The sequence below is a fragment of the Oncorhynchus mykiss genome, chromosome 16 (genome assembly GCF_057628025.1).
Source record: "Oncorhynchus mykiss isolate SJ-2025 chromosome 16, ASM5762802v1, whole genome shotgun sequence".
In the NCBI taxonomy this organism is placed as follows: domain Eukaryota; kingdom Metazoa; phylum Chordata; class Actinopteri; order Salmoniformes; family Salmonidae; genus Oncorhynchus; species Oncorhynchus mykiss.
The window spans coordinates 60587536-60711259 of NC_143037.1; the positions used below are offsets into that span (position 1 = coordinate 60587536).

General features: G+C 43.0%; 8 protein-coding genes across 29 annotated transcripts; 4 read left to right on the forward strand and 4 right to left on the reverse strand.

Moving 5' to 3' along the window:
• Window positions 1–4874: 4874 nt before the first annotated feature.
• On the reverse strand, window positions 4875–16417 carry LOC110492390 (transcription initiation factor TFIID subunit 4). The gene is made up of 16 exons (XM_021566661.3): window positions 16169–16417; window positions 15220–16014; window positions 13273–13421; window positions 13062–13181; window positions 12841–12969; window positions 12629–12751; window positions 12424–12513; window positions 12057–12299; window positions 11555–11690; window positions 9691–9805; window positions 9381–9550; window positions 9167–9297; window positions 8789–8914; window positions 8615–8671; window positions 8284–8403; window positions 4875–7518 (listed from the first exon to the last, which is right to left on the reverse strand). The coding sequence occupies exons 1-16, from the start codon at window positions 16398–16400 to the stop codon at window positions 7354–7356; spliced, it is 2901 nt and encodes a 966-aa protein (XP_021422336.3). The 5' UTR covers window positions 16401–16417; the 3' UTR covers window positions 4875–7353.
• LOC110492393 (protein LSM14 homolog B) lies at window positions 16055–21334 on the forward strand. Of its 3 annotated transcripts, none has more exons than XM_090203571.1 (9): window positions 16055–16463; window positions 17922–18085; window positions 18787–18919; window positions 19058–19246; window positions 19602–19679; window positions 19828–19989; window positions 20267–20405; window positions 20539–20693; window positions 20798–21334. In XM_090203571.1, exons 4-8 carry the CDS (start codon window positions 19093–19095, stop codon window positions 20684–20686), a joined length of 681 nt encoding a protein of 226 aa, XP_090059697.1. In that variant the 5' UTR covers window positions 16055–16463; window positions 17922–18085; window positions 18787–18919; window positions 19058–19092; the 3' UTR covers window positions 20687–20693; window positions 20798–21334. The 3 variants fall into 3 exon arrangements, with proteins under 3 accessions (XP_090059697.1, XP_021422344.3, XP_021422346.3); XM_021566669.3 differs by lacking the exon at window positions 16055–16463 and adding an exon at window positions 17353–17608; XM_021566671.3 differs by lacking the exon at window positions 16055–16463 and adding an exon at window positions 17353–17608 and having other exon boundaries at window positions 20539–20697; window positions 20798–20886.
• LOC110492394 (proteasome subunit alpha type-7-like) lies at window positions 20996–26932 on the reverse strand. 2 transcript variants are annotated; one of them, XM_090203574.1, is made up of 8 exons: window positions 26794–26932; window positions 24643–24684; window positions 24235–24361; window positions 22469–22593; window positions 22278–22400; window positions 22079–22192; window positions 21914–21976; window positions 20996–21812 (listed from the first exon to the last, which is right to left on the reverse strand). In XM_090203574.1, the coding sequence occupies exons 3-8, from the start codon at window positions 24245–24247 to the stop codon at window positions 21744–21746; spliced, it is 507 nt and encodes a 168-aa protein (XP_090059700.1). In that variant the 5' UTR covers window positions 24248–24361; window positions 24643–24684; window positions 26794–26932; the 3' UTR covers window positions 20996–21743. The 2 variants fall into 2 exon arrangements, with proteins under 2 accessions (XP_090059700.1, XP_090059701.1); XM_090203575.1 differs by lacking the exons at window positions 22278–22400; window positions 26794–26932 and having other exon boundaries at window positions 24643–25144.
• LOC110492391 (calcium-responsive transactivator) lies at window positions 25229–46818 on the forward strand. 15 transcript variants are annotated; one of them, XM_021566663.3, is made up of 11 exons: window positions 25268–25441; window positions 31394–31470; window positions 38080–38164; window positions 38358–38505; window positions 39185–39424; window positions 40453–40614; window positions 43109–43210; window positions 43779–43871; window positions 44106–44225; window positions 44403–44595; window positions 44755–46818. In XM_021566663.3, the coding sequence occupies exons 2-11, from the start codon at window positions 31394–31396 to the stop codon at window positions 44846–44848; spliced, it is 1314 nt and encodes a 437-aa protein (XP_021422338.1). In that variant the 5' UTR covers window positions 25268–25441; the 3' UTR covers window positions 44849–46818. The 15 variants fall into 15 exon arrangements, with proteins under 15 accessions (XP_090059689.1, XP_090059690.1, XP_090059693.1 ...); XM_021566662.3 differs by lacking the exon at window positions 25268–25441 and adding an exon at window positions 27157–27507; XM_021566665.3 differs by lacking the exon at window positions 25268–25441 and adding an exon at window positions 27157–27507 and having other exon boundaries at window positions 44403–44530.
• A 2662-nt stretch (window positions 46819–49480) lies between these two features.
• LOC110492396 (mitochondrial ribosome-associated GTPase 2) lies at window positions 49481–55832 on the forward strand. Its single transcript, XM_021566674.3, has 6 exons — window positions 49481–50232; window positions 50582–50729; window positions 52827–52942; window positions 53128–53346; window positions 53508–53646; window positions 53729–55832. The coding sequence occupies exons 1-6, from the start codon at window positions 49999–50001 to the stop codon at window positions 54127–54129; spliced, it is 1257 nt and encodes a 418-aa protein (XP_021422349.1). The 5' UTR covers window positions 49481–49998; the 3' UTR covers window positions 54130–55832.
• Window positions 55833–57133: 1301 nt separating this feature from the next.
• LOC149976944 (uncharacterized) lies at window positions 57134–59776 on the forward strand. 3 transcript variants are annotated; one of them, XM_021566676.3, is made up of 6 exons: window positions 57134–57319; window positions 57835–57923; window positions 58332–58455; window positions 58585–58737; window positions 59174–59356; window positions 59564–59776. In XM_021566676.3, exons 1-6 carry the CDS (start codon window positions 57211–57213, stop codon window positions 59680–59682), a joined length of 777 nt encoding a protein of 258 aa, XP_021422351.1. In that variant the 5' UTR covers window positions 57134–57210; the 3' UTR covers window positions 59683–59776. The 3 variants fall into 3 exon arrangements, with proteins under 3 accessions (XP_021422351.1, XP_021422352.1, XP_021422353.1); XM_021566677.3 differs by having other exon boundaries at window positions 57270–57687; XM_021566678.3 differs by having other exon boundaries at window positions 57318–57412.
• LOC110492397 (uncharacterized) lies at window positions 58791–65383 on the reverse strand. Its single transcript, XM_090203573.1, has 6 exons — window positions 65175–65383; window positions 63712–63931; window positions 63320–63441; window positions 63167–63241; window positions 62931–63044; window positions 58791–60816 (listed from the first exon to the last, which is right to left on the reverse strand). Exons 2-6 carry the CDS (start codon window positions 63812–63814, stop codon window positions 60619–60621), a joined length of 612 nt encoding a protein of 203 aa, XP_090059699.1. The 5' UTR covers window positions 63815–63931; window positions 65175–65383; the 3' UTR covers window positions 58791–60618.
• Window positions 65384–70547: 5164 nt separating this feature from the next.
• LOC110492399 (cadherin-like protein 26) lies at window positions 70548–96652 on the reverse strand. 3 transcript variants are annotated; one of them, XM_021566683.3, is made up of 19 exons: window positions 96185–96652; window positions 90044–90115; window positions 89851–89943; window positions 89486–89647; window positions 89172–89319; window positions 88748–88920; window positions 87966–88094; window positions 87635–87820; window positions 86971–87248; window positions 86701–86846; window positions 86295–86522; window positions 85672–85893; window positions 85180–85310; window positions 82615–82698; window positions 79947–80015; window positions 76269–76376; window positions 76034–76066; window positions 75833–75904; window positions 70548–72175 (listed from the first exon to the last, which is right to left on the reverse strand). In XM_021566683.3, the coding sequence occupies exons 1-19, from the start codon at window positions 96212–96214 to the stop codon at window positions 71969–71971; spliced, it is 2571 nt and encodes an 856-aa protein (XP_021422358.2). In that variant the 5' UTR covers window positions 96215–96652; the 3' UTR covers window positions 70548–71968. The 3 variants fall into 3 exon arrangements, with proteins under 3 accessions (XP_021422358.2, XP_090059681.1, XP_090059683.1); XM_090203555.1 differs by lacking the exon at window positions 79947–80015 and having other exon boundaries at window positions 96185–96291; XM_090203557.1 differs by lacking the exons at window positions 70548–72175; window positions 75833–75904; window positions 76034–76066; window positions 76269–76376; window positions 79947–80015 and adding an exon at window positions 81771–82051 and having other exon boundaries at window positions 96185–96291.
• Window positions 96653–123724: the final 27072 nt, after the last annotated feature.

The following is a 123724-nucleotide window of genomic DNA, read 5'->3' on the forward strand; positions in this document are numbered from 1 at the left end:
CTGGAGGTCAGGGCCTCTGGGCACTTGCCCTGCATGCCCGGTCGATAATTCTGGCATGATTACTAAGTCTAAAAATCTGTCTAGACTAACTAATTTCCCAATCAAAAATATTTTAACGGTCATGAGCTAATTGAGTGACTGTCAGTGAGTGATATAACATGAGCAAAACTGCTGTAACCAAGTTTCGAAATTGCACCTTGTGTATTCTAACTCTCAACAGCAAATTGAGACTCCGACTGAGGTCCAAAAAATACTGTTTACTAAAGAGTATCGCTGACTAATCCTCTCCCACTGATAAAAAACCACTCAGTGGATGAAAGTCATCAGTAGGGATCTATCCAAACAAACTACCGTCTCTCTCTCTCAGCCCCACTGCTCAGAGGGATTTGGCTCCTTGGTGATTCAACCTGCTAACATATTTCTGCCAATTAAATTAGATATGTGCAAGGCAATATGTAAGATTACTCAGAAATGATGAATATATACAGTTAAAGTCGGAAGTTTACATACACTTAGGTTGGAGTCATTAAAACTCGTTGTTCAACCAATCCATAAATGTCTTGTTAACAAACTATAGTTTTGGCAAGTCGGTTTGTGCATGACACAAGTCATTTTTCCAACAATTGTTTACAGATTATTTCATTTATAATTCACTGTATCACAATTCTAGTGGGTCAGAAGTTTACATACACTAAGTTGACTGCGTCTTTAAACAGCTTGGAAAATCCCAGAAAATGATGTCATGGCTTTAGAAACTTCTGATAGGCTAATTGACATAATTTGAGTCAATTGGAGGTGTACCTGTGGATGTATTTCAAGGCCTACCTTCAAACTCACTGCATCTTAACTTGACATCATGGGAAAATCAAAAGATCAGCCAAAACCCCAGAAAAAAATTGTAGACCTCCACAAGTCTGGTTCATCCTTGGGAAAAATGTCCAAACGCCTGAAGGTACAACGTTCATCTGTACAAACAATAGTACGCAAGTATAAACACCATGGGACCACGGAGCCGTCATACCGCTCAGGAAGGAGATACGTTCTGTCTCCTAGAGATGAATGTACTTTGGTGTGAAAAGTGCAAATCAATCCCAGAACAGCAGCAAAGGACCCTGTGAAGATGCTGGAGGAAACAGGTACAAAAGTATATACAGTGCCTTGCGAAAGTATTCGGCCCCCTTGAACTTTGCGACCTTTTGCCACATTTCAGGCTTCAAACATAAAGATATAAAACTGTATGTTTTAGTGAAGAATCAACAACAAGTGGGACACAATCATGAAGTGGAACGACATTTATTGGATATTTCAAACTTTTTTAACAAATCAAAAACTGAAAAATTGGGCGTGCAAAATTATTCAGCCCCTTTACTTTCAGTGCAGCAAACTCTCTCCAGAAGTTCAGTGAGGATCTCTGAATGATCCAATGTTGACCTAAATGACTAATGATGATAAATACAATCCACCTGTGTGTAATCAAGTCTCCGTATAAATGCACCTGCACTGTGATAGTCTCAGAGGTCCGTTAAAAGCGCAGAGAGCATCATGAAGAACAAGGAACACACCAGGCAGGTCCGAGATACTGTTGTGAAGAAGTTTAAAGCCGGATTTGGATACAAAAAGATTTCCCAAGCTTTAAACATCCCAAGGAGCACTGTGCAAGCGATAATATTGAAATGGAAGGAGTATCAGACCACTGCAAATCTACCAAGACCTGGCCGTCCCTCTAAACTTTCAGCTCATACAAGGAGAATACTGATCAGAGATGCAGCCAAGAGGCCCATGATCACTCTGGATGAACTGCAGAGATCTACAGCTGAGGTGGGAGACTCTGTCCATAGGACAACAATCAGTCGTATATTGCACAAATCTGGCCTTTATGGAAGAGTGGCAAGAAGAAAGCCATTTCTTAAAGATATCCATAAAAAGTGTCATTTAAAGTTTGCCACAAGCCACCTGGGAGACACACCAAACATGTGGAAGAAGATGCTCTGCTCAGATGAAACCAAAATTGAACTTTTTGGCAACAATGCAAAACGTTATGTTTGGCGTAAAAGCAACACAGCTGAACACACCATCCCCACTGTCAAACATGGTGGTGGCAGCATCATGGTTTGGGCCTGCTTTTCTTCAGCAGGGACAGGGAAGATGGTTAAAATTGATGGGAAGATGGATGGAGCCAAATACAGGACCATTCTGGAAGAAAACCTGATGGAGTCTGCAAAAGACCTGAGACTGGGACGGAGATTTGTCTTCCAACAAGACAATGATCCAAAACATAAAGCAAAATCTACAATGGAATGGTTCAAAAATAAACATATCCAGGTGTTAGAATGGCCAAGTCAAAGTCCAGACCTGAATCCAATCGAGAATCTGTGGAAAGAACTGAAAACTGCTGTTCACAAATGCTCTCCATCCAACCTCACTGAGCTCGAGCTGTTTTGCAAGGAGGAATGGGAAAAAATGTCAGTCTCTCGATGTGCAAAACTGATAGAGACATACCCCAAGCGACTTACAGCTGTAATCGCAGCAAAAGGTGGCGCTACAAAGTATTAACTTAAGGGGGCTGAATAATTTTGCACGCCCAATTTTTCAGTTTTTGATTTGTTAAAAAAGTTTGAAATATCCAATAAATGTCGTTCCACTTCATGATTGTGTCCCACTTGTTGTTGATTCTTCACAAAAAAATACAGTTTTATATCTTTATGTTTGAAGTCTGAAATGTGGCAAAAGGTCGCAAAGTTCAAGGGGGCCGAATACTTTCGCAAGGCACTGTATATCCACAGTTAAACAAGTCCTATATCGACATAACCTGAAAGGCCACTCAGCAAGGAAGAAGCCACTGCTCCAAAACCACCATAAAAATGCCAGACTGCGGTTTGCAACTGCACATGGGGACAAAGATCGTACTTTTTGGAGAAATGTCCTCTGGTCTGATGAAACAAAAATAGAACTGTTTGGCCATAATGACAATCGTTATGTTGGGAGGAAAAAGGGGGATGCTTGCAAGCCGAAGAACACCATCCCAACTGTGAAGCACAGGCGTGGCAGCATCATGTTGTGGGGGTGCTTTGCTGCAGGAGGGACTGGTGCACTTCACAAAATAGACGGCATCATGAGGAGGGAAAATTGTGGATATATTGAAGCAACATCTCAAGACATCAGTCAGGAAGTCAAAGCTTGGTCGCAAATGGGTCTTCCAAGAGATCAATGACCCCAAGCATACTTCCAAAGTTGATGCAAAATGGCTTAAGGACAACAAAGTCAAAGTATTGGATCACAAAGCCCTGACCTCAATCCCATAGAAAATGTGTGGGCAGAACTGAAAAAGTGTGTACGATCAAGGTCTGCAAACCTGACTCAGTTACACCAGCTCTGTCAAGAGGAATGGGACAAAATTCACCCAACTTATTGTGGGAAGCTTGTGGAAGGCTCCCCGAAACGTTTGACCCAAGTTAAACAATTTAAAGGCAATGCTACTAAATACTAATCAAGTGTATGTAAACTTCTGAACCACTGGGAATGTGCTGAAATAAATAAAAGCTGAAATAAATCATTCTCTCTAATATTTCACATTCTTAAAATAAAGTAGTGATCCTAACTGACCTAAAACAGGGATTTTTGTACTCTGATTAAATGTCAGGAATTGTTTAAAACTGAGTTGAAATGTATTTGGCTAAGGTGTATGTAAACTTCCAACTTCAACTAAGTATTTGGGTAGACTTGCGATGCTGCCCAAGTATGGGCTATAGACTGGGTGAAGACACAGGGATTCACAGGAATATACTGTGTCTGCAGAGTGAACAGAAACAAACTCCATAAGCCTAATATCCACACTATCTGAAACAGGGACATGACTCTGTACGCTTTACTGTGAGCCCTCAATGAGCTGCCCAACTGTGTGTGTCTGAGTGTCTGTAGTAACCCAGTGGTGTGTACGTAAAGATCAACAGCCTGCATTCTCAAAGTCACTGGAGCCAGAGCACAGCCAGAGACATGACTCCTGGTGCTGTTGGGCTAGCTAGTGTTGCTCATAAAATCTCTTATCAGTCTGGCATTCTCAACTCATATCTGTTGCTGAGCTAAGGGTTGGGAAACTGACGGTATGCACCAAAGGCTGCTGTACTGATAGAGCCATATGCAGGGGTGGAATTGGGAGAAATCACCCCAGGAACTTACCACTGTCATATCCCCGGGCATTCAGCTTTGAAACATTGTAGCATCTTAAAATACTCCCCCGAGATTTTCACTTTGTGAACTCCATTCCCCCTGAGATTTTCACTTTGTGAACTCCATCCCCCCCGAGATTTTCACTTTGTGAACTCCATTCCCCCTGAGATTTTCACTTTGTGAACTCCATTCCCCCTGAGATTTTCACTTTGTGAACTCCATTCCCCCCGAGATTTTCACTTTGTGAACTCCATTCCCCCTGAGATTTTCACTTTGTGAACTCCATTCCCCCTGAGATTTTCACTTTGTGAACTCCATTCCCCCTGAGATTTTCACTTTGTGAACTCCATTCACACGTGTGTGACTTTGACGGCATTGACTTGGATCATGTCCACATAGATACAGGTGAGATCGGTCTCACTCCCAAAGACACAAAGCTAATTCATTTGGTTTTCTGCCTGATGCTGCCTCGCTCTGTTTGAGGGACATAGAGATTGTGACGAAATAGTGCCCTCCTGTGGAATAATTATGCACTTTAACTCAGGAACTATATTAATTAAAATGTAAAATCATTCATCATAGCTACATCATTGGAGCCCATCTGTCTTTGGGCTAATAAAGTTGATAACCACTGTATAAGACAAACTATAAAACACAGGCATTGGCAAATCCACCGTTTTCACTGGGACCAGGCAGAAAGAACAACCTATTTTTCATTTTTTTAATGAAGGAGAGCATTCTCTCTCAATCAACTATAAAACAATTGCAATTAAAAAACATTCTTTCAGTTAGAATATTTACATATTAACAAGTGGCTGTGCAAAATGTACAAGATATTAATAAGAAGTCATCTGCTTCAGGTTTTTCACTAAAAACAGTTCTCTGATAGAACATGGATAAAGGGAAAGATGCGTAACAGCTGCTAGGGGCTACAGTATTGAAAAATATGTACAGTCTGAAAGGTTTCATCAATACCATCCAAAAGCTTAACAACCAACCAATTAGTATGTGCGCTAAGAAATATAAAGAATATACATAAAGTGGGTGTATGCTTCTGACCGACTGCTTGATTAAAAAACGGATCGTTCGGGGGTGCATTCTGCATACCATATTCTGCATTCCATCCCACATCACCATGGCAGCTAGCAATGGCCTCCCTTCAATCATAAACGCTACCTATTGCCAACTTTGCATCAGTCTCACTTTTCATTGTTGCATCAATTAATTAATGTAAATTGTTTTACATTACTCTTCTGAAAAAAAAAATATATATATATATTGTATATCAATTTCTTCACACGGTCTACTGATAAAAACCTTCAATTTACCGACTGCTTCCATAGGATGTGTGTGTGTTTTCATGTATGCATATACATGTACAAATGTTAGCAACAGACATGCTGACAAAATAAATAATCATTATAAGTGATTAAAAACAAAGTCCAACACACAATCACCTGGGAAGAGATGCTAAAGCAGAAATCAAACAAGTCTAAAATCTCTGTGGAATATTGACTGATTGAGAAGGAGTTCTGTCATCAGAGGTGGAGAGTTAGAGATGTATGATTAATATGGCTTATTATGGCTGCAAGGCAGCTCGATGGAAGAGTAATACCAGTCAAATGAAAATAATCCTCAGTCAGTAAAAGAGCACTAGAATGAATGACTAGAAAATAGGAAAAATAAAACGTCTCCTCAACAAAATGCAAAGAGTCTCTGTATCGTCAGGTATTTGACGTTACTCCTGCAGGTTTATACATTTGTTGGTTAAACGTGTTTAAAAGTCCTCTAGCTGGGGATCTTTCTAAAGAACGTCTAATCATATATTGCATGAGGTTAAAGGATGGAAAAGCTAATGCATGTCCCTACTGCAAAACATGAGGATATTTCCAGACCCAAAGGAGACCTCACAAATAAGAGCATTTCCCCTCTAGGGGAGTGTATGGGAGGGGACCTGGTTGCCAGTAGCAGGTCTCTAACATGGAGAATGATTGAGGCCTCTAGTGGACAAAAGGCCGTATTAGCATAGGCAGCGCCATTGGGGGCATCCACCATTTTAATGTGGTCAACTAGGTGGGACTTCCAACTTTATTGGCAGATCTCTCCTGGTGACCTTGTTGAAGTCATGTCCAACTGGGTCATCAGGAGGGATCAGGCAATTGCGAAGAAGGCCAGAAGAGCTAGTCTGATAGGTCAGTCCCAACAACTCATTGTTTCACAGCTGCAACAGCCTGGTCTCTCTTGAGGAGGGAGTGTAGGGTTCAGCTGATTATTCATTTTCCAGGTGTCATTGGTCTCTCCTCTAGTCTAGGAGGTCATGATTCTAGGAGAGCACAGAGGAAGAGACGGTACCATCAAGGGTAGCTGGTCTATCTTGCCCTTTGAGGGAGGTGCTATTGGTTGTTCTTGTCTCTAGGGGAGGTGCTATAGGGAGTGGCTGGTCTCTGTGTTAGGGAGGTGCTATAGAGGGAGTGGCTGGTCTCTGTCTGTTAGGGAAGTGCTATAGGGAGTGGCTGGTCTCTGTCTGTTAGGGAGGTGCTATAGAGGGAGTGGCTGGTCTCTGTCTGTTAGGGAGGTGCTATAGAGGGAGTGGCTGGTCTCTGTCTGTTAGGGAAGTGCTATAGGGAGTGGCTGGTCTCTGTCTGTTAGGGAAGTGCTATAGGGAGTGGCTGGTCTCTGTCTGTTAGGGAGGTGCTATAGGGAGTGGCTGGTCTCTGTCTGTTAGGGAGGTGCTATAGGGAGTGGCTGGTCTCTGTGTTAGGGAGGTGCTATAGGGAGTGGCTGGTCTCTGTCTGTTAGGGAAGTGCTATAGGGAGTGGCTGGTCTCTGTCTGTTAGGGAGGTGCTATAGGGAGTGGCTGGTCTCTGTCTGTTAGGGAGGTGCTATAGAGGGAGTGGCTGGTCTCTGTCTGTTAGGGAGGTGCTAGAGGGAGTGGCTGGTCTCTGTCTGTTAGGGAAGTGCTATAGGGAGTGGCTGGTCTCTGTCTGTTAGGGAAGTGCTATAGGGAGTGGCTGGTCTCTGTCTGTTAGGGAGGTGCTATAGAGGGAGTGGCTGGTCTCTGTCTGTTAGGGAGGTGCTATAGGGAGTGGCTGGTCTCTGTCTGTTAGGGAGGTGAGTGACTTGGTTAGTCTCATTCATTTCTTGTCCCTTAGAAAAGCGTTATTGGGCATGTCCGGTCTCCCTGTGTTATTTGAGGAGGCCTTTATAGAGCAGGTGTGAGCGGCTGGTCTCCCTCTCATTTTCCAGACAGAAGAGCAGGTCCCTGAGGTTAACCCGGGTGATGCGCTGGCGCTGAGGCCTGGAGCCTCCGCTACTGTACCCACCTGACGGAGAGGGACCAGAGCACAAGTCCTGAAGAGAAAGAGGAGGAAGAAGGGGAGAGAGAGGTGGGGGAAGATAGAGGAAGTAAAGTCCATTTGATCTTCAAAAATAAAAATGTGTATGATAGGGTGCTATCATCTAAAAGCATTCTTTTCTTGGTTAATATCCATTAGGATACTGTCTCAGCCTCCAGTATTTATGCTGCAATAGTTTGTGTCGGGGGGCTAGAGACAGTCTGTTATATCTGGAGTATTTCTCCTGCCTTATCCAGTGTCCTGTGTGAATTAAAGTATATATTCTCTCTCTCTCCCCCCCTCTCTCTCCCTGAGCCCGAGGATCATGCCTCATGATTACCTGGCCTGATGACTCCTTGCTGTCCCCAGTCCACCTGGTCGTGCTGCTACTCCAGTTTCAACTGTTCTGCCTGCGGCTATGGAACCCTGACCTGTTCACCAGACGTGCTACCTTGTCCCAGACCTGCCGTTTTAAACTCTCTAGAGACAGCATTTACTCCTGAGGTGCTGACCTGTTGCACCCTATACAACCACTGTGATTATTATTATTAGACCCTGCTGGTCATCTATGAACATTTGAACATTTTGGCCATGTTCTGTTATAATCTTCACCCGGCACAGCCAGAAGAGGACTGGCCACCCCTCATAGCCTGGTTCGGGTTTCTGTACAGCACTTTATGACATCAGCTGATGTAAGAAGGGCTTTATAAATTAATGTAATTGATCAGGAGTCAATGATCTAGCCCAGAGTACTAGTCTATGTTTGGTTATGATACTCTACCTCAGCCCCGGTTCCGCTGACAGGGAAGTTCATTTTCCTTTTCTTCCTGGGGCCGATGGCTGCCAGGGCCGTCATGTTGGCCTCCTTCTGCCTGATCTGATTCAGTTCCTGCTGCTGCATCTAGACCACACACACACACACACACAGAGAGAGAGGGAACAGGCATTACAATACAAGACTACTTTGCCTGAAGACAGACACATGACCACACATACCGGCACCCACTATAAATGAACATATTGACACAAAGAGTATGAGAAACACTAAAATTCATTCACATACAGCATGTTACACACACCATGTATACAGCTACACCAGCCTGTACTCTTACCTCTTTAGCCTTCTGTTTAAGCCGAAGCTGCTCTGGGTCCTCTTGTCGTGATCGAGACTGGGGGAAGAAAGAGGCACAGTATTCAGTATCAACACTACTAGCACTTACAGTATATGACCACTAGATGGCATAAACAGCTATATACATTACTGCCTCTGGTGGAGAGTTAGTTACCTTAGCTGCCTTCATCAGGATCTCTCTCTCCTGCTCCTCCTTCCTCTGTTTCTCCATCTGATCCAGCTGCTCAAAGAACTTCAGCTGTGATCGCACATCACTCACCTGTTCACACTTATCATCCTCCTGAAGGAGAGCGAGAGAGAGATGGAGGGAGAGGGGAAAGATAAATAATGAATTACAAGGGTAAAATGGTTCAATCAGATATTATCACTGGCATCATCAAATTATTTCAGCACTTTTTGCAAAACTGTTGCAATGAGCACCAGTGAAGATCAAATACGAAATAAACTGGTTTTGACTAAATATATATACAACTTGAATAGCTCATGAAATAACTCTTCCACACAAACACCCACAGAAGCTGTGTTCATTCACCTTGAAGGTGATGCTTTTCTGCTGCGCCACCACCGTCAATTTCTCCAGCAGGTTCTGCAGTCGATGCTGTGTTGCATGGGACACGTAGCTGATCACCTCCGGCCCCAGGTCAGTCACCCCTAACCTCCCGCCTGTTACAACACAAGAGGACAGGAGATGTCATAGATTTTAGGTACAGAATGTGGGTGTGTGTATGTGTGTGTGTGTGTCTCACCTATCTCATGTACTCTCTGGGTTAGTGAAGAGGTGTAGAGGAAGGCCTCGTCTTTACAAGAGCGAGTCACCATGCCGACCAGCTCAGAGTTGGTTGCCAGAATGCGGGCACTCTCCTCTGATAGGTTGACTCCAGCCATAGAGGCCACGTCATTTATATCATCATCATCCCTGAGTGGAGGGAGAGAAACTGTTTATAAGGCCTCATTTTCACTTGAAGAATTCCAAAATCATCTGATTTGGACATGTATGTCTATGAGTGTGTGTGTGTGCGTCTATGAGTGTGTGTGTGTGTGTGTGTATGTGTTTACTTGAAGGTTCCTCCGCCTGCCTCCTTCTGCCTGTTCTTCAGTACTACAGAGAGCATAGACTGGGGCCCCAGTGGTACCTTGGCTCCTGGTGCTAGAGCCTGCTTCACTACAGGAACTGAGAGAGAGGGAAGAGACGGAGAGAGAGCGCAAGAAAGTGAGGGGGCAGTTACATAACAGAGACACTATATTTTTATTTAACCTCCTAACCCTTTCACATTGTATATCATAACTCAGTAATAAATAATTAACTTTTTCTTGGTAGAGTTGTTGTGAGCAGAAAAGAGAAGCGGACGTCAAGAGGAAGAGAAGAGAGGAAGAGGAAGAGAGATGGCGGAAGAACACATTTCACAGATGGAGAGCTTTCCACGGTTCCCTCAAAACCCCATCCATCAATACACTTGATCAATATAGCATGCAGTTATATACATATGTCACAAGGGGAAGTGTTTCAATATAGTCCTCGGTCAGTGAAGCCAGCAAGGCAAGCCAGGAGGACACTGGACACACATACACACCCACAGCAGCAGCACTTATCATATTACTGCCGTCTCCACTAGCTAATAGCAGCTGGCCACAGACAGAACCAGTACACTTCTTTCTATCTGTCGCCTTCGATCATGGACACTGCTAACTGGCATTGTTCACACTGTGTGTGTCTTTGTCCCAGAGCCTCACAGCCCAGTGGGAAAAATACCTCACACAGGAAAGATCCAATCCTGCACAGGTGTCGTATCACATTCTACAGTGATGGTATCAAAGCATTAAATAATACAATTAATCAGGTAATACAAAGTACTATTAGGCCCATAGTATATTTTATATTTTGTATAAATTATATTTCTATTAGAATGTTCATCTATGACGAGTACACAAACGCATGCATCAAACACACAGGCAAAATGCAGATAGAGTCGATGTCTGCGCCCCCAGCGGAAATCTAATTAGCATTGCCTCACAAGACACATCTGAAGGTCCCCCGTACCAGTTGAAAAAATGAATGGAAGGATACAGAGCATTCTGAAATATTCAGACCCCTGGACTTTTTCCACATTTTGTTACGTTACAGCCTTATTCTAAAATGGATTAAATGAATTGTTTTCCTCATCAATCTGTACACAATATCCCCCGTAATGGCAAAGCAAAAACCAAGCCATGAGGTCTAAGGAAGGGTCCGTAGAGCTCCGAGACAGGATTATGTCGAGGCACAGATATGGGGAAGGGTACCAAAACATTTCTGGTGAACTGAAGGTCACCAAGAACACAGTGGCCTCCATCATTCTTAAATGGAAGAAGTTTGGAACCACCAAGACTCTTCCTAGAGTTGGTCGCCTGGCCAAACTGAGCAATCAGGGGAGAAGGGCCTTGGTCAGGGAGGTGACCAAGAACCCGATGGTCACTCTGACAGTGCTCCAGAGTTCCTCTGTGGAGATGGAAGAACCTTCCAGAAGGACAACCATCTCCTCAATAAAAGTGAGTGGCCTAGCCGGAGACTGGACTTGAACCTGATCGAACATCTCTGGAGAGACCTAAAAATAGCTGTGCAGCGACGTTCCCCATCCAACCTAACAGAGCTTGAAAGGAATGGCAGAGAAGAATGGGAGAAACTCCTCAAATACAGGTGTGCCAAGCTTGTAGTGTCATACCCAAGAAGACTCAAGGCTGTAATCGCTGGCAAAGGTGCGTCAAAGTACTGAGTAAACAGTCTGAATACTTCTGAAAAAGACTAACGTAACAGAATGTGGAGAAAGTCGAGGGGTCTGAATACTTTTCAAATTTCTGAATACTCCCCCCACCCCCCCGGCTTCGACAGGGCTAAGATTGTAATGGGATAAGAAAGGACACAGAAAATACAAAACACACACACCTGTCTGAAGCTGTCTGACCACCTGCGGCTGCCCCATGATGATGTGACTGTGGGGCTGGCCTCGGAGCGTAACCATGGGTGACTGGGCCAGAGTCACCTGAGGCCTCCCCATTGCCCCCTGCTGCTGAGGCACCATCTACACACACAGAGACAGAGAGAGGCAGAGAGAGTGAGACCAGAGAGAGAGAGCGACCAGAGAGAGCGAGACCAGAGAGAGAAAACAGAGAGAGAGAAAACAGAGAGAGAAAGTGAGAGAGGCCAGAGAGAAAGAAAGAGTGCAGACCTGAACCTTACTGTGCAGGCTCGGGTATTTCCTTTTCACATAGTCCTTTCCAGCATGTTTCCGGCAACTATGGTGGACGCGTAACCAGGCGATACACTTGGGGTCATCCCTCAACATAACATACAGTCATATAGACTTCCCATTACATTAAAACAACAAGGCACCCTACCCATACAACAGAGGAAACACTGAGTGGAGTATCGTTAGGATATAGTATACCAGGCCAGGCTTGTTATGAGGTGTCTGGGCCAGGCTGATGACAGGAGACTGGTGCATGGTTCCCTTGGCCCCAGGGCTACTACTGTTGAGACGGGAGTTCTGTGCCGTGGACATGCCCCCCAGCACCGCAGCAGTCAAGGCCTTGGAGGGGGCGGCAGGCTGGGCGCCAGTGTGAGGCAGCTGGCTCTGCTGGATGAAGGCTGCCGAGTCAGGGGTCATTTGACGCAGTGCAGGAAGACTCCTCTGGAGATGGGGAGGAAGAGCACAAATCATTCTCTCATCTACAGTATATTGCATCGTTGGCCACTTGTATTTATTTGGGTGTATAGCTAGCTACATTAAAGAAGGGAAAAGCCATCAGTCTCACCTTGAGGAAAGGCACGAGATATGGCTGAGGAGAGGAGTTGAGCTCCCGGTATAACCGACTGGTGAAGTCCTCCGCTTCGATCTTACTCTCCTGTGGTGGTAGAAATACAGACAACATAGAAAGATCAAGTGATAAAAATAGTGAGAGTGAGTGCAAGAGACAGACAGATGGCCAGACAGATGGCCAAACAGACAGAAAGGTGTACCAGCAGGCTCTTGACTAACTCCTTGACGTTGGCTGTGGTCTCAGACGACTGCTTCCCGCTGGATGCCAGTTTGATCAGCGTGGACAGGAAGTTCTTACACTTCTTCACATTCTCCAGGATCTCCTAAACACACATATACACAAGTTAGGACTACTGCATGACTATTTAGGAGTAGATAAATGTCGGCAGGAGGGAGATGAGTGGTGTCTCACCATGGTAGAAACGACCGTGGGGGCGCCTGGTGTCCCAGGGGTCCCTGCTCTCTGGGTGACTGCTGCTGAGCAAGGCTGCACTGGAGCCTGACCTGAGGTGGCGGCCGCTCCACCCAGCATAATGGTGTTCTATAGGAGGTGGGAAAGAGGAAGCAGGGTATGAAATAAGACTAAGGGGGAGATTGAAGAGAATTGAAGAGGGGGATGAGTTGTGTACCTACCTGTTGTAGTACAGGAGGCCTCTGGAGGGTGGTGGTGGCCTGGACGGTGGTCTGGGCCGTGAAGCCCTGCTTAGTGATGGTGGGGGTCACCTGACGGGACATCATGGGCGTCCCTGGAGCCTGCAGGACAGAGGAGAGGACAAGGGTTCAGGGGTTCACACTGTGATCTCTCCATCACTGTAGGTAAGAGATGATTAGTGTGTGTGTGCACCTGTACAGAAGTGATCTGGACAGGGGGAGTGCTGGTGGGGGTAGCTGCCCGTGGGGTCATGGCGCTCTGGGACTGGGATTGCATCTGGGCCAGGGTCTGCTGGTGGATCATCAGAAGCTGCCCACTCTCACTGCGTACCAGCACCATGCCTACACAGGGCATGGAGGGGTCAGGGGTAAGAAGTCAAACAGGGGATATAGATCGACAGACAGACACTTACTTGCTAAATACAAATAACGTTACATATCTTAATAATAACTATGGAAACACTTTGTTTGGTTAGAAAATACAGTGTTGGCCACTCTTGGCAGAAAATGACCTTTTTTATTGTCACAACAACAACAAAAAACATTCAGCTCTCAGTGGAGAGTTTAACTAGAGCTAGCATTGTTAGCCAGAACCTGTGAGACATGCAACTCCCACAGAAAATGTGCCACATGCATGCAACTACATTACATGATGTGCTATGGTGTCAGCGTGCCTATTGATCAAATCAGTCCATTGTATGTGTGCCAGGGTAGCCTGTGTGTGATTTTACAGACGACACAAGTAGACAGAATCAATAGAACGTTCCCACAGGTCAATGTGCTCGTGGAGCATAAACAACTGACAGCAAAACACGCCCACATGCACAAGGAGTTTTGTCTAATGAACAAACCAAAGGTGCAGCAGCGATGGCAACTGTAGCTGATATGACATCTCAAATGTTAACGACAAGTTTGCAACAAAGTTTCTGTTTCACAGAGAGTGTTTTAAGCTGCCCGCAAAATACATTGTAGCCTCTCTCGACTGTGGCTAACTGACATAGGGTGAAGTCAGCTTTAGTGGGACACTTTTTGGTAGATTGCCATGTAGACAGTCAAAATCAGTGTACCCCTACTCAAGCAATGTTAATTTAAATTAATGAATGTCTTATCTACATTTTAATGATAAAACAAGTTAACCATGTATTATTCAGTGGATGCTACATCCCCTAAAACAAAACCAGAGCCCTACAATGCTAGTGGGACACTTTAGTAGATGAAGTGGGACACTATTTTCTCATTAAGAACACAGTGGCCCACTGGCACTTGTGAAATCATCAATTATACTTTGTAGAGGCTTATAGAAAGCACACCATCTGTATAAAAAAAATTAAGTTAAAGACAACCTTCGACTAGACCCTCTCAATGCCCTTGGAAAATGTATTTGGGAACACTCCAAGCTCTTGGTGAAAAATCTAACAGAGACATCACAGCTTTACCCCCCCCCCCCCCCAAAAAAAAACACTGTCCCTTTCAAAAATTGTGCCTCTTTTCTATCCTCTCTTTCTAATGTCACTGTCCTTTCTTTCCTTTCCTACTCTTGCTATTTCCCGCTAATTCTATCCATCATCATCCTATGCTGTTTATGTGCCAAATAGCGTCTAGAATCGATTTACAGATGTTAGGAGCAACTAAAAGAATATATTTCTATGTATTTTAGAATATCCAATGAGTGAATTTACATTTAAATTTGATGAAACATTTTATTTTGTGCATTTTAATAGCTGAAAAAGTCCCTGTCCCACTATCCAAACAGTGGGACACCACTATAAATCAGATTTTCATTAATATTATAACTATTTACGTGAATGTTTATTATATTTCAAAACACTACCAGTAAATATTAACTTTAACATGAAAAGCTAGATTGTTGAATTATAGTTGACAGAATGACAGGTTATATGTTTCCTATGTACAGCATGTTTCATCTGGTCTCTCCATCTGAGAAACCTGATTACACACAAACACCACAATGATGTCACACTCAGCAAAACCATGTTTTCATGCACAGAACACAGTCCCAGTTGGGACTGGGCTGCAAAATTATAGTACAGATACAGTACCCTCAAAGAAATGGCCCACTAATGCCGACTTCTCCCTAACTGGCTACTACTACGTCAAAACACCTGAGAATGAAAGTTACCTGGAGGGAGCTGAATGTTTTGGATGTTTGAAGCATTTTGTTGGGGTTGCGGAAGTCTCGGGGAGAACACCTGTGGCGCGATCGCCTTTATCCCACCAGGACAGGCTGCAATTGTCGATGGGATGGAGGTCCTCACATTTTGTAAAACCAGGCTTTTACCTACAACACTGGGGCTGGTCACTTCTGAAGTCGTTTGTGTGGTCGTTTTTGGAGACTCCAATGTGTTGATTTGCGCTTCTGAACTTGCAGGGTGGGCAACGTTGACAGATCGTATCAGAACCGTATTATTACTCCCGCTCTGCGCGGTGACTGTTCCGAGGGGTTGCATAGGCGGCCTCACGAGCGTGACAGTGGGCACACTGTTTAGAACAGACAGCTGAGACGATATCACAGTTGAATTGACAGCATTGTGCATAAGAGGTGTTTGAATGACTGTGCTGGAAGTTGAGGGTAAGACTACGTTTCCTTTGACTACGGAGCTCGGTCCGTTGTTGACAACCGCGACGGCGGGCACTGTGCTGCTTGCCGAGCTCACCAAAGCGGCAACACTTCCTGAATTATGAGAGTTTATCACAACGCTCCTTCCATTTAAAGTTTGCACACCAGCCGCCCCAGTTTTTCTGATCCCAGCTCCGTGATCGGGAACCTCCGTTATCACACCACTGACTGCCCCAGTCTTGCTCGGACTGTGCCCGGCTGTCATGCTCGATCCCACCGCCGTTGTCCCGACCGCAGCATACATGGTTGAACCCTGGGACCTCCTACTATTAATGACCCCCCCTGGCACGCCAGTCCCTACAAAATAGGAAACAGATGAGGGATGGGAATATCTATCAATTGAACATGTGTAGCTGTATAAGCAAGTTGTCAAAATGTGTGGCTAAAAGAGACAAAAACAGAAAAACAACGTGACCAGAATAAGCTAACGTTAACCAGTAATCTATTTTACCTGGTTTAGCAAGCTCTTGTGAAAGTCCCATTTCGCTGTCCTGGACATTGGAATTGCGACCTATAGCTGAGTTGTCAATGTGATTTGCTGCAGCCTGGACCCTAACTGAAGACTTTCCACGACCCGATCCAGTGAGCTCAGACTCCAAAGACCCAACTAGATCACTAACTACTTTCTCGTCCACCTCTGTGTTGAAGAAAACATCATCCAGTAAATCGGAGCCCGCCGCCATCTTTACTCGCTCGTGAGACGCCTGCACCGATTGGATACTCCGTCACTCACATCGGATTCCAGGGTGCTCTGATTGGTTATTGTTAGATTTACAGTTTGGGATGAATTGTTATAAATTACATTTAAGGAATCGCAGCAGGATGCGATATAGCACGGGCGAAAAAAATGGGACGACAGTACAGACAGGGTTGCATTTGGTAGTTGTGCGGCTAGCGTTGCCAAATGGAAACGAACCACACATCGATTATGTTACCTTGTTTTGTTACTATTTTGAATCATTATAGAGGAAATGCAGTGGGTTTCTTTGAGTTTTTATTCTCGACTCAAAATGGCTGCGTTGTTTTTCAGGCAGTCTGTCCTACAGCTGCTGTCACCGCCCGCACGAGGGCGCTGGTCGAGCGCTCGCTGCCGACTGTCAGAACTGGACAACCAGCTTCGTGCCCACTGACAAACACTGACACATATGCAGGACAATAGCATCTGTCATTGACTTTGTTTTACTGCGGACATGTAACGGTAGCCTATTCATACGTTAGAGATTGATGTACATGTGATATTTTAACTTTCACTTGGTATGCTGGTGCTAATGCGCTCGAGAGAGAATGTGTAGGCTAAATATAATTTTAATAAAGTTGAATAAAAACATTATAGGCCTATACAATTATCATATATTTCTTGGTTTCGGTCATATTGTAAATTTGTTTTTGATTAGCCTATTGATATTTAGCCTAGTTTATGGGCTACAATAAATATCACAGAACGAAATTGCATGAACTCGGCATATTTGCAACGACACTTAGCCAATATGCATATATGCCATCAATAACTGTTACATACAGAGTATAGTTGATTAAGTTCCAATTAACTTTTATAACTCTTCAGCAAATGCAATCCAACCATGACCCCTTGAGGCACAGGTGCACTTGTAAATGAGAAGGCGTGGCCCATGGCTCACCTTGGAGTGATGGTCCATAAATTCCCTCTAATGAGCCGCATATTACCTTGCTGTCATGTGAATCACATTTAAAATACAACGCAGAGATTAGGCTACTTGACGATTACTTGTTGCCATTAGTTCACCAGCCACCATGAGCGTCGGGACTCCTTATATCGGCAGTAAAATCGGCTTGATTTCCAAAGCTCTAAATCGGTATGAGGGCATTTTATACACCATCGATACCGTGAATTCGACAGTGGTGTTGACAAAAGGTAAATTATGCGAGCGGCCAAAGAGAGCATATCCACTCTCAGACAGCAGTTGTAGTCAAAGAAGACCTGTTTGCTCCTAAAATAAGGGATTGTGATCACATGTGGCATTACAAATAGATGATGGAGCCCATACTTTAAACACAGACAATGCGAGCAGTGGGATGTGAAAGTAAAGTTTCAATATGGTCACTTAGGCCTACCGTTGTATTTTACCGGATAGTTTGTGTGTACAGATGTCAATGGATTCCATAGTAACAACATCTGCGTTGGCCTGTCAATGACCTTCCATGATTGTTTTCTTGTTCATATGCAGTGAAGTCATTTGGATCAGAGGGCCGACCCACAGACAGGCCAACCCCTCCCAAAGACGACGTCTATGAGTACATCATATTCAGAGGAAGTGATATCAAAGACATCTCATTGTGTGAGCCTCCAAAATCCCACCATGGCCTGCCCCAGGACACTGCCATTGTGCAGGTAGGCAGGCTATGCCTCCCTCTCACTCTAAGCGACATTCTGCCTTCTCAACCATTAGCTTCGCCCAAGACTACCTAGTGTGAACTACAGTACTGACGCTGTGTTTTAGCGTTAAGAAACGCCAATCATCGCTTGCGATACTGCTTTTGAAACATATGGCCATTTCATCAAGGGAAAACGTCATTCAAATACTAAAGATACACTTACTGTAGCCGTTTTGCACAGATCGATACAGCTATGGGTGCCTCCATCCAACAAAACTACACTTCCACCACATTTCCAGAGTTGGCTTACACAAAGGTGTTTGGAACACGCTAATTAGCAAAGGTAGTCGCTTGTCTTCTGTTTTCCGTAAACAAACGCTGTAATATGGAGATATGTCAATTTGGGAACACTAGCCCTTGGGTGTTTATCAATTTAAACGTTTTACTTTTTAAAGTATTTATCGGTGTTGTGTAATGAAAGCTAAAGTCCTTCTGCTTCCAATACTGTACTGCAAGCGACACGTTATTGTTCAGATTGAGCATCGGGGATCTTAGTTAACAAAACTCCCCCTACAGAAAACGTCTTCCTCCAATGATTTGTGTAATGTAATTGAGTCATGATCAAGGGCTATGCCATGAGCCCGTCCATAATATCAGTGTTTCGAGTAATTTATTTATACATTTGCTGTATTCTTTCCTTTTTTTGGTGGGGTTCAGTCATCACTCAGCACCTCAGCGTCCTCCTATAATCCAACTCCAGGACCAATCAGTCCCTACAGGATCCCATCGTATAACCAGCTAGCAGCAAACTATCTGCTCAACCAGCAGTATGCTGCATCCCTTGGTTTGGGTGAGTCAGTGAATAAGACTGGGAACTGATGGAGATGATTCATGTTGCAACACTATTCATTTTAATGATAAAATCCATTATCGGGTGCTTGTTTCCAATGATGATATATAACCTCCCTCTTGGTCCTGTTCTACTCAGGTGGAACTCATGGCCCTCAAGTGAGAAGGGGTCCTATGGTGGAGCAGGCTGTCCAGACTGTGCCTCTAGATGAGACAGGGCAGAAGAAAGGTCAGAGTCTGTCTCAGGAGCAGCGCAGGGAGACCAGTAGGCCCATGCAGCGAGCTGCACGAGGGAGCCCACAGCCCCAGAGACGTTCTGGACCAGGCAGTAAGCAGACTGGGAGCAAGCTGGGATGAGCTGGTGGTACTTCAGGCTGATATGGGGGGGGGGCTCCTCTGTATTTACTTTATGCTTGTAAAATAAGGATAAAGAAATGCATTGTAGAATATGAAAAATAGAAAGGACCTGAATGTGTGTTCAGCTTTTGCATTGTAGAAGATGCACTACTTCCCATAGTATACATTGGCATAATGCCTGATTTTGAATTTAACTGATGTCATTTCACTTGTTTGCTCTGGTTAAGTTGTAGATGTAATAAAAAATGACCCCTTGTGGAAAAACATGCATTCATACTGTAAAACGGACTATGTATTGTGATTTGCAACTAGTTTTCTACCATCAGGTGGCTCCGATGTACAGCTTCGGCGTACAACTTCCCAAGCCAATGACGAGAACAGGCCACCACCAAGGAGGAGACAAGGTGACCCCCCCCCCCCTTTTTTTTTTAGCTCTTAGGCCAGGGACAAATCTAATTTGCTCTGGATGGTTGTATATTAAACCATTTTGTTATAGAATTTCTCATACCTTAGAATGAATGACTTATCATTCTTTCCATTTTTGTCCTGCAGGAGCTCGTAGGCCCAGGAATCGTAATCGGGGCCAGCTCCTTGTGAAGAGCTCCATGCCCAGCACCCTCAAGTTTGAGTCAGACTTCGACTTTGATTCTGCAAATGCCCAGTTCGACAAGGAAGCGCTAGAGCGGGAGATGCAGGACAAATTGAACATCAAAGGTTGGATGCATTAAAATAACCACATGTCCGTGACCAATGGGCCTTCGTGCTTTGTACTGTAGTTGCAGGAATGTGGCAATTTGACCATGACTGTGATCATGCATTAGGCAACCATTAGCTCATGATTTGGCCATCACTGATTGGGGAAATTAATGCAAGAAGGGGACTTATAACTCTGGTGGAAATGTATCCTACAAAAATATTATTTGGTATCATCTGCAAGCATTTCAGAACCATGATTTTGTTCATTGTTCATCCATGCTTGCATCTTCACTAGAAACACAGGATGAAGGGAAGGTGAAACCAGAAGTAGACACTGGTGAGAAGACAGTGGAGAGGGATCCATTTGGGCCCAAGTGCTACTATGACAAGGCCAAATCCTTCTTTGACAACATCTCCTCAGACCATAAATCCAGGTGACCATGTTTATTTTATAGATGTGCTCTGAAAGTGACTATGTATTGTGCTGTCAATTTCATGTGTCACAAAATGCTTATGAAGATCTGACTAATCTCTGTGCTTGTCTAATCATGTTACACTATGACCCAGACGCACTACCAGGGCAGAGGAGAGGAAGCTGAACGTTGAGACCTTTGGGGTTCCTGGTCGCTTCCTGAGGTTCCGTGGGGGCTACCGCGGCCGGCGAGGGCTAGGGTCCGCACAGCGCCGGCCCTCCCAGCGAACTGGGAGGCTGTGAGGGTCAAGTGAGTAAGGACGTATGTTTATTCAAAAGCCTGGATATATATTGCTTGCGATTTGAGTAACCAGGCAAGGCTAGTAATATATATATTTTTTTTTAACCCTGCAGGCCTCGTTTGATGCTTGGGTTACCTTGTGCATGAATTGCCACTGTGGTTGGTTGTGTATGTACTTTAGTTTTTGTAGTTAACCAAAATGTAACATTTTGCATTCCATTATTTTTCTCTGCCATCATGAAGTGTTTTGTAATGAGAATTTATTTTGACTCTTGGGACCCCACACCTGAATAACTATATGAGAAGTGAAATGCTTTGCTTTTTCTTTATTTTCTTTGAGCCTAAGGTACATTTTGGCTTTTGACATTGTTTTGAATTTGCTTGTGCTTTTCATCCTTTTCTGTATTTGGATAAATGGATGACATGCAAACTTCCTAAACTGTTCAAGGGATCAATTTGAAGGTGAAACTGGTGAGGGTAAAATACTTCATGATATTGTAAATATTACTTAATATAATTATACTTAACTTAATTAAAACAGACCATGTCTGCTAAAAATATTGAATTCCCATGTATTGGTTTGTTTTCTATCATTTTGAGAAAATAAGTGTTCAATTGTTACAACTCAAATAAACATGGGAAATTGCTTATTCACTTGTTCTCTGTTCAATGATACTAGGTGGATGTTGTAGTTTTTAAATGCAGATATTTTACATTGCAAGAATAAGGTAAAATCTTAAGATTGCATGTGATCCATTAGGGCACCAGTGTTTCTCAATCCATTCCATTGGGACTCCCAGGGTGGGAGCATTTTGTTATAGTCTTAACACCCAGTACCTTGAGCACTGGAGTCTACCAGCACTACCATCACCTACCTGATTCAACCAAACAATAGTCTGCTGATTAGTCAAATCAAGTGTTTATGCCGGACTAGAACAAAAATATGCAATCCTTGGGGGTCCCTCCAGAAATGGCTAGAGAAAAAATGAGAATTCATGTAAATGATGAGATTCCTGATGCAAAGGCACATGTTTGTTTTGTCATGACTGGTCAAAGTGTTCATGGTTTCTTTTGTTTCTCTGTTTCAATAGCTGTGACATATTCCTCGATTTCCTCTTGGACCAGAATCTATTTACAGTAGAAAATAAATAATTAGGGCAACATTATGTTGCACTATTACACAGGTGAGATCCTCTGGATTTGCTAAGATGTCATGATTTCAAACAGACCTTCATTGATTCATCCCGCTTCATAATGGCTAGCTCAATGTTCTTTCCCCCTGACTGGACAACCTGCGAACACAGGGTGCAAACTTTGATGGAGGAAAATCTGTGCTTTGTGTTCCAATCACTACATTGTCGCCGTCAAATGTTCTAAAGTGGTGTAAGCCTCACCTCAAGTAGCGCTCTGATGGCAAGCTTAATGGTGTCTGTATCGGACTCCATATCCTCTTTATAGTTCTCTAGAAACTCCCGAACAGTCTTGGCAGATCTTCCAATAGCGTTTGCCTATGTACACAACCACATTTTATTTTTCATGTTTTGAAGCATCTCATCAATGATTCAGATGTATGGGTCAGAAAAACACCCCTACCTTCCAGGCATGGTATGTTCCTGAGGGGTCTGTTTGGTACACATGGGGTGTTCCATTGAAATCAAACCCCACAATGAGGGAGGAGATGCCAAAGGGCCTTCGCCCATTGCTTTGGGTGTATCGCTGAAAGTCGGTATATATATATATATATATATAGAAATGACGTATCTGGATGGGTGGGCGGGTGGTACCTGTTTTATGCTGGAGATGTAGCGTGTGATGTACTCTACTGTTGCAGGGTCTTCTACTGTGAGCCTGTGACTCTGACACTCCACCCTGGCCCTGTTAACAATGATCCTGGCATCGGCAGTCAATCCTGCAGGCCATTGGATAAGGAGGAAGTATGTTACACCAATGAAACACCTCACCCAACTTGGTGTAAAATCAATTTGCTAAATTTCAGCAGTAACATTACATGTATCATTCAAAGTAGGCCTACAGTGCCTTAAGTATTTTATACCCTTGACTTTTGTCCACATTTTGTTAAAGTGGGATTAAAATGGGTTTAATTCAAATTTGTGAACTATACACAATACTAATGTCAGAGGAAGAAAAACACACAAATTAAACCAACATGATTAGATAAGTATTCAAGCCCCTGAGTCATTACATGTTAGAATCACCTTTGGCAGCGATTACAGCTGTGAGTCTTTCTGTGTAAGTAAGCGCTTTCCACACATGGATTGTGCAACATTTGGCTATTTTTTAAATCATTTTCTAAATACTTTAAGCTCTTTCATTGGTTGTTGATCATTGCTAAACAACTTTCAGGCCTTGCCATTGTTTTTAAAAACAAACTCCCCATTCCTTAATGATTACAAGCATACAAATCAAATCACATTTTATTTGTCACGTGCTGAAATGCTTACTTACAAGCCCTTAACAAACAATGCAGTTCAAGAAAGAGTTAAGAAAATATTTACTAAATAAACTAAAGTGGAAAAAAAACTAACAAGTAAATTACATAACGAGGCTATATACAGGGGGTATAGGTCCTGAGTAAATGTGCGGGGGTACAGGTTAGTCAAGGTAATTTGTAAAGTGACTCATAACAGTGTAATCACCACTGTTTGAAAATATGGAGATTGGCACTCCGTAATGCATTGGAGTTGCCCAAACATAACACTTTGTATTCAGGATGAAAAGTTAACTGCTTTCCCACATTTTTTGCAGCATTACTTTACTGCCTTGTTGCAAACAGGATGCATGTTTTGGAATATTTTTATTCTGTACAAGTGGCCTTTTCACTGTCAATTAAGTTAGTGTTGTGAAGTAACTACAATGTGAAATCCCTGAGCGGTTTCCTTCCTCTCTGGCAACTGAGTTAAGAAGGACGCCTGTATCTTTGTAGTTACTGGGTGTATTAATACACCATCCAAAGTGTAATTAATAACTTCATGCTCAAAGGGATATTCAATGTCTGTATTTTTTTTTTATACACATCTACCAATAGGTGCCCTTTGCGAGGCATTGGAAAACCTCCCTGGTCTTTGTGGTTGAATCTGTGTTTGAAATTCACTGCTTGACTGAGAGGCCTTACATATAATTATATGTGTGGGGGCACATAGATGAGGTAGACATACAAAAATAATGTTAAACACATTGCACAGAGTCCATGCAATTCATGTGACTTGTTATGTACATTTTTACCTCTGACCTTATTTAGGCTTGTCATTACAAAGGGGTTGAATACTTATTGAGAATAATTATTGTAAAAATTCTAAACATTATTACACTTTGACATTGGGGTATTGTGTGTAGGCCAGTGCCAAATCTCAATTTAATCCATTTTAAATTCAGGTTGTAACAGTGGAAAAAGTCAAGGGGTGTGAATACTTTTTGAAGGTACTCAAATGTTGATGACATAAATTATACCAGACATGGTAATTACATATTTTCAATCACCACTTGACACCGTCTGTGGTTTGGTGTGCACTATCCTATGTTTAAAATTTACCTGCAAAGGCCATGAAGATATTGTCATCCAAGGAGCAGATTTTGCGCACTGTCCTGTCTTCTTGGAGCTTGGCAACAGTTTTCTTCTCTACTCCTAGAACAACAACATGTTTTCCTCACACTCCAACCTGTAAAATAATTAGGCACAATTGATACAGTTACGCCAGTTGGAGCTCAATTTGGTTCCCACCATGCACTTCTCTTTGATAGGCTACATGGTGGCATGCTTGACCCAAAAGCCATTTCAATATTTAAAGGGGTAGTTCGTTTTCTAAGAAGCTATCTTTGTTTATTTTTAACAATTTTAATTTAAAACAATTACAGTAAGGTACTGTTACTCAGAAATGATTTGATATTGAGATTTAAAAAATGGAGCATTGGAACTTTAAGAACATAACGTGGTACTTACAGCAGTTGAACCTTTTTTGACCGCCTCCTGTGCGTAGTCCACCTGGAAGTGGCCATCAGGTGAGAACACTGTGATGGCACGATCGTAGCTCATCTTTCATTCAATTCACTTTTACATACAATATTATTTCTGTGTCCTTGGCTTGCCTACGCTCTGTAAACAAAAGTAAAAGTAATCAGACTGAAGGAAACAACCAAGCACGAGCTAGCGAGATACTATTGGGGCATGTATTTGCACGTATTTGCATATTTCCGTTAGGGAACGATGCCAACTCTGTAAAGTGCGGTTGTGCAATAACTAAATTCGCCCTTGCACTCCTTCTAAACAACGCAATTTGGCAAAAGGTAAAATCTATCAAACCTTGCCCACTCGGTTCGTAACAGATTCTAGTTTTGGGACAGAAAACTGTATTGGGAAAAATGAAAACATTTGCATAATGTCGGCCAAAATCCATCTTCTCCCACTGCCGGACACTAGGCTTCCTCATCACCATATTTAGTAGTGAGTTGAAACGCCAACCGGGTGCTTCACACTTACACATCCGGTGAAATATCTGTGTAATTGTTCTATCTGTGATGCTGTTCCATTCTATCTGTGATTCTGTGGAACAGCCATCGTCTGATTTATTGCGGCCATCAACCTGTCTCTATTTACGTTGGAGAGCGAGCGTAGTGAATCAAAAAACACCCATACCACCGTTTCTGGACTGATGTAAAACTGTATCTTGGCCTCAAATTGCATACAACCGTTGAAACTTTGTTTGACATATTATTTTACTACATTGATTCCACAATTGAACGTGAGTATGTCATAAATCTCTTTATTTTATTAGGATAATTTGTCATACCCAAATCAAAATTGATGAAGAAAAATCCCCTTTTCTTTTTTTTAAAGTCTGATTTGGAAAACTATTTAGAGTCATTAAAACGTATTCAAAACAAAATGTTTTTAAAAAGTATTCGATACATGTCTGTATTCGAATTGATATAATGTGGATTAGTTTTATTTTTAAATTAATTTCTTTGTGGAATCTCTTTGGCTGTTTTGTTTATGTTTTGCATGTTACTGTTAGTAAAACATTTTTTTTTTTTAAATACCGTTTCTAAACCCAGAGGCGCAACATTGCAAGACTTCCGGGTATAGCTTGTGAAACAGACCAGGGCCCAGATTCACAAAACCTTAAGAAGACATTTCATCTTAACTGCCATTTTTTCCTTAACAATAGATTGACAAAGAAAGTTAATCTTGGAAATGTTGTTAAGCTATTTAGCTTGTTTCTCATTTAGTAAAAGTTAAGAAGAAATTTGATTCTTGAAAATAACGTTTTTAGATTTCTTCTTAATTCCAAGATAGCTAAACCCTTGTCTTAAACTCAGGCAGTGAGAGAATAAGTGCATGAAAGCAATTGAACATGTTTCATTCACCCAAGAACATGTTTTAGAACAGTAATCCCAGTAGGAAATATATAGTATATAGTTAAGAAAAAAATGTCAGTTAACAAGAAATTGCTTCTTAAGGTTTTATGAATTTGGGCCCTGCACCTGCGAAATTCGGCGCGAAAGGACCCGATTTCGTGTTTTTACGAATTAGTTTAGCTATCCAACGTTGCCATGACATCGACTACAAGTGTGATGGGAGAAGGAGAAGCAGTTATTGGAGAAGCAGTTTTAGCAAAGATATAACTAAGCCAAGATAGTTCATCTGTGTCGTTCACAGTGGGCGTAAATGAAGCATTGTGAGCGGAGCAAGGAGATCGGAAAAGCTAAGTACTAGCTGGTGAAATCCTATTGTCGCGTTGTAGCATGTATTTGCATATTACCGTTAGGGCTCGACACGTCTGTGAAGTGCGCGTGTGTACAAACTAAATTAATTCCTTCTTAACAACGCGATATTTTACGACTTGTTCGTAACAGATTCTAGTTTTGGGAACAGAAAAAGGTATTGAGATCAGATGTCTCATGGATGAGAAATAATGTCGGCTCGGTTTCATCTAGTTCCACTCTCTCTCACTACCCGCGACTGGACTTCCATTCAATTCAATTCAAGGGGCTTTATTGGCATGGGGAACATGTGTTAACATTGCCAAAGCAAGCGAGGTAGATAATATACACAAGTGAAATAAACAATAAAAATTAACAGTAAACTCACTACCATATTTCGTGGTGAGAACGTTCTAAACGGATGCTTCCTTCAGCTTTATAGCCATGTGACGTGTCTGGGTTACCTCTTCTCTCTGTGGTCTTCTTACTGTACTGTCTTTGCCTCTATTACTGGGTTGTCTGGATATATCGTAAACATTTATGAAAACAAAAATTTGCTTTATGGTCTTAATTTAAGGTTAGGGTTATGTTTAAAATCACATTTTAAGAAAACAAATTGTAGAAATGGGCGGGGTTTAGGACTTTGTGGCTGTGGTAACTAGGGACGACCCTACTACTGTGAGAAAAAATCTACTGCAGCCTGCAGCCTATGTCTGGTTTATACCAAAAAATTACTGAGTGAGCGTCTCGATCAAAGCGAATCTTTTCATAGACATTATGGAACTCTCCATCTTTGCAACATCACCAAATGTAGAGTAAACTATCAATTTGCGTCCAGGAGAATATTGTTGTTTATTCGTAATTTATTTTCATTTTGGTGTAATCCAGGGGTTCACACACCCCTATGATTTTCATAAAATGGGAAACCTAACTATGTTATAGAGGGCAACTATGTTATAGAGGTCTGCGCGCTAGATATAAGCTACATATTACAATAAAAATAGGCTTTTCATTTTTTCCATTTCCTAATATCACAATGTCGGTTGCATTTTCATCGGCGCGCCCAAGGAGCAAAGGGGAGGTGACACAACAAACTATACAAAAGGTAATGCTATTTCTTTTTGCTCCATTACGTCGTCAAATATGACATATTTTGTCGACTTGAGAGCTTGCATAGTCAGTCAGTGTCAATGGTGGGAAAGTAGTGAACATCAGCACAGAGAAGGCAACTGGTACAGTAGAGCGAGGCAAACAGCGAGGGGATGATATGACACTATTAAAACAGATTGACATTACTCAAAGGCTACTTTTTGTTGTTGTTTCCGTTGCCCCCTAAAACTTCAGTGTGTCTTTCTATGTAAGCTTACATAACGGCTACTATGTTATGCGTTAAAACATCAATGTTGTCTACTAATAGAGCATAAACATCCTAGAAAAATATGCAAGTTTGTTCCGAGTCTGACTGAAATATTGCTTATTCTGGTGCATGCCCTTCATAGGATATTTGTGAACTGTTGCGAGTGATTTTTTTCTTGGATCAATATTGTTTCTTTTGAAAACCATACTCCAAATTGTTACCAAAAATAGCAAGCCGTGACAGAGACGTGAGAGTAGACTAGTGATAATTATTTGGACAGCCAATGAGTGGTAAGAGGCACGTGCACTCGATGAACGGATAGTCTGACATTGGCGACAGAGAGTGATTCATGGAAGGTGTGTGGATTACGGGACAGTTTTGAGCCTACGTGCAACATACTTGGACCTTTGTTAAACCTAGAGGGAATCAGGCAGGCATTGCATTAATTTAGGGTGGCTTTCAAATGTTTTAGGGCATCTGGAAGTATTTTAATCAAACACGGTTAGAGCGCTTAATTTGGATATGCGTACCGTAGTTAATAGAGGACAGCACAGGTTCTCCTTTCTAGTTCACTCTGTTTTTTTTTTGTCACTGATGACGGAATGTTATGATTGGCTGAAGATAATGAAAGACTTGAGTTGCAGGGAAAAAAAGAAACAATGGCTCCGTTCCACTGAAACCGTCTCTTCTGCGACGTTAATGATGCTCCAAGAAAAACATCCGACCCAGATAATTGTGTTGAGCAAGAAAGGGGGGGGGGAGTATTCAGGACAATTTATTATAGTGTAGTAACATTATAGTAAACTACTCTAACGTTTTTTTTTGGTAACACTTTACTTGACACCCAGTGTCATGACACAATCATAATATGTCATAATAGCTGACATAACTTGTCATAACCTGTCATAATATGGTCATGACCCATATATTTACACCTGTTGTGACATACACTATATATACAAAAGTATGTGGACACCCAGTGGATTCAGGTATTTCAGCCACACCTGTTGTTGACAGGTGTATAAAATCGAGCACATAGCCATGCAATCTCCATAGTCAAACAATGGCAGTAGAATGGCCTTACTGGAGAGCTCAGGGACTTTCAACCTGGCACCGTGATATGATGCCACCTTCCCAACATGTCAGTCCACCAATTTCTGCCCTGCTAGAGCTGCTCCAGCCAACTGTAAGTGCAGTTATTGTGAAGTGGAAACATCTAGGAGCATCAACAGCTCAGCCGCGAAGTGGTAGGTCACACAAGCTCACAGAATGGGTCTGCCGAGTGCAGAAGTGCATAGAATGTAGAAATTGTCTGTCCTCGGTTGCAACACTCACTACTGAGTTCCAAACTGCCTCTGGAAGCAATATCAGCCAAATAACTGTTAGTCGGGAGCTTCATGAAATGGGTTTCCATGGCCGAGCAGCTGCACACAAGCCTAAGATCACCATGCGCAATGCAAAACGTCTGCCGGAGTGGTGTAAAGCTCGCCACCATTGGACTCTGGAGCATCTGGAGTGATTAATCACTCTTCACCATCTGGCAGTCCGGCGAACAAATCTGGGTTTGGTGGACGCCAGGAGGACACTACCTCCCCCAATGCAACTGTAAAGCTTGGTGGATGAGGGATAATGGTCTGGGGCTGTTTTTCATGGTTCGTGCTAGGCCCCTTAGTTCCAGTGAAGGGAAATATTAATTCTACAGCATACAATGACATTCTAGCTGATTCTGTGCTTCAAACTTTGTGGCAACAGTTTGGGGAAGAACCTTTCCTGTTTCAGCATGACAATGCCCCCATGCCCAAAGCGAGGTCCATACATAAATGGTTTGTCGAAATCAATGTGGAAGAACTTAACTGGCCTGCACAGAGCCCTGACCTCAACCCCATCAAACACCTTTGGGATGAATTGGAACGCAGACTGCGAGCCAGGCCTAATTGCCCAACATCGGTGTCCGACCTCACTAATGCTCTTGTGGCTGAATGGAAACAAGTCCCCACAGTAATGTTCCAGCATCTAGTAGAAAGCCTTCCCAGAAGAGTGGAGGCTGTTATAGCTGCAAAGGGTGGGCCAACTCCATATTAATCCCCATGATTTTGGAATGAAATGTTCGACAAGTAGGTGTCCACGTACTTTTGGTCATGTAGTGTATATTGCGTTATCTTATGGCTGGTTCTGACACTGACATAAGAGTGTAGGTGTCATTTATTCAAATAATTTATTGGCAGGGAATAACATTTTCTTTGGTTTGAAAGTTTGTTTCTCAAATTCTATGTTACTTTGTGCTGTCATTTTGCCCGGAATAAAAAGTGTGCCTGTTCACAACACTCTGCTCTCCTGCACCTGACTTCACCTCCAATACACACTCCTAACATCTGCTCCTGCATTCATTCCAGTCACCTTATAGCAAGGTGCTCCATCATGCTGGAAAAGGCATTGTTCATCACCAAACTGTTCCTGGATGGTTGGGAGAAGTTGCTCCCGGAGGATGTGTTGGTACCATTCTTTACTCATCGCTGTGTTCTTAGGCAAAATTGTGAGTGAGCCCACTTCCTTGGCTGAGAAGCAACCCAACACATGAATGGTCTCATGATGCTTTGCTGTTGGCATGACACAGGACTGATGGTAGCGCTCACCTTGTCTTCTCCGGACAAGCTTTTTTCCGGATGCCCCAAACAATCGGAAAGGGGATTCATCAGAGAAAATGACTTTACCCCAGTCCTCAGCAGTCCAATCCCTGTACCTTTTGCAGAATATCAGTCTGTCCCTGATGTTTTTCCTGGAGAGAAGTGGCTTCTTTGCTGCCCTTCTTGACACTAGGCCATCCTACAAGTCTTTGCCTCACTGTGCGTGCAGATGCACTCACACCTGCCTGCTGCCATTCCTGAGCAAGCTCTGTACTGGTGGTGCCCCTATCCCGCAGCTGAATCAACTTTAGGAGACGGTCCTGGTGCTTGCTGGACTTTCTTGGGCGCCCTGAAGCCTTCTTCACATCAATTGAACCGTTCTCCTTGAAGTTCTTTATGATCCGATAAATTGTTGATTTAGGTGCAATCTTACTGACATCAATATCCTTGCATGTGAAGCCCTTTTTGTGCAAAGCAATGATGATGGCACTAGTTTCCTTGAAGGTAACCATGGTTGACATAGGAAGAACAATGATTCCAAGCACCACCCTCCCTTAGAAGCTTCCAGGGTGTTATTCAAACTCAATCAGCATGACAGAGTGATCTCCAGCCTTGTCGTCAACACTCACACCTGTGTTAACGAGAGAATCACTGACATGATGTCAGCTGGTCCTTTTGTGGCAGGGCTGAAATGCAGTGGAAATGTTTTTTTGGGATTAATTAATTAATTGCAATTCATCTGATCACTCTTCATAACATTCTGGAGTGTATGCAAATTGCCATCATACAAACTGAGGCAGCATACTGCGTGAAAATTAATATTTGTGTCATTCTCAAAACTTTTGGCCACTACTGTGTGTGTGTGTATGTATATATATATATATATATAATGTGTGTGTCATAACAGTGTTATGACCATATTATAACAGGTTATGCCAGCTGTTATGACATAACGTGTTATGACGCTGTGTGTCAAGTGAGGTGTTACCTTTTTTTTTTACCTCCCAAAGATGCTGGATGAAAATCACCATCTGATACAATATATAATGGATTACCAGAACAAAGGAAAAACAGCAGAATGCACACAGTAGGTGTCACATCTGTCTTCATAGGCCTACTGTTGTGCACATATGCATGTTATAGGTTACTGTATAGCAGATGTTTGCCTGGAAACTCGATGTTGAATTGCATTGAATTCCACTTTGGGCAGAAATTAGTGTTTGCATCAGGAAAGTTTCCTTTCCTGATGTTGAATTAAATTATTTTTTAACATACTTTACCGGTTGTCCGTGCGGTTGGTACTTTTGGCGGTAGGAATGTGAGACAATATATCCACAGGAAAGTATAATTAAATAAACTTTTCAAAGTTCTGATGAATGAATAAATTACTTTTTATTTTCGCATCAAATCGCCAGTTGGCAACCCATCCCTTATGGGATTAATTGACACATAAACAAACAATACAATAATTAACTGTGATAATTCAGTGATAATTGTTCTTCTGGGGTTTTCTGCTGTGCGCATCACATAAAAAGTGAACAAAATTAAAGATAAAAATCAATACATAATAATTAACAAGGTTATCCACACAGTAATTATATCCCTAGAGCAGTAAATAATATACATACATACAATTACATATATACATACACATACCTGTCACGCCTGTTTCCACTCCCCCTCCTTGGCTTGGGAGGCACTCATCCTACGTCAGGCCTCAGCCGGATCGTCAGGGATTTACGTCCAGCCGGCCCGTCAGGCTGCTATGCCTCAGACGGATCACTGGGTTCCCACGCCTCAGCGGGATCGGCAGGCTTTCACGCCCCAGCCGGATCGTCGGGCTCCTATGCCTCAGCTGGCTAGCCAGGCTCCCATGCCTCTCCCGAGAGAGAGAGAGATATTCGATCGGGTTCAAGTCCGGGCTGTGGCTGGGCCACTCAAGGACATTCAGCGACTTGTCCCAAAGCCACTCTTGCATTGTCTGCTTAGGGTTGTTGTGAACCTTCAACCCAGACTGATGTCCTGAGTGCTCTGGAGCAGGTTTTCATCAAGGATTTATCTGTACTTTGCTCCGTTCATCTTTCCCTCGATCTTGACTGGTCTCCCAGTCCCTGCCGCTGAAAATCTTGGTTTCATCAGACCAGAGAATCTTGTTTCTCATGATCTGAGGGTCCTTAAGGTGCCTTTTGGCAAACTCCAAGTGGGCTGTCATGTGCCTTTTACTGAGGAGTGGCTTCCGTCTGGCCACTCTACCATAAAGGCCTGATTGGTGGACTGCTGCAGAGATGGTTGTCCTTCTGGTTCTTAGTCACCTCCCTGACCAAGGCCCTTCTCCCCCTATTACTCAGTTTGGCCAGGCGGCCAGCTCCAAGAAGAGTCTTGATGGTTCCAAACTTCTTCCATTTAAGAATGATGGAGGCAACTGTGTTCTTGGGGACCCTCAATGCTGCAGAATTATTTTGGTACCCTTCCCCAGATCTGTGCCTTGACACAATCCTGTCTCGGAGCTCTATGGACAATTTCTCTGACATGCACTGTAAACTGTGGGACCTTATATAGACAGGTTTGTGCCTTTCCAAATCATGTCCAATCAATTGAAATTACCACAGGTGGTACCACAGTTTTAACGTCAACAGTGAAGAGGCGACTCCGGGATGCTGGCCTTCTAGGCAGAGTTCCTTTGTCCAGTGTCTGTGTTCTTTCACCCATCTTAATCTTTTATTTTTATTGGCCAGTCTGAGATATGGCTTTTTCTTTGCAACTCTGCCTAGAAGGCCAGCATCCCGGAGTCGCCTCTTCACTGTTAAAGTTGAGACTGGTGTTTTGCGGATACTATTTAATGAAGCTGCCAGTTGAGGACTTGTGAGGTGTCTGTTTCTCAAACTAGACACTCTAATGTACTTGTCCTCTTGCTCAGTTGTGCACCAGGGCTTCCCACTCCTCTTTCTATTCTGGTTAGAACCAGTTCTGTGAAGGGATTAGTACACAGCGTTGTACAAGATCTTCAGTTTCTTGGCAATTTCTCGCATGGAATAGCCTTCCTTTCTCAGAACAAGAATAGACTGATGAGTTTCAGAAGAAAGTTATTTGTTTCTGGCCATTTTGAGTCTGTAATCGAACCCACAAAAGCTGATGCTCCAGACATTCAACTAGTCTAAAGAAGGCCAGTTGTATTGCTTCTTTAATCAGAACAACAGATTTCAGCTGTGCTAACATAATTGCAAAAGTGTTTTCTAATGATCAATTAGCTTTTTAAAATGATAAACTAATGATAAGCTAACACAACGTGCCATTGGAACACAGGAGTGATGGTTGCTGATAATGAGCCTCTGTACGCCTATGTAGATATTCCATAAAAAATCTGCCGTTTCCAGCTACAATAGTCATTTACAACATTACCAATGTCTACACTGATTAATGTGATGCTATTTTAATGGACAAAAAATGTGCTTTTCTTTAAAAAACAAGGACATTTCTAAGTGACCCCAACCTTTTGAACGGTACAGTATGTAAATAAGGTATTTCTGTTTTCTATTTTAAATAAATGTTCAAACATTCTGAAAACCTGTTTTCATTTTCTCATTATTGGGTATTGTGTGTAGTTTGAAGATTATATATTTTTTGTGAATTAATTTAAGAATAAGGCTGTAATGTAACAAAATGTGGAAAAAGTCAAGGGGTCTGAATACTTTTCAAATGCACTGTACATATACACATACAGTTGAAGTTGGAAGTTTACATACACTTTAGCCAAATACATTTTATCTCAGTTTTTCACAATTCCTGACATTTAATCCTAGTAAAAAAATCCCTGTTTTAGGTCAGTTAGGATCACCACTTTATTTTATGAATGTGAAATGTCAGAATAATAGTAGAGAGAATGATTTATTTAAGTTTTTTTTCCATCACATTCCTTGTGGGTCAGAAGTTTACATACATTAAATTAATATTTGGTAGCATTGCCTTTAAATTGTTTAACTTAGGTCAAATGTTTAGGGTAGACTTCCACAAGCTTCCCACAATAAGTTGGGTGAATTTTGGCACATTCCTCCTGACAGAGCTGGTGTAACTGAGTCAGGTTTGTAGGCCTTTTTGCTCGCACATGCTCTTTCAGTTCTGCCCATACATTTTCTACAGGATGAGGTCAGGGCTTGACTTTGTTGTCCTTAAGCCATTTTCCACACTTTGAAAATATGCTTGGGGTCATTGTCCATTTGGAAGACCCATTTACGACCAAGCTTTAGCTTCCTGACTGATGTCTTGAGATGTTGCTTCAATATATCCACATAATTTTCCATCCTCATGATGCCATCTATTTTGTGAAGTGCACCAGTCCCTCCTGCAGCGAAGCACCCCCACAACATGATGCTGCCACCCCTGTGCTTTACAGTTGGGATGGTGTTCTTCGGCTTGCAAGCCTCCCCCTTTTTCCTCCAAACATAACGATTGTCATTATGGCCAAACAGTTCTATTTTTGTTTCATCAGACCAGAGGACATTTCTCCAAAAGCTATGATATTTGTCCCCATTTGCAGTTCTTTGTCCCCCAAACTGTAGTCTGGCTTTTTTTATGGTGGTTTTGGAGCAGTGGCTTCTTCCTTGCTGAGCGGCCTTTCAGGTTATGTCGATATAGGACTCGTTTTACTGTGGATATAGATACTTTTGTACCTGTTTCCTCCAGTATCTTCACAAGGTCCTTTGCTGTTGTTCTGGGATTGAATTGCACCAAAGTACGTTAATCTCTAGGAGACAGAACACGTCTCCTTCCTGAGCGGTATGACGGCTGCGTGGTCCTATGGTGTTTATACTTGCGTACTGTTGTTTGTACAGATGAATGTGGTACCTTCAGGCATTTGGAAATTGCTCCCAAGGATGAACCAGACTTGTGGAGGTTTACAATTTTTTTTCTGAGGTCTTGGCTGATTTCTTTTGATTTTCCCATGATGTCAAGCAAAGAGGCACTGAGTTTGAAGGTAGACCCTGAAATACATCCACAGGTACACCTCCAATTGACTCAAATGATGTAAATTAGCCTATCAGAAGCTTCTAAAGCCATGACATAATTTTCTGGAATTTTCCAAGCTGTTTAAAGGCACAGTCAACTTAGTATATGTAAACTCCTGACCCACTGGAATTGTGATACAGTGAAATAATCTGTCTGTAAACAATTGTTGGAAAAATTACTTGTGTCATGCACAAAGTATATGTTCTACCCGACTTGCCAAAACTATAGTTTGTTGACAAGCAATTTGTGGAGTGGTTGAAAAACGAGTTTTAATGACTCCAACTTAAGTGCATGTAAACTTCCGACTTCAACTGTACATACATGCGTTGGCGATTTTAGTATGTAAATCTTGGTGGGGGAAAAAAAAGAAGGTTGGATGCATGCGAGCAAAGCCACTCCACAATACAACACTAAACAATATAGGAATTGCACTCTAACTTTGACATTTTGGGCCCACAAACGGTTAGGGCCTACATAAAGCTGTCCCAACAGCAGTCCCAAAGTCTTACCACTGCTCCACCTGGCTATCAGTGGTGCCTTGTCTGGCAGCAAAACAGTTCAGTTCATTCAGCCTCATTTACTGCCATTAACAAGGGGCATATAAGCAGACAATGAAAGCTCTTACAATATTCTATGTTTACATTTCTCTAAAACAGGTTAAAGGCTACATGTGCACCACCAAGTCAGAACAGTAGGCGTAATTAAATTATTTGGGTGAGATGAGATGAGAGAGGCCTGTAATTTTCATCATAGGTACACTTCAACTATGACAGACAAAATGAGGGGGAAAAATCCAGAAAATCACATTGTAGGATTTTTAATTTATTTATTTGCAAATTTTGTCTGTCATAGTTGAAGTGTACCTATGAGGAAAATTACAGGCCTCTCATCTTTTTAAGTGGGAGAACTTGCACATTGGTGGCTGACTAAATACTTTTTTGCCCCACTGTACATACATACATACATACATACATACATACATACATAAATACATACATATACAGTACCAGTTAAAGGTTTGGACACACCTACTCATTCAAGGGTTTTTCTTTATTTTTATTATTTTCTAATTTGCAGAATAATAGTGAAAACATCAAAACTATTGAATAACACATGGAATCAGGTAGTAACCAAAAGTGTTAAATATTTTGATGACAGCTTTGCCCACTTTTGACAATCTCTCAACCAGCTTCATGAGGAATGCTTTTCCAACAGTCTGGAAGGAGTTTCTACATATGCTGAGCACTTGTTGGCTGCTTTTCCTTCACTCTGTAGTCCAGCTCATCCCAAACCATGTCAATTGGATTGAGGTCGGGTGATTGTGGAGGCCAGGTCATCTGATGCAGCACCATCACTCTACTTATTTGTCAAATAGCCCTTACACAGCCTGAAGGTGTGTTTTTGGTCACTAAGCGCAAACCAAAAATCTCAAATTTGTATTTCCACCAGTCAAATGTCCATTGCTCGTGTTTCTTGGCCCAGGCAGGTCTCTTCTTCGACCATGAAGGCCTGATTTACGCAGTCTCCTCTGAACAGTTGATGTTGAGATGTCTCTGTTACTTTTATTCTGTGAAGTATTTATTTGGGCTGCAATCTAATGAACTTATCCTCTGCAGCAGAGGTAACTCTGGGTCTTCCTTTCCTGTGGCGGTCCTCAGTTTCATAATGGCACTTGGTTTTTGCAACTGCACTTGAAAGTTCTTGACATTTTCCGAATTGACTTACCTTCATGTCTTAAAGTAATGGACTGTCGTTTCTCTTTGCTTATTTCAGCTGTTCTTGCCATAATATGGACTTGGTCTTTTACCAAAAAGGGCTATCTTCTGTATACCACCCCTACCTTGTCACAACACAACTGATTGTCTCAAATGCATTAACTTTTAACAAGGCACACCAGTTAATTGAAATGCATTACAGGTGACTACCACATAAAGCTGGTTGAGAGAATGCCAAGAGTGTGCAAAGTTGTCATCAAGGTAAAGGGTGCCTACTTTAAATATATTTTGATTTATTTAAAACTTTTTTGGTTAGTACATGATTCCATATGTGTTATTTAATAGTTTTGATGTCTTCACTATTATTCTACAATGTAGAAAATAAGAAAAATTAAGAAAAACCCTTGAATGAGTAGGTTTGTCCAAACTTTTTACTGGTACTGTACATATGTATACATATACTTACTGTACACGGTATACATACACATACATACATAACATCTACAGAAAAATTAAACAAGGCATTTGAACTGTCTATCATTTCAATAATGCGCAGAACCTTGTAAACACATGCAAGAGTTCAAGAAAGTATGCATGTTTCTGTAGATGTATGTTTATCTTGTACACATGCTTCAGGTGATAGAAATTTGAACGCCCTACCAGCGCTTTGAAAGTTGTGTAGTTATACTTTCCTGTGGATATATTGTCTCACATTCCTACAACCAAAAGGACCAACCGCGCGGACAAATGGTAAAGTACTTTAAAATGGTATTTTATTCAACATTCTGGCTTGTAGAGATCGTGAGAGGAAACTTTCCTGATTGAAACGCTCATTTCTACCCGACATAGAACGTAGTTCAACGTCAGGTTTCCAGTCAAAGCAGATGTATACTTGGATGAAGATGTTTTAAGCATGAAGATAGTATATCACAGGTTAATGATAGTCATTATGTTAAAGTCTTTCTGTGCTTTGATAGGTATCAGCAGATTCTTCACAGAAACCTGGTCTATCTGGCCACGATAGCAGATTCTAATCAGAACATGCAGTCACTGTTACCTGCGGTAAGTCTGCATGGAGTTACGCAATTTAGTCATTTTTTTCTCTCTCTCTCTCTCGTTATCTCTCAATTTCTCTCACCACACACCTCTCTTTTAATGTCTTTCTTCCTCCCTCACCCTTAGAGCTGCTATTTTTCTGTAACACAATTCTCGAGAGATGTAAATTCACATCTCTCCTCTCTTTCTTTTTTGCCAGCCTCCTACCCCTAACATGGGGAGTATGGGTCCTGGAGGGATGGGGCAGAACGGGGGCAGTGGGCCCATACACTCCCAGAGTAACCTCAACGACGCCATGACACCTGGCCTGCCCCCCCCCTCCATGATGCAGAGTCAGATGAGCAATGGTGAGACCCCCATCTCCACACACGAACACACACACACACCTCCATCCACACACACTCACACACCTTTGTCTGTACGTGTGTACGTGTGTACAATCTCACTGCTGGTTTCTCTGCTCAACTGACTGTCTGCTGCATTGTCTGTCTGTCTGCCCCTCCAATTCACCCCCCTATAGCTTGGCAGCATCTCGGATCTCAAGTCTTCTCATCTCTGCAGACATCATTTTATGGGTGCATATTGATAGTTTAAAGTGGCTTCTTATTCTAATATCTTCATAATCTTCTTCAGCTGCACTGATCCCTTAAGACAGGATAAATGGATGCAATTTGGCAGATGCTAACTGTGCATTTACTTTCACCTGGCCAGTTCTCTCATGGTATTGCACATTAAGGAATGGAAAAATGGAGAGGAAGCCACTTTAGACTATTGAGATGCACCTTTATGTATCCATACAGGTCTTTTTCCTCTTGTCAATCTGTCCCTCCTTGTTTCCACTAATTCTTCTCTCGTTAAGTGTCTCTGCATAATCTCAGCACCCCAAACCTCTTAATTTAGTCCTACACAAGCCTCCTGTGGTGTAGCGATGAACTGAATGTGGTTCGTTTCCGTGGTGCCTGTGGCCATGGTGGCATTACGTGTGCCTCAGGGTCCGGCTGCTTTGACTGCTCAGTGTGTTGTCAGGCCCCAGCCACGCTCCCATGCAGCAGCAGCAGCAGCATGCGGGTCAGACACAGCCGGCTGGGCCCTCCTCCACGTCCCTCAGCCTGCCGGCCAGCACCCACAGCTCAGCCTTGGGCTACAGCCACCCCGTGCCCCCCTCTTCCCAGGGCAGCATGATCCAGGGGCCTGGCCCAAGCCCAGGCTACGGTTCTTCCTCTTCTTCCTCCTCCCGCAGCAACCTCAACATGCAGTCCAACCCAGGTGAGCCAGGTGCAGAGGAACCAGAGACCAAGGACCAGTGGCATAGCAATACGCCATCAAAGCCAATGATATTCAATAATTGAAAACACAATTCCTTTGGAAATACATGATTTCTAATTTGGCTGTTCTATTTTGCTTGCCTCTAGTGAGTCTTGTTGCTAAGTACGTTACTAGTGAATGACGAGTCCATTCCTAGCTCAGGGAGTGTGATTGGCCAGCCCCCACTACAGTAAATGTCAGAGCTCTGGAGGGGAAGGGGGGATGATCAAGGAGAAAGGGAAGCTGAGAGGATGAACATTGGAGGATGAATCTTAGACTGAAAGATGTGAATCTGAGAGTGGAGTGTATTCTGGAGTTTGCGTGAGGTTGTAGTTTTGGCCTAGCTCTCAGCAGGGCAAAGAGAGGGAGGGAGCGATAGGGAGTTGTGCTCTCTCTGAGGATTCTAGAAAATTACGATTGTAATGATTTAGACAGGACACCAGTGAATGATTGACTGATCCAGGGAACCCTGAAGGTATTCCACCTCCACAACTCTTCCACATCGTTCTCTATAACCTCCCTTCTCTTCCCTAGCTTTGAGAAAACCTTTTCTAGTCTTTATACGCTTGAACTTCACAATCCATAACCTCTGAATATCGCATTGTCCCGTATGAACGACAAGAAGATCCAAACATATTCAGTTCATCAGACTGTTAGGCATCCCCTTCCTCCCTCTGGAGTCTAGTATCGTCCCCAATCCCAGTCACCACCCTGCTTCAGGCTCTCCTCTCCTGACCTCTAACCCCTGACATGCATCCCTGCAGCCCGCCCTCGTCTCCCTGGTTGTCAATGTGTATTTATCTCTGTTTTATGCACTGACCCCTCTCTGGCTTCTTTTGCATTTACTGCAGAGATTTACTCCCCCAATTTCTGTTCTGGTTATGAATGATGACGACAATAATGAAGACGATGATGATGTTGACATTGGGTGTGTGTGTTGATGTATAAGATCTCACCCTATAACGGCCCTTCCCCCCACCATCCTCTAGTCTCCATGATGCAGCAGCCTCATTACCCGTCGTCCCAGACTGGGGCCGGGCAGCAGCACTACCAGGGCCAACAGACTGCTATGGGCATGTTGGGGCAGAGCGGACAAGGCAACAGTATGGTGAGCCAGAGGCCCATGGGGACTTACCGACCCACACAGCAAGGTAGGGACCATGTCTTTCTCTGTGTTCCTACAGGCTGCTGCGTTTTGGTTAAGGGCTGCAGGGGCATGCTAAGTCTGCAGGGATGCATGTGGCTCACTGTGGTCTATCGGTGGAGAAGATGGCTGTATGGTTTTGGGTGTAGGTGATTACTTGTGAAAGATGTAGCCAAAGTGAATGCAAAGGACATGGATGTGGGGTGAAACTTTGAGATGTTAATAGTTAGCAGGCGTTTAGGAAGTGTGCGCCTAAAAAACAGACTATGATATGTAGGGTGGATGTAATCTGTCAATGATGCACGTACGTTACCATGGTATCGCAGGTGTGTAGCCTAGAGGATCTGACCTATGGTAATGGTCTGCCAATGACTTTAGGAAGAAGCAGACTGAAGATTTATGGCTGTTGTCACTTGGAGTCCCAGTCTCTGTAAATCACTTTACCCACGCTGTGTCAGCATGTGCCTAAAAATAGTCCCCCAACATCCCCTTGTTTGGTGTGGGATGTGGGCTAGACACGTTCCTCACAGAGACTCGTCAGTAGCTTGTCTGTACTGGATTTCTGAGACACTGTCTCCAGGGCAACAGAGGTCACTAGCCCTGGGTTGTATGTTGTGACTTACCCTGGTCTTATCCCAGCTTGTCCAGGTACAGTCACTGGGTCCTGTCTACATGGACTGTATTGTTCTGACTCCGAGTTGGGTTAAGTGACCAGCTCACAAGCCATCCTCTGATTGGTCGAATGATTGTTGCTTAGGCTCTTCTCTCGACTGTGTCTGGTGATATTGGGTATTGTATTGTCGGATATCACGCTTGGAGATTGTCTTTCTAACACTGTCAGACTTTTTTTGTGGCAAATTGTTGCCGGTGTGTAGTTTATCTCTGACAATGGATATTTATCAATGGGACATTTAAGCCTTTCTTTTGCCATGGAAGATGCTTTCTTCTCTAGCTGTTGACTGCTGTGATAATGGTCCTTTTGCATTACGTCAAAGGATCAATATGTTATAGAATATTTATATTTTGCGAGACTGTGAGTTTCTATCTTGCAGATATAACGATATTTCCAGCAATACATTTGGCAACAGAAAGAAATATATTTTTTTGAGTTGGTAGTTTGTGATGTAAAAGGAAGGAATGGCATCTGTAGTTTTTGCAGACCACCAACAACACCACCACCAACAACACCACCAATACCAACACCACCAATAACACCACCAACACCACTGCTTTCTCATGTGATTGACCCGCTCAGATTTCTGAAAACTTCCATCTCTGTCATTGATCTTTTCAGAAAGTAATATTTATTTTAATTCTCATAGGAATCTATAATTTTTCAGATCATGGTTTGGATAGGGCTGAATATTCTGAAATGAGAATGATTAGACTAAAATGGCAGCCAAAATCCTTCAGTTCTTTGATGCATTTTCTTCCCAACACAAACATTATCAATTCACATTTCAGATAGAGTAGGGAATAGCCATCCTTCGGAACAAAATAAGTGAAAACCAGAATACGTGGGTTTCAACAAAGAGACTTCAGTCTACTTACCGCCTCCTACACTATCATGTATTCAGTCTAATTCTACTTGAACTTCAGTCATTCAACCACAAAAAAGCTTCTCATGACATCATTAGCACCCATATGACGCCACTTCTCCTCTCTCTCACTCTCATACGCACAGACACACACTCATGCACATACTAATGCACGCAGGCACGCATTGTGCATCTCTCACTCTCGTGCCTCTCGTTCTCTCTCACACTCACACACATTATGCTATTCTATCCTCATGGGGAGCTATTTTCCCTAACCTTAACCCCAGCCCTAAACCTAACTAGAGTAACCACTTACTCTAATTGTAACCCTAACCGCTATTCTTAAAATAGCCTTTGTCTTCATGGGGATGTGGGAAATGTCCCCACAAGGAAGAATTGTCCTTGTTTTACCTTACTTGTAGGGACTTTGGGGGATTTAAGGATTCAACCCTAACTCCTAAACCTAATTATAATCCTAAACCTAACCCCTAAGCCTAAAATAGTCATTTTCCTTCTTGGGACTTGTGAAAGGTCCCCACATGTCTGAATTCTCCTTGTTTCATTATCCTTGTGAGGACTTCTGGTCCCCACAAAGATAGAAGAACCAACACACTTTTGTTTTACTATCCTTGTGGGGACCAAACAATTGAATAACAAATCCTATTTTACCTAACCCTTAAGCCCTAACCCTAACTCCTAAACCTAACTCCTAATTCTAACCCCCAAGCCTAAAATAGTAATTTTCCTTCATGGAACCAGTGAAATGTTCACACTGAATTTTCCTTGTTTACTATTCTTGTGAGGACTTCTGGTCCCCAGAAGGATAGTAAAACCAAACACACAGACACTCCCCTCCAACTCTCCAACTCCCAAAGTGTCCTGGCCCAGCCTCCTTTAGTCACCAACAGAGCCCCATTGGTCGGACCAGCTGATTAACCAATCCTGGTGTCGCCTGTCTTGCAGGATGTGCACTGCAGTACATGGGACAAGACGAGTTCTACGGAGAGCAGTATGGACACACTCAGAGCTCCAGTGAGCCCATAAACCAGCAGTATTACCCTGATGGTAATCATTCAGAGCCTTGACCCTCACACACACAACCACACCTTTCAGACATCTCAATCACACACACACATATACATGCCTTCCCGTCTGTGTTATCCCACTGCCCTGTCTTCAGCGCTGAACTCAATAAATCAATCCTCTGGCTTCTTGTCTTTTCTTTATCTTCTTGTGGGAGTTTAATGGGAGTCTTTTGTACGGTCATAATATGGATGGATTATGATTGTTATGGCAAAGTGCAGAGGTTGGTCCCAGAACTGTTACCTCCTGGTGTGTCTCTGTTAATAGTGTTCCCCTTTGGTGTACCTAAACTTGCAGTTGGTCCCAGAGATTTCCCAAAGCCCCAACTGATTGTAGGGTGTTTGTGTGTGCTTTGTTTAAATGTGAGTTTGAGTGTCCGAGGCACGGCAAATGTCTGTTTGTGCTCTTGTCATCTTATGGGTGCACACCTATGTATGTATAAGCTTTATGAACTGTGAGAGGACCAGGCTCTCTAGCATATGTGTGAGGATCCACATTGTTTATTATAGAGTTTAGGGTTTTGGCACGTGCTCATTCCTGCCCACTCCAGGTCATGGCGAGTACTCCTACCAACAGTCGTCCTATGGCGAACAGGGCTATGAGAGGCCCTTTGACGAGTCCTCACAGCACTACTACGAAGGAGGTATGTTCCCAAACCACATCAGACTCATGCCTAATAAGCATAAAGGTTGTGATAGTATTGTAGCTGCTAGCTATCTGCCACACTAGGCCTAATCTCAGACGCCCAGAAGTAAAATATAGCAGATGCTTGATTACTATTTATGTTATGTGCATCTGTCCACGAGGAACTACAGTCCGCTTAATACAAGTCTGAAGTCAATCTTGAAGTAGTTACATCCCTACTTCTGACCCCCAGGCAACTCCCAGTACAGTCAGCAGCAAGCCCAGTACCAGCATGGCTCAGGTCAGCAGCAGCCCTTCAGCCAACAACAGTACCCCTCACAGCAGGGCTACAGCACACAGCAACAGGGCTATGGTAAGGAACACACACACAGGTGCGCACTTGCCTATGTTTTGCTATGGACATGTTGATGCAGATGGTTGGGAATTGAACATTAAATCAGTAAATTGTTATTTTGAGAAGATGATTGTTTTACTGTTACATCTGTCAGAGTGATTGAATACTTGGTTGATTGACTGATTTGGTCTCCAGGTCCAGGTCAGGGTGCGTCGTCCCATTACTCCCAGTACCAGCAGGGTCAGGGCCAGCAGTATAGCTCCTACCGCTCCTCCCAGGCTGCCCCTGGGGCACAGACACAGAGGCCCTACGCTTACGAACAGGTACAGCTACAGCTACCCCTGACCCCACGTTTTGAGGAGGACGGTGCTGTCCAACCAAACATTGGGTAAATTGGGCAACTCACACCGCAAATTACCACAATGGCGATGCCCATGGGTTGCTTTTAATCATGAGAAAGTATTAATGATCGAAAGTATTCCCCATCTCATGCTGACCTGAAATGACTAAAGATTTGTGCTTTCTTTTCTACCTCCCACTCCCTTAGGGTCAATATGGAAACTACCAGCAATAAGGCACCACCTCCTGGGCAAACTGGTGGACAGGTTAGGCAAGGGAACAGTTCTGTGAATGCCCCTTAACAGTCATGTGTAAACCAGTCTGAGTAAATGAGTTAGATTAAGCTCTGAATCCTTTTAGTTTGCTGAGAGACAGATTAGAAGGCTAGAATATCAGCTCCATTGTCCGCTTGTTCACTATTTTCTAGCTAAGTAGAGGTTAACTGGTTCAGGAGATCCTGTATGAAGCACCTCTCATCTCTGCTTTCTCTCCTCACCCTCTATAAGAGGCTTTGAATTAGGGGGGTATCTGGTAACAAATCGGGGCATCCTCAATAGTATTATTATATAAACATGGGCACTATATGTGTTTTAAACTCATGTGAAATTTTAAACCTGCCTCTAAATGTCTTCCTTCCTTGGTCTGTGACCTCTATCAGCCTCTACCTGGCTCCTCATATCCTCCCTTTCTGTCTTTGTCTTTCACAGGGTGCACAATACAAGTGCTATCCTCTCTTTAAGAATGTAATTGGAAATGTGCCAATTAGGTTGTTCACATTTACATAAGATTGATCTAATATAATACATTCAGCATCTATTATTCATTGTAGAGAATAACTTAGAGTTGAGTCTTGATAAGTGTACTTTGATTAAGGTGAAAATGGGGCTTGTCGGTGGTGTTCAACCTGTCTTCAGGTTGTGTTTTTTTAAATCTGTGAAGTTGTGTAGGTCAGTGTGTGGTGTGACCGACTGTTTTGTGTTAACACTCTCTTTGTGTAAGAAGAACCAATGTTTTAGTAAGGTAATAGACACAATAGCTGGTGAATTGACAAGTGTGCATCAACTACACTACATTGCCAAAAGTATGTGGACACCTGCTCATCGAACAGACTGCCAGATGGTGAAGCGTGATTCATCACTCCAGAGAACGTGTTTCCACTGCTCCAGAGTCCAATGGCGGTGAACTTTATACCACTCCAGCCGACGCTTTGCATTGCACATGTTGATCTTAGGCTTGTGTGCGGCTGCTCGACCATGGAAACCAATTTCATGAAGCTCCCGATGAACAGTTATTGTGCTGACGTTGCTTCCAGAGGCAGTTTGGAACTCAGTAGTGAAGTGTTGCTCGACTTTATACACCTGTCAGCAACGGGTGTGGCTAAAATAGCTGAATCCACTAATTTGATGGGGTCCACATACTTTTGTATATATAGTGTATCAACACCATCATAATCTCATCACATAATACAGTATGGAAAATCCATGTCCATGATCAACCCCTTTTGTTCATTCTTAAATTTGGTCTGATTGCCTTTCTATTTTTTAACTAAGTGTTTTTTTAAATTAGGCTAAATCATTTAACTTTTATATGGTATATTGGAACTTTTTCCATCCTATATTTATTTATCAATATACAATTAATTTTATTTAATTATCAGATGTTTCAGTATTTATTATTCTGTTTCTTTCTCTGTAATGCACTTTTATTTATCATAGTGTCATTCAAGTTGTTTCTAAGAAATGATTTCCAAACAGAAGAATGTGTTTGGCAATCGGTACAACACCTTTTCAATACGAGCAATACAGTCAGTCATTGGAGCAGAGTGATATTATCAGTAGGCTTGTAATTAGATTTTCTGTGTGCTACCACACATTTTTGAGTCTATAGCCTATTAGAGTACAAAAATGAAAGTCTTTATTAGCCTTGTGTCTTGTTGAATACATAACCCAAAGTATTATTGTTGCCAATTGGGTTTGGATTTTGCTTCAACTGTCTTAGCCCATATGAATGGATTTTTCATTTAAAAAAATTACGTTCTTACGAAATTGATGTAGTCATAGCCTATGTCTGTGAGTGCATATGACATACTGACATATTTGGTTTGCCAAAGTTTGCCATTTGTCTTGCTCAATTGACTATATTTGACGTGATCATAGATCAAGTTCGGGGTAAGGCCTTAGTGTTTTAGAAGACAATTGTCAAATCAGTTTGTCACACAAACACATTGCCTTATTATTTATTGACAAAGTACAATAAAGAGATTTTGTAAAAAGATTTTGTGGTGGTTTTTATTTACCTCAAAAGATTTTATCATTTTTGAAAATCATGGTATGCTTTGTTGTATAGGCCACCATTAATATATCCTCTGTAATAATCGTAGTAATGTCAGACTAGAACTCTCCTATATGGTGCTGAAATGATATGAATCTCATAAGGGGACAGCACAAGTCATTACACCTGGAAGTTGCCATAACTTACCAAGACAGTGGGAATATCTGGCTGTCAAACAGCTCACCTGTATGTTAAATTAACTATACAGTGACAATCATAGGCTTCTTTTAATTGCATAATAATGTATTATTATCCCTAGCCGTGTCCTCAGAGCATGTGCAGACCAGCTGGCTAGAGTGTTTCCAGACCTATTCAATCTCTCCCTATCCCAGTCTGCTGTCCCCACTTGCTTCAAGATGTCCACCATTGTCCCTTTACCCAAGAAAGCAAAGGTAACTGAACTAAATGACTATCGCCCCGTAGCACTCACTTATGTCATCATGAAGTGCTTTGAGAGGCTAGGTAAGGATCATATCACCTCCACATTACCTGATACTCTAGACCCACTTAAATTTGCATACCGCCCCAATAGATCCACAGACAATACAATTGCAGTCACACTGCCCTATCTCATCTGGACAAGAGTAGTCCCTGTGAATAGTCCCTGCGAATAACATCTAATAGTCCCCGTGATATGCAACTGTTCAGAGAAGTCAGGAACCAATACACACAGTCAGACAGGAAAGCAAAGGCTAGCTTTTTCAAAGAGAAATTTGCATCCTGTAGCTCTAACTCCAAAAAGTTTTGGGACACTGTAAAGTCAATGGAAAACAAGAGCACCTCCTCCCAGCTGCCCACTGCTCTGAGGCTAGGTAACACGGTCACCACCGATAAATCCATGATAATCTAACATTTCAATAAGCATTTTTCTACGGCTGACCATGCTTTCCTCCTGGTTACCCCAGCCAACAGCTCCGTCCCCCCCGCAGCTACTTGCCCGAGCCTCCCCAGCTTCTCCTTCACCCAAATCCAGATTGCAGATGTTCTGAAAGAGCTGAAAAACCTGGACCCGTACAAATCAACTGGGCTAGACAATCTGGACCCTCTATTTCTAAAACTATCCACTGCCATTGTTGCAACCCCTATTACCAGTCTGTTAAACCTCTCTTTCGTATCGTCCGAAATCCCTAAAGATTGGAAAGCTGCCGCGGTCATCCCCCTCTTCAAAGGGGGTGACACTCTAGACCCAAACTGTTATAGACCTATATCCATCCTGCCCTGCTTCTCTAAAGTCTTTCGAAAGCCAAGTTAATAAACAGATCACTGCCCATTTCGAATCCCACCGTACCTTCTCCGCTGTGCAATCCGGTTTCCGAGCTGGTCACGGGTGCACCTCAACCACGCTCAAGGTCCTAAACGATATCTTAACCGCCATCGATAAGAAACATTACTGTGCAGCCGTATTCATTGATCTGGCCAAGGCTTTAGACTCTGTCAATCACCACATCCTCATCGGCAGACTCGACACCCTTGGTTTCTCAAATGATTGCCTCGCCTGGTTCACCAACTACTTCTCTGACAGAGTTCAGTGTGTCAAATCGGAGGGTCTGCTGTCCGGACCTCTGGCAGTCTCTATGGGGGTGCTTTACAAAATAGCCTCCAATACCCTACTCAACAAATTGGATGCAGTCTATCAAGGTGCAATCCGTTTTGTCACCAAAGCCCCATATACTACCCACCATTGCGACCTGTACGCTCTCGTTGGCTGGCCCTCGCTTCATACTCGTCGCCAAACCCACTGGCTCCATGTCATCTACAAGTCCCTGCTAGGTAAAGTCCCCCCTTATCTCAGCTCGCTGGTCACCATAGCATCACCCACCTGTAGCACGCGCTCCAGCAGGTATATCTCTCTGGCCACCCCCAAAACCAATTATTTCTTTGGCCGCCTCTCCTTCCAGTTCTCTGCTGCCAATGACTGGAATGAACTACAAAAATCTCTGAAACTGGAAACACTTATCTCCCTCACTAGCTTTAAACACCAACTGTCAGAGCAGCTCACAGATTACTGCACCTGTACATAGCCCACCTATAATTTATCCCAAACAACTACCTCTTTCCCTACTGTATTTATTTTATTTATTTATTTATTTTGCTCCTTTGCACCTCATTATTTTTCTTCCACTGCAAATCTACCATTCCAGTGTTTTACTTGCTATATTGTATTTACTTTGCCACCATGGCCTTTTTTATTTTTTTACTTTCCCTCCCTTATCTCACCTCATTTGCTCTCATCGTATATAGACTTGTTTATACTATATTATTGACTGTATGTTTGTTTTACTCCATGTGTAACTCTGTGTCGTTGTATGTGTCGAACTGCTTTGCTTTATCTTGGCCAGGTCGCAATTGTAAATGAGAACTTGTTCTCAACTTGCCTACCTGGTTAAATAAAGGTGAAATAAAATAAATAAATAAACATTGAAGAATCTCAAATATAAAATGTATATTTTTTGACAGGTACTGTATATATATAACCAATTATGAATGTTTAGCTGCTTGTTCAGCTTCGATTTATTTTACTGTTTTAATACGTAAAATAAATCGACTTTCCGCTAGTTTTGTATCCGTATTGTATTATTTATGAAGAAGCAATGTGTAGACCCATCGCTGTGATTTGCTGTGCTTTTTGACCCTCCGTAGGTCCCGTAGGTAGATCTCGTTGAAGATGACATTCAAAATAGGTACCGTGTAGCTCATTTGATCTAAAAGCTACATATTACTTAGAGTTGCAGATGGCGATGTTATGTGTAAACTCTAGATAGATTATTGTTGTCATTTGTTATCGTTTTAATTAGCTATTCGGTTTATTGACGGTGATTTCGTTAACTAGCAATAGTAGCTAACATTAGCTTGCAGGCTACAGCTGGTCTAACGCAGGGTTTTCTGGGTGCACGTTTTGGTTTTTGCCCTAGCTCATCACAGCTGATTCAAATAATCAAAGATTGAAGATGGGTTGGTTATTTGAATCAGCTTTGTAGTGCTAGGGCAAAAAAAACTAAACGGTGCCCAGGACAGAGTTTGGGATACCCTGCTTTAACGAAACGAGGTCAGGGCTACACTGGCTGTCTCACTACAAAATAACTACGGTCTATGCTCTGAGATTACATTTGATTATTTTGCAATGTTAACTACATTGACCAAATTTCAAAGCCGAAGATGGTTTGTCCAAGAGATAAGTCGACTATTTGCACAAGTTTGCGTTAGGCACGAGTTCATTGGCAGCTTGTTGCTAGGGCTCAAAAGCAACTTGGCAGCACAGAGGAAAACAACTGGAATCATGAATGTCAGCACGTCCTGTGCATTGTGCGCCAAACCTCGAATTTCTAAAAAGAAAGAACTTTCAGAAAAGAAACTGGTATGTCATGATATAATAGGCAGATGGCTATCTCATATCCTCTGTCCTCATCACACTAGCCAAGCACACGTTGGTTTGTTTATATTTGCAATACCCAAGTTAGCTAGTTTGTTTAGATTGCTTGTTTTCTTGGTCTTCTGCTTGTTTTCTTGGTCATCTGCTCTATCATGCACTCACACATGGATAAGTAGATATTGATGACACTATGAGTTAAGATGAAACATTGGTGCTATGCCAGTCCAGTGTGATATGAGTTTAGACCAATGACTTGTGTATATAGACTGCAGGTGGCTAGTTAACGAAGCTTATGTTAATGTTCACTTTGGGTCTCTCTCTCTCTGTTGCTCAGACTCGCCACTTTGTGGACCACCGCAATGTAAAGCTAGTGGCTGGAGCAGGTGGAAAAGGGGCCTGCACCTTCCACAGTGAGCCCCGGAAAGAGTGGGGTGGACCAGATGGAGGGAATGGAGGAGATGGTGGGAACATAATCATCAAAGGTGTGTCAGACACACCGTCACACTCAAGTGTTGCACTGTTCCCAAACAGAATTGTTTATTAGAGGTCGACCGATTATGATTTTTCAACGCCAATACCGATTATTGGAGGACCAAAAAAGCAGATACCGATTAATCGGCCAATCTTTTTATTATTTACATTTTTTTATTTTTTTTATAATAATGACAATTACAACAATACTGAATGAACATTTATTTTAACTTAATATAATATATTGATAATCAATTTAGCCTCAAATAAATAATGAAACATGTTCAATTTGGTTTAAATAATGCAAAAACAAAGTGTTGGAGAAGTAAAAGTGCAGTATGTGCCATGTAAAGAAGCTAACGTTTGAGTTCCTTGCTCAGAACATGAGAACATATGAAAGTTGGTGGTTCCTTTTAACATGAGACTTCAATATTCCAAGGTAAGTTTTTTTTTTTTTTTTATGTTGTAGTTAATATAGTATTTATAGGACTATTTCTCTCTATACCATTTGTATTTCATATACCTTTGACTATTGGATGTTCTTATAGGCATTATAGTATTGCCAGTGTAACAGTATAGCTTCCGTCGCTGTCCTCGCCGCTATCTGGGCTCGAACCAGGAACACATCGACCACAGCCACACTCAAAGCAGCGTTACCCATCGCTCCACAAAAGCTGCGGCACTTGCAGAGCAAGGGGAATAACTACTCCAAGTCTCAGAGCGAGTGACGTTTGAAACGCTATTAGCGCGCACCCCGCTAACTAGCTAGCTATTTCACATCGGTTACACCAGCCATTAGGTTGATAGGCTTGAAGAGCTGCTGGAAAAACGCACGAAAGTGCTGTTTGAATGAATGCTTACGAGCCTGCTGCTGCCTACCATCGCTCAGTCAGACTGCTCTATCAAATCACAGACTTAGTTATAACATAACACACAGAAATACGAGCCTTAGGTCATTAATATGGTTGAATCCAGAAACTATCATCGAAAACAAAACGTTTATTCTTTCAGTGAAATACGTAAGCGTTTGGTATTTTATCTAACGGGTGGCATCCCTAAGTCTAAATATTCTTGTTACATTGCACAACCTTCAATGTTATGTCATAATTACGTAAAATTCTGGCAAATTAGTTCGCAATGAGCCAGGCTGCCCAAACTGTTGCATATACCCTGACTCTGCGTGCAATGAACGCAAGAGAAGTGACACAATTTCAACTGGTTAATATTGCCTGCTAACCTGGATTTCTTTTAGCCAAATATGCAGGTTTAAAAATATATACTTCTGTGTGTTGATTTTAAGAAAGGCATTGGTGTTTATGGTTAGGTACAGTCGTCCAACGATTGTGCTTTTTTTGCAAATGCGCATTTGTTAAATCATCCCCCAGCTTTGCATCGATTATATGCAACGCAGGACACGCTCGATAAACTAGTAATATCATCAACCATGTGTAGTTATCACTAGAGATTATGATTGTTTGTTATGAGAAGTTTAATGCTAGCTAGCAACTTACCTTGGCTTCTACTGCATTCGAGTAACAGGCAGTCTCCTTGTGGAGTGCAACGAGAGGCAGGTGGTTATGGCGTTGGAATAGTTAACTGTAAGGTTGCAAGATTGGATCCCCCAAGCTGACAAGGTGAAAATTTGTCGTTCTGCCCCTGAACAAGGCAGTTACCCCACCATTCCTAGGCCGTCATTGAAAATAAGAATGTGTTCTTAACTGACTTGCCTAGTTAAATAAAGGTATAAAAAATTGGCAAAATCGACGCCCAAAAATACCGATTTCCGATTGTTATGAAAACTTGAAATCGACCTTAATTAATCGGCCATTCCGATTAATCGGTCGACCTCTACTGTTTATACATTGTTTATAATCTCGTTACAATGTGTTGGTCTTCTGAGGTGCTCTCGTTTGGCTATTCAGATCAATATTTTGATCATCAGGAGATCCACAATAGGCTTACAATTTCACACAAGGATATAATCAGGCCGAAGAACATTTTTTTAATTTGTAGGGATATTTTAACCAAGGCATTGGAGACGGTTTTCGTATGTGTACTTCAAGCCATCAAGTCCTATTTCCGAATATCTGTGATTTGCGTGCCTCCAGTCGACCTGCAGGTGAAATCCCTGGCGCAGGTTGCCCCCTTTTACAAAGGAGACAACGGCGATTCAGGAGGCAGTAAGAACTGCTACGGACGCAACGCCAGCACAACCTACATCGCTGTGAGTTAGTTCCCATGACTACAGCTGGGGTGTTCCTTTTAATTAGGGGTTCTTTATATTATTATTATTATTATTTTTTTTAAAAACTTTCGTTTAGCCGTGTAATTGCCACAAATACCAGATACTCAAATGCTGACTGTAAAATAGTGTAACTGAATATCGTTTGGTATTTTGTGATGGTGCAGGTGCCAGTGGGCACGGTGGTGAAGGAGCTAGGGAAGACGGTGTCAGACCTCTCCCAGCACAACCAGGAGTATGTGGCTGTGTTTGGGGGGGCAGGGGGAAAGGGAAACCGCTTCTTCCTGTCCAATGAGAACCGCGCCCCCATGACGGCCACCCTGGGAGAGAGGGGACAGGAGAGGGTCCTCCAGCTGGAGCTGCGCACCATGGCCCACGCCGGACTGGTGAGACACGGAAGAGGGATTCACTCCACTGACTAGGCCTATCTTATTAAATGTGGGCTGGTTAAAATAATGTTGTAGAAATATAAATGGTATGTAGTCTATCCCCCAAAAATGTATGACATTTTCTTGATTTACCTGTTGGTGTGTGTCTTCCACTCCAGGTTGGGTTTCCCAATGCAGGGAAGTCTTCCCTTCTAAGGGCCATATCCAATGCCAGGCCTGCTGTGGCTGCCTACCCCTTTACCACCCTTAACCCCCATGTGGGTATTGTCAACTACAGGGACCATGAGCAAGTGGCAGGTAAAGGAGTTTTTGATTTTAGTATATAATGTTGGGCACAAAGGTTGGTGTTGTAGTTTACTGTCCCCATCCTCTTGTCTAGTGGCTGACATTCCTGGTATCATCTGTGGGGCCCATCTGAACCGAGGCCTAGGGATCTCCTTCCTGCGCCATATTGAGCGCTGTCGCTTCCTTCTCTTTGTCCTGGACCTGTCCTCCCCAGAACCATGGACTCAGCTCCAACAACTGCGCTATGAGCTGGACCAGTACGAGCCCGGCCTCACCCACCGGCCCCACGCTATCGTAGCCAACAAAATGGACCTGCCTGGGGCTCGGGGAAACCTTGAGGCCCTCCGGGGCCACGTGGCCCACAGGGTGATCCCTGTGTCTGCCCTCACAGGCCAGAACACAGAGGAGCTGATCCTGCACCTCAGGGAGTTATATGATGGCTATCTACAGACCCATGGACAGGGCAGTGGGCAGGACATGCCCACCAGGTGGTAGGTCTGCCCTGGAAAAGGACTGAAAGACTTCCATGCCTTTTCCTCACTGCGCCTCACCTGCTAAGTGTATTTTGTTTAAATTATAGATCTAAATAAATACACTGCTCAAAAAAATAAAGGGAACACTAAAATAACACCCTAGATCTGAATGAATGAAATATTCTTATTAAAAATACTTTTTTCTTTACGTAGTTGAATGTGCTGACAACAAAATCACACACAAATTATCAATGGAAATCAAATTTATCAACCCATGGAGGTCTGGATTTGGAGTCACACTGAAAATGAATGTGGAAAACCACACTACAGGCTGATCCAACTTTGATGTAATGTCCCTAAAACAAGTCAAAATGAGGCTCAGTAGTGTGTGTGGCCTCCACGTGCTTGTATGACCTCCCTACAACGTCTGGGCATTCTCCTGATGAGGTGGCGGATGGTCTCCTGAGGGATCTCCTCCCAGACCTGGACTAAAGCCTCCGCCAACTCGTGGACAGTCTGTGGTGCATCGTGGCGTTGGTGGATGGAGCGAGATGATGTCCCAGATGTGCTCAATTGGATTCAGGTCTGGGGAACGGGCGGGCCAGTCCATAGCATCAATGCCTTCCTCTTGCAGGAACTGCTGACACACTCCACCCACATGAGGTTGTCTTGCATTAGGAGGAACCCAGGGCCAACCGCACCAGCATATGGTCTCACAAGGGGTCTGAGGATCTCATCTCAGTACCTAATGGCAGTCAGGCTACCTCTGGCGAGCACATGGAGGGCTGTGCGGCCCCCCAAAGAAATGCCACCCCACACCATGACTGACCCACCGCCAAACCGGTCATGCTGGAGGATGTTGCAGGCAGCAGAACGTTCTCCACGGCGTCTCCAGACTGTCACATATGCTCAGTGTAAACCTGCTTTCATCTGTGAAGAGCACAGGACGCCAGTGGCGAATTTGCCAATCTTGGTGTTCTCTGGCAAATGCCAAACGTCCCGCACGGTGTTGGGCTGTAAGCACAACCCCCACCTGTGGACGTCGGGCCCTCATACCACCCTCATGGAGTTTGTTTCTGACCGTTTGAGGAGACACATGCACATTTGTGGCCTGCTGGAGGTCATTTTGCAGGGCTCTGGCAGTGCTCCTCCTTGCACAAAGGCGGAGGTAGCGGTCCTGTTGCTGGGTTGTTGCCCTCCTACGGCCTCCTCCACGTCTCCTGATGTACTGGCCTGTCTCCTGGTAGCGCCTCCATGCTCTGGACACTACGCTGACAGACACAGCAAACCTTCTTGCCACATCTCGCATTGATGTGCCATCCTGGATGAGCTGCACTACCTGAGCCACTTGTGTGGGTTGTAGACTCCGTCTCATGCTACCACTAGAGTAAAAGCACCGCCAGCATTCAAAAGTGACCAAAACATCAGCCAGGAAGCATAGGAACTGAGAAGTGGTCTGTGGTCACCAACTGCAGAACCACTCCTTTATTGGGGGTGTCTTGCTAATTGCCTATAATTTCCACCTGTTGTCTCTGCCATTTGCACAACAGCATGTGAAATGTATTGTCAATCAGTGTTGCTTCCTAAGTGGACAGTTTGATTTCACAGAAGTGTGATTGACTTGGAGTTACATTGTGTTGTTTAAGTGTTCCCTTTTATTTTTTTGAGCAGTGTATTTATTCAACTGTGAAAATGCAATTGATTTAATAAATGCGTTTCAGTAAATCTGATTCCTCATTGTTTTATTTACACAAGTACTGAGATCTGTGTACAAGGGTCAGTACTGATGACATCAGATAGTTATTGTGATCTCATATGTACTTGTGTTTTCCCTTATATCAACATCACACATTTTACCCCTTGGGGATGTCTAGAAACACACTTCATCAAAAATGCAAGTACTGGTACATCTTAGACATTTGGATTATTTTAACTACGCTGATAAAAAATATTAACGCAACAGGTTTCCTTATATGAACTGTAGCTCATTAAAATCTTAAATTGTTGCATGTTGCGTTTTATATATTTCAGTACAGGAATTCTCATTGATGCATCTGTCACCTTCGCTAAAGGATTTTTCTGTGTTTCTTGGTTGAAAAACAAAACAGCAGTGAGTTTCTGCTGACCTTTGACCTCTGAGAGCAAACTAGATCAGGTATGGGCTGGCACACCATGGCTAGGTTTCATTCTAGAAAACTGATCCCTCTGTCCTTGTTATATGGCAGAAACTAGGTGGAGCTAATGTATGTAAAGGGGAAACAATTAGAGAATAGAAGGGGATAAAATAAAATGTAGTGCTTGTGTTGTGGATGGGGTTGGGTCTAGTCATGTGACAAACAAAACAACATCAAATTTAAACTTGAGTGGGTGTGCAAGCAGGTTAGCAGGAAATAGCTAGGCTTTAACAGCAGTAGAGCTCTGTTGATGGTTTCTCACAGATCTTTCACGTTGGAACCTTTCAGATTTGTGTCTACTTATTTCTACTCCACTTAGAAACACAATCATCAGCCTACACTCAGACCAGTCAGTCAAATAAAAATGGACAAAGACAGTTGTACACTAATACAGCGTTCGTGCTATAAGAATTATCGGAAGCTCCAAGTTCCCTGTGGGAAATTTTGCTTGATAGACACACCAAATCGTAATTACAAGTGGGAAACTTGTGTTTGCAAGTTGTGACTTTTCACTCACTGACCTTTTACCTTTTCAACCAAAATATGACAAATCAGTTTATTACAATACATATTGACCTTATCAATATGTATAATGTAGCTAATTTGACCATATGTCAATGTTAAACAAGCTAGCTAATAGCTGGGAACTCGGAAAGAAATGTGGTCAAATCATGACATCAGTGATCTTCAGGTCAGAAAGTCGGAACTCTAGTTTCCGATTTAGAATTCCGTGTTGGATGACCGTTCAAAACGATTTATCCTAATCGGATATCGTTTTCCCCCTAGTTCCCAGTTGTCTTGAACACGCTGTAGCAGGAGATTAACCTAGTTGTTTTGAACGCGGCATTACAGAGACTCACCAACCAATCGAATAAGAGAAAGGAGGCCTAATCAGCCGGCCGGATAAAGAGTGAAATGTAAATTAGCCAATGAGTGTTAGACTGAGCAGCTGGATATCATTTAGACTAGCCAATCACAATAATGCCATAGAGTGGAATCTGCAGTGGAATATGCCGGAACATTGGCAGTGCATCCTGGGTAAGAAAACATTGACAGGTGTATGAGAACAGTCGAGATAGGGAGAGTATCGCGCAGGATGAAAGAAAGAGACCTGGATAGAGAGCCGCTGGGGTGTGTAAAAGCTTTCATCCTTGCGACAAATGAGAAATAGAACGACAATTCTAATGGCTTCTGAATGATGTTCGGGGAGTTAATGAGTTTAACACGGGTGCAGTGTAGTGTGTTGAGCATGGCCACTTCTGCAGCAGACGTCTGTACTTTTAAAGGATGACCCACGACACCTGCCCTCAGGGCGCTGTTATTGTGGTCTGCATGCTGCTGTTGCGTCACATGTTCATTGTCAACTCGACGGGCCTCCACTACAGCTCAGTTTGTTCTCCCCTGAGGTGAGGTGGAGTGCCTCCTCTCCACACATGTATTTAATGAGGACATTGTTGACCTGTGAAAAGGTCTACTTTTAATTATTGATTCATTCAGTATCATGTTGTTTATTCCATTTGGTTCTGCATTTGAAGTCTCTTTCTCTCCCACAGACCAGCATGTGAGAGAAATGGACAAAGAGAGTGAGAAGTGGGCCAGAATTCTGTGGGACTACCTTTGTCTGCCCCATTCTCTGGAAAAGGCAAGCCTTCATATCTGATTGTACAGACACATAAGATACGTTTTGACTGGATTTAAAATGAACTGCAAACAGAATTGTAAGCAGTATGATGCTACATCCTTCCCCATTATCTTTTGATTTGATATGATTATATGATGTGCTCTTCTGGCTTCACCAAAAATAACAACATATGTTGTTCTGTACTATATGTCATCTGTACTCTTTTAGGATGATGTCATACTCCTAGATTTTCTCTCAGGGTTTTGTAACAATCAATGCTGTCACCTCTGTTGAATAATCATGTATGTTCTGTCAGTGATGTCATAATTTGAAATGCCATGATGTCCTTTGTTGAAGTGCCATAATCCTGTCATAGTGATGTCATAATTTATGTATCTGAAATTGCATCATAATCCTGTCTGATCTCAGAGTGATGTCATAATAGGCCTGGGTTGCCATGATGTGCGTGTGGCGGAGAGGTCAGCCGCTCTCTTCCTGGAAGGGTGGGCTCCTTGGCTGCTCTTCACTGGTTACCAAGGCAACCAGACTGCAGGTCAGCAAGACTGAGCATCATTCTCTCTTTCTGTCCCTCTTTCTGCCAATGCAAGAAAGCACAAAGGCACGCACACATACCATTTTTCTACCCAATGTCTCTGTCTGATGTGTGTCTTGTGTGGTCCAGGTGTGTGGTCGAGGCCAGAGGCTGACGTGTTCCTGGATGTGGCTCTGAGGATGGGAGTGCCCAGGGTGAACATACTGCTGGAGACAGAGGCCACCAACACTGGAGACAACATCTGCTTCTCATACAGGCTCCTCAAGGAGAGAAACATCCCAGGTGAGACTCTCCTCATTAGACACAATGATGGAGAACCTTTCTTATGAAATGTCTGTTATTGTTGTTACGTTATTCTACAGCTAGGGGGCAGGACAGCACAACTGAATCACTGGAACACATTTCAGCCAAGCCAATATTATATTCCTATTACAGGAGGCTGTTGAGGGGAGGACTGCTCATAATAATGGACTGAACGGAAAAAATAGAATGGCATCAAACACATGGAAACCATGGCATTTCATCAAACACATGGAAACCATGGCATTTCATCAAACACATGGAAACCATGGAATGGCATCAAACACACACACTCCAGCCATTACCACGAGCCCGTCCTCCTCAGTTAAGGTGCCACCAACCTCCTGTGATTCCTATATACAGTATGCTGATGTGTATTTTGTCATGTACCCATTTGTGGTTGTCATGTCTACCCCAGCCAACAGGGTGATCCTGGTCCAGCAGCCCTTTATGGAGCGCAGGGTCTCTGCAACATTCCTGCGCCAGTGGCCTGACCAAGGGGAACACACGCATGCCATTGTTACCTCCCCCCAGATGGGCATCTCTGCCTACCCCCATCCCACTGTGGGCACTGCCGCGGACCTCATCACATACATGCTAGGTATGTACTCTGTCCATAATCCCAGGACTTGTGTGTTGTCTTAAAGCATTTAGACCATGTAAAATAAATATTTCTATGGTAAGCCCACCTGTCATCTTTCTAGTGCAGGAATGTATGAAGGATTTCAGAATCAAATATTGTAAAAGACGTGTAGAAACAACAGACCAGAGTATGATGCTGTGAGTAAGGTGTAAACGTGTCTTCCAGGTGTTCTAGAGAGGATCCGTGACTACCCACAGAAAGGTTTCCAGGTGGAGCAGGAGATCACACCCAGTGCTCTCTCTGCCTACCACTGGTTCCTACAGGCTGGCTACATTCCCAAGTGAATACACAACACACACACACACTTGTGCTTAAGTTTCGCTATGGGCATGTTGATGCTGCTGATGGTTGGGAATTTAACATTAAATGACAGTAAATTCATATTTTGCGAAGATGGTTGTTTCATTGATACCGTGACCTGAGGCGTATGAAAATATGCCACAGAACTCAATTTGTGCTTTCCCTTATTTACATACCATATAGAATATACATTAAAAGACAACCTCAAAATATACACCCAAATAAAACAACTGGACTTAAGCCCAAGTGTTTAATTGATAATAATCTTAAACATGACCATCATATGTAACATCATTAGACTATTTTTATCTTGCCATATGTGGGTAAGAGATGGTATGTTAAAAGAATGACCTTTCTCTCTCATTCACCATTATAGCACTATTTCATTGCAGCCATCGCATTTGTAAAATCAGAGCTAAAAAGTAATTGACATTCAAGTATTTTCCACTCCATGTTGCTCACTTCCCTGGTCTGTTCTCAGTGCAGAAATCCATTTGTTTTTTGCTGGCTGGTCAAACCAGTGAGCCCTGGCCAGTGTACAATAGAGTAGAATGTAGCATGCCTGATATGTACAACCAGGCTCCCTACGGCACAGCTGTACATAGCTACTGCCCATGTAAGATCCATTGGTAAATTGCATTTATTTTCCTTCCAGCACTGAGTTCCATCTTGGTCTTTGTATTGGTCATTGATCTCCATAGTCCTGTGTATTTTATGCTTGAAAAAAAAGTAAGTTTAACATTGTTTGTTGTTATCCAGATTTTCCAAGAGGAGGTTTGCTGTTCTACCTCATTTTTAAGCATGAGTGATCAGTTCAATTTATAATCCATGAAAGCAGCCGGTACCTAGCCTGTTATGCCCATGCTAACTAGCCAGTCCTGGCAGAGCCTCTTGCCCAAGAGGGTGAGGGAGAGGTGGGCTTAGGATGCGCTGGGGTATGGGGTGTTGCAAATGGAGGCCAGCGTGTTGAACCTGGCGCCCAAGTAGAGTAGCTTTTCCTGGTCTCGGATGGCAATAGCACCCAGCTGGAGGTCGGTCTCTAGGTCCCCCTCTTTAGCGTAGGGGTGGGGGGCATAGTCCCCCAGCTCCTCTCCGGGAATCTGCAGAATTAACATCCTCTGGAGAAGGGAGGGATTGGAGGTCACAAAAAGGTTAATGAAGGGATAGAGTTCACCAGATAGATTTAAAAAATAAACAGAAACAGTTTTTTTGTTTTTGTCACAGTCATGATTGTTTGACTGTTGCACATTGTTACATGATTGAGTAGAGTCACCAAGGGCCTGGTGTTATTGAGAGAATAATTTTCTCCCCATGAGGAGTATCTTGTTTTTGTCATCATTGATCTGCTCATCGTTGACCCCTGAGTGATCAGAAACATACTCTACACACACAACCAATACAATGCAACATTAATCAAGTCAACTACTTTTTCTGAGAGTTCCACAAGTTTAATTGAAATTTTAGATCTTGAAATACCTGTCCATAACCATTGGAGTAATTTTGTGGGCGCACTCTGAAACCAAATTCAAAATGTTGCTGTAGTTCAGTGCCACTGAAAATGTAATTGACAGGTCAAAAGTGGATGACGGTAGTAGATTTATTAGACTTACAGTGCCTTGCGAAAGTATTCGGCCCCCTTGAACTTTGCGACCTTTTGCCACATTTCAGGCTTCAAACATAAAGATATAAAACTGTATTTTTTTGTGAAGAATCAACAACAAGTGGGACACAATCATGAAGTGGAATGACATTTATTGGATATTTCAAACTTAACAAATCAAAAACTGAAAAATTGGGCGTGCAAAATTATTCAGCCCCCTTAAGTTAATACTTTGTAGCGCCACCTTTTGCTGCGATTACAGCTGTAAGTCGCTTGGGGTATGTCTCTATCAGTTTTGCACATCGAGAGACTGACATTTTTTCCCATTCCTCCTTGCAAAACAGCTCGAGCTCAGTGAGGTTGGATGGAGAGCATTTGTGAACAGCAGTTTTCAGTTCTTTCCACAGATTCGATTGGATTCAGGTCTGGACTTTGACTTGGCCATTCTAACACCTGGATATGTTTATTTTTGAACCATTCCATTGTAGATTTTGCTTTATGTTTTGGATCATTGTCTTGTTGGAAGACAAATCTCCGTCCCAGTCTCAGGTCTTTTGCAGACTCCATCAGGTTTTCTTCCAGAATGGTCCTGTATTTGGCTCCATCCATCTTCCCATCAATTTTAACCATCTTCCCTGTCCCTGCTGTAGAAAAGCAGGCCCAAACCATGATGCTGCCACCACCATGTTTGACAGTGGGGATGGTGTGTTCAGCTGTGTTGCTTTTACGCCAAACATAACGTCTTGCATTGTTGCCAAAAAGTTCAATTTTGGTTTCATCTGACCAGAGCACCTTCTTCCACATGTTTGGTGTGTCTCCCAGGTGGCTTGTGGCAAACTTTAAATGACACTTTTTATGGATATCTTTAAGAAATGGCTTTCTTCTTGCCACTCTTCCATAAAGGCCAGATTTGTGCAATATATGACTGATTGTTGTCCTATGGACAGAGTCTCCCACCTCAGCTGTAGATCTCTGCAGTTCATCCAGAGTGATCATGGGCCTCTTGGCTGCATCTCTGATCAGTCTTCTCCTTGTATGAGCTGAAAGTTTAGAGGGACGGCCAGGTCTTGGTAGATTTGCAGTGGTCTGATACTCCTTCCATTTCAATATTATCGCTTGCACAGTGCTCCTTGGGATGTTTAAAGCTTGGGAAATCTTTTTGTATCCAAATCCGGCTTTAAACTTCTTCACAACAGTATCTCGGACCTGCCTGGTGTGTTCCTTGTTCTTCATGATGCTCTCTGCGCTTTTAACGGACCTCTGAGACTATCACAGTGCAGGTGCATTTATATGGAGACTTGATTACACACAGGTGGATTGTATTTATCATCATTAGTCATTTAGGTCAACATTGGATCATTCAGAGATCCTCACTGAACTTCTGGAGAGAGTTTGCTGCACTGAAAGTAAAGGGGCTGAATAATTTTGCACGCCCAATTTTTCAGTTTTTGATTTGTTAAAGTTTGATATATCCAATAAATGTCGTTCCACTTCATGATTGTGTCCCACTTGTTGTTGATTCTTCACAAAAAAATACAGTTTATATCTTTATGTTTGAAGCCTGAAATGTGGCAAAAGGTTGCAAAGTTCAAGGGGGCCGAATACTTTCGCAAGGCACTGTATATAGCCTACCTTGTGCAGAGAGGTTCCTCGTTGAAACTGTTCCCGTTGCTCTTGGTATGAGGAAAAATACCCTGAATATCCTGAACATACCGGTGCTCGCATACTGGTGGACTCCTGTTCAGCCTGGGGAAAGAGAGTATCATATTTACTTTGCATGAATCAACAATTTTCCATTTGCCAAACATGCCCAGTGTGAACCAAAACAGTACTGATGAATGGTGATTAAATATGGCTGGTTTCCTAACCGGCATCTTGATTGGTAGAAAATCAGCTTTTGTTCCCAGCAGACTGTCCACTTTGAGTGTGATACATGTAGACACCTATGATCAAAATAGCATATTGTGTGATGGAAAAAAGCAATGACCAGAGATGAATGTGATGGTAATGTCTGTTGTTACCTTGCAATCAGTTCCTGGGATCTCAATGTTAGATTTGATCTGACGTTCTTCAGAGTTTTCATCTGTAGGGATCAGCTTCAGTTCTTTTTTACTGGTCAACAGGAGGGACAACAGTAGAAAACCTAGGAGGAACTCACACTTGAATAAATACAAATCTCCACACACACTGAAGTTCTAACGAGCTATACCAAATCAACACTAGGTGGGGGTGTAGGCCAGTATGTCTTTCTCAAGTGTAAGATTCAGATCAGTGGTGAAGTTTCCCCTAGGCACAGATCTAGGATCAGCTTCCCCTCCCCAATCCTAACCTTAACCATTAGTGGGTAAAATGCAAAACTGGCCCACAATTAACATCTAGGGGAATCTTCACCCTACTCCTAAGATTGACTTACTTAGCAGTAGCAGCGTGACACCGATGACAATCCCTACAGCCCTCGCTCCAATCTTGGTTCCAGAGGCCCTGCCGAGACTGCAGCTGGCCACCAGAGCAGTCATACACGGTGACGGATAGGTTGTGGAGGGCTCCCTGACCCTGCTGGTCCAACACCATGAGCAGCAGGTCGTAGTGACCTGCGTACCCTGGGTTCTCCTTCACCAGGTTCACTGTGTATCCTGGAGGGATGTGTAGTAAGAAAGAGTCATTAACAGCATTAGTTTAGCTAGTTTATGACTGCATGAAGTGTAGGCTAATAGTATGAGACTTGGGCCTACTTGAGGTGTGTGAAACCTACAATAGTGGTGTGTAAAGGTCAAAGAGACCATATGTAATAATGGATGAGGAATGAGATTCCAGATTGTGTACACACTTTAAAAAAGGTGCTTTCAAGAACCTAACAGGGTTCTTCGGCTGTCCCCATAGTAGAACCCTTTTTGGTTACAGGTAGAACCCATTTGGTTCTAGGTATAACTTTCCACCGATGGTTCTACATGGAACCCAAAAGGGTTCTATCTGAATCCAAAAACGGTTCTACCTCGAACCAAAAAAGAGTTCTCCTATGGGGACACCCGAAGAACAGGTTTTGACGGTGTGGGTGAAGATTGGCGGATCGTTGACATCCTCCACCGTGACTGTCACCTGATGTTGTGCACTGAAGTCCACAAGCAAAGGGAAAAGGTGATCAGAGGAAAGCGTGTAGATGCGAGAAGGAATTCTACAACGAGCAAAATTATCATGCTGTTTGTATGTGGCTGCTATGAAAGGGAACTGTGTTTGCGTGTGATCAGGGGTGTATTAATTCCGCCGATCCTGTTGAAAAACGTTTCTTAGACGTAAAGAATTGGGGATTAACATACCTGAATTTGTCCAATAGAATCTCTTGTTTGCAACTATTGGACTGATTACACCCTAGATCAGCTAGACGCAGACAAGAGTGTGCAAGACGGTATTGGATGTGTCACTGTCTGCCACCTTCATTACAAAATGTTCCTCTCGACCTGTTCACCTAAGTTGTAAACTTTCATTCATAGACTAGGTTTTAGCAACCTCATAAGTATAGAGAAATATTAGTATCATGTAGTAGACTAAACCTATCGATGTTACATTGAGCTGGGTGAATGGCAGTCTATTACCAATATGCTGTAATAGAAATGGCCATGCTCATAAAAAAAACCCATTAATGTCACCGACTGCCATTGGTAATTTAAATCCTAGTCTGAATGAAGACAGATGGTTCGGTCCCTCTCACAATAAAACTCCTATTCCACAAGTCACCAGAGGGAATCTCAAATGGTCTTCCCAAACTGTGTCCAAATTAATAGTTGCGCATGATAAACCACTGTGTCTGTCTGCCCGTCAGTCCATTGACCCTGCATCCCTCTATTCAGCAGATAATCGATAGCAAACATCAATCCTTACCAGTATCATGAGCAGACATGTAGTTGTAGTCATCCCCATCATGTATCCAGATGTGTGAAATGATGTTACTCCAATGCCACAGAGTGTGGGCTTGATCCCTAAGTACAATACAGATACAGGCCACCTGAGGTGAAAACACAGCTCAAGAGACGTGTCCTGGCTTCAGTATTTATCTCTCTCTTGCTCTCTTTTACTGTCTCTCTCTCTCTGAGGCCTTAGTCAGTCATGCAGTAACTACAGTACCAGTCAAAAGTTTGGACACACCTACTCATTCAAGGGTTTTTCTTAATTGTTTTACTATTTTCTACATTGTAGAATAGTGAAGACAAACTATGAAATAACACATATGGAATCATGTAGTGACCATAAGTGTTAAACAAATCAAAATATATTTTACATTTGACATTCTTCAAAGTAGCCACCCTTTGCCTTGATGACAGCTTTGCACACTCTTGGCATTCTCTCAACCAGCTTCATGAGGTAGTCACTTGGAATGCATTTCAATTAGCAGGTGTGCCTTGTTAAAAGTTAATTTGTGGAATTTATTTATTTCTTAATGCATTTGAGACAATCAGTTGTTGTGGCAAGGTAGGTTTGGCAAGAACCGCTCAAATAAGCAAAGATAAATGACAGTCCATCATTACTTTAAGACATGAAGGTAAGTCAATCCAGAAAATTTCAAGAACTTCAAGTGCAGTCGCAAAAACCATCAAGCGCTATGATGAAACTGGCTCTCATGAGGACCGCCACAGGAACGGAACACCCAGAGTTACCTCTGGAAGAGGATGCGTTCATTATAGTTAACATTAGAGTTAACTGCACCTCAGAATTTGCAGCCCAAATAAATACTTCAGAGTTCAAGTAACAGACACATCTCAACATCAACTCTTCAGAGGAGACAGCGTGATTCAGACTTTCATGGTTGAATGGCTGCAATGGAACCACTACCAAAGGACACCAATGTGAAGAAGAGACTTGCTTTGGCCAAGAAACATGAGCAGTACGCCATCCCATTTGGGTTGTGCTTAGTGGGACTATAATTTGTTTTTCAACAGGACAATGACCCAAAACCCACCTCCAGGCTGTGCAAGGGCTATTTGACCAAGAACGAGAGTGATGGACCCCCACATTTTTTGCAAAAAAAAAAAAACATTCTTTGGGCTTGCCTGTTTTGCATGTTATTTTGGTATTAATACGTGTCACATATCAGTTTGCAAACAATGTACAAAAATAATTAGAATTTAGTTAATAAAACCAAGTACAAACATGGTCTCTTTTTTGTTTTCTTGAATAAACAGCTACAAAATGCAGGTGTTTCAGCCTAGCTCAGTGATTTCTGTGGTGATGGGGCAAGCCAGCAGAAAATACAGAGTGTCCCCATGAGTGACAGTATTCTGTCCCTCATGGGGACACTACATCACTGCAAAGTCTAAGGGGAGACCTCAAACATTCTAGCCCCTTGGGTGATGCCCTAGAGTTACATTAGAAGTGCCCATCCAAGAAGGGTCAAGGACATTAGCCACAGATAAAATGACATCAAATCACTGGTCTTATCAGTAGTCTTGTATGTCTTCCATTTCCTAATAATTGCTCCCACAGTTGATTTCTTCAAACCAAGCTGCTTACCTATTGCAGATTCAGTCTTCCCAGCCTGGTGCAGGTCTACAATTTTGTTTCTGGTGTCCTTTGACAGCTCTTTGGTCTTGGCCATAGTGGAGTTTGGAGTGTGACTGTTTGAGGTTGTGGACAGGTGTATTTTATACTGATAACAAGTTCAAACAGGTGCCATTAATACAGGTAACGAATGGAGGACAGAGGAGCCTCTTAAAGAAGAAGTTACAGGTCTGTGAGAGCCAGAAATCTTGCTTGTTTGTAGGTGACCAAATACTTATTTTCCACCATAATTTGCAAATAAATTAATTAAAACTCCTACAATGTGATTTTCTGGATTTTTTTTCTCATTTTGTCTGTCATAGTTGAAGTGTACCTATGATGAAAATTACAGGCCTCTCTCATCTTTTTAAGTGGGAGAACTTGCACAATTGGTGGCTGACTAAATACTTTTTTGCCCCACTGTAGCTGGATATACGCTGCACTTGCAAGATAGAACAGCACATTCCGGTAAGCAAAGGGGGGGTGGTCTGTGCATATTTGTAAACAACATCTGGTGCACGAATCTAAGGAAGACGCTAGATTTTGCTTGCCTGAAGTAGAGCATATTGTGATAGATTGCAGGCCACAATAATTACCTAGAGACTTTTCAGCTATACTTTTCGTGGCTGTTTATTTACCACCACAGATAGATGCTGGCACTAAGACCGCACTCAGTCAGCTGTATAAGGAAATAAGCAAACAAGAAAACCACTCACCCAGAGGCGGCACTCCTAGTGGCCGGAGACTTTAATGCAAGGAAACTTAAATCAGTTCTTCCAAATTTCTAGCAACATGTTAAATGTGCAACCAGAGGGAAAATAATTCTAGATCACCTGTACTCCACACAGAGGCGCGTACAAAGCCCTCCCTCACACTCCATTTGGTAAATCCAACCACAACTCTATCCTCCTGATTCCTGCTTACAAGCAAAAATTAAAGCAGGAAGACCAGTGACTCGGTCTATAAAAAAGTGGTCAGATGAATAAGATGCTAAACTACAGGACTGTTTTGCTATCACAGACTGGAACACGTTCAGGAATTCTTCCGCTGGCATTGAGGAGTACACCACATCAGTCCCTGGCTTTATCAGTAAGTGCATTGAGGATGTCATCCCCACAGTGACTGTATGTACATACAGTGGATTTACAGGCAACATTCGCACTGAGCTAAAGGGTAGAGCTGCCGCTTTCAAGGTGCGGGACTCTAACGCGGAAGCTTACAAGAAATCCTGCTATGCCCTGCGACGAACCATCAAACAGGCAAATGCAGGGCTAAGATCGAATCATACTACACCGGCTCTGACACTCGTCTTATGTGGCAGGGCTTGCAAACTATTACAGACTACAAAGGGAAGCACAGCCGTGAGCTGCCCAGTGACATGAGCCTACCAGATGAGCTAAATCACTTCTATGCTCGCTTCGAGGCAAGCAACACTGAGGCACTGAGCATCAGCTGTTCTGGACGACTGTGTGATCACGCTCTCCAAGGCCGACATGAGTAAGACCTTTAAGCAGGTCAACATACACAAGGATGCGGGGCCAGACAGATTACCAGGACGTGTGCTCCGGGCATGTGCTGACCAACTGGCAGATGTGTTCACTGACATTTTCAACATGTCCCTGATTGAGTCTGTAGTACCAACATGTTTCAAGCAGACCACCAAGAACACAAAGGCAACCTGCCTAAATGACTACATGACTACAGACCCGTAGCACTCACGTCCGTAGCCATGAAGTGCTTTGAAAGGTTGGTAATGGCTCACATCAACACCATTATCCCAGAAACCCTAGACCCACTCCAATTTGCCCAAACAGATCCACAGAGGATGCAATCTCTATTGCACCCCACACTGCCCTTTCCCACCTGGACAAAAGGAACACTTATGTGAGAATGCTATTCATTGACTACAGCTCAGCGTTCAACACCATAGTACCCTCAAAGCTCGTCACTAAGCTAAGGATCCTGGGACCAAACACCTCCCTCTGTAACTGGATCCTGGACTTCCTGACGGGCTGCCTCCAGGTGGTGTGGGTAGGTTGCAACACATCTGCCACTCTGATCATCATCAACACTGGAGCTCCCCAAGGGTGCATGCTCAGTCCCCTCCTGTACTTCCTGTTCACCCTCGACTGCATGGCCAGGCACAACTCCAAACCATCAGAGACTCCAGTCACCCAAGTTATAGAGTGTTTTCTCTGCTACCCTAAGGCAAGCGGTACCGGAGCGCCAAGTCTAGTACCAAAAGGCTCCTCAACAGCTTCTACCCCCAAGACATTAGACTGCTGAGCAATTCATAAAAATTGGGACAATTTACATTGACCCCCCCCTCTTGTACAGATTACCTCAACTAGCCTGTACCCCTGCACACTGACTCGGTACCGGTGCCCCCTGTATATAGCCTCGTTACTCTTACTGTGTTACTTTTTATTATTGCTTTTTATTTTAGCCTACTTGGTAAATATTTTCTTCTTCTTGAACTGCACTGTTTGTTGGTTAAGGGCTTGTAAGTAAGCATTTCACGGTAAAGTCTACACTTCTTGTCTTCGGTGCATGTGGCAAATAAAGTGTAACGACCCTGGGTTTATAAGCGCGGAAATCGACCCTGCCGCTCGAGCATGCTTTTGCGGCACAGTCGATAGCGCGCCGGACCTCGGGCTCGAAGGTCAAGGGTTCGAGACCTGCTCCCTGCTGTTTCATTACAAAAGTATGATTTGATTTGATAAATTGGACACACCTGAGTGTCATTAATGTCTCTAGGACGGTCTAATAGGATAAAGTGCCAGGGCTGAATTCTTGTCCCAGTCCATCCGTGATGGGAAGTCAATTCAGCCCCAATGTCATTTACTTTAGAAGGTGGAAACTGTATAAAAAAATATTAGGACTTGCAATAATGTTAGTAATAGAAATTGGTTTTCTAGCAAATGCTTATGTATTATAAACAAATCAAACTGTTAGCTCCTTATCGATCCTCTGCTTAGGATATGTATTACATAAAGTTGCAGCTCTACTGCAACATAGAGTACAATATTATCTAGTGCTTGATGTTGTGTGCATACTGTTTTTTATATGGCACAAACTTTACAGGATCAAGTCTTGTACCGCACCTCTACACACTCTAGGTCTCTCCATTCCTCTATTCTGTAGTATTACAGAACCTGTTCTACAACTTTGTCTGTAGCATCAACAGGAAGGGAGGGTCAGAGCATGTACTATCAGCATGATTCAAACTCAGTTTGCTGAGGGATCATTAGAATGGGTTAGATATGGGTACACATTTAGATCTTAATTTGAACCAGTTTGCTATAGCAGGAAAATAATCCTGCAGCAACAGCAAATGTGCATTATTATGTGGATTATAATTAATGGCCATTTTTGTAGGGGTTGATATATTCTTCATAAGAGAAAATCAAGTCTGAAATGTCCAAGTGAAAATTACGAACTTCAGAAGCCTTTTTAAACCTGAAATACACTACACGTTTTAAGATCTCCTGCAAAAGAGTGGTCAAATTAGTGCCAGGACTACACAAAAAATGACCTTCTCCTATTCACATGAATTGTTACAGTGGGTGTGTCAGTTTTACGGAGAACACAAGGGGGTGTTCCAAGGAATCCATGTCATTGAAGTGATTTCATGTCATGTTTAGTGTGACAACCCTTGAAAACCATTTAGGATCATAATCGTGTTTGTTGTGAGGTATGGCTGAGAGATACGGAGACACATTTCCATGACGCGCATACTTTAATCAAATTTGAAATATAAACAAAAACATTTTGATATATTGACTATTGATACAAAAGTGGCATAGTGGATGTTAGCAGGGAGTAAAAGAGAAGCAAAGAGAAGAAAAAAAAGACCAGTGCGCAAAAGTGAAGGAAACCAAGTCTAGTATTATACAGTGAACCTTTACGTTATGTTTAGGATACACAACAGCTCAGCTTTGATTGCTCTTAAAGGTTTGGTGAGGGCAGGGCAGGGCACACACTGGTTCCAGGCTCTCAGATTAGCCATGGTTAGGCATTGTCACTTTTCTGCAGATAGGTGATGATTCCAAAATAGCTATCAATTGTTCTCCTGAATCTGCTGTGTCCCAATTCTATACTACCAGATATCGTGTTGGATTCTACTGCATCGAGGTCAAGAAATTAGTTGAAAGCAACATGTGTAAATCATTATCCTAAACAGAGAGAGGTTATGAATTATCATTCGCACAATAGTAAAACTCCCACAGAGGTGATGTTGACGTTTCCATTCAAGTGTTGGCATCGAAGTTATCCCATTCTGGCATAGCTCGTAGATCAAGAGATGATAAGCTGCTGCTGAAAAGTACTGTGAAGCGTGATGATAAAAAAACACATTAAACAACTAAACAACAGTGGTGGAAAAGTACCCAATTGTAATACTTGAGCAAAAGTAAAGATACCTTAATAAAAAAGTACTCAAGTAAACGTGAAAGTCACCCAGTAAAATGTACGGATAGCCAGGGGTACACTCCAACACTCAGACATTATTTACAAACAAAGCATTTGTGTTTAGTGAGGTTGCCAGATTAAAGGCCCTATCGATGACCAGGGATGTTCTCTTAACAATTGTGTGAATTGGAAAATGTTCCTGTCCTGCCAAGCATTCAAAATGTAATGAGTACAAAATGTAATGAGTTATTTTCTTTAGTAATGTATTAGAGTAAAAATAAAAGTTGTCAAAAATATAAATAGTAAAGTACTATAAAGTATTTATGCTCAAGTACTTACTTTACACCACTGCAAAACAATCACCATACAAACACACCCCGGCCCTGTCAAAACATAAATTCATCCGAGCATGATGTGGTTTATTCAGTGCAGTGATTCATTGTGTCTTCAGACATCCAACACATCAAAGTGTCTCTCCCAGTCCCTCCTTGTGTGGGTAAAAGCCAATCCAGCTTGGTTTTGGTCGGTATTTTTTTCCCTCTGTCATATATGACACAAAGCATGATCCAGAATCTCAATGGACGATGTTTGGTGTAACTGTGTCCTCTTCTCCAGCTGATGGCTCTCACCCTATCAGTGTCGTAGAGCAGTTACGTTAGAACCATCTCCAGTCCCAGTCCAGCCAGTTGTGTGTGTTTGTGTTTGGGGTTTGTGTTCATGTGTGTGCGTGTCTACAGCCTGATGTTCCTCTCCTGCATGTCCTTCCGACAGATGCCCCCCAAGGTGTTGAACTTTGACCCCAGGTCCCCCAGGAACTCCAGGTTGTCATCTAGATTGTTTAACGACAGCTCGTCCAGTGACTGGCACTTGCTGCCTGTCCCCTCGTAGCCATACCCGTAGGGTTGGTAGTCCACCTCGTCTCCAATCATATGCAGCTTCTGGAGATCCAATGTGTCAATGTTAGAAAAAAGTTATCTTAAATCATACAGTGCCTTGCAAAAGTATTCGGCCCCCTTGAACTTTGCGACCTTTTGCCACATTTCAAGCTTCAAACATAAAGATATAAAACTGTATTTTTTTGTGAAGAATCAACAACAAGTGGGACACAATCATGAAGTGGAACAACATTTATTGGATATTTCAAACTTTTTTAACAAATCAAAAACGGAAAAATTGGGCGTGCAAAATTATTCAGCCCCCTTCAGTTAATACTTTGTAGGGCCACCTTTTGCTGCGATTACAGCTGTAAGTCGCTTGGGGTAAGTCTCTATCAGTTTTGCACATCGAGAGACTGACATTTTTTCCCATTCCTCCTTGCAAAACAGCTAAAGCTCAGTGAGGTTGGCTGGAGAGCATTTGTGAACAGCAGTTTTCAGTTCTTTCCACAGATTCTCGATTGGATTCAGGTCTGGACTTAGACTTGGCCATTCTAACACCTGGATATGTTTATTTTTGAACCATTCCATTGTAGATTTTGCTTTATGTTTTGGATCATTGTCTTGTTGGAAGACAAATCTCCGTCCCAGTCTCAGGTCTTTTGCAGACTCCATCAGGTTTTCTTCCAGAATGGTCCTGTATTTGGCTCCATCCATCTTCCCATCAATTTTAACCATCTTCCCTGTCCCTGCTGAAGAAAAGCAGGCCCAAACCATGATGCTGCCACCACCATGTTTGACAGTGGGGATGGTGTGTTCAGCTGTGTTGCTTTTACGCCAAACATAACGTTTTGCATTGTTGCCAAAAAGTTCAATTTTGGTTTCATCTGACCAGAGCACCTTCTTCCACATGTTTGGTGTGTCTCCCAGGTGGCTTGTGGCAAACTTTAAACAACACTTTTTATGGATATCTTTAAGAAATGGCTTTCTTCTTGCCACTCTTCCATAAAGGCCAGATTTGTGCAATATACGACTGATTGTTGTCCTATGGACAGAGTCTCCCACCTCAGCTGTAGATCTCTGCAGTTCATCCAGAGTGATCATGGGCCTCTTGGCTGCATCTCTGATCAGTCTTCTCCTTGTTTGAGCTGAAAGTTTAGAGGGACGGCCAGGTCTTGGTAGATTTGCAGTGGTCTGATACTCCTTCCATTTCAATATTATCGCTTGCACAGTGCACCTTGGGATGTTTAAAGCTTGGGAAATCTTTTTGTATCCAAATCCGGCTTTAAACTTCTTCACAACAGTATCTCGGACCTGCCTGGTGTGTTCCTTGTTCTTCATGATGCTCTCTGCGCTTTTAACGGACCTCTGAGACTATCACAGTGCAGGTGCATTTATACGGAGACTTGATTACACACAGGTGGATTGTATTTATCATCATTAGTCATTTAGGTCAACATTGGATCATTCAGAGATCCTCACTGAACTTCTGGAGAGAGTTTGCTGCACTGAAAGTAAAGGGGCTGAATAATTTTGCACGCCCAATTTTTCAGTTTTTGATATGTTAAAAAAGTAGTATATATATCCAGTAGTATAATATCCAATAAATGTCGTTCCACTTCATGATTGTGTCCCACTTGTTGTTGATTCTTCACAAAAAAATACAGTTTTATATCTTTATGTTTGAAGCCTGAAATGTGGCAAAAGGTCGCAAAGTTCAAGGGGGGCGAATACTTTCGCAAGGCACTGTATTTGAATTAGATTCTACAAAATCTTATAAACTCTCAATACTAGTAACTAAACAAGTAGGCTATTTATATGTAATAGATCCAATAGAGGGATACTTCTTACATTACAGAATTTGTATTAATGATAAGACAAATATTAGCACCATTTGTTCTTGTTTTCAAGACCACATGGTGCATCACACACATCTTTACCTAAATGTCTCTCTCTGTTCCAACACCACAGGCTACTTACTGTATGCAACCTTTTCCACATGTCTGCATGTCACATACAGTACCAGTCAAACGTTTGGACACACCTACTCATTCAAGGGTTTTTCTTTATTTTTACTATTTTCTACATTGTAGAATAATAGTGAAGACATCAAAACCATGACATAACACATATGGAATCATGTAGTAACCAAAAAAGTGTTAACCAAGTCAAAATATATTTTATATTTGAGATTCTTCAAAGAAGCCACCCTTTGCCTTGATGACAGCTTTGCAAACTCTTGGAATTCTCTCAACCAGTTTCATGAGGTAGTCACCTGGAATGCATTTCAATTAAGAGGTGTACCTTGTTAAAAGTTCATTTGGGGAATTTATTTCCTTCGTAATGCATCTGAGCCAATCATTTGTGTTGTGACAAAGTAGGGGTGGTATACAGTGGGCTCCAGTGTAGCGCAACGGTCTAAGGCACTGCATCTCAGTGCTAGAAGCGTCACTCCAGGCCCTGGATCGATTCCAGGCTGTATCACAACCGGCTGTGATTGGGAGGCCCATAGGGCGGAGCACAATTGACCCAACGTTAGGGTTTGGCCGGGGTGGGCCGTCACTGTAAATAAATATGTGTTCTTAACTGACTTGCATAGTTAAATAAAAAAATAAAAACTGAAGATCGCCCTATTTGTTAAAAGACCAAGTCCATATTATGTCAAGAACCGCTGAAATAAGCAAAGAGAAACGACAGTCCATCATTACTTTAAGACATGAAGGTCAGTCAATGCGGAACATTTCAAGAACTTTGAAAGTTTCTTCAAATGCAGTCGCAAAAACCATCAAGCTCTATGATGAAACTGGCTCTCATGAGGACCACCACAGGAAAGGCAGACCTAGAGTTACCTCTGCTGCATAGGATAAGTTACCAGCCTCAGAAATCGGCAATTAACTGCAACTCAGATTTAAGCCCAAATAAATGCTTCACGGAGTTCAAGTAACAGACACATCTCAACATCAACTGTTCGGAGGAGACTGCGTGAATCAGGCCTTCGTGGTTGAATTGCTGCAAAGAAACCACTTCTAAAGGACACCAATAAGAAGAAGAGACATGCTTAGGCCAAGAAACATGAGAAATTGACATTAGACTGGTGGAAATCTGTCCTTTGGTCTGATGAGTCCAAATTTGAGATTTTTGGTTCCAACCACTGTGTCTTTGTGAGATGCAAAGTAGGTGAACGGAGGATGTCTGCATGTGTGGTTCCCACCGTGAAGCATGGAGGACGAGGTGTGATGTTGTGGTGGTGCTTTGCTGGTGACACTGTCTGTGATGTATTAAGAATTCAAGGCACATTTAACCAGCATGACTGCAACAGCATTATGCAGCAATGCACAATCCCATCTGGTTTGCACTTAGTGGGACTATAATTTGTTTTCAACAGGACAATGACCCAAAACACACCTCCAGGCTGTGTAAGGGCTATTTGACCAAGAAGGAGAGTGATGGAGTGCTGCATCAGATGACCTGGCCTCCACAATCACCCAACCTCAACCCAATTGAGATGGTTTGGGATGAGTTGGACCGCAGAGTGAAGGAAAAGCAGCCAACAAGTGCTCAGCATATGTGGGAATTTCTTCAAGACTGACTACCTCATGAAGCTGGTTGAGAGAATGCCAAGAGTGTGCAAAGCTGTCATAAAGACAAAGGTTGGCTACTTTGAAGAATCTCACATATTAAATATATTTTAATTTGTTTAACACTTTTTTGGCCTCTTACCCGGTCTATGTGCTCTGAGATGTGCTGGTTTGACAGCAAGCCGAAGGAACGGGAATACCTCGAAGAGTTACTCTGAGGAGAGAGTGGAGAAAACACAAAAAACAAACATGGATGATTGATGGAGGAACAACAGTGTATGTCGTGTGTGTCAATGGTGTGGTGTCAAGTCGACCACATCCTGATGTGCACGGCAACACTTACCCTCATGGTATTGTTCCTGCTTGTAGTCTGGTACTGCAATTAGAAAATACACATTCATATTATACGGATCGACTGCATTAACGCACCCACTTCACTGTATAAAACCTTGATAACCTGTAGTTAATCTGTAATAACCTGTATCTATACACCTGTCAAATCATACAGCACTATGGTAAATAATTCATAAAAGGAGGGTTATGTTTCCCTCTAGTGGCTGCCTGGAGATGTCACTCACCATGCCCCGCCCACCCTGGCTTCTCAGAGTTCCGTTGGCCTCGCCCATTCTCTGGAATGTTCCCCCTCCTGAGAACCCTCCCTCTCCTGACGAGGACACCTGGGTGACCTGGGGAGAGATGGAGGTTGAGTTCTGAGACACAGGCGCTGCTGCTGGGACTGTACTGGATGGCCGCTGTTTTGCAAGCTCTGACCCAACTTCACTATTTTGTGATTCTTTTGTCATTCATTTTTACTTTATTTTCATGAAATGTATCCTCTATCATTTCTTACAACCGACAAGAACATTTATCAGCAGTTAATTACCTAAATTCAGCCTTCATCTTCAACTCCTCTGCCCTGAGCTCGTTTTGTAATTCCGACCCAATTTTTGGGATACACAAGAGGAAACGCCGGCATTACAGAGGCAAGAGAGGAAGGATTCTGAAGCGTGTAAGGCGAAGGGAAAACCGGCCACCTCTTCCCTCCATTGTACTTTCCAATGTCACTTGATAATAATTTGCTTCTAAAGTGATTCTCGAACTGCAATATTCTCTGCATTTCTGAAACATGGCTCTTGGTCTCCCTCACCACTAGGGGTGAAAAAGTCGTTGACCACTGTTATTTTACCCACAAGCAAGCATACAAGGCCCTCCCTCGTCAGCCATTCGGCAAATCAGATCATAACTCTGTACTCCTGCTTCCTGTTTACAAGCAGAAGTTCAAACAGAAAGTACCCGTGACACAATTCATTGAAAAATGGTTACAAGAATCAGAGAATATGCTACAGGACTACTTGGCTAGCGCTGATTGGAATATGTTTTGAGACTCCGCCGATAACATCAACAAGCTAACAACTTCCCTCACCGGCTTCATTAGGAAATGCATCGGCGAATTTGTCCCCACAGTGAAGGTTTGCTGCGTCAAAAGCCCTGGAATAACACTGAGGTTGGCGCTAAACTAAAGGATAGGGCTACCGCAGACAGGGCTTTCGCAGCCAACCCTGAGGCTACGGCTGAGGACTGGAACAAGTACAAAAAGTCCTGCTATGTCCTCCGCAGAGTCATCAAACGAGCAAAAGGACAATATAGGAATAAGGTGGAATCATATTACACATGCTTAGACGCCCTCCGCATGTGGCAGTGGCTACAGTCCATTACGAATTACAAAGGAAGACCCAGCCATAAACTGCCCAACATTGCCTCTCTATCAGATGAACTCATTGCATTTTATGTATGCTTCGACAATACCAACATTGTGCCGGGTGTGAGGGCCGTCACCGAACCCAGATGATTGGGTGATATCGCTCTCCGAGGTCGACATGACTAAAGTCTTTAATCAGGTCAACACTCACAAGGCCGCGGGGCCCGACAGTATTCCAGGGCGTATTGTGCAGAGCATGTGCAGAACAGCTGGCAGGCATATTCACAGTCATTTTCAACCTCTCCCTGTTCCAGTCTGTAATCTCCACGTTTTAAGATAAAAACCATCACTCCTGTTCCCAAGAACTATAAGGCTTCATGCCACAATGACTACCTCCCTGTGGCACTCACATTTGTAATCATGTGGTGGTTTGAGAGGCTGGTTATGGCACACATCAACTCCAATTTGTACACCAACAGATCCATAGATGACACAATCTCAATTGTACGCCACACTGCCCTCACCCACATAGATAAAAGGAATACCTATGTGAGAATGTTGTTCATTGACTACAGCTCAGTGTTCAATGCCATTGTCCCCTCAACTCGTAACCAAGCTTACGACCCTGGGACTAAACACCCAGGTGGTGAGGGTAGGCAACATTACCTCTGCCACGCTGACCCACAACATAGAGGCCCCACAGGGGTGTGTGCTTAGTCCCCTCCTGTACTCCCTGTTCATCAACGACTGGTGGCTATGCATGATTCCAACACCATCATCAAGTTTGCTGATGACACAATGTAGGTAGGCCTGATCTTCGGCATTGATGAGACTACAGGGAAGAGGTCAGTGACCTGGCACAACAATCTATCCCTCAGCGTCAGTAAGGAGTTGATCGTGGACAACAGGAAACGGGGGGCACACCCCCATCCACTTCAACAGGGCTGCAGTGGAGCGGGTGTCTAAATCACTCAGGACTTAAAATGTTGACAGTTCCTCTTCCACCTCATGAGGTTGATAAGGTTTGGCAAGGGCCCTCAAATCCTCAAAAAGTTCTACAGCTGTACCATTGAGAACACCTTGACTGGCTGCATGACTGCCTGGTATGGCAATAACACCGCCCTCGATCACATGGCGCTATAGAGGGTGGCATGAACAGCCCAGTAGGTCATTGGGGCCGAGCTCCCCGCCATCCAGAACCTCTATCAGGCGGTGTGAAAGGAAGGCCTGGAAAATCGTTGAAGACTCAAGCCACCCAAGCGATAGACTTTTCTCTCTACTTTCGCACAGCAAGTGGTACTGGTGCATCAAGTCTGACACCAACAGGCTCCTGAACATCTTCTATTCCCAAGCCATAAGACTGCTAAATAGCTAACAAAGTAGCTAACTAAATGGCTACACACACTATCTGAGTTAACCCTTGTCACACACACTGACACTCCAACACACGTAAACACTCACTCCATAGTTTGCTCACACACACATACATTTATACTGACGCTACACTCACCCACTCATATCCAATCATAATTTACTCTGCTGCTACTCTGTTTATCATATATCCTGATGCCTAGTCACCTTACCCCATCTTCTATTCCCAAGCCATAAGACTGCTAAATAGCTAACAAAGTAGCTAACCACTAACTATACAGTACATATCTACTTCTAGTGATCCAGTATCCCTGCACATTGTAAATATGGTACTGGAGCTGACCCTGTATCTCGTATGCTTACTTACTTTCTCATGTTCTTCTTATTTCTTATTTTTATTTCTTGTGTGTTTTTGTTCTACTTTTTTTTTTTTTTAGTATTACATCTATTGATTACTGCATTGTTTATAGTTTGCAAGAAAGGCATGTGACATCAAAACTTGAAAGGTTATATACATTTTAATGTAGACTGATGCCCTACTCCATCAGCTGACTGAATTGTGTACCACTGTTGTCACCACTATTTTGTTGCGTTAAGTATCTAACATGGTATGAGCATGTTAGATAATGACATAGTAATAAGGAAAATGCACAAAGTGCTAAATGAAAGCATAACAGAGGATTATGAAGAGTTAAATTCTGTTATGTACACTGCGATGTAGTACCACTCAGTGTAGAACTACGGAAAGTATACCACTGAGACAGGTAGGAAGGGCATTTAAGATCTTCACTCTTTGAAATGTCTCTCACAAATAGTTGACACAGGTCAAATGCAATGTGTATCAGTGCTATTGACCAGACCAACGGGGTCAAGCTAAATAAAACATAGGCTAATATCCTCCCTGAAACAACGTTTCCCACAGTTCAGATGGAGCTGTAGCCAGTGAACAAGGGCAGGCATGAACTGCAAGTATTTCACACTGCCGAAGTGGTTTGATGTGATGTGAGACTTCCATCGACTAGAGATGAGATGCATCCAAATGGGAAAAGTATTTTAAGGTATTGAATTAAAAACACATACTTTAAAAAAAAGTTTTAAAACAATGCATTGATGTTTGCATTGTGTGGACCTAAGTCTGAAACTTCAATGCTTGAAAATTGTCATTGTCAGTAAGGATGTCACTTACAATGGTCCTCCCTGTGGTTCTGTACATCTCATTGGTCTCTTGGGTCATCTCATTAGTCTTCGGAGTAAACTGTCCAATCAGAGAGCAAGAATTAAGCACAGCATAAACAACAGTTATTTAGACTGTGATCAAAGTGTTGTAGTAAGATGGTAGAATATATAGTAACTAGTCTTGTTGTTGGTGGTGACAGAATTAAGAACATAATAATATTTAAATTTTAGTCACTTTTTCAGATACTCTTATCCAGAGCGATTTACAGTTAATGAGATCATACATTTCATAAAAAAAATTCTCCATGCTGGTCCCCCGTGGGAATCAAACCCACAACCCTGGCATTGCAAGCGCCATGCTCTACTGTACCAACTGAGCCACATAATATGATATACAGGTATGTGGAGTAAAAGTTCTCTAACGGTGGCAAATGAAGTGGTGTAGTACAGATGTAGGATCTTCATTTGATCCCCCTGTTGCAGGACAACTTTTCACTTATAGTGTATTTAAGGTTTTAAAAGGCTTCGGAAGTTTGTAATTTCCACTTTGAAATTTCAGACTTGATTTTCCCTTACGAAAATCTATCAACCCCTACAAAACTGTCCATTAATTATAATCCACATAATAAATCACATTTTCTGTTGCTGCAGAATTATTTTCCTGCTGTAGCAAACTGGCTCAAATTAGAATCCTACTTCTGTAGCAGATAGAAAGGTAGGGACAGGTATATAATAGGTAGTTCTGTTCAAACAGTAGCACTATCTTACAGATAGGAGACTTGGCTCCAACTCATTCTTCATGGGCAAGCATATGATACATATTGCTAGTAAATCCCTCAATCTTAGGAAACTATCATTTAATGTTACATTATATATACAAAATATATGTGGACACCACTTCAAATGAGTGGATTCAGATATTTCAGTCACACCCGTTGCTGACAGGTGTACAAAATCGAGCACACAGCCATGCAATCTCCACAAACAAACATTGGCAGTAGAATGGCCTTACTGAAGAGATCAGTGACCTTCAACATGGCACCGTCATAGGATGCCACCTTTCCAACAAGTCAGTTTGTCAAATTTCTGCCCTGCTAGAGCTTCCCCCGGTCAAATGTAAGTGCTGTTATTCTGAAGTGTAGGAGCAACAACGGCTCAGCCGCGAAGTGATAGACCCCACAAGCTCACAGAACGGGACTGCCAAGTGCTGAAGCGCGTAGCACGTAAAAGATGTCTGTCCTTGGTTGCAACACTCACTACCGAGTTCCAATCTGCCACTGGAAGCAATGTCAGCACAATAACTGTTTATCGGGAGCTTCATGAAATAGGTTTCCTTGGCCGAGCAGCCGCCCACACAAGCCTAAGATCACCATGCGCAATGCCAAGCGTCGGCTGAAGTGGTGTAAAGCTTGCTGCCATTGGAGTCTGGAGCAGTGGAAATGTGTTCTCTGGAGTGATGAATCACGTTTCACTTTCTGGCAGTCCGGTGGACGAATTTGGGTTTGGCAAGTTATCAGGAGAACGCTACCTGCCCATGCATAGTGCCAACTGTAAAGTTTGGTGGAGGAGGAATAATGGTCTGGGGCTGTTTTTATAAGGTTTGGGCTAGGCCCCTTAGTTCCAGTGAAGGGAAATCTTAACGCTACAGCATACAATTACATTCTAGATGATTCTGTGTTTCCAACTTTGAGGCAACAGTTTGGTGAAGGCCATTTCCTGTTTCAACATGACAATTCCCCCATGCACAAAGTGAGGTCCATACTGAAATGATTTGTCAAGATCGGTATGGAAGAACTTGACTGGCCTGCACAGAGCCCTAACCTCACTTTTGGGATGAATTGAAACGCCGACTGCGAGCCAGGCTTAGTCGGCCAACATCAGTGCTCGACCCCACAAATGCTCTTGTGGCTGAATGGAAGCAAGTCCCCGCAGCAATGTTCCAACATCTAGTGGAAAGCATTCCCAGAAGAGTGAAGGCCGTTATAGCAGCAATGGCAGGACCAAATCCATATTAATGCCCATGATTTTGGAATGAGCTGTTCAACGAGTAGGTGTCCATCTTCTGAATCTCACTGATGTGGTCCACCGGGCCTACTTCACCATGCACGCTGTGTCCTACACAATCCAATACACTCAATATCTTAGTACATACTAATTTGCTCCATAATATCCGTACACTCTATACATCTCTGGTACACACTACTTAGATGTGGCCTATACTTAGCTCTTTAGTAGTCACATCTGTACTGTATTCTATAATTAATCTTCACGGATCTGATCTCTTTAACTCTCTCATTGGTACTACAGAAACTAAATGATGCTAATAGTGACCGAACCCGCTTCATTCAGTGATTACCATACATACAGTACATTTTAGAGGGAAGCACACACCCTACACAGAAACCACTAATTACCTGTAACTGTTGTGATATTAATTCCTTTTCCCTCCAACATATGACACCTCACACACTCTCACACGCTCTCTCACACACTCTCACACAACTCCACCTAACCGTGCAGAATACACCCACAGATACGACATTGAAAAATCTCAGACCCTGTGTTGACCATAGACTGTTTTTTGTCTTTTTAAATAAGGGTTGTGACACGGAAAAATATGAGTTACAGAAAGAATGAAAAAGAAGACAAGAAGAAAGTAAGAATAGTGGCCAGTTTACCGGTATGCCTGGGGTGGCCTGCTTCATTCCATCTATCACTTCCCTGTTAGGAGTGGTGGGGGTCAGGATCAACATGGGCTCACCCTAAAAGGTAGGGACAGGAGGGGAGGGAGAGAAGAAAAAAAGGAGGGTATGGGTATAAGAGCGGAAGAGAGGAGAGAGGAGAGGTAAGTAGAGAGGATGAGAAAAGAACAAGAGTTTATGATTGCAGAGGAGAGGAAAGAGAAAAGAGATGAGGAGAGGAAAGAGACAAGGCGAGGAAAGAGATGAGGAGAGAAAAGAGGAAAGATATGAGGAGAGGAAAGAGAAAGAGATGAGGATAGGATAGAGATGAGGAGAGAAAAGAGGAAAGAGATGAGGAGAGGAAATAAATGAGGATAGAAAAGAGATGAGGAGAGGAGAGGAAAGAGGAAAGAGATGAGGAGAGAGATGAGGAGATGAGTAGAGGAAAGAGGAAAGATATGAGGAGAGAAAAGAGATGAGGAGAGGAAAGAGAAAAGAGATGAGTAGAGAGATGAGGAGATGAGTAGAGGAAAGATATGAGGAGAGAAAATAGATGAGGAGAGGAAAGAGATGAGGAGAGAAAAGAGATGAGGAGAGGAGAGGAAGGAGGAAAGAGGAAAGAAGTGAGGAGAAGAGGAAAGAGAAAAGAGATGAGAGGAAAGAGATGAGGAGAGAAAAGAGATGAGGAGAGGAAAGAGATAAGGAGATGAGGAGAGGAAAGAGGAAAGAGATGAGGAGAGAAAATAGATGAGGAGAGGAAAGAGGAAAGAGGTGAGGAGAGGAAAGAGAAAAGAGATGAGGAGAGGAAAGAGATGAGGAGAGGAAAGAGATAAGGAGATGAGGAGAAGAAATAGGAAAGAGATGAGGAGAGGAAAGAGGAAAGAGATGAGGAGAGGAAAGAGAAAAGAGATGAGGAAAGAGACGAGGAGAGGAAAGAGAAAAGAGATGAGGAGAGGAGAGGAAAGAGATGAGAAGAAGAAAGAGATGAGGAGAGGAAAGAGAAAAGAGATGAGGAGAGGAAAGAGACGAGAAGAGGACAGAGAAAAGAGATGAGGAAAGAGTAAGAGATGAGGAGAGGAAAGAGACAAGGAAAGGAAGAAGAAAAGAGATGAGGAGAGAAAATGAACATTGAAAGTTATTACAAGATGAAACATCATGTCAGACTACAAACTGTTCACATACCAGAGGAAGAATACCTGTCTTGCCAACAGTAAAAACATGTCTTACCCAGACTCAATGACAACAATAACATGACTAGGGTTTCAAAGCTACTGGTGATTTACCAAAGTTACCGGAATCGTCAGTAATTTTGGTTATTTACAGAACATCTATGGCAACCTATTGTAACTTTGGTCAATTATACTTGAATAACTTGAATGTATATATATTTTATATATCTGTGTCAATATCATCCATGAGTATCTAGTAGATAAACCATATGGTTCAAAAGAAAATAGTCCAATTCATGAATAAAGCATCTAACTAACATGGCATTATTTTCAATTACCTCTGAAACTCTTCAACTATTGACTTTTTCACAACTGCCACCAGTTTGACGCCAAAACATTGACAACAAATACATACTGACATAGTAAAATAACTACATACTGACATAGTAAAATAACTACATACTGACATAGTAAAATAACTACATACTGACATAGTAAAATAACTACATACTGACATAGTAAAATAACTACATACTGACATAGTAAAATAACTACATACTGACATAGTAAAATAACTACATACTGACATAGTAAAATAACTACATACTGACATAGTAAAATAACTACATACTGACATAGTAAAATAACTACATACTGACATAGTAAAATAACTACATACTGACATAGTAAGGTAACTACATACTGACATAGTAAAATAACTACATACTGACATAGTAAAATAACTACATACTGACATAGTAAAATAACTACATACTGACATAGTAAAATAACTACATACTGACATAGTAAAATAACTACATACTGACATAGTAAAATAACTACATACTGACATAGTAAAATAACTACATACTGACATAGTAAAATAACTACATACTGACATAGTAAAATAACTACAAGTGTGTAAAATATATATAAAGGATATCTCATATTAAACACCAATGGTATTCACTAAGTTAATGGTTTATATTTAGGATGATGTTTTACAGCTTTGTCATTCTATTTTTTATTTTAAAATAATCTTGTTTAATTATTACATATTTTACATGTGATAAGGCCACACAGAGTGCCAGAGATAGTTACAGACACCTGTGATATTCTGAAGTACCCAAAAAGGCCGCGAGATGTCTTGTGATAGATAACATAACATCTGTGAAAGACACACAAATTCTGGTAGTTTACTGGTAAACTTAGAAAGTTTCCATCAATATACCCTCCCTTTGCAACCCTACACATGACAGCTCAGTAAGTGATTGTATTGTACACTCCTGTCTTTGTGCTGAACACCCAGACACATAACTTAATGTATACATTCGGCACAAATACTGTAGATATACATGCACGCATGCACGTGAACATATACACCCACACACACCTTGCATGCACTGCCCCCTGCCTCCTCATTGTATTTGATGAGAGTCTGGTTGCCCTCTTCTTGCAGGTTGAGGGGGAGGTGTGTGAACGTCTTACCGCCACACTCACACAGCAGGAGGAAAAGCAGTAGCACTGGGAGAGGGACATACAACCACAGAGTCACCACTAACAGTCATATCTCATTGCATTTTACCATACAAAAATGAATGGATGTTTAGTCATGTTTTTATAACTTTTCATAGCATGCTGTATCACTGCTATCTATCAACATGTTTTAATTACAATAATGCATCAAAAGGTTGCTCTCAATTTGATAGATGTGATTTAGTTTAGACTGAATTGGTGTCTCTCTCTTCATTTTTTCCACTCTGAATTTCAGGCCACAACCATTACGTTCTAAGAGTGTCTAACTGACTTAGTGATTATCCTCCTACTCTATAACTATCCCTTATCCCTATATACAGTACTCCATTCCTATTCCCTTCTAACTCACGTAAGAGGAGCAGCAGTCCAGCCAGCAGTAGTCCTATAGCGGCAGGGCCCAGGCTGGAGCTCCGGGGGAGAGAGGCCCTACACTTGTCTCCTTTCCCACAGTCACACACTATCACCTGGACAATGTCATGTGCCTCCTGGCTTTGCTGGTCGAGGATCACCAGAGGCACCGTGTAGTTACCGTACGGCAGGGTCTTCAGACTGACCAGACCCGCCTCCATACCTGACCACCGGGGGGAGAGCGGTGAATGGAGAGGAAAAGAAGGTAGGAGGTTAATTAAGTAATAAGTCCTGAGGGGGTGTGGTACATGGCCAAAATACCACGGCTAAGGGCTGTTCTTACGCATGACTCAACCCAGAGTGCCTGGATACAGCCCTTAGCTGTGGTATATTGACCGTAAAGACCTGACGTCTGAGTAGTGGTATTGTCTAGGTTAGCAGGTTGTATGGAGATAGTAGATGGATAAAAGCAGTGCTTTGGTGTGTGGGTGTGTGTGTCCGTGCGTGCGTGCGTGCGTGGGTGCGTGCGTGCGTGTGTGTGTGTGTGTGTGTGTGTGTGTGTGTGTGTGTGCGTGTGTGTGTGCGTGCGTGCATGTGTTTATGGGTGTGTGTGATTCTGCTGACCATTGGCAGGGTCCAGTTTCCAGTGGCTCTTCAGTGTTTTGTCTCCATTGTCCACTCCCAGGGAGAAGGAACAGGGGCATCCAAAGGGAGGTTTGTCCTTGTCTTCTACTGGCACAATCACTTTGTTACCACACATGACCAGCTCCTTCTCCACCAAAGAGGGTATGTTATCATTGATATCCCCCAGGTGAACCAGAATGGTACCTGTAGCTGTGGCAGGAGGTTTGCCTGAGAGAGGAAGAGATTCTTTAAATACTCTATTATGCTCAATAGTATATACTGTACATATGCATACGTACGTACACACACAGCTACATGCATGTTCACACGCACACAGGTGCACACGCAGGCACACACACAAACACTCACACACAGACACAGACAAACGCACACCTCACGCACTAACCGTCATCTATGGCATGGATTAGGATAGTGTATATGTTGTCTTTGTTGACGTGAGGTGACTCCCGGTCCATCTTCTTCACTGTGGTAACCGCTCCTGTCTTGTTATCTATGGTGACCCAGCCTGCTGGGTCCTCAACTAACTCATACCTGGTCAGGACATGGATGGGACAGATAGATGCTTACTTTGAATGCATACTGTACATACAAAATAAGTTGTGGTAATCAATTTCACAACCCAGGTGAATCTGAGTCATCACATGTTGCCACCTACCTGATTTTTCCCACATCTGAGTCTACGTCAGTGACCTTGGGCGTGTACAGCACCTTCCCTGTCACCTCCTCCTCCTTCACGTACACGTCTACCACCTTTTTGTCAAACTCCGGGGGGTCGTTCACGTCAATCACCTTCACCGCCACATTCACTCTCTGGGGGAGCGCGGTCAGGGTTTTAGGGGAGTTGGGCCCTCCTGAGCCACACACAAACAGAGGCTCCTCGTTCTCCACGGCGATCTCCACGTTGGTCACCGTCGTCTTCTCAAAATCCTTCCCCTGGGAAATGTAGTCAATAAGTCAATACAGAACAAAAATGGAAAAAACTACTTGGAACTAATACTATCTTAATTTGACCAGTTTCTCACAGCAGGAAAGTAATCCTGCAGCAACAAGACATGTGAGTTAATATGTGGAGTATAATTAATGGTAATTTATGTAGGGGTTTATAAATTTTTCATCAGGGCAAATCAAGTCTGACATTTTAAGGTGGAAATTACAAACTTTTAAAGCCTTTTTAAACTTTGAATACACTCGAAGTTTGCATTTACTGTTGTGCAGGAAAATGATCTGCAACAACAGAGTGATCAAATTAAAATGGCATATCTGTAAGTGACGTTGATGCTCAGAACCTTGTATAAGGTCATAAGGTCAAACAGACTCACCTTGATGACAGTCAGTATACCCTCGTTGGTCTTGGGGTCGGTCTCAATCTTATAGTTCCCTTCCTCGTTCCCCTTCACAATGGAGTAAACAGCCCGCCATGCGGGGGTGTTGGGGGTGTCTGCGTCAGTCACAGCCACTCGGAGTATCTCCCTATTGGACTCCATCTCCATAACCTGAGTATTGTACTGCACAGAAAGAAGGTAAAGTAAATATTTGTGTTTCACAAATTACTTAAGACATGTTCACTCAATCAATCAGTTGATCAATTGATCAATCAACCAACAAATCAGTGAATCAGTCAATCAACCAGTCAACCAACTTGAAACTTACAGTCTTGTTTTTGAACACTGGCTGGTGAGTGTTGGAGTCCATTATGTGAAGGTTGACCACTGCAGTTGAGGACAGGGCTGGTTTCCCATGATCCTTAGCTTCAACAGTCACTTTATACATCTTTACTTTCTACATGAAGAACAAAATAAATTAAATATTGATCCCACCATTTTAAAATACATATTAAGAACACCTTTGTAATATTGAGTTACACCCCCTTTTTGCCCTCAGAACAGCCTCAATTCTTCGGGGCATGGACTCTACAAGGTGTTGAAAGTGTTCCACAGGGATGCTGGCCCATGTTGACTCCAATGCTTCCCACAGTTGTGTCAAGTTGGCTGGATGTCCTTTGGGTGGTGGACCATTCTTGATACACACAGGAAACTGTTGAGCATGAAAACCCCAACAGCGTTGCAGTTCTTGACACAAACCGGTGCACCTGGCACCTACTACCTTACCCCATTCAAAAAGGTGCTTAAATATGTTGTCTTGCCCATTCACTCTCTGAATGGCACATACACAATTCATGTCTCATTTGTCTCAAGGCTAAAACATCCTTCTTTAACCTGTCTCCTCCACTTCATCTATACTGATTGAAGTGGATTTAACAAGTGACATCAATAAGGGATCATAGCTTTCACCTGGATTCCCCTGGTCAGACTCCCCATGTCATGTTCATAATGTTTTGTGTATGTGTTTGTGCGTGGGTGCGTCAAGTGGGTGTGTGTCTGTGCATGTAATGGCTTGTCTGTGTGTGCGTGTGTGTTGTAGTGGAATCTCACGTCGTAGTCGAAGCAGCCGGTGAAGGTGAGCTGGCTCATCTTGGTGCCCTCCACCTGCTTCAATTTGATCTGGGGCTCAGCTGGCTCCTGAGACAACACCCTTAAACTGATGGCGGAGTTCTCTGTGTTCGCCTCATCCCTGTCCTTGACTATCAGAGGCACTGGCAGATAGCCTAAGACGGGGAGACGAGGGCAGGAGGGGAAGATCAGGAAGGATGAGGATAAATATTGGGGAAGAGGAGAGAAGAGGAGAGAAGGGGTAATTAGTTCCCTTTTACATGTTCTCTCTGCTCAAAAAGAGCACCCACTTGCCACTTGATTTCTCAGCCGAACACAATGACTGATTGGCGAACAGTCTAGTTAAGTATATTTTGTGCAAGGCCTATATGCAGGCACATGATTTACAGCCTTTCTGTGTACTGACCCTCTGGTAAACTTTCTTTCACACTGGCTTTCGTGACAAGGTTCTCAAAGTAAGGCTCATTGTCATTGATGTCCTTAATCGCCACGTCGAACCCCAGAGTCCTGTCCACGGGATTACCAGTCTCCTTGTCCATGATGTCAAAATTAATCTGTAGGAAATAATATTATTATTGTCAATTTATGTTTAAATATTATTTTTGGTTAAGATAGTTTTATCTGTCTGTTCTGTAATTTATCTGTAGTTTTATATTTTATCTGTCTGTTCGTCCGTCTGTCTGTCTGTCCGTCCTTCTGTCTGCGTGTGTCGATGCTCACGTGAAAGAAGGGGTATGTCTCCCTGTCGATGGGCTTGTGTACAGAAACCACTCCGTCTGTTTCGCCGATGGAGAACACGCCCATCGGTTCCTCGGTCACTCCGGTTCCACTAATACGGAACTGGTAGTTGTTTATGAGCATTGGTGTTCTATCGTTGAACATCTGGAAAGACAGCCTTGTTGATGAGCAGTTTGCAGTGCTATGAATACTGGATCCCTGGTTTAGGAGTAGCCCAAAATGGGTCCAGGGTTTACAGTATGACTTACTACAGAGTTGGAAGCAACTGTTCTTCTAATGAATGACTATTAGACTATTTATGTGCCCAGTGGTTTTGTACCTTGTTTGGTGGTGTATGATGTTTTTACCTGTGTGGCTATCTTGGGAAAAGGTCCAGGGTCCTCCTCCACTAGCTCAATGGTGGACAGGACCCACCTTCTTTTGGAACGCACAAGCAGCTCCTTTAGGAAAGGGGATGAGGGCCATTGTACTTCTTTCTTTAAACTCAAAAATGTATTTCAAATTGTTCTCAATTTTTTTCTGGAAATGCCCATGACATACCCGCTTTTCCCGCTTGTTCATTGTGTAGTTGCCAGTATCGTGTGCCAGTGCTAATGCAACCATGATTGAGACCTGATGACAGAAACAGTGCAAACATGCAATTAGAGAGAATATATGTGTGCATAGTAAAAAAATAAAATACATAAAGATGAAGGTGTGATTCATCCAGTCATATTCCCACCCTGGGTTCGATCCAATAGCCTGCAGGTGAGTCATTGTAGGTGACAGACCTCTGGGAGACATGATCTATCTCTCTCTCTCTCTCTCTCTCTCTCTCTCTCTCTCTCTCTCTCTCTCTCTCTCTCTCTCTCTCTCTCTCTCTCTCCCATGAACACTGTTCATAGACATTTGTATAGACATAATAAAAAACACAAATTATATCTAATGAATCATCCAATGAGGTAGCCTAGCGGTTAATAGCGTTGGGCTAGTAACCAAAAGGTTGTGTGTTTGAATCCCTGAGCTGACTAAGTGAAAGATCTGTTGATGTGTCCTTAAGCAAGGCACTTATCCCTAATTGCTCATTGACAGTTTTGGCCAGTAAAGAAGTTCAGAGTGAAAACGCAATTCGATAGATCTGTGATCGATTAAATTCTGGAGAATGTTACAAAGTAGGACGTGAAATGAGGGCACTTGCATTCTCACCACCACGGCCTCTGATAAAGACTTCAGGTTTATTCATCCTCCAGAAGCCCTCCATACTCAGCTATCAACACCCATTCAATGATGTCACAATTATCATGGGAGATTTTCAAAGTCACTATTGATTCAAAGCTCAGTGAACTCCCTACATGCTCAGACAGGTAGTTTTAGTAGAGAGTAGTTTCGCATTAACATTCCAAGAAAGTTATTTAGCATATTTCAGTAAGTGATGCTGTGAAGTTAGGTGAACGGACATGTCACTGTAAATGAGGTGAGAGATGAGACGAGACAAGCTTCACAAAATAATGGTGGTAAAAGTTTAAGGGAAGATGGTATATTTACAGTTAAGTAGAGTGTGTGCAGAGCATTGGATAGCATAATTACTTACGCCTGACATGATTTTCAATGGAAAGTCTAGTTGAAAAAAGTTCACCGGATAATACCAGTTTGCAAGCTAGATTCAGCTAGCCTACAGTACAGCTAGCTAATTTCTCTGAGGTGATTTGGGTAACTAGACAGCTAATATGGACATAATCAGCTTTGTAAAACTTGGATGAACTTGACTGATGCTCCAACAGGCAGAAGCAGAGATTCGAAGACTAGGAAAAATAGTCTCTTCCCATCAGTTGTTGATGTTTTGATTTGTAGTCTACTGGCCTGAAGCACACTTCGCAGCTGAATGTAAAATAATAGGCATCCTTGCACACTCACACTTAAAACCTCTTAAGGATCCGCCCCTTTTTTCAATTTTCGCCTAAAATGACATACCCAAATCTAACTGCCTGTAGCGCATGCTCTTTAGCAAGGATATGCATATTCTTGGTACCACTTGAAAGGAAACACTTTGAAGTTTGTGGAAATGTGAAAGGAATGTAGGAGAAATAAAACAAAATTTTGTTGTATTTTTTTGTACCATCATCTTTGAAATGCAAGAGAAAGGCCATAATGTATTATTCCAGCCCAGGTGCAATTTAGATTTTGGCCACAAGATGGCAGCAGTGTATGTGCAAAGTTTCAGAATGATCCAATGAACCACTGCATTTCTGTTCAAAATGTTGTAACAAAACTGCCCAAATGTGCCTAATTTGTTTATTAACAACTTTTCATGTACAAAACTGTGCACTCTCCTCAAACAGTAGCATGCTATGCTTTCACTGTAATAGCTACTGTAAATTGGACAGTGCAGTTAGATTAACAATAATTTAAGCTTTCTGACTGTCATGTTGTGTCTTGTCTCTGTCCTTTCCCTTCACCCTGTCTCCCTCTGCTGGTCGTTGTTAGGTTACCTTTTCTCCCCCTCTGTCCCCCAGCTGTGCCTTGTCTCCTCCTAACCACCTCGTCACCCCTTTTCCCACCTGTTCCCTTTTTCCCTCTGATTAGGTCCCTATATCTCTCTCTGTTCCTGCTCCTGTCCTTGTCGGATTCTTGTTTGTTGTGTTTCATGCCTGAACCAGACTGTCGTCATGTTTGCTGTAACCTTGTCTTGTCCTGTCGGAATCTGCCGGTCCGTCTGAGCCTACCTATGTTTGGTAATTAAAGAAGCTCTGTTTAAGTTAATTCGCTTTTGGGTCCTCATTCACGCACCGTAACAGAAGAATCCGACCAAGAATGGACCCAGCGACTTCGGATCCTCTCCACTCAGCCGTCGGGATCCAGGGAGCGATGCTAGGCAGACACGAGCAGGAATTGTCTGCTGCTCGACATGCCGTTGAGACCCTGGCCACCCAAGTCTCCAACCTCACAGAACAGGTTCACCATCTCCGCCTCGATCCACCGGCCACTTCCAGGGCTTTCGAATCTCCGGAGCCCAGAATCAATAACCCGCCGTGTTACTCTGGGGAGCCCACTGAATGCCGCTCGTTCCTCACCCAGTGTGATATTGTGTTTTCTCTCCAGCCCTACACTTTCTCCAGGAGCACTGCTCGTGTCGCCTACGTCATATCTCTCCTTATTGGACGGGCTCGTGAGTGGGGCACGGCAATCTGGGAGGCAAGGGCTGAGTCCGTTCTTCAGTGGGCTCACTCTGCCAAGTTAGCCGGCCACCCTGGCGTTCGGGGTACGCTTGCTTCCATTCGCCAGCGTTTTTGGTGGCCCACCCGGGAGCATGACACACGTCGTTTCGTGGCTGCTTGTTCGGTCTGCGCGCAGACTAAGTCCGGTAACTCTCCTCCTGCCGGCCGTCTCAGGCCGCTTCCTATTCCCTCTCGACCGTGGTCTCACATCGCCTTAGATTTTGTCACCGGACTGCCTTCGTCAGCGGGGAAGACTGTTATTCTTACGGTTGTCGATAGGTTCTCTAAGGCGGCTCATTTCATTCCCCTTGCTAAGCTTCCTTCTGCTAAAGAGACGGCACAAATCATCATCGAGAATGTTTTCAGAATTCATGGCCTTCCGTCAGACGTCGTTTCGGACAGAGGTCCGCAATTCACGTCTCAATTTTGGAGGGAGTTTTGCCGTTTGATTGGGGCTTCCGTCAGTCTCTCTTCCGGCTTTCACCCCCAGTCTAACGGTCAAGCAGAACGGGCCAATCAGACTATTGGTCGCATCTTACGCAGTCTTTCTTTTCGCAACCCTGCGTCTTGGTCAGAACAGCTCCCCTGGGCAGAATACGCCCACAACTCGCTTCCTTCGTCTGCGACCGGGCTATCTCCTTTTCAGAGTAGCCTCGGGTACCAGCCTCCGCTGTTCTCATCTCAGTTCGCCGAGTCCAGCGTCCCCTCCGCTCAGGCTTTTGTCCAACGTTGCGAGCGCTCCTGGAAGAGGGTCAGGTCTGCACTTTGCCGTTATAGGACGCAGACTGTGAGGGCTGCTAATAAGCGTAGAACTAAGAGTCCTAGATATTGTCGCGGTCAGAGAGTTTGGCTCTCCACTCAGAACCTTCCCCTTAAGACGGCTTCTCGCAAGTTGACCCCGCGGTTCATTGGTCCGTTCCGTATTTCTCGGGTCATTAATCCTGTCGCAGTTCGACTTCTTCTTCCGCGATACCTTCGTCGCGTCCACCCGGTCTTCCATGTCTCCTGCATCAAGCCCGTCCTTCGCGCCCCCGCTCGTCTTCCCCCCCCCCCCCATCCTTGTCGAGGGCGCACCCATCTACAGGGTCCGTAGAATTTTGGACATGCGTCCTCGGGGCCGTGGTCACCAGTACCTCGTAGATTGGGAGGGGTACGGTCCTGAGGAGAGGAGTTGGGTTCCCTCTCGGGACGTGCTGGACCGTGCGCTGATCGAGGATTTCCTCCGTTGCCGCCAGGTTTCCTCCTCGAGTGCGCCAGGAGGCGCTCGGTGAGTGGGGGGGTACTGTCATGTACTGTCATGTTGTGTCTTGTCTCTGTCCTTTCCCTTCACCCTGTCTCCCTCTGCTGGTCGTTGTTAGGTTACCTTTTCTCCCCCTCTTTCCCCCAGCTGTGCCTTGTCTCCTCCTAACCACCTCGTCACCCCTTTTCCCACCTGTTCCCTTTTTCCCTCTGATTAGGTCCCTATATCTCTCTCTGTTCCTGCTCCTGTCCTTGTCGGATTCTTGTTTGTTGTGTTTCATGCCTGAACCAGACTGTCGTCATGTTTGCTGTAACCTTGTCTTGTCCTGTCGGAATCTGCCGGTCCGTCTGAGCCTACCTATGTTTGGTAATTAAAGAAGCTCTGTTTAAGTTAATTCGCTTTTGGGTCCTCATTCACGCACCGTAACACTGCCAATATCAGATATGTCTATGTCCTGGGAAATGTTCTTGTTTCTTACAACCTCAGCTCAACCGTCCCGTGGAAGGGACACCGATCCCGAAGAAGTTTTCAAGACAATGTCAATCAGATGGCAATGAAATCTCCCATTTGTCCAAAGTGTAATGGGTACATGCCTATGTGTAGCCTAACTGAACATCAACGGCACCAGGTAGCCTAGTGGTTAGAGTGTTGGGCCAGAAACCAAAAGGTTGCTAGATTGAATCCCTGAGCTGACAAAGGAAAAATCTGTTGTTCGGCCCCTGAACAAGGCAGTTAACCTACTCTTCCTAGGCCGTCATTGTAAATAAGAATTTGTTCTTAACTGACTTGCCTCGTTAAATACAATGAAAAGCCCCAGCTAACACACCTGACTCCAATAACCAACTAATCATGATCTTCAGTTAAAAATGCAATTAGTTTAAGTCAGGTGTGTTTGCTAGGGATGGAGAAAAGTGTGACACCAATCAAGCCCTGAGGACTGGAATTGCCCAGGACTGCCTGGAGGGTTAAAACCCCTGGTAGGTATTTTGTGCCATTGTTTATGAGGTAGGCTAGATATACTAAAAACCTTTCAACATTCAGAGAGAAAACACTCAAAGCATTGCAGAGTGGCATACTAAAGTTATAACATGATATATTGCACCCAGATGACACTTCTGTGATCAATATTTCAGGTATGTTTACATTTATACCAGGGGTTGGAACCGGTTCATGGAACAGAACCGAAAATCAGAAAATAACATTTTTTGAGGAACATTACCAGAACCGAGAACAAAAGTGATCTATACTGTTCCGGAACAGAACTGTTATTTTAAAGCATGGGAACAGGTTATAATGTTGTTTTACACTCTGGACATTTTTTTCCAATCCCACAAAAAAACACAACAAAGCGCCTATGCAAAACCCTCACTGTCACTCAGAAATGTGTCTGCCTGCTGAAAATCTTTGCTAGTGTGTGTGTGTGTGTGTGTGAAGCCCACCTGCCCCTCCCTCTGAAGCATGCATAGGGTACTGTAGGTACTGACGTTACAGGCGTGATTCAGAAATTAGGGAGAGATTTTAATTAGAGAACAATGGATACACTTTTTCAATGCCAGTTAACAATATTATAGTTATCACGTTTCACATTGTATTTATCAACTACAAAAAGGTAAGAAGTGTTTTTATTTTAATTCTGGTGTTGCTCCACACATACAATCTTGTTAGCTAGCTAGCTTGTTAGCTAGCTCTGATCTAGCTCTGGAAAACTCTAGGTGACATTATGTGTAATGTAATGGATCTGAGATTCATGATCAAGAGCTAGCTCTGGTCCAACATTAGTTAAGCCAACTCTCTGAAATTCAAAGACATTCAAAGTTCCTTCATAGAAGCCGATCCTCCGTAGGTATAATTCTGTGGGTCTAATTCAGATAATGCATGTCATAACAACAAGATGCCCAGTGCTTCATGCCCAGAGCTCTCTTCATCCTCAAAATTTAGGTTGCATGTCGCACCCTACACTACACTTCTATGAACAATGCATGTACATAGCTTGCCCGCTCCACAGCAAGCTACTCTATCCATTGGTGAAGCGATTTAATGTCAAGCTAAATGGGTCGAAACGTTTCAGAACTTTATTTTGCTGGTCGGAACAGTGAAACTGAACACAAAAAATGAGGGTTCTGTTCAGAACTAAACGATTGGAAAATAATTTTTGTTCCAACCCCTGGTTTAGACAAATGTGCCTATTTTGTCAATGCTAATCTACTTTAGCACAATGAATTCTGTAGAAGCTGGTTTTGTACTCACTATCAGCTGAAGCAAGGACAACTTCCCCATTTTGGACCGTTCCGCTTGATATCCTCTGGGTGAATGTCAACAACTCAGCTTGAGACACTTATGTGACGGATGTATGTGAGGGACGGCCCACTATCCCTCCAGGCAGAACAGGCGTGTTTGATCCTGTGTGCGTGTGTGTGTGTACATTATCAGGACCCTAATGTGCTAACAAATCACCAGAATGTCCTAACAAGGTAGGAAAACAAGAAGATTTTAGAATATTCTGAACTTTTATCATGTTCTGAATTAGTTCAAATGCTATTTTAGGCTTAAGGGTTACACTCTTAGAAAAAAAGGTGCTATCTAGAACCTAAAAGGGTTCTTCGGCTGCCCCCATAGGAGAACCCTTTGAACAACCCCTTTTGGTTCCATGTAAAACCCTTTCCACAGAGGGTTCTACCCACTGTTCTCACTAAGCTGTTCGCTGCACAGGACTGCACAGTCCCCGGGACTCAGGCCCATACTCTTCTACACAGACTTGTGTGCCATAACCAGTCAGAGCTGCAGTACGCCTATGTGCAAATAGACCAGTGCAATGTACTGTACGGATCTGTGCCCTTCAGCGGTTGTAATTAGATGAGCTTGTTTTGAGATCAAAGAGAGAGCTACATGTAGCGACGTGAGCACATTTGTACATTTGTTCATATCCTTTGCTTGTAAGTGATTTATTAGCCCCGTTACAGATAATGTGTAGTCAGCAATGGAGGAGTGATTACCTCCTACAAGAGCACAAAACGTGTGCATTTCTAGACATTGTTGACCAATAAAATTGATACAAATTCTAAATTAATTTACCTTTCGTCTCTCTGTGTCAATTAGCATGTGGCTGAATCTCACAGGAGAAATCATCCGAGTGAGGGAAACAGTGCCCCTCTGTCTCAGTATGTGTAACCCATGTATCTGATGCTATCTGGAACAAAAGAGTATGACATGTTGCCGCCATAGCATTTGATTGATTGATGCTGGCAAGCATTTGGCCTCCCTTGATCATTTTTCAAAATAAAATAATTAGCCAATCAGCGTTGAGCTGAGCTCAATTGTGGGTTGTCCTGGCACAGAAAAATGCCCCCCAAGGAAAGTCAGTTTGGATTTGCCTTACACCAATCAAGTCACATCCTAAGCTAAACGTCATCGTTGTCAGTCAAACGTGTCTGTTTCTGGTCTGCTTGTGTTGATGTCCTGCAGTAGCTAGCTTGCTAAATCAGCCCTTTCCTAAGCCATGGATGGAGATTTGGATTTGGACTTGGGGTTTTGACTGAAATCTCGGTACAGTCCAATGATTATGAAGGCGATTCTGATCTAACCATGAATTAATATATTGTGCCACTGGTCTGTGATGATTTAATTTCCATATGTAGCCTTAACTAGCTAGCTAACTTAGCTGATTCCTTTTTGCCCATGCATTTTAGCAAGGTAGCCTATGAAAACTAAAACTAAAAGAGTACTGTATGACAGAACCATAAACCATTTTGCAAACATGAAAGAAAGGAGAATGGCATTGGCATTCAACTAATCTACAAGTAGGGTGAGTCAACATTATTTTGTTTAACTTGCGCATGCATGCAAATACAGACACACACAGACACACACAGACACACACAGACACACACACACACACACACACACACACACACACACACACACTTGCTTCTACACCTGCATTGCTTGCTGTTTGGGGTTTTAGGCTGGGTTTCTGTACAGCACTTTGAGATATCAGCTGATGTACGAAGGGCTATATAAATAAATTTGATATGATTTGATGACACACACACACACACACACACAGACAGACAGAAATCAGTACCATTGCAAGCCACATGATACAGTGCATTCTGAAAATATTCAGCCTTCAGCCTTATTCTAAAATGGATTCAATTAATTGTGTTCCTCATCAATCTGTACACAATACCCCATAATGACAAAATGAAAACATATTTTTTAGATTTTTTTGCTAATTTATTAACAAAAACCTTATTTACATACAGTACCAGTCAAATGTTTACTCTTTCTTAAATTGTAGAATAATAGTGAAGACATCAAAACTATAAATAACAAATATGGAATCATGTAGTAACAAAATAAATGTTAAACAAATCAAATATATATTTTATATTTGAGATTCTTCAAATTAGTCACCATTTTTGATGACAGCAATGCACACTCATGGCATTCTCTCAACCAGCTTCATGAGGCAGTCACCTGGAATGCATTTCAATTAACAGGTGTGCCTTGTTAAAAGTTTATATGTGGAATTTCTTTCCTTCTTAATTAGTTCGAGCCAGTCAGTTGAGTTGTGCCAAGGTATGGGTGGTATACAGAAGATAGCCGTATTTGGTAAAAGACCAAGTCCATATTATCACAAGAACAGCTTAAATAAGCAAAGAGTAACAACAAGAGTCCATCATTACTTTAAGACATCATGAAGGTCAGTCAATACGGAACATTTCAAGAACTGAACATTTCTTTAAGTGTAGTCGCAAAAAACATCAGGAAAGGAAGACCCAGAGTTACCTCTGCTGCTAAGTTCATTAGATTTAACAGCCTTCAGAAATTGCAGCCCAAGTAAATGCTTCACAGAGTAACAGACACATCAACTGTTCAGAGGAGACTGTGTGAATCAGGTCTTCATGTTCGAATTTCTGCAAAGAAACCACTACTAAAGGATATCAATAAGAAGAAGAGACTTGCTTGGGCCAAGAAACATAAGCAATGGATATTAGCCTGGGGGAAATCTATCCTTGGTCTGATGAGACCAAATTTGAGATTACTGGTTCCAACCGCTGTGTGTTTGTGAGACACAGAGTAGGTGGACAGATTATCTCTGCATGTGTGATTCCCAATGTGAAGCATTGAGGATGAGGAGTGATGGTGTGGGGGTGATGGTGTGGGGGAGCTTTGTTGGTGAAACTGTCAGTGATTTTTTTAGAATTCAAGGCACACTTAACCAGCATGTCTACCACAGCATTCAGCAGCGATATGCCATCCCATCTGGTTTGTGCTTAGTGGGACTATCATTTGTTTTTGAACAGGACAATGACCCAACATACCTTCAGGCTGTGTAAGGGCTACAAATATAACATATATTTAGATTTGTTTAACACTTTTTTGGTTACTACATGATTCCATATGTGTTATTTCATAGTTTTGATGTCTTCACTGTTATTCTACAATGTAGAAACCCTTGAATGAGTAGGTGTGTCCAAACTTTTGACTGATACTGTAAGTATTCAGACACTTTGCTATGAGACTTGAAATTGAGCTCAGGTGCATCCTGTTTCCATTGATTGATCATCCTTGAGATGTTTCTACAACTTGGAGTCCATCTGTGGTAAAATCTATTGATTGGACATGATTTGGAAAGGCTCACAACAGTCTATATAATGATTAACAACTCATGGTGTAATTGTAACAACATACAGGAACTCAAGTCATTTAGTTCACCTAACCTAGAATGCAGACCATATTATCTCCCACGAGAATTCTCTTCCGTTATTGTCACAGCCGTGTATATCCCCCTCGAGCCGATACCATGACGGCCCTCAAGGAACTTCACTGGACTTTATGCAAACTGGAAACCATATATCCTTAGGCTGCATTTATTGTAGCTGGGGACTAACAAACTAATTTGAGAACAAGGCTATTTAAATTCTATCAGCATATCATCTGTAGCACTCAAGCTGAAAAAAACGCAGGACCATTCGGCCTTTCGGCAAATCTGACCACGACTCCATTTTTGCTCCTCCCTTCCTATAGGCAGAAACTCAAACTTGAAGTACCAGTGCTAAGGGCTACTCAACGCTGGTCTGACAAATCAGAATCAACGCTTCAAGATTGTTTTGATCACGCGGACTGGGATGTTTCGGGTAGCCACAGAGAATAATATTGACGTATACGCTAACACGTTGAGTGTGTTTATAAGGAAGTGTATAGGAGATGTTGTACCCACTGTGACTATTAAAACCTACCCTAACCAGAACCGTGGATAGATGGTGGCATTCGCGCAAAACTGAAAGCACGAACCACTGCATTTAACCATGGAAAGGTGACTGGGAATATGGCTGTATACAAACCGTGTGGTTATTCCCTCCGCAAGGCAATCATACAAGCAAAACGTGATTATAGAGACAAAGTGGAGTCGCAATTCAAAGGCTCAGACACGAGATGTATGTGGCAGGGTCTACAGACTATCACAGGCTGTAAAAGGAAAACCAGCCACGTCACGGAAACCGACGTTTTGCTTCCAGACAAACTAAACACTTTCTTTGCCCGCTTTGAGGATAATACAGTGCCACTGACGCGGACCACTACCAAGGACTGTGGGCTCTCCTTCTCCGTGGCCGACATGAGTAAGACATTTAAATGTATTAACCCTCGCGAGGCTGCCGGCCCAGACAGCATCCCTAGCAGCGTCCTCAGGGCATGCGCAGACCAGCTGCCTGGTGTGTTTATGGACATATGCAATCTCTCCCTATCCCAGTGTGCTGTCCCCACATGCTTCAAGATGGCTTGGGGGTAGATCTGTTAAGAAGCCTTTTGGACCTAGACTTGGTGCTCCGGTACCGCTTTTTAGCGGCAGGGACTGGGAGACTATTTAGGATCAAGGGAAAGATTAACGGAGCAGAAAGACCCCTTGATGAAAACCTGCTCCAGAGAGTTCTGGACATCAGACTGGGGAAAAGGTTCACCTTACAACAGGACAACGATCCTAAGCACACAGCCAAGACAACGCAGGAGAGGCTTTGCGACAAGTCTCTGAATGTCCTTGAGTGGCCCAACCAGAGCCCCGTCTTGAAACCAATCAAAACATCTCTGGAGAGACCTGAAAATAGCTGTGCAGTGACGCGCCCCATCCAACCTGACAGAGCTAGAGAGGATCTGCAGAGAAGAATGGGAGAAACTCCCCAAATACAGGTGTGCCAAACTTGTAGTGTCATACCCAAGAAGACTCGGCTGTAATTGCTGCCAAAGGTGCTTCAACAAAGTACTGAGTGCAGAGTCTGAATACTGTAAAATGTCAGTTATTTCAGTCTATTTTTATACATTTTGAAAAATGTTGAAAATGTTGCTTAGTCGTTATGGGGTATTGTTTGTAGATTGATGAGAATAAAAAAAATCCATTATAATCAGGGTGCACATGGGTGGGGTCCCAGGTCTCCTCCGAGCGCTTAAACCATTCATCCACCGCAGGAGCTTCGATCTGGCTCTGATCCCAAGGTGCCAGAACCGGCTGATACCCTAGTATGCACTGGAAGAGAGAGAGAGAGGTTAGTGGAGGAGTGGCGAAGTGAGTTTTGGGCCATCTCTACCTAGGGGATGAATGCCGCCCACTCCCACGGCCGGTCCTGGCAATACCACATCCTGGTTTACTCTCTCCACCTGCCCATTACTCTCGGGGTGAAAACCTGAGGTAAGGCTGACCGAGAACCCCCAGACGTTCCATGAACCCTCTCCAGACCCTGGACATGAACTGGGGACCCCGATCAAAGACTATGTCCTCAGGTAAGCCGTAGTGCCGGAAGACGTGAGTGAACAGGGCCTCCGCAGTCTGTAGGGCTGTAGGGAGACCCGGCAAAGGGATGAGACTGCAGGACTTAGAACAACAATCCAAAACGCCAGGATGGTGGGGTTGCCCTGTGAGGGAGGAAGATCCATCAGGAAGTCCACTGACAGGTGCAACCATGTAATCTCCCTCTGGGCAGGTGCCTGGGAGCCTTGTACTGGGTGCACACCGAGCAGGTGGAAACATAAACCCTCACGTCCTTGGCCAAGGTGGACCACCAGTACCCACTAAGGCAACGCACTGTCCGACTGATGCCAGGGTGACCAGAGGGGGGTGACGTGTGGGCCCAATAGATCAAATGGTCGCGGACAGCAGACGGAATGTACAGGCGCCCAGCTGGACACTGGTGGGGAGTGGGCTCTTTGCGTAACGCCCGTTCGATGTCCGCGTCCAGCTCCCACACCACCGATGCCACCAGGCAAGAGGCTGGAAGTATGGGAGTGTGATCCATGGACCGCTCCTCTTTGTCATACATCCGGCTCAGTGCATCTGCCTTAGCATTCTGGGAACCTGGTCTTTTAGGTCAGGGTGAAAACAAAACGGGTAAAGAACATGGCCCACCTTGCCTGGCGAGGGTTCAGTCTCCTCGCCGCCCGGATGTACTCCAGATTGCGGTGGTCAGTCCAGATGAGAAAAGGGTGTTTAGCCCCCTCAAGCCAATGTCTCCACACCTTCAGAGCCTTGACAACAGACAACAGCTCCCGGTCCCCCTCATCACAGTTTCGCTCGGCCGGGCTGAGCTACTGAGAATGCACGGCTCCTATTCCAGCCTCGGACGCGTCCACCTCCACATGAACGCCAAAGAGGGATCCGGATGAGCCAGCACGAGAGCCGAGATAAACAGAGCCTTCAGGTGACCAAAAGCCCTGTCCGCCTCAGCCGACCACTGCAGCCGCACCGGTCCCCCCTTCAGCAGTGAGGTAATGGATGCTGCTACCTGACCAAAACCCCTAGAAACCGCTGCACTTCCTTTACCATGGTGGGAGTCGGCTAATTACGCACGGCTGAAATGTGGTCACTCTCCATCTCCACCCCTGACGTGGAAATGCGGTACCCTAGGAAGGAGACTCTACCCTCGGGTTGGTGGTCGAAGACTGCCCGGAGGCGGTGGGTGAAATCCTCAAAATGGTCCAGCGCCACATCTCCTTCTCCCCACATGGCGTTGGCCCACTCCAGGGCTTTCCCGAGAGGCACGAGACGAGGGCGGACACCTTCTCACGGCCAGAAGGAGCCGGGTGGACGGTTGCCAGGTTGCCAGAGATCCAGCTGCAACAGGAAACCCTGGCAGCGTGCAGCCGTCCCATCGTACTCCCGGGGAAGGGCGAGACGAATCCCACTGGGACTGGGTGCAGGGGGTGCGAGTAGTGTAGACCTCGGTTGTGCTGGTGGAGGCGCTGGAGGAACTCCCTGTCTCTCCCAGCGGTCCATGGTTTGGACGACGTGGTCCAAGGTTGCACCGAGATGGTGGAGCATCGCCGCGTGCTCCCGGACGCGCTCCTCAACCCCTATACCAGGGGCACCTGCTCTTGCTGACTCCATATTCGGGTGTGAAATTCTTTAAGAGGTGTGTGACTTGCTGCAGGGAAGTCAGGCGCAGGAGCGCAGAACTGAGTAATAACAGGAGCGGTTTAATGTGCAAAACCAATGGCACCCAGAACAGCAAAATATGGGTACAAAATAACCCGTGGTGAACCAGTCAGAGAGCACAAACACTTTACAACAAACTATTTCACACACAGACATGGGCGGAACAGAGGGTTAAATACACGACAAGTAATGAGGGAATGTAAACCAGGTGTGTGAGAAAACAAGACAAAACAAATGGAAAATGAAAGGTGGATCGGCGGTGCCTAGAAGACGGGTGACGTCGTCCGCCGGACGCCGCCCGAACAAGGAGAGGAACCGACTTCGGCGGAAGTCGTGACAGTCTAGAGGCAACTCAATCATTCTTTTTAATTGCCTAGTTTGCTTTTAATACCATAGTTAGGATAGCTTCTCCTAGCTAATTAGCTAAATCTCTCAGGATGTGATGGTGAATGGCTAGAAACACTTTTGATATTTTAGGGAGGCAGTTGACACAGTCTAGTGTTGTAATTCCAACCTTGTTGCCAACTTTTCAGTTTGATATGTTCTGTGTAAATAAAGGATTGTCCTATGATTTGTTTTCTTATGTTTTCTTATGCCAATCCCTATTCATTTCTATGTACAGATGACTAAGCATTGCAAATGTATCCAATCTATATTATCAGGCTGTACAAAAATATGAATCAAATAGAACATTAACAGTACAATTGTTCTGTATGGTCCAAGACAGTCACTACTGTTTCCTGAAAGATGGTTCACAGCTATTTTCACCAGGCATGCAGAAATGAGAGCAGATCGTCTTGAAGTAGGCCTATGTCCGGTGATATGGTATATGATTGACACATTGGTGCAGTTCACCCCTTACCTTGAGACATTGTAGACTCCTATGATGCCATGTTTAAGAGCAGATTCACATCTAAAACTATACAACCTAACACCACACGCTATATAACGCTGTACAATATTCATGAAATGCTTTTATTATAGCTTGAGAAGCTACAATTCCTGGGCTTTAGGCCAGTGTTGCTACTTCGTAAAAGCAGAATGCCAGGACAGTGGAGGTGTGAAACGATGACCCCAAGAGCAATCTTGGTATAGTCCTCCAAAGTTTGCCTTAAAAAATGCAGGGCATTTTTGAAATTGTGGTAGACAGTAAGATGACCTTATTTCACTTGGCTTAATTGGGGGGGAAACATTCTGGTTTCGGTAGATTGAAGTGAGGTACATTGAGTGTGCAGACTTAACCAGAGCAATTAAAATGTCTGATTAACCCAGAGGAGGCACACGTGTTTAAAGCCACAATTTTCAGTATTGATTTATGGTAAACTGAGGGATAAGGTTGGAGAAATGTAGACAGAGCTGTGGATTCACGGATGGGCAGTCGATGATAATTTTAAACACATTTAAAGCTGTACATTGCTTTCAAACAAGCATAAACAATGCGCTAATACAGGCTTAGTTCTTGGTACCAAACTTGCATACAAGTTGGAGTTACCTTTGCAGTTCAAGTTCCCTGTGAAATGCAAGAAAGGAATTGTAGATGGAAGAGGAAAAAGGATATTGATAATAACTACAAAGTTGAAATATATCTTATATCTGTCCAGGGAGACGCCCTTGACATTAGACCTGTGACCAGTGACCCATGACTCAACATAAAGTGAGTGCAATCTAGGAAAATTGTCTTAGACACAGTATACACAAACATACAAATTATTTTGGTGGAGTTTCCCTTTAACCTAACCCTTGTACCTAAACAATATCAACCCCCATTCCTAACCTTAAGTTTTCATTCTGCCACTTCCTAATGACATAGTTTAAAAACCGGTGTATAGAATGCTTGCTTCAACAAGGGGAATACATGTGTAGAGTAGGTGTACATTTAGTCTGCAATTGTTCCTAAAATGTGTGGTCTTTCTGATCTTTTAAATAATTGATTGTGCCTCTCTCAGGTTGGATACCCTTTAACCCTGATGGCACCTCGAACAACATCACCCAGGTCAACAAAAGCCAGGCTAACATCCCTCAGGCCAATGACAGTCAGGCCTCCGTCTCCCAGATCAACGTCACCCAGGCCAACGTGGCAGCCAGGCAGACCGACGTGTCCCAGGCCAACGACAACCAGGCCAAAGTCTCCCAGGTGAACAACAGCCCAGACAACATCACACTCAGATACCCCCCCTGACTCCGGACAGCCCGGATGACACTGTCACCCTGAACTCAATCTCAGTTGACTCCCTATCCCTCCCGACAAAGGCAGGAAGAAGGATGAAGAAGACATGTATGTTTAGTGCCTTGGAGCATATTCACAAATCCACATCTGATTCTGATCTTTGTGTTTAGTACCTTTATTGGCTCTAAAATATGTAAATTAAAAACAAAACAAAGTCTTGCTCTAACAAATCTTGTTAGCTGCCTGAGGTGGTTGTAGGAACAGTGAAAATATATGAAGATGCCGTTTTTAGATCAGAAGTAGTTGAGTACATAAGGCTCCGTAACTGCAACAGAGTGATACTTCTGAAGATGTAAGATAAGTTGGGCAGTATGTGAAGTTGCACTCAAGAACAGTATTTCCCTCCCTTGTCTGTCTCTGATAGCTGTCTCCCCTTCTCTTGGCTCTTTGAACTCTGTGGCTCATTCAATGCCTCAGCTAGCCTCACAGTTGCATTCTCAAGCAGGAAATCTGTAGATGATTAGTGTTTGTAGTTAAGGTAATTTCTTTTTGTAGTTGAAAGGGAACTTAGTCATTCTGCTTTTGATATTGCAGTGTACACAATGGCGTATGGCCAGTGAAGTCCGTGATCAGGGAAAGGTTGGGCCAGGCAAGGCACAGAAAGAGAAAATAAATGTGATCGTATAACCTACTGTACGTATAATTGAAGATCATTGGCTGTTTATAAGAAAAATCACAATGTCCCATGATTAGGACCTGTGTTTTGTGCAATCATTTCACATAGCCTGAGGATGGTTTAAATAAAGGTACAAGTACAGGCATTTCACATGATTTCACAAAACACAGGGTCGTACCCATGATTTCCCAATAGCAGTGGTACATAAAGGTGACAGATCCCATACACTTACCACAAATTCCTCGTTTTGCCAAGTTCTCCATATGGTACATTGCTCTCCGTTACTGTTTTTTGTATGGTTATTAGCAGGGTATACATGAGGCCAATTTTAGCTTCAAGACACAGGCAAAAAAATTAAATAATATTGTGCTGATTCATTGGTATATTGAACCATATCGCTCGCCGTAGTTTAAAAACTCAGTGTGGATAGTGTTAACAATAACATTTTGGGATTCTGCCATCTATGCACCTTCCCCAATGTATCTCAGCTTATACATTTGATTAATTTATGTTTTTTTCTTTGCAGTGGGATGACGTTTGGCCAATTTGCTGTAGTGGTGGCGACTACAGTAGCAATGGTGGTAGTAATGGCAGATAGTCCACTTAAATATTTTGTCTTGCCCATTCACCCTCCGAATGGCACACATACACAATCCATGTCTCAAGGCTTAAAAATCCTCCCCTTTAACAAGTGACATCAATAAGGGATCATAGCTTTAACCTGGTCAGTCTGTCATGGAAAGAGCAGGTGTTCTTAATGTTTTGTACACTCAGTGTGTACACAATGACTCTACAAGAATATAAATGAAAAATGGCATGAGCTAGTACAATTACATATGTCTGCCTCACTCTCAGAGAAAAAAGTAGCACTGCAAGGTTTTACACAGTCAAATGTGACAAACAAAGAACTGTACAAATAATATATTTGAATAAATATATTTAAACATTTATCAATAGAATAATATGACAGTACAATAATATGAGATATAGGGTCTGGTCAAAAGTAGTGCACTTGGGAATAGGGTGCCATTTGGGATAAGACCTAACTCTAACCAAACACTATCGCATGAAGACAGATTTATGATGATTTGAATTTGTATGTTAATATACGGGACACAAACATATTCCAACTAAACAATGGATATAAGGTGTTTCGCAACTAAACCAGTATAAAATCTAGGAATGAGTTATATTTTACAAACACATAAAGGTACCCACAAGCATAATATTTCTGATGGAAATAAACTCTTCAATTGTTGACCACCGAATTCCCTTCTTAGGTTTTATTACGCCATTGTTTCTAAACACCAAAGAAAGCTCAATCATGTGTTTAACATTGTGTGGAAGTCATGGACTTTCAGTCCTTACATCTAAAGTGCTGTTTAAGAATTTAAGAGGGCTTACATTTTCCCAGGACCATCCTTCCTCTGTAGCCAAAAATAGTAAAAGTGTCTGGGGCTGAGAGGTACAGAGAATTTAATTACAGTGCCTTGCGAAAGTATTCGGCCCCCTTGAACTTTGTGACCTTTTGCCACATTTCAGGCTTCAAACATAAAGATATAAAACTGTATTTTTTTTTTTCCCCAAGCTTTAAACATCCCAAGGAGCACTGTGCAAGCGATAATATTGAAATGGAAGGAGTATCAGACCACTGCAAATCTACCAAGACCTGGCCGTCCCTCTAAACTTTCAGCTCATACAAGGAGAAGACTGATCAGAGATGCAGCCAAGAGGCCCATGATCACTCTGGATGAACTGCAGAGATCTACAGCTGAGGTGGGAGACTCTGTCCATAGGACAACAATCAGTCGTATATTGCACAAATCTGGCCTTTATGGAAGAGTGGCAAGAAGAAAGCCATTTCTTAAAGATATCCATAAAACGTGTTGTTTAAAGTTTGCCACAAGCCACCTGGGAGACACACCAAACATGTGGAAGAATGTGCTCTGGTCAGATGAAACCAAAATTGAACTTTTTGGCAACAATGCAAAACGTTATGTTTGGCGTAAAAGCAACACAGCTGAGCACACCATCCCCACTGTCAAACATGGTGGTGGCAGCATCATGGTTTGGGCCTGCTTTTCTTCAGCAGGGACAGGGAAGATGGTTAAAATTGATGGGAAGATGGATGGAGCCAAATACAGGACCATTCTGGAAGAAAACCTGATGGAGTCTGCAAAAGACCTGAGACTACAATGGAATGGTTCAAAAATAAACATATCCAGGTGTTAGAATGGCCAAGTCAAAGTCCAGACCTGAATCCAATCGAGAATCTGTGGAAAGAACTGAAAACTGCTGTTCACAAATGCTCTCCATCCAACCTCACTGAGCTCGAGCTGTTTTGCAAGGAGGAATGGGAAAAAATTTCAGTCTCTCGATGTGCAAAACTGATAGAGACATACCCCAAGCGACTTACAGCTGTAATCGCAGCAAAAGGTGGCGCTACAAATTATTAACTTAAGGGGGCTGAATAATTTTGCACGCCCAATTTTTCAGTTTTTGATTTGTTAAAAAAGTTTGAAATATCCAATAAATGTCGTTCCACTTCATGATTGTGTCCCACTTGTTGTTGATTCTTCACAAAAAATACAGTTTTATATCTTTATGTTTGAAGCCTGAAATGTGGCAAAAGGTCGCAAAGTTCAAGGGGGCCGAATACTTTCGCAAGGCACTGTAAATGAGTCCTGTGGGGGACAGATTCACAGCTGCATGGAGTGGGCTTTGGTGAAGGTAGATGGTATGACAGCTGTCTTCTGAAGCAACTCTTCCTCCGCTCAGGAAGGGAACCTGAACTGCATTTGTCTATTACATAGTAAGAAAAACAACAAACAAAAAACAAAAAGCCTAATAAAATGTATTGAAGCCATAGTAAGCCATCTGTAATGAATGTATGTACATGTAAAATACATTATTTGAAATGTCAACTACGCACAAAAACAAATAACAATGTGAAAACTATGGTAACTCATAAAAGCTCTAGGCAACAAAACAACATCAGTATAATTAAAAGGTACTGTAGTACCTAGGTTGCTCCCTCTTCTGCCTCCTCTTCATCATCACCACTGCTAATGTAGTCATATCCCTTCTGTTCCTCCTCATCCCCATCTAAAAGAAGAGAGGAGTTCAGACCCAAAGCAGTCTTGGACATTTGCCTGAGTAACTTAAGCCTCCCCCAAATTTCTGTGAGTCTCAGTAGACCTGTGTGTCCTTCTGCAGAATGTCCTGTAGTATAGGTACGAAAGAAAGACATCAAATTATTAACATACAGATACAAAATCACAAGACTGACCCACTGGCTCCTGGTCATCTATAAGTCTATGCTAGGTAAAGCTCCACCTTATTTCAGTTCACTGGTCACGATAACAACAGCCACCCGTAGCACACGTTCCAGCAGGTTTATCTCACTGATCATCCCCAAAGCCAACACCTAATTTGGCCGCCTTTCCTTCCAGTTCTCTGCTGCCAGTGACTGGAACGAATTGCAAAAATTGGAGACTTTTATTTCTCTCACCAACTTTAAACATCAACTATCTGAGCAGCTAACCGATCGCTGCAGCTGTACATAATCCATCTGTAAATAGCCCACCCAATCTACCTACAGTATCTCATCCCCATACTGTTTTAAAAAAAAACATTTCTGCTCTTTTGCACACCAGTATCTCTACTTGCACATCATCATCTGCTCATTTATCACTCCAGTGTTAATCTGCTAAATTGTAATTATTCATTCCTATGGCCTATTTATTGCCTACCACCTCATGCCTTTTGCACACTGTATATAGACTTTCTTTTTTTTCTACTGTGTCATTGACTTGTTTATTGTGTTATTGGCTTGTTTATTGTTTACTCCATGCGTAACTCTGTGTTGTTGTCTGTGTCACACTGCTTTGCTTTATCTTGGCCAGGTCGCAGTTGCAAATGAGAACTTGACTAGAGGCACTGCAGGTAGAGCTGATCCAGACTGTGGTGGAGCTTGTGTATGGTCCACCAGGCACAATACCAGAGCACAAACTTGTTCTTGTTTTGGCCACTGCAGTTATCACAATTCAGGTCCACATGTGTTTCCCCAACTCCGTAGTCGGTGAAGAAATGGTGCATGTAGTTGATGACTGCGCTGCTGCCTTCTTCAATCAAGTAGTTGACTTGTTGTGGTATTCCTTCACAGCAGACACCAAACAACACTTGCGAGGAGTTAAAATGTAGATTGGACCTGGCTGCATAGGTTCAGAAGGGTAGTGCAGCTGCAAACAACAAAAGAACATTAAGATGATTTACAATTAATTGTCTCATCCCTGTCAATCTGTCTTTACACCGCTCAGTGAAATGTATTTGCCTGCCTCTCAAATATGTACATATATATATATATATATATTTTTTTTTAATTATTTTTGTATAATTTTTTGTGTATATTTATCTATCCATCTATGTTCTTAATCAGTATAAAGGAGGACATGTTGCTTACTTGTTAAGCAAAATCAAAGCTGTAATGCAACCTGATGTCTTTGCTTGCTGGTTCAGTAGGGGCCCCCAGAGACAACTACAGGTCTTGACAGGTGGTCTTGCAGTCAGCAACCATCGTCTTGTAGACAGACCGCTCACTCTGAACAAGCAGGAGATGCTGCTCTTGCTTCTTCAGCTTGGCTGACTTAACAGCTTCTGGCAGATTGGCAGATCTGAAAACCTGAGAGTTGTTCCTCTGGCACTGCCAGCACAGGTCTGTCCTCAGCTTCGTGCTTGAGATGTGGGGCAGCAATTTTCTCCACAGATTCCTGAAGGACGACCGCCCGACTACACGTACCTCTGGAAAATACAGAAAAAATGTGAGGTCAATAAAAGTAGTGCCAATCATGTCGGAGGTCAATTAAATAATCAAAATGTGTTTATACTTTACATACCAAGTGTTGTCATCGATTCCTTGTAGAGACGCCACACGGCTGCTTTTGTCACATGGGACGGCAGCAGCATTCCACCAAAGTGTGTGTGTCCTGGGTGGCATCCTGGTAATACTATTCCACTATCCTCTGCGTAGTTGTTGATGAAGTTCACCACTCAGCAAGTCCTCGTGCTTTAGGTGTAACCAGCAAGCTTTAACTTGGGATCTTTTGTTTAGACGTGTAATGTTAACGTTAGCAAGCAATGTTTTTTTTTACTAAAATCACAATCCATAGAGTAACGTTAACAAGCCAGCCATCTAACCTCCGCTAACGTTAGCTAGCTAACAGCAAATTTTAACTTGGTATTTTGTTTAGACATGTAACGTTAATGTTTTTACCTAAATCAATATGGAACATTTCAAGAACTTTGAAAGTTTCTTCAAGTGCAGTCGCAAAAACCATCAAGCATTATGATGAAACTGCCTCTTATGAAAACTGCCACAGGAAAGAAAGACCCAGGGTTACCTCTGCTGCAAAGGATACGTTCATTAGAGTTTCCAGCCTCAGAAATTGCAGCCCAAATAAATGCTTCACAGAGTTCAAGTAACAGACACATCTCAACATCAACTGTTCAGAGGAGACTGCGTGAATCAGGCCTTCATGGTCGAATTGCTGCAAAGAAACCACTACTAAAGGACACCAAGAAGAAGAAGAGACTTGCTTGGGCAAAGAAACACGAGCAATGGACATTAGACCGGTGGTCTGGTCTGATGTCCTTGGTCTGTCCTTTGGTCTGATGAGTCCAAATTTGAGACTTTTGGTTCCATCCTCTGTGTCTTTGTGAAACGCAGAGTGGGTGAACGGATGATCTCTCCATGTGTGGTTCCCACCGTGAGGCTTGGAGGAGGAGTTGTAATGGTGTGGGGGTGCTTTGCTGGTGACACTCTCAGTGATTTATTTAGAATTCAAGGCACACTTAACCAGCATGGCAACCACAGCATTCTGCAGCGATACGCCATCCCATCTGGTTTGCGCTTAGTGGGACTGACTATCATTTGTTTTTCAACAGGACAATGACCCAACACACCTCCAGGTTGTGTAAGGGCTATTTCACCAAGAAGGAGAGTGATGGAGTGCTGCATCAGATGACCTGGCCTCCACAATCACCCAACCTCAACCCAATTGAGATGGCTTGGGATGAGTTTGACCGCAGAGTGAAGGTAAAGCAGCCAGCAAGTGCTCAGCATATGTGGGAACTCCTTCAAGACTGTTGGAAAAGCATTCCAGGTGAAGCTGGTTGAGCAAATGCCAAGAGTGTGCAAAGCTGTCATCAATGCAAAGGGTGGCTACTTTGAAGAATCTCAAATATATAATATATTTTGATTTGTTTAACATGTTTTTGATCACTACATGATTCCATATGTGTTATTTCATTGTTTTGATGTATTCACTATTACTCTACAATGTATAACATAGTACAAATACATTAAAACCCTTGAATGAGTGCACTGTAGGTGTGTCCAAACTTTTGACTGGGACTGTATGTAAGTGTGTGCATGTGTGCATGTGTGGGTGTGTGATTGTGTTGGTGTGTGCCATTAATGACCAGTTGCTGTGATGTGTCACCTCAGGTCCCCAGGGCTTTAATAAGGTGCATTGTGTGGCAGGTGAGGCTCAGGTGTACACAGTTAGGTTGTACAGGTTGTTAGGTTGTTGCCAGCCATTCAGTCTTTTTGTTCTGTATGTATGGAGACGACCCAGTCGTTCATTCTAAATGTTCCATTGTCATACAGGCTGGCAACGTTCTTATCCCTTGCTTGCTAGCGAGCCAATTACGGCTAATTTAGTCACTTCAAACAGTTAAGCCAGAATAACAACAGTATTTGTATTTGTTAAAGCTGTTTACTAGTGACATTTATTTGGACACATCCATAACAATGAGTTAATAAGGCGTGATTTTGCCTGGAATAGAAAATGCGCTCTCTCGTCAGGACACGGTTATTCAGAGGACATAGCCAACAACACAGCTAACAATATCACTTCAAACTGAAACTGGAAAGACTGCAAACTAGCTGCACTTCGCTTTGTTTGGACTTTTTTCTATTGACATTTCTTTGTATATACAGTTGAAGTCGGAAGTTTACATACACTTAGGTTGGAGTCATTAAAACAAATTTCTTGTTAACAAACTATAGTTTTGGCAAGTCGATTAGGACATCTACTTTGGCATGACAAGTAATGTTTCCAACAGTTGTTTACAGACAGATTATTTCACTTATAATTCACTATCACAATTCCAGTGGTCAGAAGTTTGCATACACTAAGTTGACTGTGCCTTTAAACAGCTTGGAACATTTCAGAAAATGATGTCATGGCTTTAGAAGCTTCTGATAGGCTAATTGACATAATTTGAGTCAATTAGAGGTGTACTTGTGGATGTATTTCAAGTCCTACCTTCAAACTCAGTGCCTCTTTGCTTGACATCATAGGAAATCAAAAGAAATCAGCCAAGACCTCAGAAAGAGATTTGTAGACTTTCACAAGTCTTGTTTATCCTTGGGAGCATTTTAAAAACGGCTGAAGGTACCACGTTCACAGTAAAATGAGTCCTATATCGACATAACCTGAAAGGCCGCTCAGCAAGGAAGAAGCCACTGCTCCAAAACCGCCATAAAAAAAGCCAGACTACGGTTTGCAACTGCACATGGGGACAAAGATCGTACTTTTTGGAGAAATGTCCTCTGGTCTGAAACAAAAATAGAACTGTTTGGCCATAATGACCATCGTTATGTTTGGAGGAAAAAGGAGGATGCTTGCAAGCCGAAGAACACCATCCCAATCGTGAAGTACGGGGGTGGCAGCATCATGTTGTGGGGGTGCATTGCTGCAGGAGGGACTGGTACACTTCACAAAATAGATGGCATCATGAGGAGGAAAATTATGTAGCTATATTGAAGCAACATCTTAGGCCATCAGTCAGGAAGTTAAAGTTTGGTCGCAAATGGATCTTCCAAATGGACAATGACCCCAAGCATACTTCCAACGCTGTGGCAAAATGGCTTAAGGACAACAATGTCAATCTATTGGAGGGGCCATCACAAAGCCCTGACCTCAATCCCATAGACAATTTATGGCCAGAACCGAAAGTGTGTGTGAGCAAGGAGGCTCAGTACACCAGCTCTGTAAGGAGAAATGGGCCAATATTCACCCAACTTATTGTGGGAAGCTTGTGGAAGGCTACATGAAACGTTTGACCCAAGTTAAACAATTTAAAGGCAATGCTAATTGAGTGTATGTAAACTTCTGACCCACTGGGAATGTGATAAAATAAATAAAAGCTGAAATAAATAATTGTATTATTTATTTATTATTATCTATTATTCAGACATTTCACATTCTTAAAATAAAGTGGTGATCCTAACTGACCTAACACAGGGAATGTTTACTTGGATTAAATGTCAGGAATTGTGAAAAACTGAGTTTAAATGTATTTGGCTAAGGTGTATGTAACCTATTTGGCTAAGCTGTCTATCGTTGCCTCTGATTGGGGATCATATTTAGGCAGCCTTTTCCATCCTTTTTATGTGGGATCTTGTTTTTGTGTAGCTGCCTGTGAGCAGCCCAGATCGTCACGTTAAGTTTTCTTCTATATTGTTTTTGGTGAGTTGCATATTTATTAAACACGTGGAATTCTAAGTACGCTGCGCCTTGGTCCATTCATTCCAACAACCGTGACGGAGATCAAGTTTATGAATTGCCTGGCTGGGCTGAGACAGTGGACTGCAGTCAGATGCCACAGAGTAAATTTTAAGGGCATAGATTTATCCAGTGGTAACTTGTGGAACAGACACTGGCTGGAATGCGTTTTCTTTTTACCAATCAGCATTCAGGATTAGGCCCACCCATTGCATAACAAGAGAGAACTCATCCTAGACACCAGTGTTGTAGTACTCAAGGCCCGTCTCGGTCTCAAGACTACATATTGAGTGTCTCGGTCTTGTCTTGGTGTCCGATACATTTGGTCTGAGACCAGCTGAGGAAGAAAAACTATCACTAAACTTTGTCAGAATTTCCTTGATTTAATGGTAGGAAAGAGTGGGGGAAATTCTTGAAAAGTTAATTCACTCAGAATAAAGTGAATGGCTAGAAACAAAGGTGTGTGGTGTGGTGTTTCTGGTCATTTTGAGCCTGTAATTGAATCCACAAATGATGCTCCAGATACTCAACTAGTCTAAAGAAGGCCAGTTTTATTGCTTCTTTAATCAGGACAGCAGTTTTTAGCTGTGCTAACATAATTGCAAATGGGTTTCCTAATGATCAATTGCTTTTCTTTCAAAAATTTTGACATTTCTAAGTGACCCCAAACTTTTGAATGGTAGTGTGTATATATATTAAATGTTGTGTTATTTTATAAATCCCTAATTGTTCCCATCTGTGCTTGGGTTAGCAATAATTTGTAGATTGGCTCTATTTGGCTGCAGTATGCATGTTTTCACCATTCTGAATGTCTAAAGAATCCAGATGTTCTTCTGAAATATGAACCCAGAAATACTGGACATTTTGAACTCTTATTATGGTGGTGATTTGACAAAATTATAATCATTGTCTTGAATTAGACTTAGACTTTCTGGTATTGGTCTTAATTAACTCGGTCTCCCCTCCTCTCTGGTCTTGGTCTTGACTTTGACTCGATTCGCCCCGGTTTTGGTCTTGAATCAGTCTCGCTTTAGGTGGTCTCGAACTCTACACTGATAGACACTACCCAGATCTCAGAAATGATTTTATAGGCCTACAGAAAATATGGTGAACATTCCAATCAGAAGGCAAGTCGTTTGTTGTTTTGAAAGTGTATTTGAAATGTCATAGTAGCTAGCTAACATTTTAGTTTGGATCTCGCGAGGCAGTTGGCATCAGTTGCCAGTGATCCTGCCGACCAAGGACGGGTCTGAGGAGCTATTTGGGTTGCTGCTAGCCTAGCTGCTAGCTAGCTGCATATCAAGAGAGCAGGATTTTCTTGAGGGCTTGAACGCAGGCCATGAAGCGGTTAGCCATTGTGGTAACAGCGTAACCTACGTTGCTAGCTACCATGACAAAGACCAACGCCATCTTTCATTGAATTTGATGGCTTATTAATCACAAAACCGTTTGATGTTGCCAATTATTTTAATGATTACTTCATTGGCAAACTTTGGCAGAAAATGCCATCAATGAACAGTGAGCCATCGTAATCCTGCATAAAAACACTAATAATGAAAGAAAAGTATTGCAAATTTGATAATGAATCGTGTAGCTGTTGAACAAGTTGAGGGGATTAAATTACTTAGCGTTAGCTTAGATTGTAAACTGACATGGTCAAAACATCAAAATTCAATGGTTGTAAAGATGGGGAGAGGTCTGTCTGTTATAAAGAGATGCTCTGCTTTTTTGACACCACACTCCAAAAAGTAAGTTCTGCAGGCTCTAGTTTTGTCTTGATTATTGTCCAGTCGTGGTCCAATGCTGCAAAAATACCTAGTTAAGCTGCAGCTGGCCCAGAACAGAGCGGCACTTCTTTCTCTTCATTGTAATCAGAGGGCTGATATAAATACTATGCTGCCAGTCTCTCTTGGCTAAGAGTTGAGGAGAGACTGACTGTATCACTTCTTCTTTTTATAAGAAACATTGTGTTGAAAATCCCAAATTGTTTGCATGGTAAACTTGCACACAGCTCTGACACACACACTTACCCCACCAGACATGCCACCAGGGGTCTTTTCACAGTCCCCAAATGATCAAATCAAGAAAGCGTACAGTATTACATAGAGCTATTATTGCATGGAACTCTGTTTCATCTCATATTGCTCAAATAAATAGCAAACCTCGTTTCAAAAACAGATAAAGCAACACCTCACGGCATAACACCTCTCCCCTATTTGACCTAGATAGTCTTTTTTTTAATGTAGTTCTGTCCTTGAGCTGTTCTTGTCTATTGATGTTCTGTATTATGTCATTCTGTATTATGTTTCATGTTTTGTGAGGACCCCAGGAAGAGTAGCTGCTGCTTTTGCAACAGATAATGGGGATTCTAATAAAATACCAAATACCAAATATATCAATGCAACCATTTCATATGAAGGGTTGTTTCTTGACAGGGCCTGTGGGTCTGTGATGGAGCATGGAAACCTCTGTATGGGTGCAAAAAAAACACTCTAGGAGACTCATTAAACCAGTTGTGAAATGTGATGTCTTACCGTCACCCATTGACTCTGTTCTTTCTCCCAGACATGGACCCACCCCTGAGCCCTTTAAGAAATGACAGCACTCTGAGAGCTGGGACCAGTCCAGATTCCATTTACAGGTCATGATTTAGAACATTACTCTATTCTGTCTAGAACTGTAGGGTAAACTGTGCCATTGTCTTGCATGCCAACCACAACATTATCTTGTCAGTGCCACTCTGATATATACCACTAGGTGAAAGTATTTTAAAACACATAAGGTCGATGTCAAATTTAGCATCATACACAAATCCACATAAAAATCTTTCAGTTTAAGCTAGAGATATCTGAGACGTCCAGAAATTCTGTATTCTCACAAAATCGTCTGTAGTGTCCGAATGGTTTGGCCTACACAATAATATCACACTAATAACAACCCTTTGTGCAAATTTAAATGGCAGTTGTTTTGCTCTGGGAAGCCCACAGGCCTCAAAACTCGTCTGAAGGCCCCCTCTGGTGCCAGTTGAAAATTTATTTAATACATTTATTTATTTAATTTATGTAAGTACAGTATACAGGTATCTTCTGTTTAGGCGGGAACAAAAGAGGTTAAATACATGTAAAAAGAAAATATTTTTTTTGTGATATCTCTCACATATAGGATAGACACTTGTTGTGGAATGATCAGAATTAGTTGGGTAACATAGATAAGATGTTTTATTTCCATGATATGCTTAAGAGTTATTTCTCATAAGAATGTATTTTGTTGTACTATAGTGGTGGCCATTGGCAGTTATCTGTTCTATGTCAGGACTAAGTTGCATGGGCCGCAGAGAGGGGTGAGGTCAAGGGGTCATCATGTGTAAACATATCTTTTCTGTGTGCCAGTGACTCCCTAATTTTCTCATCGGGGAAAGGAGGGTGACAGTGTCTGGAATCATTCTATGCTCCCTCTTTGTTGACCTATAGGGTCACTCTCCTCTCCGTGAGTTTGTCCTCTGATTGGTTGTATTTAGAATTGGTTCTATCTAAATGACAATTTGATATATATAATAGGGTGGGGGTAATGTCTTGGTACCATTTTGTACCAAGGACGAGATAAGAGCTTTGTTTAGGAGACCAAACTGAACGATAATTTATAGCCCACTCTGTCTGACTAGGGGATATTCTCTCTGAAGTAAGGTTTTTTCTTTGTGTAAGTTCCTAAGACCTGTGTTTTGTCATGTCGTCTTGAGAGGGGGTGGATCTTTGCTATAAAGGAACCCATTTGCCATTATGTTGGCACTCTCAACCTTTCATTAGATTATACTGAACTGTTGAAAGTCAAAATGCTATTGCAAAAGCTTAATTATTATTAAAGGTGAAGATTAAGCATAACTCTGACTCATGTGTGATTTGCTCTCTCATCATTTGGTAATTAAGGAAATTTCCACGACATTTGGCGACGGGGATGGGATGTGAATCTTCACTCGGTGACTGCTCCTGATGACCTAGGTAATCGTGCACAAGGGATCCCTCAAACTCGGGATCTCAGGGAGACCACACTTCGAGAACGGAGCAGATGGACCAACCTAAGATCGGAGAGGCAGCGAGCCGAGTGGATACCACACCCCGAACATAGTAAAAAAAATAATATTCAAAAAAGAGGTGAGATGAGCAAACCACATTTGAAGTTGAGTTGGATAGGACTTAGAGCTTGGTGAAGCCCTAGTGGAAGAAGGACCTCATTCTGTGTATCTGTGTGATTGTCTAAGTGACTCTCAGAGGTGGTGAATTCCAATTATTTTAAATGTGCTAGCCAGGTATGCCCTGGGTTACTCTGTGTGAGTATTGTGTAGGAGCGTTATGTGTGGGCGCGGTAGGTAGACTGTGTGGGTTACCTTTTTATGTTCTGATGTTCTGTGTGGACACCTGACCAGTTCTGTGTGAGCATCTGACCAATCCTGTGTGGGTGATCAGTAAAATTCTGTGTGAAGTACTTAAGGAATTCCTGTTGTATTTTTTTTTTCTCTCCCTGTGTGTGTGTGTGTGTGTGTGTGTGTGTGTGAGAGAGAGAGAGGGGGAGTGAGATTGTGTGTGTGTGAGACTAAGGAGCCATGGGCGCGCGCGAGTGCAAAGAACCAGGCATTCCGGAACCTCCTACTGGAGCCTTGAAGGTTATGGTAAATAAATGGGGTAGGGATATTCTGGAACAGGTACTTCTATGGCATAGAGAGGGTGGTTTTCCTTTGACAGGGACACTAAGTGTGATACTGTTAGATGAGGTAAGACAGAGATTGGAAGAGGAAGGTAAACTAAGAAAAAAGGATCAAATTGACTGGGTGAAATTCAGGAAATGGGAAAAGGAAGCTGACAAACAGAAGAAAAGACAGGACACATTTCGGGGAAAACCCTGTCAGAATATGGTAGTTCAGACTGAGGAAGGAGAAAAGAAGTGGAAAGATGAAACAGTGAGAAGGAATAGGAAGGATGATGATGACAGAGACTGTCCCCCTCCATACTGTACTCCTCAAACGCTCTACCCAGTGTTGCCGGACCTCCCTCCTCCTCAGGCGCCTCCTGCTGATCCGCTGGATGCAAGACCACTACAACCTGCAGCCTCACCCCCTGTCTCTCCCAACACCACGGTGATTGAAGAAAAAAAAAAGTAAAAAGAAACTGGGGAAAAAAAAAGTAAAAAGAAACTGGGACTCAGGTGGGCGGATGTACAGGGACAGTTTGATTGCAACTACCTGTGGGCTGAGAATGGCGCATATCAGGACCAGATAACGGCGCTGCTGGCCAGGATTGTGGAGATGTATCCAACTAAGACTGACTGGACTGCTATCAGAGAATGCACTATGAAGAAAGATGAGGGCCTGGAGGCTTTCAGAAAGAGACTTGAGACCTGTTTCAGGCTACACAGCGGTATCAGACCAAACGAACATGCATATGGGGATCTTCTGAAAGACGCCCTAGTGAGGGGTCTGACACCGGGCCTGGAGAAAGCTGTGAGGACTACCTGCATCAGTTGGGAGACTGAGCCATTAGCAACGGTGGTACAGCACTGCAAGCATGCTGAGAGACAACAGAGTACACAGAAGGAAGAAAAAATAAACGAAAAAAAAGTAAAGACACAGAAACTACAGGCTGCCCAGATGACGTTTTACAAGGGAGCAGCCCCAGCAGGGACAGGACGAGGGGGTGGAGTGCGCAGGTGCTACAACTGTGGGAAGCCGGGTCATTTTGCTGCTGACTGCTCTGAGCCAACGAATCCACAGAGGAACAAAGACAGGGGCGGACCGAGAAGAGGGGCCCGAGAGGAGGGGGCAAGAAGAGGAGGAAAAGGAGCACATGCATGGACAGCCCCATTCCAACAACAGCCGTGGCAGCCACCTCCCAAGCAATGGCAGGTCGGGCCACCTCACGGGGTCCAGCAACAGCAACAGTGGGGACCACAAGGAGTCCCTTCAGGCAGAGGACAAACTGGAGCTTGGCAGACGGGGCCGCCGGCACAGACGACCCTGTACAATCCAGGACAGGGACAGGAGGAGGAGTATTGACATGATGAGAAGACAGGGACAGTTGTGCTAAAATCCTCAGAGCAACAAGAGCATTTGTTTTTAAAGTGTCACACCCTTCCGAGATTAGAGCCAACAGTGGAGGCTTGCGTCAATGGTGAGTCATTAATATTTATTGTTGATACTGGGGCTGCTATGTCTGTCATTAACTGCAAGGCTATGATAAAACCTCCCATGTCTAATGAAATAGTCAAAACTATAGGGGCTTCAGGCCTCCCACTCAGAGAGCAGGTAACTATGCCTCTGCCTGTCTCCTTTTGTGAGGAGAAGTGTCAACATCAATTTCTCTACTCTGACCACTGTCCTGTCAATCTGATGGGCAGGGACCTCCTGTGTAAACTGGGCATCAACATAACATGTGGCCGAACCAGTTTAACTGTTATTCATGAGGAAGAGGAGGAAGAGGGGGAGCAATTGATGTTAATGTCTGAGTGTTGTGACTGGTATTATGCATGGGATGTTGATGATGAGGTGCCCAATATTGCTTGTGTTTTCTCAATGGCCAAAACCCATTGAGGCCACGAGGGCAGTTTCATGTCTGAAGCAGGCTTACATTGCACCTCCCATTTTTCACCATTGACAAGAGATCTCCATTATGAGAAACAATGGCTGTGTGCTACATTACAGAATGAGTCAGTGCAGTGTGAGGGTATATACTGTAGCAGTGATTTCTGTGCTTTAGGGGTTAATCTAACCCCTGCACAGAAAGAGCTCTACCTGTTTGAGGATAGCGCACCACATGTGTCCCTGGCAAAATCAGACAGAGTAGAATGGGTGGATACTGGAATTTGGATGTAATGCTTGGTTGATGCTACAGACTGGGAGATGCGCCCTGATGGGTCAACTTATTCACCCAGCACACTGACAAGTTGTTACCCACTCAGTTGGGGAACACAAACTGAGAAGGGTGTGCATGGTGTTGATCAGGTTTCTTTTTCTACCAATATCATGTTGTTGAGTGAAGACTCACCCTTCCTGAGAGGGGTCCCTGAATGCCTATGGGCAAGGGACAAGTATGATTTTGGGAGAATAAAGGGAGCTGAGCCAATGGTAGTCACTCCTAAAGATACCAGGCGCCCGTCTAGAGCACAGTATCCACTCAGTAAGGAGGCAATAGCAGGTATTACACCTGTTCATGCATCCTTGTTAGCTAATGGTGCTTTAATTCCCTGTCCAGAATCACCCTGTAACACCCCTATCTTGCCTGTTAGAAAACCTTCAGGTGATTGGAGATTTGTCCAGGACTTAAGGCCTGTGAACGATGCAGTTTTTGCCCGTGCCCCGGTGGTTCCTAATGTTACTACACTGTTGGGGGCGGTACCACCCACAGCAGAGTGGTTCTCTGTGATTGATTTGACAAATGCATTTTTCAGTATTCCAGTGGCACCAGAATCTCAGTTCTGGTTTGCTTTCACGTTTCTAGGAAAGCGTTTTACTTGGACCGTCGCTCCAATGGGTTACGTGGAATCCGCCGCAATATTTTCAGCGGCTTTAGCACAAAATCTGGAGGGTTTTATACCCCCCGAGGGCAGCACTCTGATTCAGTATGTGGATGATTTGTTGTTGTGCTCCAGCTCAATGGAAACTTGTGAAACTGATACTCGGGCTCTGTTGATATTTCTCGCTGAGAATGGCCACAAAGTTTCAAAGAAGAAGTTACAGTTGGTTTCACAGGCAGTGAGGTATTTGGGTCATGACATCTCTCCCAATGGCAGGCAGCTGGGTAAAGAGAGGATACAGGCTATTCTCTCTGTCCCACAGCCGGTTACTAAACGACACATGATGTCATTGACTGGTATGGCAGGGTATTGTAGGGCGTGGTTACCTGACTATGCTGAGGTGGTGCAGCCGCTTGCTGACCTTATTTATGGCCACAAAATGGCTATGAGTGACAAAATTAAGTGGACACCAGAGGGACTGACTGCTCTGGCCAAACTGAAACAACTCATGACTACTTCTCCCTGTTTGGGGCTCCCTGACCATTCTAAACCTTTTAACCTTTTTGTTTGTGAGAAAAATGGTTTTATGTCATCTGTTTTAACACAGGAACATGAAGGAAAGCAGCGCCCAGTTGGGTATTATTCCAAACAGCTGGACAGTGTGGCCAGAGGTCTGGTTTGTTGTTTGAGAGCTGTGGCTGCTGCTACTGAAGCTGTGTTGGCTTGTGCAGACATTGTTGCCATGTGTGAACTCACTGTACATGTTCCTCATGCTGTACATGCTCTTATTTCACAGGCAAAGACGGCCCATCTAACACCAGCTCGACTGCTCCATTATCAGAATGTTCTTCTGACAATGTGTCATGTGACCCTGAAGAGGTGCACTGTGTTAAATCCTGCTACTTTGTTGCCCACCGAGGATGATGGAGAGCCGCACGACTGTGCTGAACTGTTGGAGCTTGTCTCTAAACCAAGGTCAGATTTAACTGATGTCCCTTTGCAAAATACACATTTGGAACTGTTTGTAGATGGCTCTGCTCAGCGTTCTGAGAAAGGAGAACCATTGGCTGCGTATGCGGTTACGACTGCCTCAACCACACTGGAAAGTGCTAAATTACCCTCCCACCTTTCTGCTCAAGCAGCAGAACTCTTTGCACTCACTAGAGCTTGCATATTAGCTAAAGGCCAGTTTGCTACAATCTATACAGATAGCAGATATGTCTTTGGTGTGGTACATGATTTTGGTACTCTGTGGAAACAGCGCGGCTTCCTGACCTCCTCTGGTAAGGCGATCTCTCATTCAAAACTTGTTGATAACTTGCTAAAAGCTATTTTGCTCCCTTCTGAAATTGCTGTTTGTAAGTGCCTTACTCATGCTAACTCTTCCGACCCTGTCTCCAAAGGTAATGCTATGGCTGACTTGGCAGCTAAGGCAGCAGCTGTCTCCTTG

Coding starts and splice junctions, on each gene's coding strand:
- LOC110492390 (XM_021566661.3), bottom strand. CDS start 16,400: ATGGCGGCGGGCTCCGATTTACTGGATGATGTTTTCTTCAACACAGAG. Junction 13,422..15,219: donor AAACATTCAGCTCCCTCCAG/GTAACTTTCATT, acceptor TGCCCTGTGTAG/GCATGGTGCTGGTACGCAGT. Junction 8,915..9,166: donor AGAAAAGCATCACCTTCAAG/GTGAATGAACAC, acceptor GCTCTCCTTCAG/GAGGATGATAAGTGTGAACA.
- LOC110492396 (XM_021566674.3), top strand. CDS start 49,999: ATGTTAACTACATTGACCAAATTTCAAAGCCGAAGATGGTTTGTCCAA. Junction 53,347..53,507: donor CCATGGCCCACGCCGGACTG/GTGAGACACGGA, acceptor CTTCCACTCCAG/GTTGGGTTTCCCAATGCAGG. Junction 53,647..53,728: donor GGACCATGAGCAAGTGGCAG/GTAAAGGAGTTT, acceptor CCTCTTGTCTAG/TGGCTGACATTCCTGGTATC.
- LOC110492391 (XM_021566662.3), top strand. CDS start 27,439: ATGTCGGTTGCATTTTCATCGGCGCGCCCAAGGAGCAAAGGGGAGGTG. Junction 31,471..38,079: donor AAAACAGCAGAATGCACACA/GTAGGTGTCACA, acceptor GTGCTTTGATAG/GTATCAGCAGATTCTTCACA. Junction 38,506..39,184: donor GCAGAGTCAGATGAGCAATG/GTGAGACCCCCA, acceptor GTGTGTTGTCAG/GCCCCAGCCACGCTCCCATG.
- LOC110492393 (XM_021566669.3), top strand. CDS start 17,488: ATGAGCGTCGGGACTCCTTATATCGGCAGTAAAATCGGCTTGATTTCC. Junction 18,086..18,786: donor AGGACACTGCCATTGTGCAG/GTAGGCAGGCTA, acceptor GGTGGGGTTCAG/TCATCACTCAGCACCTCAGC. Junction 19,247..19,601: donor GAGACGTTCTGGACCAGGCA/GTAAGCAGACTG, acceptor TTCTACCATCAG/GTGGCTCCGATGTACAGCTT.
- LOC110492394 (XM_090203574.1), bottom strand. Junction 22,401..22,468: donor ACATCTCCAGCATAAAACAG/GTACCACCCGCC, acceptor ACCGACTTTCAG/CGATACACCCAAAGCAATGG. Junction 21,977..22,078: donor CCATCAGAGCGCTACTTGAG/GTGAGGCTTACA, acceptor CTGTGTTCGCAG/GTTGTCCAGTCAGGGGGAAA.
- LOC149976944 (XM_021566676.3), top strand. CDS start 57,211: ATGAGTGTTAGACTGAGCAGCTGGATATCATTTAGACTAGCCAATCAC. Junction 58,456..58,584: donor CCAAGGCAACCAGACTGCAG/GTCAGCAAGACT, acceptor TGTGTGGTCCAG/GTGTGTGGTCGAGGCCAGAG. Junction 59,357..59,563: donor CCTCATCACATACATGCTAG/GTATGTACTCTG, acceptor CGTGTCTTCCAG/GTGTTCTAGAGAGGATCCGT.
- LOC110492397 (XM_090203573.1), bottom strand. CDS start 63,814: ATGACTGCTCTGGTGGCCAGCTGCAGTCTCGGCAGGGCCTCTGGAACC. Junction 63,242..63,319: donor TCCCAGGAACTGATTGCAAG/GTAACAACAGAC, acceptor TTTTGATCATAG/GTGTCTACATGTATCACACT. Junction 60,817..62,930: donor GAGGAACCTCTCTGCACAAG/GTAGGCTATATA, acceptor TCCCTTCTCCAG/AGGATGTTAATTCTGCAGAT.
- LOC110492399 (XM_021566683.3), bottom strand. CDS start 96,214: ATGGGGAAGTTGTCCTTGCTTCAGCTGATA. Junction 90,116..96,184: donor TGTCCTTGCTTCAGCTGATA/GTGAGTACAAAA, acceptor TTCTGTCATCAG/GTCTCAATCATGGTTGCATT. Junction 76,377..79,946: donor GAACCACAGGGAGGACCATT/GTAAGTGACATC, acceptor ATCTCTCCCCAG/GTCACCCAGGTGTCCTCGTC.